Source organism: Phyllostomus hastatus, unplaced genomic scaffold (assembly GCF_019186645.2).
Source record: "Phyllostomus hastatus isolate PE091 unplaced genomic scaffold, TTU_PhHast_1.1 phas_scaffold_585, whole genome shotgun sequence".
Classification (NCBI taxonomy): Eukaryota; Metazoa; Chordata; class Mammalia; order Chiroptera; family Phyllostomidae; genus Phyllostomus; species Phyllostomus hastatus.
The window spans coordinates 8,083,833-8,225,364 of NW_025334037.1; the positions used below are offsets into that span (position 1 = coordinate 8,083,833).

Sequence of the window (141,532 nt, forward strand, 5' to 3'; positions counted from 1 at the left end):
AGCCGAGCTCCAGGCACGACACCACGGTCAAATATCAGCAGATGGATCCCTGGGCATCTGTCTGTCCTCCCTCCTCACTGGTCTTCATCACCCTGGCTCAACCCCCCAAAAGCCAGGGAGACCCCCAGGCCGGTCTGTGGGTGTCAGGGCTGCAGATAGAAAGGACGCAGCAAATCCATGGGCAAGAGAGATTACTAGGCAGGATATGGAGTCAGTGCTTTCTCACCGAGGGCCCTGCCCGCCCCTGGCTGTCCCTGCCGCACACCCGGCAGTGCTGGCTGCGGGCCTGAGAGTCTTCCCCCACACAGTGCTGTCAGGGAGGGGAGGGAGACGCATCTCAGGGGTGCACCTTGTGTAAATTTAGATCAGAGACTTATGAGCCATGATAGCTGGTCAGCCCTTGGAGAGGGAGCCCAACCCTTTATCCAACAGATGGAGAAACTGAGGCCCAGAGAGGTGACATTCCTGCCCAAGGTGACCCAGTCAGTGGGCAGTGGAGCAAAGGTTGGAGTCCCAGTCTGGGTCCTCAGACTTCTCATCTTCCTGTCTGTCTCCCATTGAGATCTCTGTGCGCCCCAAACAACATGGCCCTTAAATCTCTGTTGTACAATCACGGTGCTTTCAGAAGCAGCATCTAGGAGCCTGACCCCCTGGGTTAGAATATGGGGTCTGACGCTAGCTGTGGCCTCATAGATGTGTTTCCTAATGTCTCTGCTTCTGTTTCTCATCTACATGATGGGTGATACTAGCACTTAATTCCTAAGTTGTTATAAAGTGTGAATGAGTTAATACAGTCTTTAGAAACAGTGCCTGGCGCAGCACACCTTCTGTTAGCTACTGCCGGTCATTGCCCGTTCTTGGCCTGGTGGCAGCCTCCTTTGCAAACCCCTGAGTCTCACTGTGCAGCTGACACCTCCCCTTAGCTCCCCGTCTGTAGTCATGTTAGTCTGCAGTTGGGGGGTGGGTTATCGTGAGGAGACTGGCTTCAAGATCTCCCTCCATCTGGGAGTCTCTTTCATGGGTGGTGAGGCAGCCAACCTGATGGCTGGTTCTGTGGATGAAAGCCCCAGGAGATGGGGATGATAAGTGGCTGCCTGCCTGACACCACTCATGGACCAGCTAGGACTTCTGTGGCCCTGTGCACAGGTGCACCCTGGGCAGATGGAGGACCTGGGCCACCACTCCCCCCGCCCAATGTTGGCTCGGTACCAGGTGGGGTTGGTTTGAAGCTGTGCTCTGCCTTGAGGGGACAAGACAGGGAAAGAGGCAAGGAGAAACCTCAGGTGCCTAGAGCTGGAACAAGGCTCCATCTTGAGCTCTGTGACCCTCTGAGGGTTCTCTCTGCCCTGTTCCTCTTCGACCAACCAGCAGCCAAAGGGCTGAGTCCTCAGACGCCCAGCATGGGGTCCAACAAACCCAACATCCCCACCTGATACTCGACCCTCCCCAAACCCTGGCTGTGGGTGGGCCCGAGGCTCTCGGCAGATGGCACTTGGGGCCACCCAAGAGCCAACCAGCACTCCCAGAGAGAGAAGTCAAGGTGGAAGGCACAGAGGGTGGCAGGGAGGGCCACAGACACACGGCGGGTATCATTTTACGTGTCTGAACGCTGTCTGATAAACCACCATCCTCTTCAGCATCTCCTGTGGCTGCCAGGAAAAAGAAAAATTCCATGCTGGATGTTACCAACCAGTCTTGCCTGCCCCCTGGTGCCAGGCCCTGGGCCTGCCAGCCTGGGGCTGCCCTACCAGCATCCCTCCCAGACGGACACAGCCTGGTTTCTGTTTCGGCCCGCATGACCTCCCCAGACACGGCAGCCTCCAGTTTCTAGGCAAGCACACCCCTCCTCTCGTCATTAGCCAGAGAATGTGACACAGATGCCCCAGCAGACCGTCACAGGAGCATGAACTTGGCTCTTTGCGGAGCTGACAAGACAGCTGAGGCTCTATATAAGTATCTGAGCTGCGCAGCACTGACATTTGGATAGGGTTTCCTTGAAAGGAGAATTAGAATTCTGGCGTGACTCTCCCTGCCAAGGGTGGGAGGCCAGTCGGCGTCTGGGGCCCCTGGAGCAGGGTGCGCACGAGTACCGGCTCACTCAGCTGCAGGTGACTGAGGGTGGGCAGACCTCCCCTCTGCCCAGGACCACACGTCACACTCTCAGTCCCAGCGGGGAGTGAGACATGAAATGGAGAAAGGCGGTGGATCGGCTTTGACTGGTTCCCCATCTGAGGGTGGTCCGTGCCACGCCCTGCCATGGGGGGCCTTGGGGGCAGAGGCCCGAGCAAGTGGAATCACTCTAAGTTTCGGCAGGATGACAACACAGGTGAGGGCTCGGGCTTTGGAGTCTGAGTGACTCTAGAGTGAGTAGAAAGTCCTGGCTTTGCCTTGGGCCCTCGACGTACCCTCCCGAGCTTCGGGTTCCTCAAGTGTGATCCTCAAGGGATCACAGCAGGTGCCACCTACTGGATTGCTGTGGGGTTAAATGAGTCCCGGCAGAGCCTGACACAGGTCGGCTCATGATAAGTCTGTTTGGGCAAGTGACGAACAGGAATGGCCATGTGGATTTGTTCATCTCGTGGCCAATGAGAAGGTGAGGAGATGGCACCCGGTGTGAGTTTGTGTCCTTCCTCACTCTCCCTCCGGCAGAACCGGGGGGAGACAGCCCCGGTCTGCTCCTCTGGAGACGCCCTGGAGGGGACCTGAGTGGCTTACCAGCACCTCGGATTTCACGGCTGGCCTGTAGATGAAGTTGGGCTCCTGGTGGACCATGACGGGCTTGGAGATGGTGGACACGCCAGGGCCTCGTGGAGGCTGTGGGCTTGGGCAAAATGTCTACAGGGGTTCGTTTAAGAGAGACACCCATGTGAAGTCATGGCAGGGGGCCCAGACGCACCGTGGCACTCTGACACACGTGCTAAGTCACACCATGCCCATGCGGAGCCAGCCTGGCCCATTCACCCTGCCAGAGGTCCCAGGGGTATGATCTTCAGCAGAGGGATGAGAAATCCACTGGCCACAGCATGCTCTGAAGTCAAAGAAATTACGCGGCTATAAAGAATCAATCAGGACTTGAGCCTGATTATGGGGTTACCAGCAGCCACTGTCACTCAGAGGATAGACTTTCAAGGCTTTCTCTCAGTGGCCTTGGATGCCGTTCAGCTCCTCTCTCCCTAAGGGTCCTCTGGTCTGGCTACGGTTCCAGTCCCCAGACTCACAGGAAGCATCTGGTGTTCCTGGTGGGTGGGCACAGAGTCTGGAGGGTGGGGGTGGGGACCAGTAAGGGAGGCATCCAGGAGAGCTGATGCACCGTCTGCTTTGCTCTAACCCGCTTGATCATCTTGGGCAAGATAAATCAAACTGGGTCACAACCCTGCCCCGGACCCTTGATGGGTCCCCACTGACTACTGAGCTCCTTGACTTGAAGCCAAGGTCCTTCATGAGCTTCTCTGTCTCTGTTCACACTCATCCCTTACTCCTTCCTACCGTCCTCACAGCGCCTAACTTTAGCCTTCAAAATGCCCCGAATTCTTGCCTCAAGGCTTTCACACATGTTCTTTCTTCCTGCTTTACCTGCCTGGGTGTTAGCTTAGGTACCACTGCCTTCAGGAAGCTTTCCTTTAGCTTTTCCTCTCCGCCCCCACCACTCACTGCAGCGCTTGTGTCCCACCCGTCCCCCTCTGGCAGTGTGGTGGTTCTCTGCTTGTCTGTCTTCCCACCAGACTGCCTCGGGCAGGGAAGCTAAGCATCACATCTGGCATATAGTAGTTGCTCACTAAACATGTTGCATAACTAAATGGGTGACGATAATATGGCAGGCACACAGGACAGCGCCTGGGGTAGATACGGCCCTGAAAACCTTCCCTTGGGAGATGCCAATGAGGCAGGTGCACAAACTGACACAGGTGTTTTTTCCCAGCACCTGAGACCTGCTGGTGGCTGGGTTGGCAGTGCAGATGTGTGCTCAGTACTGATGACAACTCATCTGGAGCCTGGAGGGAGGAGGCTGGGCAGGGCTAACTAACAAAATAGCAGCCCCTGGCCCTTGGGTCAGGAACAACCCTGGCTTAGATGTTGCTTATGGTGCTTATGGCCCAGTTTTTCAGAGGCAACTTGTGTTGGGGAGCTTTCAGCCTTCGGGAACTAATAGTGGGAACTTCATGGCTCCTGGGTCATTCTGAGAAAGCTGGATCCTGTTTTGAATCTTGACCCTGACTCAAAAGTTGGCAGAGTTTACCTCCAGTCTCAGTTGGCAGCTCCACACAGATTTCTTTGTGTCCTGATTTGTTGCTGATCTCAGTGCTGATCACTGAGCACTTACTGTGAGCCTGCCACACTCCTAAGTACTAATTTAGAATAAGCACATGTGTTACCTCATTTGATCCTCATAACAGGTGGGTGCCACAGGCATCCCTATTTCATGAATGAGGATACCCAGGCTCAGACTGATGCAGTAACACATGTTCAACATCACCCAGTCTATGGCCAAGCCATGATTCAAGCCCAGGCACTTCTTCTTTGACATCTTCATGTTCCCTGTCCCTGCAATGCCCTTCCTCCCATCCTCCACGTATGGCCGCCCCTCAGGGCTCAGCTCTGAAAGCCTGTTACTCTACAGAGGTGCCTGCAACCTCCCATTAGAATGAGTCTCTCCCACAATGACACCTGACCTGTGCTGACTTTATAGCTGAATCCTGCCTGGTCAGCTGCTCATCCTTCAGGTGGCAAAGTCCCAGAGAGCACAGGTGGGCCAGCCTCCCCAGTGTCCTTTTCAGGACACTTTCACACAGAGAAGCACAAGGCAGGGGCTCAATCAGTGAATCCTGAATCAAATTCCTGAGGCAAAGCTGCCGTCCATCTCAGTGGGGACCACTCACAATGAGGATGTGGCCCTCTGGGCCGGGCTAATTCAGCCCCTGCAAACCTGGTCCTGGCCAAGCTCTGGGGAATTCATCCCCAGAACAGTTAGACTCTGTCTGTCAGAGCTGTAGGGCTTGGCCCTCCCCAGAGGTTCAGAGGGAGTCCCCCTGAGAGTCCCCCTGAGCGTCCCCTGCAGAGAGCTGCAGCCCTGTCTGCATCTGGCACTTTCCCACTCCCACCCTCCTTCCCCCATGCTCTCCTGAATGCTCTGAGATGCTCCTCCTGCTCTCCGTGCAGGGACTCAGATCCAGGCAGGGAAGGTTCAGGAAAGCCACCGACCAGGTAGTGCTGCCTACCTGCCTCCCCCTGCACCCGCGCCCCGCCCCCCTCCCGCCACCGCTGACTTAGCCTGGCCCCACAGCTGCTGGAGCAGAGGAATAGTCTGTTTTTCCTTCCCTGGGGTCAAAGCTCCAGGTCTTCCTTAACGATGACCTCTTCCAATATAGTCTTTGGATTATGAACAATGAATAAGAAATAGGTCTTTTTTGAGAAAGATCACTGTTCAGCTTCCTGACATCCAAGCAAAAGCTCCCTAGTCTTTTCAGAGCAAATTTGGAGATTTCCAGGAATTCTCCATCTTCCTCTTTTCTGTAGCTGGAAGACGGCCAGGCACTTCTGGGTATTATACTTCAAGCCAACATAGTTGGCCGGCTCCGTAGAAAACGGCGCTGCAAAGTCCTCCCACTGCCCCGGATGGTGAGGTTACTGCGTTTACACAGCTCCCCATTGCTCCCCTGCACTTGCTGCTTCCCTGTTAAACTGGGGATTCATTTCCCACACTCAAGGCGTTCTAGGCCAATATCATATCAAGAAATGAGTAGCTGTGACATAGAGGTCTGGCTGTTCAACACAACCTTCCGAGTCCTACATTGAACATTGTCAGCCCATACTAGCCAAGAGGAAGGGAGGGCAGTGAACCTCGTGCTCATCCCAGCGCCACAGGTGATTCACCACACAACGCAACACTTCAAAGTCAGCAGAAACCACAAACATGCGGGATGTCCACCACATGCAGGTTGGGGGACTCATTCCTGGAAAGTGGGGTGAGTGATGTTTCCCCTGTCTCCACTCACAGGAGCAGAGGAGGCCACGGGAAACAGCAGCCCTGCCCACTCACTCTTCCTGCTCCCCCACGTAGCATGCAGAACAGGGGCAGTACCTTTGGGGTGGCTGGGAAGCTCCGTTCAGGGACAGGGGAACTGGCGGGCTTCCCGCTGTGGTTCTTGGCCTCCCAGTCCTCTGTAGGACTGCCTACATCCCCAGCGCGGAAGACGTGGTTGCCCAGTGCTTCTTCCAGTGCAGAGGGCAGGGGGCGGGTGGGAGTGAGGTCTTGGGTGGGAATAGATGGTGGGGGAGGGATGGGAATGGGGGGTGGGGTGTGTTGCACCCAAGGTGAGGATGAGGCACTCGCATGGCCTGACGACTGGAGGATAGGGGGTGCGGGGACCTTGGATGGTGGGTTGGAGGGTGGAGGGTGGGGCATCACCGGCAAGGCAGAGGGGATCTTGGGGGGATAGTAGAACATGTCCAAAGGGATGTCATCCAGGTCAGTGGTGTGGAGGTGCAGCCCGCCTGCGAAGCGTCTCAAGGGTGGGGCCAGGGGAGACATAGAAGATGGGGTAGGTGGGAGCCCCGTGGTCATCTGGGGGGTTGCAAAGGAGTTCTGTAACCATCTGGCTAGTGCTCCACTTCCCAGTACACTGAGTGTAAGGCTCTTCTGATCTGTTTCTCTTACTGATGGAGACCTATCACCCTCACACCAGAGCCATGGGGTGTCACTTCTCTGCCACAAGAGCTCATACCAGGCAGCTGGCAGGGAACGCCCAAATGCAAGCAAGTCCCAAGTTATGCCACAAGTAGGTGATAAGTAAGGTGACCATACAATTTACCATCTAAACTGGAACACACTTGACAGTGAACATGGCACTCTCAGTAATCATGCCCTAACTGGGACCATCTCGGATAAGTTGGGATTTAGTGGTCATTGTGGAGATAAGCCCAGAAAAACAGATACGTTCCCCTTCCTCAAGAGAGGAAGGGAAGTGAGCTGGTAGGGGTGGCCCTGGACAGTGGCCATCCTGCTCCTCGCTGTCCCCAGGGTGGGTCATTCTGAAGACAGCGGTGGGGGTGGGGGGCTATGTATAGAAAGAAGGGCTCTGTTACCTCTGAAATCTCATTCTCAGCAGAGGAAATCTGCTCAAGGCGCGTCTGACAGAGCCTTTCCACCCAATACTGAATCTTTTCCGATTCCTCAAGGTCTTCCCGCTCTGTCTCGGATACCTGGGACCCAAGGCCACCACAAAAAGGGGAGGAGAAAGGGCACACTCAAGTCACACGTGGGCAGCACACTCGAACCAGTAGCACGAATGCATTTCTTAACCACTCCCCCCTGCCACCAGCGTACTGTTGGGAGTGTCAGCTGTCTAGAAAAAGACCCAGGCTTGTTTCTCTTGGGCCCAGAGGTGGGGGAACAGGGTGGGGGGAGAGTGCTGAGGTGTTGAGTCCACTAAAGCCACTTGTAGGCAAAACGAGAGAAGGAGGTCACGCATTGCATGGGATTAGCTGGCCTCCAGGATCCCCACAAACCCTGAGGCTCTTATGATTCCCCAAGAACAGTCCTTCTGTGGGCTCCTAGCACATTCAAAGGATTTATACTTTCTGCCCCTCCCCCACTTCCAGGCTGCCTTGTCCTCAGAAGTACAAGTTCAATTTTTAAATTTTGTAGCTAATTTGTTCCTAATGCCAGATCTAATGCACTTCACATTTTCCAGGACTTCTCTGTTTTTGTAATGTAATCAGTTTAGCAATCTGATTCATGGGAGCCTTAAAGAAAAGCAGAACCAATAATCTCTCGAACAGCTAGGGAGTGAAGGTCACCTGACTCACCTATGAAACAGGAATCCCTCACTCGGGAAGACTGCTTTCGGCTTGTCTTGAAGGGAGCAGCCTTAGCCGCATTCCCAGGTTGAAGAGGCCTAGCCCCCCCACACACCCTGTGCTGATGGGATGAGCCTCAGGCTGCTAGCCTGGGACACCAGGCCTGTGAGACGGAGTTAGCCTCAGACCTTGACTCTCAGAGCCAAGGCACTTTGGGGAAACCCGGTCTTGAACTTATAACCTGGGTAGGGGGCCCAGCTGATTCAGATCTAATGACAGGTGGGCAGCCCGGTCTTGGACTCATACTCTGGTACAGTGGGGGTGGAGGGCACAATGCAAACCTCTGGCCCAGTGTGTGGAGGCCTAACCTAAATCCTGCAGTCTGTGCAGGGAGGTTAGCCTCAGACTCACACCTGAGCAAGGAGGCCAGACTCAATCCCAAACATATACTTAAATCGTAAGCTAGTCTTGGATGACCTCGGGTGCAGGGGGGTAAATGATCTCACTCTCCAGACTAAAGGGTGGGTGGGGGGACAGGCTCATGCCACCTTTGGACTCCATTGGGGGAGGACAACTCTGGCCAGTTCCCTGGGAGCACGATGGGGAACAGCTGCACCGCGCCGCAGGGGTGCTCACCGGGCCCGTGAGCAGGACACGTACCTCCTGGGCCAGCCGGTTGATCTTCAGCTGCTTTTCCTTTTCCAGCATTTCCTCTTTCTCTTTGTAAAGCTTTTGCTCAAACTCCAGTTCCTTCTTATTCTTTCTCAACTCCTGCAGGCTCTCGTCATACTTGGCTTTTTTATCCTTTCCTTTCTGAGCAGATGTGGCATTTTTTACACGACAAGGGTTACAAGGCAGTGTTGACACTGGCACAGCACCACAAACAGGGCATTCAGTCTCCAGACAACACCAGGCAACTGCCCCACGGCCAGCCCCTCCCCCAGCTCTGCCCCTGGGCATCGGACCTGAGGATCTGGACAAGCAAGCCGCTGTTACCCATGGTAGAGTAGGAGACACATTCCCTTTGCCAGCCAGAAGAATGGGCTTACTAGTTCACTAACTAGCTGTGTGACCTTGGCTAAGTGTCTTAACATCTCTGGGCCTGATTCCCCTCATCTCCAAAATGGAAGAAATACCTGCCCCATAAGCTTGACATCCAGAGCCAATGAAATAACATCTATAAAAGAGCTTTACAAACATTACAGCACTATAGAAATAGAAGGTATTGTATTTATTTCCTGGTATCTGGGCACACGCTTTCTCCATTATTCGGAGAGAACATTTTCTCATGTTCAGATACCACACATGCCTCCTGGGAGATTTTACAGAAAATCAGGGAGAGCTGGTAGGCCTCGCTTGTAGAGAGATCCTCTGTCCTGAGCTACAGGAGGCAGGAGCCAGTCTTGACCTGGGAGCCCAGAGCCAAGTGTATCGGATTTTCCCCTGATGCTTAAGTTCCAGATCATTTCATCCTGTCAAGTCTACCATTCTCTCTGAACCGGGCCCCTGAAATGAGGATGAGTCAGAAACTACAGGCTTGGGGGTTGGGGTGGGGACAGAGAATGGCCTGCTTGCTTCTCACTGGCTGTCAGGGTTAAAGAGGACTTGGGGAGGGAGGTGCAGGGCAAAAGGACTTATTTTTCTTGTTGGAATTGGACCCATAAAACCTGCTTTCCTGGCTGCTTCTCCTGAGTGGCAGAGAAGCCAAAGAGTAAGGAAGGAAGAGAACTAACATTTCTGGACTGCCTAGGTGTCGAGGAAATGACAGTATCACACACATAGGCATTACCCTACTCTTCTGATGGAGGAGATGAGGCTCAGAGAGCGGAAGTCTCTGTCCAGCATCAAACATCTAGTAAGTGGTGGTGCCAGGATTTGAACCTGAGTCTTCCAGGTCCCACGAATTTTCTACTGCATCCAGATGAGCTGGGGGCCACGGGAGCATGGCAGGAGGGAGTGTCAGCTCCACCACACACAGCAAGGAGGACAGAGCTAGCACTCGGGAGAGGGGACTGCAGAGAGAGTCGGTAATCTGGGGACTGCCTGCCGGAAGGAGAAACCCACCTGTGAGCTCTCCCACCCCCAGCGAGTCATCTGGGGGCCTGCTCTCAGAATCCCTGAGTCATCCCAGCATTAAAGGCCAGAAATGAAGAACTGAGTTTACCAGCAATGGACACATTTGTCCACAGCTGGAAGGACTTAGTGTGTCGTCATAGACCTATGTTTGAGTCATCCTGCTTCCTTGAGAGTGTAATGTGCTTTGGAAATGACCCCACCCCACACTGTCTGAGGGATGGGGCCCACCCCCAGAGCAGTCTAAGAGTCACTTGAGAAAATGGTTCTCTTTGCTTCAGAGTCCTGCTTGGTTCCTCATCTACCCTGTTGTCTAGACTCTTGGCTCAGTTGATTGATGAATCCCTCTATCATGTAATAGATTCAGGCAGCAATTCCCCAAGAGGAGCCAGAAACATTCTGCGTGATGGCAGCTTGCTGGAATAAGGGGATAGCTCCCCACAGGAACCACTGGGATGGGAATGGCCATTCTGTTGTTAAAAGACCCACCAGCACTCAGATTTTAGAGCCAGGGCTCTGGGGTGGGGCAGGCACATGTGACAGTTTCTGTCCCATCTCCTAGAAGCATGAGCTTCTGGTGCAGAAGAGCAAGTAGCCCCATAGCACTGTGCACCGATCCCCCCACAGTCCACTGCATAAGGGTACTTAGTTGCGTGTGAATCTGCCTCCCTGCCGACGGCGGGCTCCTGCAAGTAAATAGGGCTGGTCTGTGTGTTCACTCATGCGGCCCCGTGGACAGGGTTACTACTCAGGACCATAAATCCTCAGGTCCTGGCACAGACTTCGTGGGCCCACAGGACTGGGGTCTTTGAGCCCCAGGGGGATTCCTGCCAGGGTAGGAATTGAAGACATTGAGTCTTTAGTGTTTCAAATAAGGGGAATTTTCTTCACTGATGGTCATAGCCACAGACAGCCGCTTGTATCACCTGGGCACTGGGTGTCCCAGCTCCTGCTGTACACAGTGTCTCTTGTGGTTCCAGAGAAAATGAGGATGGATTTTCAGAGCCAGCTTGAGGAACATGATTCTGTTGTCCTTTTAGCTGTCAGTTAAATTCATGGCAAACGTTCCTTTCACTCTGGACTACAAGGAGAAGCTGATGGGGTGGGTATGTGCTTGCTGCTACCTAGAAGCAATGTCTCTTCCTTTTAGAAATGAAATGAAAACTGAAATACCAGCTATTACTGGGATGACTGAACTAACGAACAGGGGGAGCCAGGGCTCCTTCTTTACCACCAGCACGTTTCAAGCAACATGATCTCTGACAGGAAGTGCGTGCGTTGGAGGACACACACACACCTCTTTTACCTTTGTCCACTAATCAGTGTCTGGGAAGGAGTTAATCTATCCACCTCCTTTAGTAGTTTTTCAGGTAAAATCCTGCCTGTGTGTGTGTAGTTATATTCTGGTTGAGACAGTGCATAGAGAAGAATTCGAAGTCTAACCCAATGAGGCATCCTGAGTGGGAGTCAGCCTGTGGAGTGAAAGGGACAGTTTCAGGAGAGCAGGTCCTGTCTGAGACCCCGGTGGTTTGGAAAGGAATCCCTGAGGGGCTCTGCCCTTGCCGACTCAGCGTCATGCAAATCACAACGTGCACTCCTGGGTGAAGAGACCTTCTCCTCCGTCAAGAATAACAGTGCTGTCTGTTACCTGCATAGTCCTGTGTTAGAGGAGGGGCAGATGCTTCCAGCACAGCAGAGATTCCCATTGCACAGCCAGGGAGAGGTTACTTATCAGCAAGGTCGCTCTGCTGCCAGGGCCCTGGCTTCTGGAGGCCAGACATCCCGCCAGACAGGGCCGGCTGAGTGATAACGCCTAAATTGGTTCACCCAGATTTATGCCGATGCCTGATTTCCAAATACCAAGTCATCTCGAATGTGCAGTCTATCGGTATTAACAACAGTATTTTCATAATCAAATGACAAAGTGATTTAGAAAGAAAAAGGATGAGAAAGATTTATGGGGTCTGGAGATACAGTAATAAGATCTAGAGAGGAAAAACCCAAGGCCCCAGAGACCGGAAAATTGCATTATGCTGGGCACACGCAGAGATGTTTCTAGGGAGGGTGTGATTGGTGTGGCTCTTCGTCTCAACCCGAGGCAGCCAGCGGTGTCTGGCACAGCCGGTCTCATAATCCACATTGGGAACACCCAATGCAATATTTCTCTCTGTCTGACCTCAGCTTCTGGTCTTGGCCCCTGGTTCTACTTGACGGAGAAATAAGGAGCGGCTTCTTGCCCTGCCCCTGCCCCTATGCCCCGTACCCACTGGGGCTGGCGCTGACCCGGGCAGTGCCTGATGGTGCTGGGGCAGCTTTCACCCTGTGAATGCTCCCCCCACCCCCGACGATGCCTCTGTGACAGCGCCCTGCTGTTAGATGTCAGCCTGGCACAGAGGCGCAGACACGATTACCCCTCAAGTGAACAGGCCGAGTCACACTGCAGAGAGTTGACAGGAAAAGAAACAATGTGTGCAGAAGGCCAAAACCCACAGCAAACTCAGCAGCACATGGCACGGCACCCCGCCCTGTCCTACCTTGCGGATGGTTGGGAATTTGCCATCATAGCGATAAAACCACCCAAAGGCTGCAACAACACAGAGAGCAGACCCGTGAGATGCAGTCCACTTGGCCTGCGTGTCCAGGCCCAGAGCTGGGCTCTCAAGGAACGCATAGCTTTGTGAGACGGAGCGCAGTGCAGCGGCGGGTCCAACAGCAAAACCGCATCCTCTGCCTGACCCTGCACTTACCTGGCCTCGCCTGGGCTGTAAAGCAGGCCCAAGACCACCTGAAAAAGGCCCTGATTGCCAGGCCCTGGACCCCTGTCAACTGCCTCTGGCCTTAGAAGTCAGTGCCAGGAAAACCAAAGAGAAAGCCCCTTGTGGGAGGATGAGCTTTTGCAAATCATAGCCACGGCCTGCAGAGCACAAAGCCCCATTGAAAGAGAACGAGCCTTTTCCCAGCCGATATCTGGTCCCTCCAACCAAGAAAAGGCTCAAAACAAAAGGGAGCCTGGGTCTCTGCCTAGAACTGCTGTCAGACAGAACAAAACCGTCTTGTCTCACAGTCCAGGCCATATCCTCCACTCTCAATGTGGGAAGAGAAAGCAGTGACTGGGGTCAGCTCTGGGGAGGACGGCTCGGGCAGCAGCGGGCAGGAGACGGGCCTCCAGAAAAGCAGATCCCCAACCAGGCCAGACCACCAGGACACCAGCACCCCCGGCCTCCCTCAGGCCACAGCATGACAGGGCAATATCTCGAACCCGAAGCTCCCTAGTCCGGTGGTGACGGCTTAAATTTTTAACTACCCACTCTTGACCAGCCTGGGTTCTAGAACAGAATCTTGAAAGCCCCTTGCTGGACCAAACACTATCCCCTAGTTCCTGGATCTTGAAGAGATCTTGGGGAGTCCTGGGGAGAGGCCAGAGAAAGAACTTGGCCTTGGGCAGTACTTAAATATTTCAGCCAGCAGTTCAGTTGTACCGAGGTCTGCCAGCTGACACTTCAGCCTGGCCGCGAGTCCTGTTCTCAAGGTTTTGTGTGCAGTGCTTGGACCAAGCCAGGGTTGGTCACAAACTCCAGTGGTTCCCACCATGGGCTGGTCCCCAGAGCTGGGTGTCTGCAAAGCTGGCAGGGGGAGGTGGGCAGGGCAAGCAGAGCAGCAAGGCCAGGAAGCAAAGCGGGGGCCGCAAACCTGCTCTCCCTGCTTCTCCGTGCCTCCATCCAGGTCATCAGCAGGCTCAAGCTTGGGCTTCACTCCCTGATCATCTACCCGGGAAAACAGGAGGAAGCTAGTGAACCAAGAGGGATTCAGGAGACCCAGAGACCAGAGGTGCTTCCCAGGAGCCTGGGGACCTGGAACCAGTGTCCTCTGTGGGAGTTGTGATGTCAGGGGTGGGAACAAGGCTCAGGAGCCCAGTGCAAAGCTTTCTTGCTCTGGGATGGTGCATGCTGTGCTTCCAACTTTGGCAGCTTTGGTTTCTCTGTCTGTAAGATGGGCTAACGACAGGGGCCACTGATCTGACAGCAGAGCGGGAAGAATTTTGTGGGGCGTTCGGCTGACGCTTGAGAGATGGGGCACAGAGGCGGAGAATATCTGCGTGTCATGCGTGTTCAGCATAAGCCTTGGTGCCAGGGCTTACAGTGGGAGAACACGTCCTCCTGGCTTCTCTCACCTGTGGAGCTGTGTGGGTGGACGGGGGGTCCTGCGGGGGTGAGGAGATGCCAAAGCGTAAAGGGGCCCATGTGGCCAGGAAGACCTGCCTTTTGACGTAATGTGGAGAACAGCAAACCGTCTGTTCCCATGGTTTCCAGCCTGGACTCCGGCCTCTCTGGGCTGGGAAGGTAGTGTGTAGGTCTGCTGTGAGCTGTTTGCTCATGTTTCAAAGTTTTAGTTAGAAGACCTGGCCCAGTAACCTGTGAAAAGGCTAACATGAAGAGCCTTTGCTTTTGGTTTGATTTATGGTCACCCAACAGCAGAACACTGATGCTTTCTTGAGAATAAGGAGGACTACCTCATCAGACAGTGGGGGCACAGATGGTGACTACTTCACCGTGTGGTAGGGAAAGAACCTCAGCTTCCACACCATGCGGTCTGTGGGGTGTGGGGACTAATTGGTGCGGTGCTTAATGGCTAGAGGAGACTAGAAATCTCTTGTGTAAACTTCTTCCTCTCTCCAGGCTTTTTCTAGCTCTGAAATCCTTAATAAAAATCCCCCCCTCCTTGGTTTTGCTAAGGAACTTTCTCTGCGGACCTCTGTGACAATGTGTCCTGGACTTGAGGGCCTGGCCCAATGTCGGGGTTCTTCTACTGGCTCGGCTGTGGGTCAGCAGGCTGAGCCCCTAGGACAGGTCGCAGTGAGGGGAACAGTCTGTCCCACTCACATCATTATGATGAGTGGCTTCATCTTCCGGGCAAGAGATGCTCCACTCTCTTTACTACCTGTTCAAAAACGCAGGGTCCACCCCTCATCAGGCACAGCCACCTGAGTCGGGCACAACCTGTTGGCTAACTGGGCCCCCGAGTTGAGGGGTGGTCCGGGGGGATCACAGCCTGGTCCTGGGGGCCGACACGGCTGAGACCACGCTGGCCTCCCAGGAATGCGGAGAAGGCAGGACCTGAGCTGGCTCCAAGGCCTTCCTGCAGGTCCCGACTCATCTCCAAACGAGAATTAAACTGCAGGAGCACGTGGAGGCGGGTGGAGGCAGCTGCTGCCCCGGCTCAGGCCGGCAGGCTCTGCTCACCAGTCTCATGCCCCGCAGCGTTCCTCTAGAAAACACATATGTCTTGAACAAAGGGGAAGTTCTCACTCCTTTGATTCAGGATGCTTGATTTGGTTTAAAAGCACTAAATAAATAGCTAGCTAGAGAAAGGGTTTTTATTTTCCATAGTTCCTGAGAGGGTGTGTTTGCTCCGAAGCCAAGACCAGTTTCGAGTAAGGTACTAAATTGACTAGGGTTACTTTCATGAGAAGCAATTAAAATCGATCTCTCTCCTTCTGAGGCTCCTATTTCACACATTAAGAGCAAATTAACGCCCTGCCTAAAACACAGATTATTCACCGGGAATTCAGCTCTGGCCACATCCTTGATGAATAGCGAGTGTCAGAGGGAAGGCTGATGAGAGCCTGCTTTGTCCTCGGGAGAGGACAGTGTCACAGTGAGGTGACACTGTGCCCTGCCACCAGGAAGGCATGGGAGCTGTTTGCCGTGCACCAGGGAGGGGTGCAGGGGACCATCCACGTGCTCTGGACACCTTCACCGACCCAAGCTGATGTCCCTCTAGGGCGTGGCCATGGTTCAAAGTTGGAGCCAGAGCTGTCCAAGCCCCATTGCAAGATCCTAAGTGGCTGCCGAAATAGGGGGAGAGCAGAAATGAGGAACATTGGTTCTTGGGTGCAGATTCACCCCTCATCTGCCCAGGTTTGCAGGTCAGCTGAGCACAGTCAGCTGGAGTAGAACCTGTCCTCTGTCAAGGATGATCTAAGTAGCTACAAAGAGTAAAGGCCCAAACAGGCATCCAGGACTTGTGATTGCCACGGCCCCCAAGTAGCCTTGCTCCTGGCTCCCCACTATGAGCCTACTTAAGAAACACCAAGAGTGAGCCCCCCACCGTTTTGCCCTGGTGCTGTGAGCTGCCCCCTTGAAGAGGTATCCTGGGAGTTGGGGCTGAGAGCAGGTGGAAAGGAGAGCAGTTGTTGAGGCCTGGACCGAGCCTGGAGCTGAGAACGTAGTACAGATGAAGAAAGGAGATAAGGGCAGAGGAGCTGAGGTCACAGGATGGCCGTAGTTTGGTGCCCGGGAGTCCAGATTCCATCTCTGGAGGGCACAGACCTCGCAGGGTCCACACACAGGGACACAGGTGGTAGGGGCACTTCAGGTAAGCTCCTCCCACAGTTGCCCATCAACCTTGGACACGCCCCCAAGAGTCTTCTCTCATGTGAGCCCCTTGCCCTAGTTCCTGTTGCTGTTTCACCCCAGCCCCAATTCAGAAGCAGGCAGGAAGAAGATATGGCACCCAACAAACTAAAAAATACCATAGCAGTTCACTTCTGCCATAGCTCTCCAATCCCTCTTCAGTAGCTCAAGGGTGTGGAGAGGGTCCGCCCACCCGTGTCTGTGTTGCGAGGGACAGCCTGGCAGCAGGCCTCCAGGACAAGGAGGGCAGATAGATCCCACCCACCCCAACGCCCCGGCAGACAGCCCTGGCACAGGGCTGCCCCTCTGTGAAGGAAATGCAGTCCAGAGAGCCATGGGCTGTTCACTGGGGAAATGGTGGTGAGTAAAGGGAGACCAGCCTCTCTGTCTGGACCCCCGATCCCCTTGGCCCCAGAAAGAAGCCCTCTGCCCACCAGCACATGATACGTACACTTTGGCTTGCGAAGGGACACGGGGCGCACCTCGGTGGTGAGGGTCTTAGGCGAGAGTAGCTGTTCCTTCGAGCCCCAGTCCTCTTCCCACTGCTTCTGAAACTTCTCTTCCTCCTCCATGATCCTGAAATAAGACCCCACACTCGTGACTGGAGGCAGACCCTTCACGGGCCCAACTTCTGCTGATAGGCCCTCCCCAGCCAGCCTGGGGAGAGGCCACATGGTTCGAGCTGTGGGGAAGCCAATAGAGTCCTTGGCACTTGAACCCTAAATTGAGTGTAGTTATGTAAGACTATGTTTTGGTTACTCTACCAGGATGGGCTTTACTAGGACTACGGAATGGCTACAACTAGAGGAGGATCCACCAGGGCACAAGTGGGCCAGGAAGACGGGCGTGAAGGCCGCCTCTGGCTGTCTACACTCCCGAGAGCATGTCCGTGTCCACACACGGACGCGCGGGGCTGAGGCACTCACTGTTCCATCTCCTTCCGGTATCTCTCATTTTCCTCTGCGGCCTTCTGGGCGATTTCCTTTTTCCTTCTGAAACACAAAGCAGATTGGCATGCTGGAGTCTGTGCAAGAGAAGTTAACTCTTCCTTGTAGCTAACTCCTGATTTGGGAAAAGTTTTGAGTATTCTTTCAGGCTCCCTCCCAAGGATGCCTGGACCACTGTGGATGCTGAGAAAGCAGATCCCACAACACCAGGGTCCTGTGCTCTTGTGGGGTTTGGTTTGGCACCACTAAGCAGAGATTCTGTGCTGCCAGAGAGGACGGGCAGGCCCTTGTGGGCCACACTGGAGGCACCCACCGCCAAGCACTTACAGTGAGTGATGACAGGCAGGGCCTGGCCTGAGGGAGGTCCTCCTGGAAGAGGGCCCCAGGCCCCAGGGGCAAAGCTGGGGCCACCACCCAAGGTGAGGGCTGTGGGCAGAGGTACCAGCAGGGGGGGTTCTCAGGCTAATTCTGAGATGGGAAAAGCCTGTCTACTTTCCTTTTCCAAATTCTTATGGGGCTCCTAGAATATACCTGGATTTAGATTTTGATGATAGTTTTTGATTTATGAATTGCTCACCCCATTAATTCTCTCAATCCAGTATCTCAACCACCCGACGTGGGGGCAGAGGGCTTATAACCATCGATGGGGCAGCCAGACTACCTGGTGTGAATGCCAGCTTGGCCACGTGTGACTTTGCCCACAAGTGACTTACCCTCTTTGGGTCTCAGTCTCCCCATCTGTGAAATGGGTTAATACCATCTATCTCACAGGGCTATTGTGAGAATGAGTGTAAGTAAAATACACAAGGCCATAACACAATGCCAGCCACATGGTTGGTACTCAACAGATGTTAGCTACTGCTAGTAGTAACCCCATTTACATGCATATTCCTGGGTCTTGGAAATCGGGGGCTCTCTTGGCAACGAGGGAGGAGCCCTGTGGTCTGAAGGTCAAGGGTGCCTATGCTGACCACCACTGGACCCATGTGGTCCGAGGACAGTCCTCAGGGAGTGACGATCAGGTCGGCTCAGGATGCAATGAGCAGGAAGTAAGGTGGGTGGGGTTGTACAGTGGGTGGTCTGGGAGGGTGGGACAGAGGCACCCTAACTGGCCACACTCACTGCCTCTCCATCTCCTGCTGCTCCTGGAGGATCTTGTTGGACTCCATTGCCAGCCGCTTCTGCATGAGAAGCTCCTGCCTCTGCAGCTCGCGCTGCCTCACCTCTTCCAGCCGCTCCCGCTCTGTCATGAACAGCTCCCGGCCCTCATGGGGAGAAAAGAGACGCCTTGTTCAGCCCCCTGGGGAACCTGGGCTTCCACCGCCACTGCCTCGGAGGCCAAAATGAGGGTTTTTTTCTCATCACGTGACCCCAGTGTGAGGCACTGTGGTTCCTGCTGTGTCTGACTCAAACATCCCCTGGCTGGGCAGAAATCCTCTTGCTCTGTTTTGTCAGAGCTTCCCTGAAGGAGAACCCCTTGGCTCTTCTCAGGAGTGTGTGGCAGAGATCAGGGATCTGAGTGGCTGGGCCTGGAGGTCAGGGGCCATGGAGGTCAGGGGCCATGGAGCCCCCAGAAGCTCATTCTGGACTTACAGCTCCAGCTACGATGGACATGGTCAGGCTGCGGCTACTCTTCAGCACGTTCACAGCCTGTGGGGACAGGTGGACAGTCAGCTGAGGCCTGACAGATCAGAGAAACCGAGGCTTCTAGAGAGCACAGAGGATGTCAGCCACCGTGGCAGGGGGAGGGGGTCAGAGGGGGAGGGCAGAGGTGATAACGCCAGCAGGTGAACATCCCACCCCTCACCTCCTTGTGGTCCAGGTTGGAGAAGTCGATGCCGTTGACTTCGACGATCTGGTCCCCTGTCTGGAGGAGAAATGGAGAGGGATCAGCGTGTTTGCACTATCTGTACTCTGACTTATGTGCAGGAAAGGTTCCCCCTGGGGGACAAGGGCAGACGTTGGGCCTTAGGTGGCCACACCTCAGCTCTCCCGGATGAGCAGCTAGAAAGCTCCAAGGGGTCTCCCAGGGCCCCTACCTCATATCTCTTTCGTCAGCTGCCAAATATGATATCACCAGAGGTTTATTCTTTGGCTGAATTTATGACATTTGCTTTAAAAACTCAGTATGTAGACACAGGAGCCTTTGGGCTTCTCACATAGCTGAGGCTGTGTTGAGTCATAGTAACAATTGGCAGCTAACATTCACCGATCTCTTACTCTATGCCCCTTCTAAGCATGTGTATTAATTCATTTAATCCATACGATGTCTCTAGAAGGAAGGCTATTTCCCCATTTTATAGGAGAGAAATCTGATGCACAAGAAGAGGAAGTCATTTGTCCAAAGTAGAGGTCAAAAGTTCCTGCTCTGGCATCAGATCACCCAGGTTTGAATCCCGGCCCTACCATTCTAGGCACATGATCTTGGGAAAAAATCATATACTTTCTCTGGGGCTCAGTTTCCTCATCTGTAAAATGGATAATACATGAGGCTAATGATAATACCTAATTCTCAGAGTTCTCACACATTGTAAAGGGCTTAGAACAACATCTGATCCAATGAGCACTCAGTGAGTGCCACCTGTTTGATTACTATTACTGCACCCCACGTGCAGGACCAAAGGCTCTCAGAGCTGGAGAAGGCTGGAGAAAGAGTCAAATGCCAACCCCTGTGACACTTTCCCTGCAGGGGTGGGTAGGAAGCATCAGCCAGTGATTGTGGAAAGAGGGCTACGTGGGAAGACGTTGCCGTGGGAAGACACGTGCCTCTGTCACCGTGTGATCACAGTCTGACTCTGGCCAGGGCCACTCACCTCCAGCCCCACCTCGGCAGACAGGGAGCCAGGCTTCACGTTGCTGACAAAGATGCCGGGTTTCTGGATGGGGCCGCTGGAAATGCTGCAGAAGTGATGGGAAACACAGGTGAGCCTCTGCCTTCAGTGCTTGCTCATCCACAGTGTCCGGCCCCCTCGGCCTGTGCGTCCAATGCTCCAGCCCCGCAGGACACAGGCCACCCACGAGCTCACCCACGAGGGCAGCAGCCACAGAAAACTACTTGTAATCCCCCACCCTGCCCAGCCCCTCGCACGGAATATCATGTATGCTGTTTCTTTTTCTGGCACTTTCCTATTCATTCCTTAAGACTCAAGTGCTGTCTTCTCTGCAAGGTTTTAAACTGAACACTTATTCTTCCCTAAGATGAAATAGTCGCTCCCTTCTCAGTGCTCCTAAAATACCTACAGTGAGGGTGGCATCTGTCCTGTTGTTCTGCCCTCCCAGATCTGTGGCAGGAGTCACTAACTGATCAGTGCTCTCTGTGTAAGCCAAGAGGCAGTCTTAGAGTTCTTTGCAAAACAGCACTCCAGGCAGCCACTGCTAATCGATTCAAGAGAGCGCACAGTTGGAAACTTATCTGCCACCCTGACGCAGAACTCAGCTCCATTAGCATCGTTGTCACTCTATATTGTAACCATTGATGTGGCTGGCTTCAATATTAGGCTGTAATCTCTTAGAAAGGAGGGACTTCTTTATGACTTATACTTGGCAGAAAAGTATTGAGTAAATGTGAATGAGTGGAAACAATAAGAATAACTCAAAAAAGAATAGCTGGTATTTACTGACTGGGTATTTGCCAGGCACTAAGCTTGGTACTTTACTTCTGTCTTCTTACTCCTCCTCACAAGGTGGACTTTATTATTCCCAATTTATTGAGGGAGAAACTGAGGCTCAGAGTGGTTAGATAACTAGTCCAAGGTTCCCGAGCTCACAAGGGACAGAACAGGGACTGACCCCTCGATCTGTGACTATAGCATCTGCATACTTAACAAGACTACATCTGCCACCTATGCCTGCTTGCAGGAAACCCACAAGATAGTAAGTGACAAGGGAACAGTGACAGAGATGACCAGCAGGACAGGCTCCATTTACTGTGACTCAAGGACCCACCAAAGGCACATGGCTCTTCCTGGGGCCTCAGTTTTTTCATCTGTAAAATGGGCCTGTTAGAGCTGTCCCTGTGGCCCTACAGGGCTGTTGTGAAACTCAAAGGGGAGACCAGGCACCAAGGAGTGTCATTATTCATGGAGAAAAGTTCCCTCAGAAGCAGCAGTGAGGAGGGGGAGAGGCGTCGGGGCCCTACTGGGGTCTGCTGGCTATGAGGGAGCCCCAGGGCCTGCTGGCCACCCACCTGCAGCCAAGGCCCCGGGAGCCCACCAGGCTGATGAAGACCTTCTTCTCCTTCTTTTCCCGACTCCCTGGAGAGCCCAGGATGCCCCGCCCGCCCTGGAGGAAGGACAGAATAAGGGTCACTAGGTGTCACATGTGTGCGAGTGGCTACTTGCGCTCATAAGCACTGCCGACCCCACGGGGGCCTGATGGTTATTCTGTCCCTGGTGGGGGTGGGGGTGTCTGTACCTGCTGGGCTGGATGGAGGCCCATCACCCACAGGGGCTTTCCAGGTGCCCTGGGGCCGTGTGAGCCCCTCCTTGAAGACCACTCACTCGGACCCCATCACGGGGGGTTCTGGCCCCTACCTCAGATTCCGACACAAACTGATCCACATACTGCCACTTGAGGGGCTCGTCCGGGGAGCTGGTGGGAAGGGAAAAGAGAAGGGGGTCATTAGAGAGAGATGCTTGAAGAACCAGGCCCCAAGTCCAGATCTGTGCCCTCTGGAGTCCCCAGCCGCCGCTGGCCCAGGGGCAGTGCTGGCCTGTGGGAAGCCAGGCCCCAGGGCTGATCCCCGGACCCTGAGCCCACAGGGAGGGCCCTGCTCACCTCTTCACAGGGATCAAGCCGATGTCTGTGGGAGAGAGGATGGGGGTTAGGACGGCTCCTCTGCCCTCCCCTCCTCCCCCAGGAGCTGACTCCCTGCTGCCGACCCTCCCCAGCCCACTGTCAGCACCACCCGCCCCTGCCCTCTGGCCTCACTCACGTCTCACTTTGATGGACACAGTCTTCTTGGTGCGGATGAGGTTGATGACCTCCTCGTGGGTACACGAGGAGATGGAGTACCCGTTGATCCGGACGATCTCGTCCCCTACCTGGGCCACAGACAGAGGGAATGAGCACCAGGCTGAGGGGCTGAGGGGCGTCAGGTGGCTGGGCAGGCTCTCTGCCAGACGCCCCGGGCCTGCTCTCCAGGAAGGGGGACCATGGCCCTATCTCTCCCCTCAAAGAAACCTTGATATGTACCCTAGTGCCTTGTCACAACCTCAACAGCCAGAGGGCTCCCAGGACAGTGGCACTTCCAAGTGGTCTTGTGCAGCCCCATTTTACAGATGGGGAGACCAAGATGGTGGGGCAGGGGCACAGAGAGGGGGTGGCAGAGCTGGGAGGGGAACTGAGGACTATATCCTCACTCTGGTGTCCCTTTGACCCTCTCGGAGCACCAACAGGTTCCAGAACCCATGCAGAGGGCAACCTTTCACCCAGAGTCCAGCAGCTCATCCCTGGCCTTTGTCCCACCCCACCCCACCCCACCCCACCCCAAGGAGCAGGCTTCCCTGCAACAACATGACAGAGTCAGGGTGGGAACGTCCATGACTCCTCACCCAAGCTCACATCATTGACACACACACGATCTCTTTTTTTTCACTCAGTGGAAACTTGATGGACATTATAACCTGCCACAGCCCTGACCTCTGAATTCCCTTTCTGGGCGTGAGCAAAGAACACTAAATGAACATGAGGCCTTGGCATCAGATGTCCCAGGTTCAAACCCCTGCTCTTATTCTTACTAGCTGTGTGACCTTGGGCAAGTCTGTTGAACTTTCTGAACCTCAGTTTTCCCCATCTCTAAAATGGGGAGGTGCTGTGGTTGCCGTGAAAATTGAGTGTGTACACGTAAGGACAGCCACTTCCTGGAGCCCCACAAGTAATAAGTGAGCAGTTGTTATCATTATTATTAGTTCAACCTGAGCTCAGATCCCCCTTCTCAGGACTGAGCCTGCATTAGATGGCGAGAGATGGGGGGCCAGCTCGGGATACAGCTCCACAGTGAGACTGCCCCGCACTGGACACTGCCTTGGGCTCTTCTGAGTACCTTGGCCTTGGGGATCTGGCCTGAAGCTCCTCACTTAATAACTGCAGGGCTGGAAGGAACCTCAGACGTCCATTGAAACTGAGGCCCAAGGAAGTGATGATGATCTGTTACAGCCAGTAGCTGTAAGACAGACTGGACCCTGGATGCCTTTCTCCAGCCTGAGGCCAGTGCAGGCCAGCTGGGGACTTAGCTCACACCACATGCGCTGCCCCTTTGGACACTTGCTGGTACATGTTGGGGGTGCAGCTTGACTTTGTGCGGGGCCGAGGGGGCCAGGTGGGCGGACAGCCTGTGAGGGCCCACCACTCCTCCTTCTACAGACCTCCTCCGAGTCACCTTCTCACTGCTGCCACCAGAACACTCCCCTTCCACACCTGGACACAGACCCTAAACTCCTCAGGGGCCTGACCTGACAGGAGTGACAAGGGGCTCCAAAAGGTGCCACAAAGAGGGGCTCACTGAAGAACTCTCCAGTTTCTGCATCCACCTCCCATAAGGACAGCAGCCACGGGCTCCTCGCACCCGCTTTCTACAACTCTGCATCTCTGTTCACCCGATGGGGAAACTAGGCTCAGATAGGTGGAGTCACTTGCTTGAGGTTACCCAGCCAGTCAACGGTGTTGCTGGGAGTTGAAGGCAGGTTTCTCGACAGACAAGTGTTGTGTCTTGGGTGCTCGGGAGCGGGAGCGGAAAAGAAGGGCGCCTGGCCAAGCCCGGCTGCAGCTCCCCATGTCCTGCAGTCGCTGGGTCCTTCCCGCCTGCCAGAGCCCTCAAGTCCCACAGGAAAGGCAGGGATTACTCGCCCATTTTACAGCCGGACAACCCAGGCGGGCAGAATCACTCTCACTCCCTAGACCTGACTGTGCAGCGAGTTGTGCCACACAGACCGCCCAGGGCAGGGCAGAGGACATCAGTTCAGACAGGAAACAGTTGAAAAAAAAATCTAAAATCTCTCCAGTAGGGGGCTGAGAGCGGAGAGATGGGGTTGAGGCTGGGTCCTGTCGGTAGGCTCAAACCCCCAGCCCGAGAGGCCCAGAGCAGCAGGGCCTTCGGTCCAGCCAGGCTGTGCCCGAACGCGCCCCTCCCTTGCCTTCCAGAATCTTCCTCCAGCCGCACTCAGGCGTGAGACGTCCCCGGAAACATGAACCCAGACGGGTCAATGGGTGCAGGAGTTATTTGCCCCCAGCTCCTCCGGGCGAAGTTCCCTGTGTTGTTGCTGAAGAGAACCTGCTGGGGACCCCAGTCAGAATGGTTCCCACACAGCCCCGTGCTCGGGTTGCTGGATCGGCTTTCCTCTCCCCCTTGTTCCCGCGTGGAGCCCTGCAAAGGGCCCTTTGTGCCAGGGCCACAGTGAAATGACGATCTGAGGGGCAGTGGCACAAAGGAGAGATGAGCCCGTCCGCCCAAGCAAGGGCCGATAATTCATAACCCGAGAAACCGGCGGGAAGATAAAAGTCCGTTTCATTAGAATGCCCCCATCACGGAGGCACCGTTGAGAAACCCTTGTCCTAGAAGGAGAGCTCACCCCGGAAAACAGGGCCTCCACTGACGCCAGGAGAGGAGCTCATTATGTCTTTCTCCCCGGCTGCATTTCTGGGCTGGAAAATGTACCGCGCTGGAGAGGAATAATGAAGCGGCTGAAATTTCAGCCGCCCCGGCGAGCCGTGAGACAGGGATTTAGAACAAAGCGATGTCTGTCAGCTCCTGGCCTCCACCTCCCACTCCACGGTGTCTTGTACCTTTTGCCTTCGGGCCCCTGAAGCCCCCACTTGGCAGCCCAGATTGAGATGTCGATAGCGAACATGCTGGAAGCTCTGAGAGGGGGCGGGAGGGCCTCTTTTATCTGGACATAGGAAAACACAGCTCTGGGCTCTGGCAGCAGGGAGACCTGGAGGTCTGCCCGCCTCTGCTCAGGCACTGAGGTGTGGGGACCCCAGGGGAGGGGCATCTGGGGTGCTGAAGAGAGGTCCCTGGGCTTGGCAGTCAAGAGACCTGGGTTCAAATCCTGGCTCTGCCACTTGCTGGCTGTGACTGTGGTCAAGACTCTGAGCCTCTGTAAACTGGGGATGTCACAGCCAGGGAATAGAACGAGGACTGGTGGTGAGTGAGCACATTACCCCGCACATTCTAGGTGTTTGTTCAAGCTGCCTCTCCACTCACCTCACAAACACAGAGCACTTATGTCCCAGGCCCTGTTATGAATATTTTGTAATACGAATTCATTTATTCCTCATAACAACATGCTGAGGCAGATGGTATCATCGCACCCCCACTTTACAGATGAGGAAACTGAGGCACGAGGTGAAATGTTTTCCCCGAAGTCACACAGCCAATGAAGAGCAAAGCCGGGACAGTCTGGATGCTATACCGGGATTTCCTTTCACCTTCCAGGACAAGGCTACCTGTCCAAAGCTTCAGCTGTCGGGACATAGCCAGGAAGGAGGGGAGGTGGGAGCCACGTTCCCAACCTGACTCAAGAAAAGGGGCAATCGCCGGCAGCCTGGTTTCTATGGGCCTGAGGAAAACCTAGCAGGATGCGTCAGCCTCTCCCCCTCCCAAAGTCTCAAAGGTGAGGTGACCACTCACAGCCCAGTGAGTGAGGGAGGGGGAGGCGGGAAACCCGAGGAGTCCGCTCGCTCACCTGGAGCCCCACGCTGTCTGCCTGACCGCCTTTGATGAGGTGGGAGATGAAGAGCCCGCAGCCGAACTCGAGGCCGCCACGCACGCTGAGGCCGAGGCCTTCGGGGTTCGTGCGGTCCAGACGCACCTCCTTCAGCTTCCTGCCGTAGGAGAAGTCCGAGATGGCCCGGCTCCGGCCTGACCGCCCACACTGCCCATCCACTCGCGAGCGACCCTGTCCAGCCCAGGGTGACCTCTCCCACCCCCACTTCCAGCCTGGTGGCTCCCTCCGCACCTGGAGCGCCGGGGCGTCAGCTGGTCGTACTCCACCTGGTGCTTCAGTGGGATCAGAGGTCGGATGGCGTCAAACAGTGGCAGGCGGCTGGGCTCATTGATGACCAGCTTCAGGTCTCCCACGAGCACAGCCACGTCCATGGTCCTGCAGAGACATGGGGACACCTGGAGCCTCACCCATGACCATGAGCTCTGAGACCCAAGGATTCCCAGAGAAAGCAGTGCTGGGCTGGGTCCCCCACCCACTGGGCCCAGGCCTTGGACCTGAGGAGCACTCTCCCGAAAGTCCCAGAGCCCCGAGCTCCAGGCCAGGAGTCTCAGAGGAGCTTTGTTCTCTCATGTGAGTAGCACGAAGAAACTGGCGAGGTAGGGATTATTGACCCATTTTGCCAATGAAACTGAATCAGGATTCAAACTTGACTCTGCCTGGTCTGAAGCCTGGGATTTTCCCAGACAGGAAACCTCGTGTGAGACGGGGGTGACCCCTGTCATCCCCGTTCTGCCACCTCTGACCTGCAGCTAAACTCTGTAAATTCTGCATTCTCCCACACGCCTCCCACACGCCTCCTCCTCCTACTGTCCAGGCCCCTGGTGTCTCCGGCCTGCATCTGCCCAGCGGCCTGCCAACTTATACACTCTCATCTAATCCTTTCCAAGTGCCAGTTACTTCTCTTCTCAAAACCTTCTGTGGTTCCCCACTGCTCAGAGGTCACGATCCATCCTCCTGGCAGGCTCGGAGCCTCCATGACCTGTCTCCATGGACCTGCTCCGGCTCGTGGCTGTCTGTGGTCGTTGGGAGCCCCAAGTTCTACTCCCCCAGATTTCTGGTCGCTTCCAGTCGCACCTGAGTTTTCACGCCTTCAGCTCATGCCTGCTAATGTTGACCCTTCCTCCCGGACTGTCCTTCCCTGATGCCGCCACCTGTCACATCCTTCTTACCCTTCAAACCCTAGCTCATGCCCTTTTGGTCCTTTCTCCCATGGTTAGAAATGAAAACTCCTTTCTTCACATCCCTTTACGTATATCTAGAGGCTATTTTACTGTAACTTATATTAGAGTTTTTGTGCTTGCAGTGTCTGTCTGTCTCCCTTTCCTAGGCCACGAGTTAGTTGCGGAAAGAAAGTAGATCTTGTTCGTCACCAGAGTCTGTGCAGAGCTCAGTGAGTGGCAGGAGCTCACAAATGTGTGCTAGACGAATCAGAACGCAGGGGGGTGATGAGAGACACCCGATGCTGGCTCTGGGGCCAGCGGCCCTTCCTGTCCTACCCAGCAATCACGCTCTGTTAAGAGCCTCTCTGACTACTTGACTGCCTCCCCCAGCAGATCGAGAGCAACCTGAGGGCAGCAGCCAGTCGGTCATGCTCACAGGTGTGCCCAGCCCCTAGCACAGAGGCATGTGCAGAGCGTGTAAGTATTTGCTGAGACAAATGAATGGCGTGCCTGTTTGGTTCCCAGGAGCCTGCGTGTCTGCCCCGCCACCCAAGCTCTGCAGGATGGGAGGGGAAGTCCTCCTGTCTCAGGACAACCGGTCCCAGGGCTGCGTGCAGACAGAGGGACCCGGGCGGTCCACAGCGGTAGACTCAGCGCACTTACTGGTGGTACATCCGCAGCACATCGTAGAGATAGTCCTTCTCTGCGTCATTTTCTATCAGAAAATCCACCTGGAAAACCCAAGAGCAGAATTACAGCTCCAGGCCCAGCACCCCCATAATACATAGCAGGGCGGGGGAGGAGACCCCTGCTGGGGCCCTCCTCGGTGTCTCCTCTGGGCTGGGCTGTGTGGACAGGAAGAAAGCCACAGGTTGGGCTGGGCCTCTGCCACCAACACATCACACCCATGAAGACCACCCATGCAGGGCCACAGGGCACCTGCGCACGTCCCGATGTGGCGGGCTGAGCCTCTCCCAGGGGGGTACCCACGCGTACACACACATATGACAGAGATGCACCCCATGATAGCAGTGCTGCCGCTCAGTGCCCAGGGGTCAGCAACAGTGTCAGCCCCTGGTCTTACCTGATGGTGGCTGTAGTGCTGGATAACGGCTTTCAGGAAGGATTTGGGCCACTCGCTCAGGTAGCACATCCCACCCGCCGGAAGCGCCCTGCCGCCAAGTTCTTCTGTGTCACCAGTGCCAGGGGCAACTCCACCCTGTCCCTTCCTGGCCTAAGCTTGGTTAGCCCCGACTCCTGGCCACTCCTTCCCCTCTCCAGGTCCCTGAATGTGCCCCCACCCCCTGCAGGGGAAGAGTCAGGTTACATTATTTCATCTTTGCTGACGTCAATGGCTGGGACTCCAAGGTCAGGGTCAGGAGCTGTTTCATTAGCACCTCAGTCCCAGGGGAGCTGGTAGACCAGGAGCCTCGGATTCCACTCCCTGAGACAGTTCGGTGCAACTCTATGCACTAGATCCTTGGGCTCCTCTTCAGCCCCAGGCTGAGTGAGAGGGCAAGGTCAGAGACCTGAGGGATCACCGGGTTCTCCCCTCCTGCAGCCTCCAAGCCCAATCTCATGGCCCAGTGCCTCAGCTCCCCAGGAGAGAAGCTACTGCTGGAAGCTGGAAGCACCTGCCAGACTGGTCCTCAGAGAAGGGCCAGAGCAGCTCTGCTTCTTTCTATGGGCATCTCAGGGGTTCTGGGGTAGTCTGTCTCTCCCAACATACTAGTCCCAACCCTGGGGGTTTCTGGCCCGAGCAGGGGGTACAGAATGCAGATTTCTGGTCTCTGGCAGTACCTCCTTCCCTCTGAAGTGAGGTGAGCATTTCAGTGAAGGCGAGAATGACCTGGGAGGCTTGCCCTCCACTGTGTCACAGCTGGGCTACAGCTGCTACTGAAGTTCACCCCACCTGCTCAACAAGAACATCCATGCTTTCACCTATTTCACTGCCCGCCTCCTCCAGGCCAGGCGCTCCCGGTCAGCTGGAAGATGGGAACGGAAGCATCCCCATCTGCTCAGGTGGGTGGTACCAAGTCTCAGGGCAGTAGCCCAGGCTCTTGCACGCACCACATCAGTGGGCACCTCCCGAGGACACAGCCTGGGCTCTCTCTCCTGCTCTGCCTGGCCCTGCACAAGAGGGGCGGGAGACCCCGTGAGACATGCCTGGGCTGCCACCTTCCGCTGTGGTGGATGAGTCTGAGCAGAGAAAAATTCTGAACTCCCCTGGGGTCAGGGGCCAGAATTATCTTTATAAATCACATCATATCACTTGCTTGTTTAATAGTTTCCCATTGTGTTTAAAATCCAAATCTGAAATCTTTACCTGGATCTTTACAGAGCCCAACTTCACCTCCTGCCATCCCTCCTGACGACAAGGGCCTCTGATCAGTGCCTGCTACAGGCCATACTTGCTCCAGCCTCAGGCCTTGGCACATGCGGTTCCCTCTGCCTGGATTGCTTCCCCTCTACCTGCACAGCTGGCCTCCTTCCCAGGAAGCTCTTCCAGCTCGCCTACCCACCCAGAATCCATGCCAGCCCCCAGAGATGTTCCAATTCCTTCATTACAGCAGTCACAGTTTATAATTCAAGGCTTGCTCCTTCTGTGAATTGGTTTATTTCCTTCAACAGGCAGAAAACCCCATGAGGGCAAGGATGAGGTCCATCTGTTGTAAATGCCTTGTGCCTAACACATGGCAAAGGGTCCACAAATCAATACAGAAGAGGTTTGTCCATCCTCCTGCTCCTGGGGGAATGGGAGGAAGGGAAGCATGGGAACAGAAGGAGAAGGGACATCATGTTTGCAGCGTCCCCCATGGGATGGCACCAGGAGCTTTCCTTGGCCTGCTTCCACTTGCTCATCTCATAACCTGTACGAGGCCGATATCCTCACATCATTTTGCAGATGAGGAAACTGAAGATCAGAGAGGTCAAACCAACTCACTGAAGCTCCCCCCCCCCAGTGAATGAGATAGAGCTAAGGTTTGAACCTTGGGCTCTGTGGTTCCACTGTTCCTGATGTAGCACTTCCCGTTGTAGAAAAGCTCCTTTGGCCCTCTTTAGGCCAAAATTTCAAGCCCTTTGCTCTCAAGAGGTTCTTCCTTATCTCAAACCCCCATCTCTTTCCTCTGCCCTGGCAAGAAAACCCTTTTGGCTTGGTTCATAATGAGAGGGAAACCTCTGAAAGACTGAACCATGGATGCTCTGCTCTCCAAAGGAGAGCATCGAAATCCCATCTGCTCTGGCTGCAGTGAGGACACTCTGACCAAAGTGGGGGACCAAACTCCCGCTGTGGGGGCGCATGAGGAAAAGGATAGGAGAGAGAATTCTGTTGGCTGAGGCCTTCCGATGGATGCTCTCTCCCGCCCCTCCTTGCAGAAATGCCTCCCGCTGTCCTCGGTAGGCAGCGCTTGTGCACTGGGTGGAAAGTGGGAGCAGGGAACAAAAGCAATTTCCAATGTTACAGTCTATGATTCTGTGTTCCTGCCTTCCCAGCCAAGCACAGATCACCTGGTCTTTGTGGAAAAGAGACTGTTCCTGGGGGTCCTGGGGTCCCGGTTCTGCAGGCAGCCCTCTAGCGCTGACCACTGCATCCAGAGCACCCTCTCCTCCCCACAAAATCACATCCTACCAGTCTCCCGAGGCAGCTGCCAAGTTCAGCTCTTTAGTCTGACGTCCCCTCACTCTCACCAGTCAGGTCACTCAAATCCTGGTCTTGAGCTTTGCCCTCACCTGCTTCTCCAGGGTCATCTCTACCTTTCCCAAGTGGGACTCAGGCTTTGGTGGAACAGACCCTCCTCCCAGCACACTGGAACCTTCTCGTCCTGACTCAGAATGCTCCATGTACCTCAATAATTTCACCGTGTCCATTCAGGAAGTCATCTATATATCACAACAGCTGGGAAAACATATCTGGTTTGTGCGGGATGCTCTTTAAATACAAATCTAAGTGACAAATCAAAATGGAGGTTCTGTCGCTTCCCCTCTGGACAGTCTCTGCTTTGTTTTCAGACCACCCGGGAAACCACACGCTCACACCTCAGACAGCTGAGCGAGACAGACCTATCTCCGGAGGCCTGACCACAATGCAAGTCTCACTTTTAAAATAAGTTTTAAAACCTTGTATGGTACCACCCCCCCACCTCTTGGAGTCTCAGTTCTAGCAAAGTCGCCAGGAGGATCCCCCCCCTCCCCCCGGCAGCAGTCCCTCCATTGGCTTCAGAGTGCCTGCTCTGGGACGCTTTGTGGCTTCTCCCCATACCTTGAGCTCAGGTACAGGTAAAACCCCAAGCTAAGGGCTGTGCACACAGGCACACAGCACTCAGTGGTGTCTGCCGAGTGACAAATGAACTCCAGCTGCTCTAGTCTGGAGCCTCCCTTCCAACGCCCCCGGCCAGTCCTGGGAGACCCGCCGCCCCCCATCGCTCCTCAGCACACACCTGCCACAGCCTCCTGGATCTTCCTCCTCTTAGCTGAGTTTCAGCTCTTCACGAAAGAGTAAGTCCCAGACTCCCACAAGAGGGACTGTCCTCCCTCCTCCCCTGTGAATGCTGACTTCATGTAAGGTGAGTGCAAGCCCCAGAGTCTCTCCTGGTCTTGTGCAGCCTGGATCCTGCTCACCAGGCTTCCAGCCTGAGTCTGTGCTTGACCAGCTCCCTCACTCGGGACAGATTCTATTTACCGACTGCCCGCCGCTTCTGAGGAAGTTCACGGGTATTGTCTTTGACCCACCAACAACCCTCCGAGGTGACTGAACAATATCACCCCCATTTCACAGACGAGAAAATAGAGGCTCAGGGAAGTGTCAGAGCTCAGACTTCACCCTATGCCCACTGGCTCCAAAACCTCTGCACTTTTTCAAAACACCACATGCTATTCACTTACCAGATAGACATTTGTCTAACACACACTGGGCACCTATGTGTAAGACACCCTGTCTTCTCTCTCCAACCAGGTTTAGGAAGCCTTTCCTTTTCTCAGATTCCCTCTCAATGACAGGCACAGAAATCCTGAAGAAGTCCACCATCTACAAGTTACTGTTGAGGGGGTCTCTTTATCGCATCAGTCCCCCCATCCCCACTGACCTTGTGTCTGACCTTTTGTCTGGTCCCCTCCAACTAACAAGAGCATTCTCTGGCTGATGCTCTACTGATTCTGTGCTATAGGTCTTTATGGCAGGGAGAAGGGGGGGATTGGGCCCCTTGTCTGGGGCACGAGAGGCAAATTCTGGGTTTGACCTTGGTCCTCAGCAGCCTCACCTCCCAGCATTCCTCTGTATGGTCTGGCCCTTCAGGACAGCCACACGGGGGAAGCATACACCCTTTAGCTCATGCAAATTCAAGTCTACGTGTGCACCCAGCCAAACAGGGAGAAAGAGAGCAAGAACAAATTAAATAATGCATATTGTTCCACTTGACCTTGGGCCGTGGTGGGGATTAGGTGAGTGAATGCAGGTAAGGTACTTAGGACAGTGCTCAGGGCTCCTAAATGTGTGCTGAATCTCCAGACCCACTCTCCAGCCTTCGCCACCCTGCTCTGCGTCCCAGGAAGCTTTGCCCGAGCTCCCTGCCCTTGGCTTCCCGCTGCATTCGGCAGTGGGTGGTGACGCAGTGAGGAGAAAGGGAATGGCTTCTGATTCTGGGCTGCCACCATGCTGGATCCCCTTAAGGCAGGTTCCCCCGACCTGAGGCTGCAGGTCCTGTCTGGGCCACGGCTGTCCCCCATGCTGGGGACCCTCCCTGCCCTCGCCTTCGGGAGCCCCTGGCTTCTGGCTGCTGCTCCTCCCAGGCTCTGTTAACAAGCCTTGTTGGTTCACATGTTCCTGCCCTTCCCTCTGTGTAGTCCCTTCGTAAAACTTGCTTCAGTTTCCTGTTTGGGTGAGCCAGCCACTTCCGCCTGACCCTGGCTGGTCTGTCTGAAACATTAGCTGTTATTGATTGTAGTCCAGCAGCCCTGACCTCTCTGTGACCTCTTCCTCCACCTTTAAGACTCCTTAGCTCAAACATCAGCTCTCCTTGATCAAGCCTTTCCTCAGGCTCCGCCACAAAGCCTGTCCTTGTCATTCCGTGCACACAGGATGGCACTTTGTTCCCAGCTCTGACCCAGGACCCACCGAGCTGTTTTGTACTTTCTCCCTTACCCGCCCGGCTTCCTACGAAAGTCTGTGTGGCTGGGCACAGGCCTGGGGAGGGGGGAGGGGAAGTGGGGCCAACAAGCTCCTCCCCCCCTTCCCCATCCGGGTCTGCATCTGTGAAATGGGGATAAAAGTATCTATTTCATAGGAGTAATAATTTTTAAATTATTCATGAGTTCTTAGTTGTAAATGTTTAGAACAGTGCCTGACAAATAGTAAGTTCTAAGTATTTGTTAAATAAAACTAAGGAAGAATAAACGATACGAATTCGATATTCCCAGCCGCTGGCAGAGTGGCCCTCTCTAAATGCTGGTGGGATGAGTGGGTCCAGGCACATTTCCCCCAGGCCTTCCCGGCTTGCATCCCGGATGGTACTGGGTTTACTTCTCTCTTCTTTTATTATCCTTCATCTTTTCAAAACACTTGGTTTTTTTGCCAACTAGTTGGTAGGCTCTGACCCAGCACTTGGCACAGCTGACCACGCTCCCTGTTCCTGGTTCTCCTGTCTTAATTGCTGTTTCTTCTCCTCTAAAGGTTGGGGGGTCCCGAGCTCTGTCCTAGGTCTTCTCTGCATCTGTACTGTCTCCCTAAGGCAGGGGTGTCAAACTCATTTTAATTGGGGGCCACATCAGCCTCACCATTGCCTTCAAAGGGCCGACTGTAATTTCAACTCCTTCACAGTTAAGGAGTGGCTGCATTGATACAGTCCTAAAATTATTTTGGCCCTTTGGAGGACAACTGCCAGGCTGATGAAAATGGCCCCCGGTGAAAATGAGTTTGACAACTTGATTCTTCTCCCGAAATGCAGACTCACCCTTGATGCCTCTCTCTCCACACCCACAGCCAACCCCTCCGTAAAGCCCATCAGGTGTCCTGGGTCTGACCACTCCCCTCCCTAGTCCAAACCCCTGCCTCTGGCCTGGGCTACTTACTGTAGGAGCCTCCTGACCGGATTCCCCTCTTGGCCCTCCCATTCTGCTCTCTATCAGCAGTCAGAGCAATTCCTTTCAAGTGTAAGTCAGGCATGTCACTCCCCTGCTGGCACCTCAACACACTTAAAAAAAATCCCAAAGTCTTGGCCATGGCCTACCTCACCACCCCTCTGCTCCATCTCCCACCAGTCTCTGAATTTCTGTCAAAATTCCTCTCAGAAACACCATGGTACCTGTCTTTCCAAGAGAAGACAAGCACCTGTTGCCTCAGGGCCTTTGCACTTGCTGTTCCCTTTCCTAAAATGCTCTTCCACATATATCCCCAAGGCTCTTTCTCTTACTTCTTCCAGGCCTCTGCTTAAATATCACCTCTTCAGCGAGGTCTTCCTCACTACCCTATAGAGAGAGTACCACGTCATCACTCTCTATCCCCTCACCCCAGCTTATATTTTTCATAGCACCCATCACTATTTGGCATCACACCATACTTTCGTTGGTTTCCTGGTTAAGTGTCTGTCTTCCCTACTAGAGTGTGCTCTGTAGGAGGGCACCAACTTTGTTTTGTTACTCAGTGATTAAACTGCTGTCTGGCTATGTTACGAGCCCAGGCAATATGCATCGCATGCACAAATGCACGAATGAGTAGGAAATCCCTGGAAGGCAGGGGCTCTTTCTGACCTTTTTATGTATCCCACCCCACCTCCTGATGCTTGGCCTGGGGCAGAGTACACTACCGATACCCACGGGCAGTAAATTCTTTTTGAGCAAATGAGTAACCAAGTTCCTGTGCCGTGCAGGTGAGTGAGCAGAGCGGCAGTCTTCTCTTCGGAAGCTTGTTCTCCGGGGGCAAAGCCTTAGTCTTTTCTGCCCTTCTGCCTGGCCCAAGGCTGTGACCAGGAAGGCCACCTACTTAAGTGCTGCTGGTGGCCTCGGGAACCTGCATAAGCCCAGAGGAGCAGACTCCTGTTGCTCTGAAGCCATCGGTGGGGACAGTGTGGCTGTTTACCAAACGGTTACTATGTGCCCAGAGCAGCCAGTGTTTCGGTTCCCAGTGCACATGTCCTGTCCTTTCAGGTGAGCATGGGGACCCTCACCTCACAACTGAGGAAACAAACGGACACGTGGAGCGAGTGTGTGGTTCAAGGTCTCTCTGGCAGTGCGTTGCCAGGGCTGAGATTTGACCCTAGTTCTGCGTTCCCCCAGATGCTAGCCAACAGCAGAGGACATCTGCTGAGGACTTGCTAAGTGCCAGGTTCGATCTATGCTCCCATCCAGCCCACGCAGTAACTTTACTAGGTGAATATTATTGTTATATCCTCATTTAGAAACCGAAGCACAGAGAGGTTAATAGTTGGCTCGAGGAAACACAGCACTTTCCATGACAACATACCACCTTTGATGCCCTATGGATTTAGATCACACATCATTCATCCCCAAAGGGTCCATTTGCAGTGAAACGCCAAGGAGGGGACATGCAGAAAGCAATCAACAGCTAGTAGCAGATTTCACCCGCTGAGTCTGTGTGCCCCCACGTTATCCTCGGCTGCTGCCTCCTTTCTCTCCAGCTCCTAGACGATCTCCAGCCCGGGAGGGGAAGGCTGCCGCCACCTCCCAAGCTGCAGAGCACAAAGTCCAGCCCAGGCCTTGCCCAGTATGGCGCCCGCCCCGCCTGCACACACAGGGGCATTAATAGGTAATGACTTGTGAGGAGGAAGAGCAGGGCAGTGGAAACACAGAGGCCTGAGGCCCTTTGGAGCCTGCGGGGCCGGATGAAGAGGAACAGGGGCTGACTTAGGGGCTGAGGCAGACACGGCGGGGCCTCCAGAAGCAATTCTCTCAAAGGAGGCAAAGACTCTACCCTACCTTGGGGGAAGGCAAAAGAGGACCCCACCTTGCTTTCCGCCCAGGGGCAGGAAAGTGAAATTCAAGCCCGAGCCTTGGGGTGGGGGACGGGAGGTTGTGCTCCTTCCGAGTGAGTTGTCTGAAATCTACACTCACCAAATGTCTCGGTTGCTGAAGTTTCTCCTCTCACATCCCTTCGCAAGAGGGTAGGCCGGTGAACACTGCTTCACACCCCCTTAGCTATTCGCCCGCCCCCAGCTATCTCCCACCCGTGGGTGCACAACCCTCATTTTCAGGAGACTTCTGCCGGTATGAGCGGCCCCCTCTGTGCCCCAGGCAAACCTTGATTACAACACTCAGCAGCCAGCGGTGGGTAGTTACTAGTGTAGGGTCCGCCTCCCCCTGAACTCGACTAACAGTTTGAGGGCAGAGACTGGGTCTGGCACAGAATAGATACTCAGAACATGTTTACTCAATGAACGATTGACCCCAGCTCCTGGCCCTTTGCCCTTGCGGCCCCTTCCCTGGGCTCCTTGAGGCCTCCCTCCTGGGCCTCTCTGTGGGGAGAGAGCTCTGCCCTGCTCAGGCTTGGGAAAGGGGTTGCTTGGTTTAAAGATACTGCCCCTGTGGGCTCTGGGAGGGCTACAGGGCCCACGGTTGCCAGGCCCTCACTTGCCAGGGCCTGTGGGTAGCTCCAGGCACCCTTGGCTTCACCCATGGGCTCTGAGGCATCCTAAGGCCTGGTGGGGAGGTCCCCTGGGTCTCCTGAACGGTCCTCTCCGGTCTCAGGGCCTCAGTGGCTCTTGCACGGCTCTCAACACTGTTCTGGAAATTCCCTGGGTGAGATCCAGCAGCTTTTAGCGATCGCCTGGGTTCCCGACCACCAATGAGGCCCCTCAGTGGGACCCACCAGGGGAGACGTGGCTCAGCCAAAAGGGTCTGCTGAGTCTCTGGACCTCCTCCCTTCTTCCTACTGTCCACCCGCCTCACCCCCCCTCCCGACCCCGGCCAGCACCAGTTCCTCAACCGCTTCCCTTCTCTTCTTGGGAACCTAGGAAATGCCCTTAAGCCGGGAAGGGAGGGGGGACTCCCTGAAGTGTTTTGAGGTCAAAAGACAGAGACATGCAGGTTCCCCCACCTCTCAGACTCTGCCCAAACCCCCGCCACCTGCTCCAGGTGAGCCAGGGCCACTAGGAGGAGCTGGGGGATCTGCCCACAATGGGCCATCTCAGAGAAGTGTCCCGCTCAGGCCAAGGCTGAAAGAAATTCCAACTCGGAGGAAGTCCCAGCCCCTGGGGGGCAGGAGGAGAAAGGCTACCTTCAGATCATTTTAGTAGTTACTACAGCTGGAGTCACAGTGCACCTTTCTCATTTTACTGGGGATTCCTACCGGCAATCAAATAACCACAGGGGTCCCAGCCTTCCCAGAGCCCTCAGGTCCCACTGGGAAAGGGATCCCCAAGCAGCTCTGACCTTGTGCCGAAATTCTCGGGCTACCTTCCGGTCCATGGCTGGGCCAGATCGCGATCGCGCCGCGTGGCCACACTACTCGCTTCTTTGGGTGCCTGGCTTCGGGCTACCTCGGCCGGCTGGGCGGCGAGCGGTGGAGGCGGGGCCTGGCCGGGAGGAGGCGGGGAGGGGGCAGGGCCGCGGGGTGGGCCTTGGGGAGGCCCCAGGCACTAGTCCTGAGTTTACTCGCTTCTCACTGATGCGCCCTGGAGCTAAGGGCTTGCAGTGTGTGTTTGTGGTGGTGAAGATGGGTGGCTGGTGCTAATCCAGTCCTCTCGGGCTGATCCTCAAACACACGCGGGTGAAGGAGAGGATCTCTGGAGGCTGCGGAAGTGGTTTGGGACATCTCTTTTTGTGGGGCCCAGACTGCAGAGGTCCTGAGACTCACACATAGGTGGGTAGGGGTGGGGGTAATCTAGTCTGTGTTCTCTGGATGCACAAATACAGGCCCATTTGCCCTCATGAGGCAGTCTGTCACTCCTTGCCACACTCAGCTTGCATTCTGTAATGGCTTCCTTAACGGGCTTTTCCCACTAGGAAGAAATCTTCGATCTGTGAATTCCTGGGAGCTGAGTATTACTGTGGCCCACAGAGGCCAGAATGGGTGGGTGGGAGTACCCCTCCTCAACCACCTTCCCCTCCCACCTCCCCTAGCCCACTCCCTCCAAACACACCTACACACACACTCACAGTCCCTGAAGCATGGAAGAGCCTAGCAATGACGGCTGGACTTACAGCTGACCTCCACCCAGGCCAGAGACTCTGTCTGGTGCACGTGATTCAATTCAACCAAAGTTTGCACAACTCCAGGTCTAGTGCTGGGTGCAAAGACAGTGATGAACCAAGGCTGGTGAGGACTGAGAGGAAGGAGGCAGCCAGGAAAGGGGTAATAAAACAGGTGTGAGGGGACCTCACAGGGGACCTTGAAATATGGCGCTTGTGTCTGGACTCAGCGGAGGGTGGGAGCCTGACCTGTGTGCACCACGCTGGGGGAAAGGAGCACGAGGTGGGCAGCAGCCCCCACCAGTGAACCACTCACAACTGTAGCATCGGGGACACCTAAAGTTTCCCTCCTTTACATTACCACCCAGTAGCGGACATTTTGCCATCAGATTTTTTATTTGGGTTACAGTATTGCCTAGTTTAAGATGTGAATCTCTCTTGGAGAAGAATCTTAAAATATTATCCATGATCTCACCTTAGTATAAACTCGTTACCTCAGAGATAAAAGGGAAAGAACTGTGGGACCTTCAAAGGTCCAGGAAAGACACACAAAATATATTTCTCTCCAATTTACTTTGCAGATTCTGTACGTGCCATTGCTATGTCACATAGCCATATTTAGAGTCCAGGCAGAGTGGCAAATGCCCTTACAGGAGGGAATGCTGTCCACCGGTATAGCACCCCAATGCTTCTTCGACTGCCTCCCCGAGGTGCTCCTTCTTAAAATGCTACCCTCTTCGTTTTGAAGATAGCTCCAAGTCCTGGTTCTTTTCTACCATGAACATTTTTTCCAAGCTTCCTCTTAGACAACCCTGCCCTTGCCTGTTCCATAACCAGGCTCCATCCTTGGCTCTCTTCTCTTTGCCTTCCCATCTATGCCCATGGCTCCAACCCCCTCTCTGGGGACAGCTGTGTGCTTCGCTCACCACCCCATCCCCAGAGCAGTGTGTGGCAAGGAATGGATGCTCAACAACGTAGTTGAGTGGATGAATGAAGAATGAATGAATGAACACATCCCTAATCTATACCCCTGTTCACGGGTCTACTGGGACCAACATCATCATCATCATCATCATCATTTCTGAGGCCTGGCATCTAGCTGGAGTCCCAACACTTTGTTGGACACGTGAATGACACACAGGTTCCCAAGGCTCTCAGGCCCACGTATCCGTTTTCAATTTCCTCCTGGACAGGGAGGGTGACTTGTCCACAAAATTAAAGTTAAAGTTTTGGGATTTTTTTTTTTGGTGGGAATCAAAGTCTGGCCTTGATGGGAGCAATAGTATGGGAGTGTGGGGCACATCTGTCACTAAATCAACATTTCCTGAGCTGCTAAAACTGGGGGTAGAGTGGGGATTTGGGTACTCAGGAGGCTGCAGTGGAGCCAGTGGGAGCACAGACTAGGACCACAGTCCTGAGCCTTGGTTCTGCTACTGACCACTGACCACTGAGAGGCATGTACCATGACCTGTGTGAATCCTGATCCCAGGATCTCTGAGGAGTAAGGGATGTTGGAGACTGCACAGGCTGCCTTCTTGCTCCAGGGGTAGACTTAGGGCTGAGCCATCCGAATTTGGCCTCTCCTAGGGAGGGGCAGCCAGTATTGGAAGGGCGAAGCCTGGACCTTTGTCAGGAGCCTAAATTATGGTAATAAGCTGGGCAGTCCTGTCACTCTAGCTTGGGGAGGAGCCAGGCGCCTGGGAGGAGGGGCCAAGGGAACGCTTGGGCAAAGAGAACAAGACCCACAACGGCCACCACGTAGTAGATGTGTGACCCAGCCAACGCCGGAGAGGTGGAGAGGCGCTTGGGACCCCGAGCCTGTGCTCAGACTTCCCAGTCCGCGTGCGCCCCTATGTGGGCCCCGGCCCGGCGCGTCCCCGCGCCCGCGCTCTGCCTGCTCCTCACTTGCGTCCGGCTGTCCTTCAGTGAACCAGCAGGGGAGTCCCTACCGGTGCAGGCTCCAGGTGAGAGGGATGCGGACTAAGGGGGCCTGGGCTGGGGGCGCGGGTAGGGGAAAGGCCCTAGGAAGGATAGAGAGAGGGAAGGAAAAGAAGCGGTTTAAAGCAGGGCAGGGGCACAGCCAGGGGGAGGGGCGCAAGAGAGGGGGCGCAGAAGGAAAACAAGGCCAGCCCCCGCCAGGAGAGTGAGACCCAAGCTGGGCAGGGTGGGGAACTACAGAGAACTGGCGCAGAGAGTGGGAGGAAAGAGGGAGATCATTACTGAAGAGTTGCCAGGGAAGGGGAGAAGAGATTTGAAAAGGTACCAGGGTAGATGTGGGAAAGGTCTTCTAGCAGGTGGGGAACAGGTGATGGGAGGCCCCCAAATGAGAGACATAGCTTGAGTGAGGAGGAATCCCCTGTTTTCAGCCGTGGCTCCCACGCCCCCCAGCAATGCAGAGCCGGAGCCTGCTCTAGCCCAGGATCCCGGGTGAGTAGGGGTGAGCTTGTGGCCGCCCCACCCACTGTTCCCATTCTCATTCCTGGTGTGGGTGACCCCAGCAGTTAGCATGGAGGCGGGGGCATGGGTTTGGGATGGGTGGGGTGGCATGGCCCGTTCTTATCCACTTTCTCACGTCAGTCTTGTTTCTCCCCTGGCCACAGCCATCAGGAGGGGACCCTTGCCACAGGGGACGTGACAACACTGATGGGAGGCCAGGTAAGGGGAGGCCTGGAGAAGGGGGGCTTTGCCAGGCAGGGGCTCATTTCCCACAGGGTCTGAGGCTGGTAGGATGTTCCTAGGTTTTAGGAAGGCTGGCTCTGCAATTATTCAGAAGGGCACAAACAAGGTTTCTGGTGGTATGTGTCTGAAGTAGGTAAATTCATGAGTCACTTCTATGCCTACTCTCCTAATCTCTTAGGGCCCTGTCACAGGCTCAGTTGTCTGTCTATCATCTGTTTTTTAATGGGGGAAAGCACCAAGGTGCTATCAGGATACAGGTGGGCTCTCCCCTCGGGTGGTGAAAAGCGGGAAGGTGAGGGGTTAGGATAGTCGAGTTCTTTTTTTCCTGCATGGCCTGTGAAGTCCCAAAAGCCTTTCAGGGGCCCCAGCAGCATTGCTGGGACACTCCATACCCCAAGGCATGTCCCAGCAATGCTGCCCTGAGAGTGGGGAAAGACTGGGTCACCTGGTGAGTTTGCACAGAAGGGTTGGTTGAGAAGCAGAGCCCTGAGCTACCCACCTCCGAGTCTGGACCACTCCCTGCAGCCAGCCCTCCAGGGATCCTCCGAGCTTTTGGGAAAGGTAGTGGTTTGTTTTCTCCCTTTGCCAAACCTCTTCGGGCTCTGGGTCAGGGGACTCAAGTTCTCTTTCTAATCCTGGCCTGCACTTGTCTCCTTCTTACAACCACAGACAGGTTACAAGTCCAGCCCACCCACAGCCAGGTCCCCCAAGCACCTTGAGCCTCATCTCACGTACCTTAGGGATCAGGTCTGGGCAGCTCCTTGTGCCAGCAGATTGGGAGCGTCATTTATAATAGGAAACAATGTGTCTCAAATTCCTGCCCTTTGGAAGTACACATGAAGATCCCGAGGTAGAAGGGGGCATGCTTATTCTCCAAAGCGTGGATTATCTGGGTTTTTATTTCTTGTTTGCACACTTTTCCAGATCCCAACTTTTCCAGAATCATGGTCAGGCATAGTTTGAGTTGAAAGACAATGTCTTTATTCATTTATAGCTGGGGAAGTCAAGGTAGGTGGGTGACTTGCCGGGGCCCCAGAGAGCAGGTGGAGCTGGGTCTCCTGGTGCGCTGGCCTGCTCGCTGGCACCATGAACACCCACAGGGCCCCAGGAGTCCCTGTGTTTCAGGGAGGGAAATGCTCCTTCCCCAAGTCCCTCCGCCCCTGGTGCGCTTCCTTCCTTGCTGGTTTCCGAGGTAGGCCTCCTCCTTTCCCTTGGGAAGCCTTTGGACGAGGCAACTGCAGAAGGATTCTCACATTACTTCTTAGAGCAAATAAGGGAATAGAACGGCCCTCTTTAAAGCAATGTCAGTGGGCATTGGGGGAATGAGGCCATCAGCTAGAAAGTGAACCTGAGGATCCTTCCGGGGGCTTCTGCCTGGAATGCCCTCATTTGTAACAGAGGGGGTGTCCTAGGCCCACACCCGACCACACTTCATTTCAATGCTGCCTCATACCTATAGCACTCAGCCATTCTCAAAGAACTGACGGTGTTGACCAGGGGTCCACGCACTGGGGTGGGGAGAAAATATGTTATTGCTTATAGGAAGCTCTGTCTGACTGAAATGTAGCATCCCCTTCAATTATTACGTAGGCTACAAACCACAAGGGTGTCAGCAGTGTCTGCGACTATCACCAAAATCACAGATGTACCCTGTCCCCCGACCATTGTGGACCACCCCAGATCTCACGCTCACTGCTTCCAAATTCTGGCAGTGAAAGCACCTGCCGCTCGGTCTGGTTGTTTCACGTGCTAGTAAAAAAGTGCAGATATTACTAAGTCACACGTTTCTATAAAATGCTTTCACAACTACATTGTAATATATTTGATTTCCTTTATAATCGTATGTTTTATTTTATGCATTTAGAAATGTTATTCTGAGAAGGGGCCCACAGGCTTCATTAGGTTGTTAAAGGTGTTTGTGAAAATGGCATAAAAATGATTAAAAACTCCTGATCTATACTGAAGATGAATCACTGGGACAGGATTTGAGTTTTTCCTCCAGAAAATGGCCTTGACTCTGCATCACAGGCTGTTTCAGCCTCGTAACACCAGTCTCAGAGGCCACATCGGAGGTGGAGGCTAGGAGTGGAGAGACACGAAGACCAAGTTTAATGAAGCTGTTCGAGGCTTAGGGGACCTTGGTGTTGACTGTTCTCCCTGGCTGTTCTCTCCTGTTTCCCGTGGTCTCCAAGGCCCTGTGAGATTGATCATGACCAGGATGGGCAGACTGATTTCTGGGCCTTGTCCTGCCTGGGTTTGTGGGATAAGGAGAGCTGGGGAGGACCCAGGAACCAGGGAGGAAGTGCAAGAAGATCGTTGAAACCTGGTCAAGGAGGGACCGGTGACTTCCAGGGGTCAGCAGGACAGGGAAGAGGGAGGGGATGCATGCCTGGAGATGAGAGGGGAGACTTGGCTTGCCAAGGAAGGGCAATGAGCAGGGGTTGGGCTCAGGGACCAAGAGTTCTAAATACTTTCTATGTGCCTAGTCCTTTGCTGGAGGCTGGGGACTCAGCCCCAGGTGCTGACGGTGAGGGAGGAAGACAGGGGAGATGAATACCTGCAACGTAGTTTGGGAGCCCTGTGAGCAAGAGTGTGAGCTCTCTGAGGGCCGGGAATCTGTTCTGCTCACTGCACCTGGTATGTAGTTCTGGAAGTTGTACAGACGAGGGGGCTGAGACTCTGAGAGTGGAGGAGCCTGCTGTGTGCAAGGTCCCAGGCCCAGGTGACCTTAGACACCTCAGACTGAAGTTTCGAGAGGTCAGATGTCCAAGTCAGCTAGCTACGTGGTGACTGAAGATACAGAGTGTTCGGGACAGCCCTAATTTCAGATGGTTATGTCTTGAGAGACCGAGTGTTGGGATTTCTGCTCTGGAAAATAGCGTTTCTTTTTTTTTTTTTAAAGATTTTATCTATTTATTTTTAGAGAGGGAAGGGAGGGAGAAAGAGAGAGAGAGAGAGAGAAACATCAATGTGCGGTTGCTGGGGGCCATGGCCTGCAACCCAGGCATGTGCCCTGACTGGGAATTGAACCTGGGATGCTTTGGTTTGCAGCCTACACTCAATCCACTGAGCTATGCCAGCCAGGGCGAAAATAGCGTTTCTTAGCTACACTTTGCCTGTGTCCTTGTCAGATTTGTGGTATCAGGGAGAGTCCCGCCTTGGAGCTGAGTTCTGAGGCTGGCGGGTGATGATCAGTGAGAAGATCCCAAAAGGAAAGTTGTGGGGAGGGATGGGGTGAGATGTTCTTCCGTCCTGGGGTGAGGGGCTGCCTCTGTTTCTTTGCTCTGCCTCATGTGGTTTCGGGGGGGGGGCATGTTTGTTCTCAAGACAAGGGGGTGTTGTGTTGGGCTGTGGAGACACAGAAGTTAACTAGGGAGGGGAGAAAGGGAAGGAGGCTGGGGGAGATGAGAACACGGAGGGTGGGGGTGTGTTCAGGCCACTGAGATCCCACTTTTGAGAGTAAAAAATAAAAGGCCTTTTCTCTCTGGCTTGTGGCAGGCCTGAAAATCCTCCCCTCCTCTTAGAGGTGGGCCTGGGGAGGTGGGGCAAGGTGGGGCACCAAAGTGTGGGGGTCTCTCCCCCTCCAGATGAGGGACAGGAAGGGCTGTGACCTTCAGGAAGGCGGCCCCAGTTGCATTCTCTTCCATGTTTAAAAGGAGGCTGAAGCCCTGGACTCCGTGGCCATGTCTTCCTGGGAAAGGCGGCTCCATCGGGCCAAATGTGCACCGTCATGTAAGTGGTCCCCTCCCCGAGGTCCCCTGGTGGTGTGTGGGAGGGCCCTGGCTGGCAGAGAGGCCTGTGAAGGTGGGACGGGGCTCCCTCGGGGGCTCCCTCGGGGCCTCCTGTGACCTCTTTTGCCTGCATGGGGTTTCTCTCCGCCTCGTCTGGCCCCAGCCTCCAACTGTCCTCTGTGTTCTCCTTCCTGGCCAAGGAGAGCTTCCTCTCCACGTTCTGTTTGTATTTATAACCGTGGCCTTGTGGCTTTCCATTCTCACATGATGTGATTCCAGTGAGTTTGTGCTCCCTTGTTCAGTCACTGCTTCCTCCTGCACTGTTTCTGTGGCCCCTTTCTGAGCTCCATGGCATTGCCCTCCTTCCCATTCTGTGTGCCTTCTTCCCTCACCTGTCTTTTGTCTGTGGCCTCAACTGTCCTGTGTCCATGGCCCCTCCTCTTACATCACAGCTCCTTTCCTCACTGCACTCTGCTCTGCTTTATCTTCTCTCCTCTTCGGCCTTTCTCTCCACTGCATTCCAAATGTGAGGCCTCTGCCCTGCCCCTGGTTTATTCTGTGGCCTCTGTGCTGTACTTGAAGATCTCGGGGCACTGTCCCTACTCACCCCGTGTGCCCCACAGTCTCACTTCTGCCTGCCTTGCCCAGTGGGCAGGACTTTTAGCTGTGGGAGTTGAAGACCCAGGTGGAGCTGGCCTGAGGGCCACGTGGCGCACAGTGAAGGCAGTGACCCCGATTCCACCTGCCTGCCAGTGAGGGGCTGGGCAGCAGTCTGACGCACCCTGCTTGTGTCCCCATTATGACCAGCTGCCGAGGAGTGTTAGGGCTGCCTGGGATGGGCATCTGAGTACCACATAGCCCTGGGAGGGCTGGGGCCAGGTGTCCTGGCACGAGGGGGTAGCCGCATCCCTGAGTGTGCCAATCTCGGCTCGACGGGGAGGTGCCTCCTGTGTCTCCCTTGCAGACTTGTTCTCCTGCTTCAATGGGGGCGAGTGCGTGCACCCAGCCTTCTGTGACTGCAGACGCTTCAACGCCACCGGGCCGCGCTGCCAGATGGGTGGGTGTGGGCTCCATCCCACCCTGGGAGGGGCCATGGGTACAGGGGATGTCTGGGGTCCTGGACTGGGGGTTGGGGGTCAGCCTAACAGGGCTGGAACCCACCAGCCTTTGGCTTGGTGCCTGCTCACTGCAGCTACACAGAGAGGTTCTCTCTTCCTGGCTCAGTGTATAACGCTGGCCCTGAGAGGGACAGCATCTGCCGGGCGTGGGGCCAGCACCATGTGGAGACATTCGATGGCCTCTACTACTACCTGCCTGGGAAGGGCAGCTACACGCTGGTGGGGCGCCACGAACCCGAGGGACAGACCTTCTCGGTCCAGGTGAGGCTGCCCTTACCCTGCCTGTCCAGGAAGGGTCCCCTCGGCCCTGGAGGCCAGTGCCCCTTCTGTCCCAGGACCAGACCTGCCAAAAGGCTGCCCTGACTGCTGTGCCCTGGATGGGCTGGGCACCTGGGCCAATCATGCCCACTCTGCCTCGGGGCATCATGCACCAGAGTTTTCGTGACTGTCATTTCACGGTGGATGTGTCAGTCACTTAGACTGATGGGGTGCCGCTCATTCGTGGTTAGGAAATGACCTTAGTGAGTCACGATCAGCATAGAAAAAGAGAACAGGAAATGTAAGAATGCATTATACATCAATGGGATAAATATTATTTTGCAGAACTTTCATTTTATTTTTATATATGTATATATTTTTATTTCCTACTATGGATCAGGGTCAAAAGTGCTTGAAAAATATTTGCTTATTTAGACTGTGGCATGGCTTTCACAGGTTTCACTTTTAGTGAAGTGGCTCCGTCTGTTTAACCACATGTAACATCAGCTAGCGGAGGGTTTGGGAAGAGTTTCCGTTCTTGCAAGAGAAACATGTTCAGACTTTTCTCTAAACTCGGGGAGTCCTGGTGCACCCCAAGCCCCAGCCGTCAGTTCCTTGGGCCTTGGAGGTGTGAGCAGGGAGCAGGGAGCGGGGCGGTGTGTCTGCGGCAGGTGCTGCAGGAGTGGCCTGCGTGCCCATGTGTGCAGGGCAGGACTACACTGTGCTCGCCAGGGTCGTGGTGGAAGTGTGTGTTTGTAGTGTGTGCATGGAGAGTACCCCATGAGTACAGACATGAAGTGTGTGTGTATGTGCACGTTCTGTCTGCATGTGAAATTGTGTGAATGTTTAACCTTGGCTTTCAACCTGATGGGGTAACCTGGGATGGATAAACAAAGAACCCAGAAGCAAGGATATAGCACAATAGAGTGCTGGAGTCCTGGAGTTTGAGCCAGCAGACATGGGTTAGCATCCTGGCTGTGTGGGGGACCTCTGTCACTTTACCTCTCTGAGCACCAGTTGTGTCCTCTCGGAAATTCAGATAATTCTAACTCTGACCTCCCTGTGATGTTGTGAGGACTGGGAGAGGTCGCAGAGGAAGGGTGCCTGGTGTGCAGTGGGCAGGCCATCAGCAGGTAGCAGAAGCTCAACAGGGAGCCATCAGGCCCAGAACCGAAGTTCTAGCCAGAACCCTAAACTTCAGTCTCTGAACCCCAATCAGGTGCACAATGACCCGCAGTGTGGCTCCTCCCCCTACACCTGCTCCAGGTCGGTCAGCCTCTTCTTTGCGGGTGAGCAGGAGCTCCGCCTGGCCAAGGAGGTCACCCACGGAGGAGTCAGGTAACTACCATACCGCTCCTATCCCACAGCAGTCCTGGTGGGGAAAGGATTAGCACGTGCCATTTTCAGGCTTAAAGGAAATTGCTTTCTGGGCGCAAGCACCAGAATTTCCGCTATTAGAGCAGGAACATGCTGGCAGGCCAGCTGGGTGTCTCACCAGCTGGGTTTGCAGAAAGCTTGTTTAATTTTTTTTCATAACTTGAAGAAAATCTGCCCGAATGGGAATACACAGTTCAAGCATCCTCAGAACAGAGACTGAGCACACTTTCACCCTTTTCTGATGACATGGGGTCACTCCGAGTCATTTTTCTGGGCCATCAGGGACCACACAAGGAATGAGGACCCTTTGTTCCCATACTAGCTGGAGTGTGGTTCTTTTGGAACCCTTCGTCACTGTCCTGTCTTCCCTTGCTGTCTGCTGTCACTCTGTTGCTTCCTACAGTGACTCTTCTCCCCTTCCTCATTCCGGCTTCAGGTCTGAGGACTGGGCGACCAGGGTTCCTGGGGCTGAGTGTAGAATGAAGGGCCCAAGGGCGTCTCCTGAGAATGAAGGATTGGGTTATGGGTCTTTTAGTACCAGTTTGGGTTGCTTAGACACGCCTTCTGTTTTCCTTTCCTGGTTTCCAGGTGGATTGAAAGTTGCCAAATCCCAGCTTGGCTAGGAGACCCTATACCAGTAAAACTGGGAAAAGTGGTCCCTGTGTCTTTTCTTTCACTCCCACTTTTCCTTCTCTCTCAGCTTCACCCCACCACCACCCCTCTCTCAGTCCCCACCAAAAAAATAAACAAAGCAGCTGTCTGATGGCCCTGGCTGTGTATCTCAGTTGGTTAGAGCATCGTCCTAACATGCCAAGGTCGTGGGTTTGATCTCTGATTAGGGTACATACAAGAATCAACCAATGAGTGCATAAGTAAGTGGAAAAACAAATCTTTTTCTCTCTCTCTAAAATCAATAAAAAATTAAAAAGTAGCTGTCTGCTTATACCATCTCTCCTGTCTAGGAGAAAGGAGCTAGTAAATTCAGCTGCTCTAAGATTTATCCCTGCTAAGGAAATAGCAGTTTTAAAAAGCAATTTTAAAACCCTGGAGACAAAAGAATCCCCCTGTAATGGTGGACTTCCAGGCACCTGAGAAGTTAGGGAGGCAAAGAGGGGCTTCAAAGCCCACAGTACCAGTGTCCCCGTGGGTGAAGCAGGTGCGGTGCGCGTGATGGGCCCTGCAGGCAGTGAGGGTAGGTACCTGGGGAAGGGACTGGGCAGTGTGGATTCCCTGAAGCTCTGGGCTGTGCCTTGCAGGGTGCAGCTGCCGCATGTGGCAGGGAGCGTGCATCTGCAGCGGCTGGCTGGCTATGTCCTTGTGCGTCATCAGTCCGCCTTCACGCTGGCCTGGGATGGTGCCTCCGCTGTCTACATCAAGATGAGCCCAGAGTTCCTGGGCTGGACCCATGGGCTGTGTGGGAACAACAACGCCGACCCCCAGGACGACCTGGTGACCAGCTATGGTGAGGTTCAGAGTGGGCAGCCTCTGATGGATGGAGGAGAACAAGTCAGCCAAGGAGGGGTGGGAGGGCCTTAGGGAAGAGGACTAGGTCATGATATGAGAGACCAGTGAAAGGCCAGGGAGCCCTTCCTACCAAATGTGTAGCCTCAGACATGTACATGACCACTTGATCTCAGTTTCCTTATCTGTAAAACAGTCATAATGACAATTCCTACTAGGGTTGTGTGAAGATCTATTGGGCACTTTGCTGAGTGGGAATGACCCTGCAGGGAGTGTGTGTGTGTGTGTGTGTGTGTGTGTGCATGGGAGGGAGGAGGCAGGGGGCCAGAGAGCCAGGGAGGGAAGGGGCCAACTGGAGCAGTGGACCCCTACGGAGCAGTGGTAAGAATGAAAATGAAGGGTGCAGGGCCAAACCATGGCAACTGTGGCCCGAAGAGGGGAAGTGACGCCCTTGAGCACCCACAGCATCGAACATCATCTCACATAGTCTATGAGACAATCTCATGGGGGGATTATCTGCCCTATTTCATGTATGGGGAAGCTGAGGTTCCTTGTCTAGGCTTGCACAGTATTCTTTCTCCATTGCATGGTGATGCCTCCGCGGAGTTTGGAGCAGAAGGACCCACTAGAGGCTCTTGAGCATTCTTGACTATTATCACCAAACAGCTTTCTCAGGAGAGTGGCTCTGTTGGGAGATGAAGACTGGGATGGGAGCTCAGGAGGCTGGATTCTTCAACTCCTCACCTACCTCTCCGCATCTCTTCTGCTGCACCTTCCTTGTCTCAGAGCCCTCTGTGCCTCCTGCCCTACCCCACCCGTGGTCATGCTGTTCTCCCTGCAGGGAAGCTGACGGACGATGTGGCTGAGTTTGTGCACAGCTGGCAGGAGTGGGCCCCCAACCAGCCTCCAGGGCCCACAACCTCCTCCATGCCTCGGCCACCATGCCTGCAGCAGAGCCTGGGAGCCATGCAGGTTGGCACCCTGGGCACATCCCCCACTCTTGCTCCTTACCTCCTACCCTAGTGCCTGTCTTAAGTTGGTTTCCATCTACGGCTTGAAAAGTCACTGGATGCAAATGCTCAGAGTTGCTGGTGCCCTTGGGCCCTTCCCTCTCCCCCCTCACCCTCCTCTTCCCTTCCTTTCGGCCCACTTTGGGGTTCCATGGGGAGCTTGTACAGTCAGAGGGCTGGGGGTGGCCCTGCTGGCCCCCAGCTCCAGCTCTTGGTCCTTGCCCCAGAGTGTGTATGACCGGTGTGAGGCGCTGCTGAGGCCCCCCTTTGATGCCTGTCACGCCTTCGTCAGCCCTCTGCCCTTCGCGGCCAGCTGTACAAGCGATCTCTGCCAGTGAGTGGGGAGCCAGGACTGGGGGGTGGTTTGGAGGTGGGGAGATCCCTCCCAGGGTTGGATGGGGCTCAGTCCGAGGGCCGGTAGGCCTGGTAATACCAGGCCCTGACAGATATACTTCCCACACTTCTGAAGTTCTTATCTGCGTGGATGGGACAGAGCTTCTCCATTCAGGGAGGCTTAGAAATAAGGTCTGACCCCTCTCAGTGTCCTGCCTCCAGTCTAGGGTTCTGTACACCTAGATGCCCTCCCTGTCCCCCTTTCCCAGCTGTGTGTGGGGAATAGGGGTGCCTGGAGCCCTGGCAGTGTCTATAGAATGTTGAAGGGCTGGTGGCAGGTTGGGCTTCGCTCCAGTGTTATCCTCGGTTTTCCTGCACAGATCAGTGGGTGACGAAGCCACCTGGTGCCGGGCACTGGCGGAGTACGCCCGGGCGTGTGCTCAGGCGGGGCGCCCCCTGCAGGGCTGGAGGACCCAGCTCCGGCAATGCAGTAGGTGCAGCCTGATTGCGGGCAGGGGCGGTTCAGACAAGCTCTGTGCTAGGGCTGTGGGTGGCATTCTCAGGCTTCCCCTCAACATCCCGCTCAAAGCCACAGTGGTCAGAGCTTTAAGCCCGGAGGTCCCCTTCTCATGTGACAGATGGGAAACTGAGGCTCAGAGCAGGATGGAGTGGTTGAGGGCCACAGAGTGAGAGGAGGGAGGTTCTCCCCAATTTCCTGGTCACCCAGTGCTCCCATAGGGACTAAGGGATCTGGAAGATCAAAGCCCTCCCGCGCCCCGCCCCAGGGCCTGGGGTAGAGCTGGCTGTAAGGAAGTGACAGATGACACGGCTCCCTTCCTCCCGAGCTGTGCACTGTAAGGAGAAGGCCTTTATCTACAACGAGTGCATTGCCTGCTGCCCCGCCTCCTGCCAGCCCCGGGCAGCCTGCGTGGACAGCGAGATCGCCTGTGTGGATGGCTGCTACTGCCCCGATGGTATGCTGGGGGTGGAATGGGCCCTGGCCTGGCCTGGCACGGAGGAACATGAAGCAGGGGTTCAGAGGATGTCTGCTCGCAGAGTGAAGGAAGGAAGGAGCAAACACTAATAAGTGAATGAATGAGTGAATGAATGAATGGCTTAGGGGTGGTGAGGGCAGAACTGCGGCTCTTGAGAGGTTCATCAGGGTGTTTCATTTCACTGGGTCTGAGTTTTTTAAGGCATGTAGATGAGAACAACTCATTCATTCATTCATTCATTCATGTATTCATTTATCACACATGCATTAGTTTCCACATTCATCCACACACTGTTTTTCACAGCGTATAACTTTGCAGCACACCTTTAGTGTACAGGTCACTCAGCCAGGCAGGGGGTTGGGATAAAATATATAAAGACACGTCACTGACTTTAGGGATCAGAATCTGGTGGCAGTGATAAGACACTTACCCATGTGACTCCACTCGAAGGCACATGTGGTGAGGACCAGCTCAGGGTTTCACACAAGAAGAGATACAGGAATTCAGTGGTGGGAGAGATGGTCAGGGAAGGCTTCCTGGAGGAGGTGGTGCCTATGCTGGTTCTAGATACAGTGATAGGCTTTGAAGAGGTAGAGGAGAAGCTAGTCTGTATCCAGGTTGTTTGGGGTGGGTGGTCTCTGAGCAAAGTTCTGGAGGTGGGATTATTTGCTCAGAGGGTATTCAGATCTGGCCTGAGCCAAGGATTTACACAGGAGAGAGTTTGAAAGTGAGCTCAGTAGTGCAAGATCTTAGATGTGAGAGTCTTTATCACAGGCCCTGGGGAGCCATGAGAGGTGTGTGAACAGGAACAGAGGTGAGTTAAGTGGGCCTTTGCTGTCACCCTAGGGTTGATCTTCGAGGATGGGGGCTGTGTGGCACCAGCTGACTGTCCCTGTGAGTTCCACGGGACCCTGTACCCAACTGGCTCTGTGGTGAAAGAAGACTGCAGTGCCTGGTCCGTGTCCTCTGCAGGGGGTGGGAGGAGGTGGAAGATTCCAGGGCTTTCCATCAGGGCCGCCCGTCTGGGGCCTGAGAGCCCTGATGACTCGGGAGCGCTATCTCGGCATCTCCGAGTCACAGATGTCATTGGATCTAACCTGTGGGCACAGTCTCCACCTCCCATTTTAGAGATGGGAAGACTGAGGGCTGGGGGCAGGACGTTCGTGGGCCCTGCCCCCTCCAGCATCTCTTCCAGGCCTGGGTAGGTGAACCTCTGCCTCTTTGGTCTCTGTTTCAGCACATGCACCGAGGGCAAGTGGGTGTGCAGCACATCTGTGTGCCCAGGTACACCTGACCCCCACCTTGGACTCTACCCTCTTCCTCTGGTCTCACAGCTCCTTGGGCAGGAAAACTCCGGGAGTCAGGCCTGCTGTTGGGCTAGGGTGGGGGTGCGCGGGGGGACTCCCTCCTCGTTCTTGGCCCAACCACCCTGCCTTTGTTTCTCCAGAGCTGCTTTGCCTGACTGAGCGATGGCTCCGTCCCCTCGGGGACTATTTTCCATGGGGTTCTGTATATCCAAGGACCTTCCTGAGCTTGAGGGCCTTGGGCCAAAATTGGTCTCTAGCCCTGGTCACCTGCCAGGGAGCTGTCCAGAGCAGGGCTGCGTCTCCCCAGTGACCAGGGCTCCCAAAGGGCAGGCCGGGGCTCCAGACACTGCCCTGATTCCTAAGACAGGTGCCTCCTCCTCCTGCTCCCATGGGTCAGCCACCTCTCTCTGCCCCTCAGCCGAGTGTTCAGTGACTGGCGACATCCACTTCACCACCTTCGACGGCCGCCGGTACACGTTCCCTGCCACATGCCAATACATCCTGGCCAAGAGCCGCTCCTCGGGCACCTTCACAGTGACGTTGCAGAACGCCCCGTGTGGCCTGGTAAGGGCTGGGGGCCCCGGGCAAAGTCCAGCCAGCCACCTCTGCCCCCTGCCCCCTCCCCTCTAGAAAGGCTGGAGGACCTAGGGCAGGGCCCCAGGTCTTTCCACAGCCCATTTTACCTTCTCTCTGTTGAGAGCCACAGGGCAGGAGACGGGGTTCTGGCTGTAGGGCATCAAGAGCCACTTCCCCTCCATGGGCCTCGGTGTTTAAAGAGAAAACCTCTCATATGGCTCTAATTCAACTTAATCTTCTCTGCTTCCTTGGATTGTATCTTCAACATCTGTGTATTCATTCATTTATTCATGCATACATGCACGCATGAATCCAGCAACTACTAAACATCTACTTGTGCCGGAAGCTGGGTTAGTTCTTGGAGACTAGGATGCATGAAGCCTGGCTCTGCCCTCCTGGGCCTCACACTTTGGTGGGTGAGGCCGACAAGTGACCCCATAACCACTCTGTCATAGGAGCTGTGACAAGGTAGAAAGTACAGGATAGATCTCCATGGAGAAACATTCTCGTTGCCATTGTACCCGGGCATCAGGAGGGGGTAGATCAAGATAGGCTTCCTGGAGGAGGTGACCCCTGAGCTGTGTCAGCTCTGTGTGGGCTGGCCACCGCCTATCTCTTGAACCTTATCTTAAAACATTTTGCCCAGTGGGCTGTACCCACCGGTCTTCTTTTATGTCCTTGAATGCATTAAATGTCTTCCATGTCAGGGACCTTTGTTCAGGACGTCTCCCTGCTCCCCTCCTCCCTTTGCCCAACTAGCTTATGCATTCTTCAGACCTCAGCTCAAATGTCAATCCCCCCACCCTGCACCTCAATTTTCGGATCTGCAAAGTGGGGTTGTTAGTACTTACTGAATAGGATCATTATGAAGATTAAATGAATAAATGTACACAAAAAGATTGGAATAGCTCCTGAACATTGAAACTCTATATTAAAGTTAGCTGTTACATATTATTATAAGTTGTAGTTTTATTAAAAGTTTTATTATTGTTATGATTACTTTTACATTATTGTTATCATTTCCTAGGATGGCCTTGCCTACCTCTGCAGATTAAGCCAATCCTTTCGCTACGTGCTTTCCTAGCACCTGCACGTGTTTGCAGCCCTGGTCACAATAGTAATTCACTAAGCAACTTTGTAATTCCTAATTAATGTCTATGTGCCACACGAATATACGCTCTCCATGAGGGCAGGGACTGCATCTACCATGTTCCTCTCTGTATGACTGTGTGGAAGCACTAATGTGACTACCCTTTTTAGAAGTGGGAACCTGAGGCCCAGAGAATATTAACTCATTTCCTGCCTGCCTGTGGGTGGAGCCTGAGACTTTGCCACGTGTGCACATGGAAAGAGCCCTACAAACAACCACACGGGACGAAACTGAAGTCCTGGCTTGCAGTTGAGTGGGAAGGCCACTGTTCCTGAGGCTGGACTTTGGGCCACGCAGGGTGCATGCACCTCTGCTCTGTGTCACAGGCAGCCCGAGTGTTGACTGTCATACTTATTTGCATTATCTTAGCTCTGCCACCAGTCTCCAGCCTGAGCCTCTGCCTTCCCATTCCCCAGATGAAGGTGTTTGGTTGGAGGACCCATGATGATGTCCTTCCAGGCACATCACCGTGAGGAGCTGGCCTCTGGCCCCCGTCTGCTCCTGGAGGGCTCTGTTGGGGCCAGCAAGACAGATCGACTAACTCTGCCCTTTGGCCTTCCTCTTTTTCCAGAACCAGGATGGGGTCTGTGTCCAGTCCGTGTCAGTGATCCTGCACCAGGACCCCCGGAAGCAGGTGACCTTGACCCAAGCTGGGGACATCCTCCTGTTTGACCAGTACAAGGTCACCCCACCCTACACGGATGGTACGGCTTTGGTGGACGAGTGCTAGCTGAGAGCTGGCTGTGCAGGCTTCTCCCAGGCCCCCCTGGCCAAAGGCACTGCCCAGTATTAGAATTTGAGCTCTTGCCTTCCCATTTTGAGCAAGAGCTCAAATTCTACTACTGGGTGCACCAGGCCAGGGGGGCACCTTGGTCCCAGGAACGTGGACTCTGGACTGGCAAAATGACCTTTGTCCCCACCCCAACATGACAGGCTTCACAGCAGTATGACAGCTTCTCCTAACATTAGGATATGAGAGGAGCTATTCATCATCCCTACTCAGACTATTTATTTATTAATTACTTATTATCCTGTCCCATTCCACAGGGAATTTGTGGTAGCTCATAGGAAGCACATCAAACAAAAATGACAAAACTATTAAGAAATAGCTCAGGCTGGTGTAGCTCAGTAGATTGAGCAAAGGCCTGTGAACCAAAGGATCGCCAGTTCAATTCCCAGTCAGGGCACGTGCCTGGGTTGCAGGCCAGGTCTCCAGTGAAGGGAGTGCAAGAGGCAACCACACATTGATGTTTCTCTCCCTCTCTTTCTCCTTCCCTGCCCCTCTCTCTAAAAATAAATAAACAAAATCTTTTTTAAAAAGAAAAGAAATAAAATACCACCAGAGAAAATTCAAAAGAAAAAGAAAGAGTAGGGGCTCAAGATTGAGAAGAGTGGGGACCAAAGGCAGGTAAAGAGGCTGAAGTACAAGCCACAAAAGGTATAAAAAATTCACTACAATTGCATCTAAAATTCTAAAGTGCTGCAGTTGGATCTAGACTCATATTGTGAGTTCCCTAGTGGCCACGGTGAAAAGAACAGGCAGTTGCGGGATTCTGCTTTGCTAGAGAAGGAAGCGTACCTGTTACTTAGGGAGGCAGAGCTTCAACAGGCACTTGAAGCTAAAAGACATCCCTCAGCTGGGGCTGCCGTAGCAGGTTAACCCTGGGCCCTGACTTCAGCGTTGAACAGGATTTACTGAAGTCTCCCCAAAGCGGCCCCTGGGCAGAGCTTCACTGTGGGTGAAGACGGGGCTGGTATGGGGACCAGGGGAAGCCACGCAGGTGGTGGCGGTGGGTGGGGCACATACTGGCTGAGTTCCCCATTTGTGCCCCCTCCTGGTTCTTTCTGTGTACAGACGCCTTTGAGATCCGGAGGCTGTCCTCCACGTTCCTGCGGGTGAGGACCAACGTGGGCGTGCAGGTGCTCTATGACCGTGAGGGCCTGCGGCTCTACCTGCAGGTGGACCAGCGATGGGTGGAGGACACGGTGGGCCTCTGTGGCACCTTCAACGGCAACACGCAGGACGACTTTTTGTACGCACCCCTGCCCTGGGACAGGAAGGAGGGGGGAAGGGGGCCCCTCGGGGTCGAGTGTCCTTGTCTTCCAAACTCCCATGGCCTCTCATTGTGCCTGACGAAGGATCATTTATTTCTCTCCGTTTAAATTTAAGTATGTTTCTTCATGGCAGTGGTTCAGTCTTCCCTGTGCAGAAGACTCCCCTGCAGGGCTTGCTAAAATGCTGATCCCGCTCCTTTCTGGGTCCCGCTCCTTAAGAATCTGCTTCAGGTTGAGGCCCAAGAATCTCATTTTTAACAAGCACCCCTGTGATTCTAGTATATGAGGCCTATGGACCATACTTTGAGGAATACTGTTTTATAGGGAAGTCTTGCAGTTAGTAGACCTGACGTGGGGTTCGAGTTGGCTGGTGGTGGTTTGCTTTAATCGGCTGTGAACGCCTTTAGGTGAGCGTAAGCCCCCAGCAAGCCAATGATGCCAAAACTCCTGCTTCCTGCCCCACCAGGCCAGCGTAACCCTTTAACTTTCCTGCCTGGAGCTTGAGGGGTGTGCCCTGTGAATCCTGCAACACTCGGGGGGTGGGGTCCTTCCCGTGGACGGACTGAGGCTTACGAGAAAGACCCTGGGGCATGGACACAGTTAGGAAGTTCGGAGGGGACAGAAGTCAGGGCTTCCAAAAACAAGAACAAAAGGTTCGGTCTTGAAGGCTGAGTGAGGTTCTGGCCAGTCTTTCACGTTACACACGTTAGGCAGTGGAGAAGGAAACATGAGAGTCTTTCTTGAGCCAGAAGTAATAACTCAGATTTGCTTGGAAAACCCAGTGCAAGAAAACAGCTGAAAACTTTTCAAAGTACGTACACTTAAAAATGTGGCATTCCTCTTTGTCTTGCCCGGTGGGGCTGATGTCAGGGCGGGTGTCCAGAATGCGGGGGCAGACCTTGGTTTGCTGCGTGGGCTGCTTGCCACCCTCCTGAACCTCAACTCCGGTGGGAATACTGCTCTGTGAAGGCCGAGTACAGTCCCTGCCTCAGCCGGAATGTGGGCGAAGCCTGCCCCCTCTGGACGGCGAGAGCTCTCTGCATTCTCCTGTCCACACCCAGTTTGCTGACTCCCGGAGACTGGCGATGCTTGGAAAACATACTTTCCCCCTTCCTCTCTTTATTGCCCCTCGTGTGACTCTCCCCCACCCAGAGAGAAAGGGAGGGCAAAGGAGTTTTCAGGAACTGCCCATGGGGAAGAGGTCTTCACCCAGTGAAGTTTGGGTCATAGTCTTCCTGTTTCTCTCTCTCTGGCATGAGGAGCCGAGTGCAGGTGGGGGTGTGTGGCCCCAAGCCCATTCTGAGTCCCCTGGGAACCTGTTAAATGTGATACATGTGTGCATGCATACACAGCCATAATTGTCATTGCACAGAACCCGTTGGCTGCTTGCATGTCTGGCACGTAGCTGTGCTCTGTGTGTGCATGTGTGTTTAAAGTGTGTGCAAGTGGTATACATGAGCCTGTGGTGTTCAGTTTGGGTGGGTATATTTGTGCCTTTGAGTATGCCCCTGAGTGTGTGCTCATGCTTGGTGTGTGTGTGTGTACATGATCAGATGGGTGCTTACCTGAGCATACGCTGGATGTCCACATGTACAAGCGTGTGAGTGTGGCTATGTCACGGCTGCAGGTCCCCCGTGGGTGTGCCTGAGAGCACGCCACAACTCTTTGGCAATTCTTGGAAAACACTGTCCGCCTGCTCCCCGCTGCTCCCCGGCTCCCCACTGGACCCCTGTGATGTGCACCTGCAAGCCGGTGAGGTGGGGGAGGGTGGGGAGGGAGCGGGGTGGGCGGGACTGGTTTGAGAACGGGGAGGTAGGAACTCTGGGCACGAGGATGCTGGTCACACCGAGTGCTGGAAACCGGGGTTCCCTTCTGCTGAGGGTGTGGCAGACAGGAAACCTCACGTTCTACCACTGTCAGGTACACACACACACTTGTACTGGGTCCCCAATCTCAGGGCAGAAGCCTGAGTCCTCACAGCGGCCCCACCCAGCCCTGCAGCCTCTGCCCATCCCCCTTATATCTCACCTGCCTTCCCCGCCCCCCCCCCACTCCCACCCACCCTCCACTCTGCTCCAGCCCCACTGGCTTCCCTGCTCTTCTCCCCACTCCACCAGCCACCAGCGCTGCTCTCCTCTCCGGGCCTTTGCCCTTGCTGTTCCCTCCACCTGGGGTGCTCGTCCCTCGGGGAACACATTTCTCTCCTCTGTCAAGTTTTTGCTCAGACACCATGTCCCCACCGAGGCCCTCCTGACCACCTGATTTAAAACCACAGCTGCGCCTCCTGCCCCACCTTGCAGCCTCTGTCCTCCTTCCTGGCTTTCTGTCTCTTTAGTGTCTTCTTCACCTTCTGCTTTCCCACATAAATTGTCTGGTGATGGTCTTCTCCGACCAGAACGTGCACTCCACAGGGGCAGAGATTTTGTCTGTTTTGTTCACTCCTCTGTTTCCTCGCATACGGATTCGTGCCTGGTGGAATGTATTGTATGAGCACGTGTGCTTTACACACACACTCCTCTACAGATATTTACACCGTGCACACAGCCAACCACATATTCGCACCCAAACTCACAGAACCATGTGCACACACTCCCAGTCACGTATGCACACGGGTGCATGCACGCACACCCAGTCCCCAGAGCTGTGGGGAGGGATGGAGGGGCTGGGCCTAGGGCACCAGGCAAACCAGGTCGCTGGCCCCTCGCCCCTGTGCTTCCCATCTCCAGCCTCCTACGCGGTGCAGGCCTGCAGCGTGCTCACGGAGGAGCTATTCGCCCCCTGCTCCCTGTACCTGAGCCCCGTGCCCTACTTTGAGCAGTGCCGTCGGGATGCTTGCCGCTGTGGGCAGCCCTGCCTGTGCGCCACGCTGGCCCACTACGCCCACCTGTGCCGGCGCCACGGGCTCCCCATCGACTTCCGAGCCCACCTGCCAGCATGTGGTGAGTGCTCCACCCTTGTGCACCCATGTGAGGGGGGCTGGAGGAACCTGAGCTCCAGACTGAGTGCCCACCTGTCCCCCAAACTCTCCACTGGGATGTCCCACAGTCTTCTCCAGCCTCAGAGTCCCATCTCCCAAATGGCTTCTCCTGTGTGCTCCATCTCTGCCAAGGGCCCCCACCCCCTCGGTCACCCAGCCTGACGCCTGGGACATGTGACACATGACTCCTGTCCTGCCCTCACCTCCTGCCTATCTCCAAGTCCTCTTGGTCCTGTCAACCCCAAATTCACCCGCCTCTCACCACCCACTGCCACCACTGTGGTCAGAGCTAGGTGAGCCTTCTCAGGACCACTGTCTCCATGGCCCTTGGGTACATGGGTGGCTCAATGGGTGTGAGCTGGCCCCTACCCACCCACTGCACCCCCACCCTGGCCTCATGCGTCCCCATGTCTGAGTTGTCTCTGTGCCCTCGGTCCCAGCACAGGGCCCCACTCTCAGTAAGCTTTAGGAAGAGGTTTGTTGAGTTAATGAAAAAGTAATGGTACTAGGAGTCAGGAAGCCTGAGTTCTATCCTAGCCCTGTAGGAAATTGCTGTGTGTCTTTGGCAAGGTCCCGCCCCTCTCTGAGCCAAAGTTTCCCCAGAGGTAATTGGATAGGTTCAGTGGTTCTTAGCACTGAAGACTCACCATGGGAACTTTTTTAAAATGCACGTGTTTGGGCTGCACTCAGTATCAATGAAAACAATGGTATCTGCCAGAGGGGGCTGGGCCCCTGCATTCGAAAAAACTCCCCAGGTGGCTTTGAGGTGCAGCCTCAAAGTGAGCCTGACAGTCTCAGGGGGTCTGCCTGCTCCGACAGGATGTGGAAGACACGAGTCAGTGGGAGATGCGGTGGCCAGATAAAAAGAGCCCCGTCTGGACAAAGGGCATTCTTGGACCAGAGGCTGCTGTAGGAGGCATGTCTGGTCTTCACCGCCCAAGTGTGTTACAAGGTGGAAATGAGAGGGCCAGTGTGTGTATGTTTACGTGCCTGTGCACGTGTGCGTGTGTGTGTGTGTGTGTGTGATGGGGTGGGTATATGGCTGTGAGAGGGCAGTGATTTCCACCCTCCCCCAGTCCCATTACCTAAGAGGAATGCCGTGCGAAGGAAAAGCAGCACCCCCAGCAGGCTCCAGGCTGAACCTGGAGGTGGGGCCCAGCCCTGCCGATCTGCCTGTCTGACATGGGGGGAGGCAGTGAGGTTCTGGAGTCACACTGGGTCTATGTCCCAGCTCTGGCCTTGACCTGCGGTGTGACATTGGGTGTATGTCTAATCTTCTCTGGTTCTCAGTTCCTCGTCAGGTTGCTGAGCCCACCCTACACAGTTGTGGGGACGAGGGAGACAACGCATGGTTCCATTTTCTCCTACAGCACTGTCCTGCGAGGCCACCAAGGAGTACAGCGCCTGTGTGGCCCCGTGTGGACAGACCTGCCAGGACCTAGCCGGCCCCGAGGACTGTGGTGGCAACCTCAGCAAGGACGAGTGTGTGGAGGGCTGCGCCTGTCCACCACACACCTATCTGGACACCCAGGTTGACCTCTGTGTCCCCAGGTGAGTAGACCGGCTTGGCCTCTGGCAGCCAGCGAGGAGGCCCGGGGTCTCCATGGCATCTGAGACTGGGAAGCCTGACTGGGCCTCTCCTGTCCCTGCTTCATCTGACAGCCACAGGGCAGACCCTGGGGCATAAGGTGGGCGGGTGGGGACTCTTTCACCTGGACCCCCCTCCAGGCCTCTCTCCTTGGCTCGGGCTCTCAGGCCACTCCGGCCCGGCTTCACCACGAGGCAGAGCAATCCGCAGAGCCTAGAGGGTCTCTGCCCCGCCTCCCCTCTCTTTCCACCAATATTTCTTGATTGCCTCGTGTGTTCCAGACATTTCTGGGCCCCGGGAATTCGGCAGCGAACAAAACAGGGGGCTGTCCCCGTGGAGCTCGCATTCTGGGTGGTGAGGCAGATGACAGACACGTGAACAGACATGTCATGGGCCCGGTGGTAGTAAGAGCTGGGAAGCCAAACAAAGCAGAGCGAGACTAGGCATCCTCGGGTGGGGAGCGGTCACTGTATGTCACCCAAAGCGAGCATGGAAGGAGGGCCTTTCTGATGAGGTGACGTTTGAGCAGAGACCTGAGGGAAGTGAGGGAAGAGTGCTCCGAACAGAGGAGAGAGGAGAGAGGGGACAGCCCTGAGGCTGGCTGTGGCCATGGTCGCAGTGTGGAGGGAAGGCAGGGTGGGAGGTGGCAACATCCCGGGTCCGATGCCAGGGCTGGTGGGCAAGGCCCTTGATGGTCTCCAGACCTGTTTCATCTGTAAAATTGTATCACATTCGACTGAGTGATGGGGGCTGGAGAGAGAGACTTTCCTGGGGGTGTATCAGCATCACTCAGAGGCCTTCTGAAGCTACAGATTCCTCCCTGGAGATGCAGATGGGCGCCCTTGCCTCCACCCATTGATGTTGAGATTTGCCAACAAGGGGAGCCTCTGCAGGTTATATGGCAGAGGTGGGGTTTGCTGGAGAAGGTGGTTGGGAAGCCCCACCTTTGGGGTTGGATGAACTCAGACTTCCCTTCTAGCCCCCAACTGCTCTGCTCCAAGGCCTGCCCTTGGCCATAGCCCACAGGTGCTGTGGGAGATGTGTGAGGAGGAGGCAGTCTTTGACCTCAGATGACCCACAAAGAGGGACTGAAAGACAGCATAGGGGTCCCTGCCTTACAGGACCCCCGCGAGGAGCAGATGACATGACGTGTCTGGAGGGTCTGGCCTGGTGCTCAAATGTGTAACAACCCGCACGGCACAGGCGCTGAGCGGTCAGGGCAGATGCTGAGTGGGCCTGACCAATGCGGGGCGCAGGCCCTGTCCTCGGCACAGCGTGGGCTCAGGAAGCGTGACCTTGTTTCTACACCCAAGTGGGACTGGCTGCGGGAGTGCGCGGAGACCAGCGAGGCTGATCGTGTCCAAGCTCAGTGGACAGCCCTCGAATCTGGGACCCAGCCCTGACCTCTGTCACCAGTGCCAGGCTGGCTTCTTCACTCCCAGAGACCTGTCACATGTTACAGTCGATGTTGCTACTTCTCTTCGCGTCCTTATGCCGCTGGCTGGCTGAGGAGTGGGTGCCTGTCCTTGGCTGTCTCTGCCTCAGCCCCTGAGCCGGCTCACTTGTCTCTATTTCTGGGTTTCCTAGGAACCAGTGTTCCTGCCACTTCCAAGGAGTGGACTATCCGCCCGGAGACAGCGACATTCCTTCTCTGGGCCACTGGTGAGCTCCCTAGGGGGCCCTGTTGCTGTCCTCTCTTTCAACGGGAATTGCTTACTGAAGAAAGTGCATCTGAGCAGAACTTTCCATGAAGAGACACCCACCCTGCACCGGGAGCCAGGGACAGGGAATGGGGGTGCCCATCTGAGCTCTGCAGACCTGCACACAGTGACATGGGGTCTCTGGGTCCTGTAGTGACTGGGGGTGCCGTTTCTGGGCTCTGCAGTGACTGGATCAGTTGACCCCAGTGCCTCTCTGTCTCTCTGCAGCCACTGCAAAGAGGGAGTCATGAGCTGTGACAGCAGAGCCCCAGGTAAGGGTGCCTAGAGGGAAGCACCTCTTCCGGCTCTGTCCGTGGTGGTGGGGCTATGAAGAGGGGAGTCAGGACAGACAGGGATGGGGAGAGGCCACCCCTGATCTTGCCCTACACTGAGCCTTCTCTCCAGAAAGACTCCAGCTTGGGGGGTGGCGTCCAGAAATCCTGTCCCAGCCTCAGCCCCACCCTACTGGCTGTCCTTCCTGCTTCGCTGGGAGATGCTGAGGCTCTGTCTCTCTCAGGGCAGCCAGCAGGGTGACTGGACAGTCCCTTGGCCTCCCCTGGCTCTGGATTTCCTCTGTCTGAGCCATCACATGTCTACTGAGGTCGACTCTCCGCCCCATCGAGTGCCTGACGTGGGGGTCCCAGAGATGGGGAGGGTAGCCTGGGCCTTTGACATGTCCCCAGACAATGAGATGGGGGTGAGGGGGCACCGTGGTGGGCCAGCCTGAGGGGCTAGGAGGTGGGAGAACAGAAGGCTGGAGTCCTCAGGGAGGGCCTCTTGGGGAAGAGGAGGCCACTCAGGATGGAGATCAGCACAGAGGGCATCAGGGAATAATCACATATCAAGTGGCAAAGAGCAGAGCTGTTGAGGTCGGGCTGCCCTGGGTTCAAATCCTGCCCAGCACTCACTAGCTGTGTAGTCCTGCACAGCTCACTTCACCTCCCTGAGCCTTTGTTAGCTGTTTTGTACGTAACCCAGGTCCCTATGTTCTCCCCACGTTTCATGCACATCCCTGGAAGCGTTTTCCTTTTGTAGCTTCTGGCTTTGGATTTCTGCTTCTCTGGGACTTTCACTTTACCTCCTGCGGCTATTCCTTTCTCTCCGCTCCACCCCAGGCTGGGCATGACACTCAGCTCCTTTTACTGATTTCCCTAAAGAAGGTCATTTTCACAGGTAAGAGTGCACTCGGCCAGCTTGACTGAGGCTCAGGGAGAGTAGGTTTGTGTCACAAAAATGTGGGTCATGAAAAACTGACCTCCTGTTTTAGAAGTCCTCTGGCCGCCCTGCCACACTGCATGGCCACCCAAGCTTCAGCTCCCCTCCTCGCCCTCTGGAGCACTTCCTCTCACTTTGATCGTGCCTTTTGCTGGCAGAAATGGCTTCTCTCCATTGTATGGGAAAACGGGGAATAAGAACGCCTCCCAGGGTCGTTGCAGGGTTAAGTGAGAAAATGCACGGGAAGCACCCAGAACGGTAGCTGGTGGGGAGGATGTGTTCAGTGACTGGTCCCGGTGGCTGTGGCGGCTGCCCTGTGGTGCGACACCCCGCACCACCCCCCCTCCCTGTGATGTGCTCCTGGGAACCCGAGGAAGGCCTCAGGAGCAAACCAGGGCATACAAAACCATCAGAGCCCCACCTACCCCTGCATCTCCCAGATGCCGGGCCTCCTGGTCTCCCTGGCCAACGCTGCCGCCCAGAAGCCCACCACAGGCCCAGGTGTTCTAAGCATCCTGCTGTGTCCAAGCTCTTTCCAGACCCCAGCCTCTCCTCTTTCAGCTGCCGCCTGCCCTGCAGGCCAGGTCTTTGTGAACTGCAGTGACCTGCACACCGACCCCGAGCTGAGCAGAGAGAGGACGTGCGAGCAGCAGCTGCTGAACCTGAGCGTGCCGGCCCGTGGCCCCTGCCTCTCGGGCTGCGCCTGTCCCCAAGGGTGTGTATCTGTGTTGCCACGGTTTCCCACTCCGGGACCATGAGATGGAATAAGATCAGGAAAACCTCACACGGCCTTGCAGGCAGACACCAGCCCAGGGCTGGCCGTTCTCCCTGGCAGAACGGCCAGGGAGGAGGCCGGGAGAGAGCAGGAGTGTGGGGAGCCACCCTGAAGTGAATGCTACCCATCCCTGCTTATCACCAACGTGCGACTTTGGATAAGGGAGCGGCCTGGCCTCTCTGAGGCTGTTCTTCATCTGTAAAGTGGGAATCACAGTAATACCTAGCACCTCGACAGGTTGTGAGGGTTAAATGAGACGCCGAAGTTGGAGCACAGAGCCGGGTGTGCGGCAGTGGTCTCAAGGCCGTGAGAGAGGAAACCCTTGTTTCAGCTCTCAGCCTCCCTCCCTGTGAAGGTCTGGCCGGAGCCCTCAGGTGACAGGCTGGTGCCCTTACAATCCTCAAAAAAAAGAGGCCTGCCTGGTGTCCCTCCCGGTGCCATTAAAGCTGTGAGATCCACATGTGCCGTGTTGCGTGGGTGGCCTTGTGGGTGCTCTGTGCACTGAGCTGGCTGCAGGTACCCCGGGCCCAGCTCTGCCAGTTCTCATGCCTGATGCTGGTCTTGCTTCAGGTCTGGGCTGAGAAGACAGTTGGGTGTCTCATCTCATGGCCTGGCATTGCAGGGCTGTGTCCTTCAGCCTGTGCAGAGACCAGTGGTCAGCTGCAAGTCCTGGGCCAGGCCTGGCAGCGGAGGGAAGTGAGGGGGTGAGGGGATTGGGCTCCTAGGGTGGGAGATGGAAGAGTTAGTCAGTTGGAGCCTTGTTAATATTATTACCCAATTCGATCTCATAGTATCTCTGGAAGAAAGGAGGGGAGGATCATTATTCCCATTTTGCAGATGAAGAAACTGAGGCCAGGGGCAGGATGGAGGGAAATGAGCCACGGCTCAAACCCAGCTCTGCTGACTCCAAACCCTGCCCATTGACGAGAGAGCGCTGACTCTGGGAGGCCCAAGGCCTGGTCCCCTACACAGAGGTCATATGTGGGCTGTGAGCCTGCCCCGCCCAGGCAGGGTGTCCACAAATGGCTCCAGGGGATCTCAACAACCTGCACAGCACCCTGGGCCCAGCCACCGGAGGAGCTTGTGCAGAGTGTCTGTTGCTGCCTCATGTGTCACTGTCCCGATGTGCGCAAGCCTGCCTCTGGGGCTGAGGACAGGGAGAGCCAGGGCCTCTGGGGTCAGGAGCTGAGGGTCCTTCACTGCCAAGCTCGGTAACAAAGCCACAGAGGCAAAGAGGACCCAGGAGAGGTGTGCTGGAAAGGCAGAGTCTGCCAGTGACCCACTGTGTGAGCTCTCTGAGCAGGTTCTCGTCTGTCAGATGAGGGCCGAGGGCTGGCTCCCCCAGGGGACTGGGGATGGAGGATTCAGTGGGATGCGCCCACGCCACAAAGGTGCTCTCTTGAGCTGTGTGCACTCCTTACGTGTCAACGTGCGCACAAGTCTCTCCCCGAGACTTGGCATTTCTAACAAGCTCCCAGGAGGGGCTGGTGCTGCTGGCCAGGACTGCAGTGTGAGTAGCCAGGCTCTAAAGCATGGTCTGATGTTAGGGGTTGCTTTCACCTGGCTGGCCTGAGAAGCCAGAGCCAGGTCCCCTCCTCAATCCCTAGGCTCCGAAGAGGAGGATAGAATGTGAACATTTCTCATGGTCTGGGTGGCCTTTGACAAGTTCCGTGGCCACTCAGCCATCAGTTTTCTTGTCTGGGAGGCCCTTACAAGCCAAGACTGGCTGTTGGTGGACCCATGTGAGCAGGGCAGGAACCCAGGTCACCCTCGCCTCCTCCAGGCTGTCCACAGCTCAGCCCAGGTCCTGGCGCTGTGTCAAGAACATCCACGATCCGGAAGGTCAATGTTTGTCACTAGCTACCTGACATCACTTGATTTTTCTGAGCCTGGGTTTGCTCCTCTGTGAATTGAGGGGAGTAATAGCCACTGTGCAGGGTTCTTGGGAGATTTCAATGGGACAGTGGCTGCAGGGAGCCTGCACTGCACAGTAGTGCTGCATGAAGACCCGCTCCCCTCCCCCTTTCCATGTTCAGCCCCCATCACCTCTGCAGTGTTTGCCCAGTGGCTCATGTGCTGTGTCAAGTGTCCTGAGAGGACCTTACACACATTCTGCAGGAGTTTGTCAAAGGGAAATTAGTACGATCCCAACTTGTGAAGGAAGAGCATGCAGTTCCTAGCATCAGGGAGTGTCCTCCTGGGAGCTGGGGTGAGGTTCCCAATGACGCCCAAGTACCATCCCAACAACCCCTGTTGGGACCCTCTGGGCCCCCTGGACCCCATGCCTCTCTCCAAAGTGTTTCTAAGAATCTCTGCATGCTGTGTGCTGCCACAAAGGACCCTGGGCCACGGCAAGGGCCCTGGGGCCACTAGGCAATCTAGCACAATGGTTACATGCACAGACTCGAGTCAGCTTGAATCCTGATGTGACCACTTTCTGGGGGAGTTCGTTAACCCCTGAACCTCAGTTTCCCCATTTGTGTAGTGGGACAGAGTAAGAACTGCGTGTGAGCAGACAGAGTCGTCTTCTCTCACGTGGGTCCCATGCATTTGCAAATGTCCCCTGAGTGGGGCTTGGAACAGGAGGGCCCTTTAACAGTTAAGGAAAGGGTGCTCCACAGATTGAGGGCACCTTGAGAACAGAGGCCAAAGCTCCGAGTCTTTGTACACTCCTCTCTGTGGTGAGCGCAGAGCAGGTGCTCAGGGATGCAGGTAGGTCTGCAGAGATCAGGGAGGGAGCAATGGATGGTGGGTGGCAGGAAAGGCCTCTAAGGAAGCTTCGAGAGCCCGCGCCTGGGGCTGAAGGTGGAAGGCAATGAGTCAGCCCACTGCGGCGTCTGACACAATCATGGGGAAAGGAGGGGCAAGAAAACAACATCACTGTGTGTCTACCAGGTGCTAGGCAGTGTGCCCTGGTCTATAAGTTTTCATAATGACCTTGAGAGGGAGGTGTCATTATTTCCATTTTCCACATAAAAACATAGAGGCTTAGAAAGGTTAAGTGGATTAAGCAAATGATTTCCACCCCTTGCTTCCTTCCACAATGGCAATGAGATGTTGGCGATGGAGCGAATCAAGTGTGAATCCCCAGGGGCAAAGAGAACAGCAGTGGGGTGACCGCGGCTCAAGATGGGTCAATAGTTTTTTGAAGAAGGAACGAGGGTGGATGTGTAGAAGCTGACCTTGCAGAGCAGAGGCTGACAGCAGAAGCTGGCGCACCGGCAAGAACAACCTACATCGTGTTGACAGCTATAGGAAGAGGAGGCTCCAGGAGTCTCAGAAGGTGGGGTGGTCGGGGGAGAGAGAGGCGGATGAATGGCAGGTGTTTGTAAAGAACAGTTAAACCACTGGCCACCCCCCGCCCACCCTCTGGGGCCCTGGCACTGCCTAGCGCTGTCCAGCAAGAGAAAGGTGGTAAGAGTTTCTAGAGAAGCCAAATCAGAGGTTTGACCGTGAGGGGGACCAGGAGGGACGAGAGGCAGAATGAAAACTGGGAGATTAAGCAAAAGCCTGCTGGAACCCCAGCCCTTGGCCCCAGGTTGGAGCCATCAAAGCTTTTGCCCTCCAGGTGAGAGAGGAAAGAGAATTCTTCCCTTGCTAATCAGCCGGCGGAGAGGGAAACACACCAAACAGCAAAGAACTAAAGAAACTGACATTTGGGGGGTTCCCCAAGAAAATGGTGGGTCCCCCCTCAAAATGAAGCTTCCAGTCAACTTTTGGTGCCTCAGTGTGGTTTCTTTGTTAATTTTTAAAAAGTGAGGCATAATTTATATGCAATAAATCTCACAGATTCGAAGTACGTATACAGTTTGCTAAGCTTTGACAAATTTACACCCTCTTGTAACCCACAGACCTCTTAAAATACAGAACACAATTCCCACGTGCGCCGTGTCTTTCCCAGGTGGTTTCCCCACCCCCTCCGCCTGTCCATTCTGTCTGCATAGGTGGGCTCCGTCTGTCTCATGGCCACGGACTCGTACAGTGTGATCCCTGCCTCCCTTTCCTTAGTGTGTGTCTTTGAGGTCCATCCACACTGTTGCATTTTCCAGTAGCTTGTTTCTTTTTATTGCTCAGCAGTGCTCCATTGCATAAATACACAGTAATGTATTTATTCTCTCAAATGGTGATAGCTTTCTGGGTTGTTTCCAGTTCGGGGCTGTTTGAAAAAGGCTGCTGTGTCTTTCTCTTGGATGAGCACAGTCAGCATGGAATTGGGCCCGAGGGTAGATTTATATTTAACTGTCCAAGAAACGGCCAGAGTATTTTCCAAAGCATTTGTACAATTTTGCACTCTCACTGCATGAGCGTGCTGGCTGCAGCACACTCTCACCAACATTTGTTGTTATCAGTCTTTTTCATTTTTTTAATTTTAGTGAGAACATAAGCATAGCTCACTATGCTTTTAATTTCTATTTCCCTAATGGCTAATGATGAGTACATTTTCACATGCTTTTTGTGTATCTTCCTTTGTGAAGTGTCCATTCAAATCTTTCGTCCATTTTTCAGTTGGTCGATTTTTAAAATTGAGTTGTAGAAATTCTTTATATATTCTGCATGCAAGCCCTTTGTCCAATATATGCATGGCAAATATTTTCTTCCAGTCTATGGTTCACCTGTTTATTTATTTAATGTGTTTTAATATATCTAAAGACTTCTGATGAGCAGAAGTTTTAAATTTGATGATGCCTAATTTGTCATTTCTTTCTGTATAACAAGTGCTGTCTGTGTCTTAAGAAATCATTGCCAACTCCAAGTTCGCCAAGACAATCCCCTGTGTTTCCCTTGAGGAGTTTCACAATTTTAGCTTCTACATTTGGGTCTATCAACTATCTAAAATTATTATGTTTTGTATATGTTGTAAAATGGAGTCATTTTATTTTATTTTTCTCTGATGGATATGTAGTTCTAGTCTCATGTAAAAAAAAAGACTCTTCTCCCTGTTGCATTGCTTTGGCACCTTGGTGAAAAATCAGTCGCCTGTATTAGTGTGGGCCTGTCTGTTTGTTTGTATTAACATGGGCCTGTCTATTTGGGACTCTCGATTTGGCTTCATTGGCTGTGCTTCTAACTTTAGGCCAATATCACACTGCCTTGATTTCTGAAGCTTTATAGTAACACTTGAAATCACAACGTGATAGCACTCCAACTTTGTTGTTTTTCAAAGTTTTTTGGCACTTCTGGGTCTTCGTGTTTTCATGTAAATTTAGGATGAGCTCGTTAATTCCTACGAAAAGGCTTCTGGGGTTTTGATTGGGATTGTGTCAAATCTATAGATCAACTGGGGAGAACGGCCATCTTCACACTTGTGAGTCTTCTGATACACAAATATGGTATCATTGATTGATTTACAGGGTATTCTTTAATTTCTCTCAGTATGTTTCAATTTTCACATAAAGGTTTTTTGCACATTTGTTACTGAATTTATTCATAAGCATTTGATGTTTTCATTGTCCATTGCACCTCAGTTGTCAAATTTATTGGCTTAACATTGTATAATATTGCCTTGTTTCCCTCTTACTGTCTACAGCATACACAGTGCTGTCTCCTCTTTGTTTCTGATATTGGTGTTTGAATCTTTTATTTATTTATTTAAAACTTTTTTAAAGATTTTATTTATTTATTTTTAGAGAGGGGAAGGTAGAGAGAAAGAGAGAGAGAAACATCAATGTGTGGTTGCCTCTCACGTGACCCCCACTGGGGACGTGGCCTGCAACCCAGGCATGTGCCCCGACTGGAAATCGAACCTGTGATGCTTTGGTTCACAGCCCGAGCTCAATCCACTGAGCTACGCCAGCCAGGGCTCTTTTATTTATTTGTTATCTATTCTCTGGTTTGTGAATTTTATTGATTTTGTCAAAGAACCAACTTCTGGTTTTACTGATTTTCTGTTTTCTATTTTACTTATTTCTTCTCTTCTCTTTATTATTTCCTTCTTGCTACTTACTTTAAATTTAATTTGGACTTATTTTCTAGTTTAGATATTTTGTTGCATTTCTTTCTTATTTTCTAATAAAAGCATTTAAAGCTAAAAATTTCCCTGTAAGCACTGCTTTAGCTGCACTCTACAGATTTTGATACAATGTGTTTTTTTTTTATTTTGGTTGTAATATTTTCTAATTTCCTCTTAATTTCTTGTTTGACCCATGGGTTATTTAGAAATGTTACTAAGTTTTAGAATATTTGGAGGCTTCCTTATACCTCTTTGTTCCTGGTTTCTAATTTAATTTCACTGTGGTCAGAGAATATACTTTGTATGATTTCAAGTCTTTGAAATTTATTGTTTTTTATAGTAAAGAATATTGTCATCTTGGTGAACCTCCCATGTATGCTTGAAAATAATGTGCATTCTGCTATTATCAGGTAGAGTTCTTTAATCTTCGATTAGGTTGAGAGAATTGTTAGAGCTATTCCAATCTTTTATATCTTTCATGATCTTTTTTGCCTGTCTGTTCTATCATCAATACAGTGGAGTGTTGACATCTCCAACTATAATTGTGGATTCATCTCTTTCTCCTGTTAATTCTGTGAGTTTTTGCTTCTGGGTTTGGTAGCTTTGTTTTGTTAGTTTTTTTGTTTTTGAGACTTTGTTACTTAGTGCATACCCATTTAGGAATTATATGTTCTCTTGATAAATTGATTCTTTTATTATCATGAAATATCCCCCTTTATTGCTATTAATACTACTTTTCTTGAAGTCTACTTTGTCTGATGTTAATATAGTCACTCCATCTTTTTAAGACTGGTGTTTGCATGGTTATTTCCTCCACCATTTTACTTTCATCTTCTTTGTGCCTTTATATTTCAATTGTGTCTTTTGTAAACAGAATATAGTTGGGTTTTACTTTTTTAGCTGATGTTACAGTTTCTCCCTTTTTATTGGAGGGTTTATGCATTTGCATTCAAAGTAATTTGATTAGATTCAATATTACCATCTTGTTATTATTTGTTCTATTGTTCTTTGTTTTTCTACTTTTCTGGCTCCTTTTAGGTGACTTCCTAGTGTTCTATTTCATCTCGTTTATTAATTTTAAGCTACATATCTTGGTATTTTTGCAGTTTTTCTAGAGATTATATGTATCTTCCATTTATCAGTTTACCACGAATTAATACTTTACCAGTCTTTGTAGAATACTCACAGCAATGTACTTTCATTTACTTCCTCCTTGTTCTTATTTCTGTCATACACTTTTCTTGTACATATGTTATAAACATATATACAGTTCACTGACACAAATCTTACTCTCATTGCTGTTCTCTCTTAAAGAAATTAAGAAATAATTTTTTATATTTACTAACATATTGTCCATTTTTTTTAACTTTGTTCCTTCCCATGGAGGTACTCCATCTTCCTGAAAAACTCCACTTAACATTTCTTTCAGTGCAGGTCTACTGGGTGCCCCATAAGCGATGTGGGTAGGACGGTCAATACTGTGTCCATGGTCAGTTTACTAGTACACGGCTAGGTGACTCGGGGGCTCCTGGCATCTGGCCTGGCTGGGGGATGTGGCTTCCTGATGAATGGCAGAGACTTCCAAGCTGGACCAAGTCCATGTCTGGTTTTTCCAGTTACCAGGGCACCTCTGAACCTCAATGGATAGGATGGTAGTGGGTAAACGGTCTCTTCTAGGGCAAACGCTGAGAAACACCCCAGGGTGTCCAGGTGGTGGCAAGGTCCTCCACACATGGCAGAAATGGGACGGGTGCTCTCCTGACCACCGCTCGCTTTGTCCCCGCAGCCTACTCAGACACGGGGATGCATGTTTCCTGCCAGAGGAGTGCCCGTGCACTTGGAAGGGGAAGGAGTATTTCCCTGGGGACCAGGTCACGTCTCCCTGCCATACCTGGTAAGTGAGGGCTCACTCGGGCTCTCGCTTTTACTGGGGATGGTGAGGGGAGGTGGATATAGGATGCAGGGTCCTGAGCACAGTTGAGCATGCCCCTTTACCCATGTTCATATCCATGTTGCATGTTTGCATGTGCTGTGTAGAGGCTTACCTACATACAAGTGTAAGCCTAGAATGAATTTTGGGGGTGTGTTTTTTATGAGTACCTACATGAACATGATTTGTTCGGACATGTATGTACATGAATGTGTGCATGCACATGTGTGACCATGATGATGTGTTTTCATATTTATATAAGTGTGTAGGTGTGGGCAGACATCCCAAGTGCACAGGCACATGTGTGAATGTATATGTGTGTGCATATTTGAGTGGGTAGACATTCATGAACCTGAATATGTTAGTGAATATATACGATTACGAATTTGTGTATGTGTATGGTTGTGTTTGTATATATATTTGTGAGCATATGCACCCATTTAGTATGTGGGGACATGTATATGCAAAGTGTGTGAATGTATGTGTGCACTGGGTATACAAATTTGTATTTACATGTGCACAAACACACATGTGTAAGTGCGCACTTGTGTTTTCCCATGAATATTTACATGCCTATATATGAAAGTGAGTATATATGTAAATATATTTTCATACAAAATGTACATTAATAATGAAAGCATACATGTGTGAGAATGTGTGCACTTGGATTGGATTCTGTGGAAACAGACAGGGGGACCGGTTGCTGGGCCAAGCAGTTGGGAGTAGGAAGTGGGTAGAGACTCAATCTCCTGAACAACCCCAGGCCTCCACTGCTGCTGGACCTAACTCACATGAACTCACCTTCTGAAAGCTTGGCTCCTAGAGATGTCTATGGAGATTTTTTTTTAAGCAACTTATTTTTCTAATCTCCACCGGTCCTCTGCTCTGGAAGAGCCAAGAGTCTCCTGAGCTTTGTGAATCATTTAAATGATGGAAATTATGCCAGTGACCCTTCCAAAGGCCTTACAACTATCCCAACAATCAGTGAGGCCTCGCCACCGGGCTGGGGAGCTCCTACTGTGGACACCTGCCAGATATCCTCAGAGGCTCCTGGCACAGAAGGCATCTCTGAAGGGCACATGGAGCCTCCCCCGTGTCCTCACACCCCTGCAGGGGGCCAGCCTGGCTTTCCAGGGCTCAGAGTCCCAGTGCTCCTCCGGCCTTCAGTGTGTTGGCAGGATGGAGGCAGCCCTGCCACCGCCCCAGGGGTCCAGGGGACATCTCAGGGGCCCCCAAGCCCTGGCTCCTGCAATTCTCTGTCAATGACCAAACCGCATCAGCTAGAACAGTGGGCTAAGACAGGGAGGCGAAGGAGACAGGACCGGGATGCCCCAGCTCATTGTGATGGAGCCTCCCACTCAGTGGGACCCATACCTGTCCTGGTCCCACATCACATTCCAGTGACCATCCCAGTGACCATCCAAAGGGGTCTGGCTGGGAACAAGATGCTGTGTGATGTAGCTTTAGGTCAGGCTGGGTGTATTGGCTCCAGGTCTTATGTTTCAGAGACGAGTGTGTTTTCTACAAGCTCTTCCCCGTCACTCAGCTATCCTGAACTCTATGTCTCTTGTAGGCCGAGGAAAGTCTCCTAGAGTCAGGGTTCCTCTCACCTTAATAAGTGTGCACACACGTGAGTGTGTACATGCTGTGTGCCCCAACGGCTGTGTCTCCTACATAAAGTAGGGATCCACAACCCGCACCCTCCAGGCATCTGTTGGAGGTTGATGATGTTTGTTGACCTCTTCCCCCCAACACCCGCCCAAGGGCCCAAGTGGGAGCTCAGTGGTTGGTCTCCATCAGGGATATTCCGAGTAGGGATGGTCCGAGTGCTTGTGTTTCAGCCTGTGCCGGCAAGGCTCGTTCCAGTGCACTCTCCACCCCTGCGCTGCCACTTGCACGGCCTACAGTGACCGGCACTACCGTACATTTGATGGGCTCCCGTTTGACTTCGTGGGCACCTGCAAAGTTCACCTGGTCAAGGTGAGCTCCCAGATGCATGTGCCCAACTGGTTCTCTGGGGACCCAGATCAGCTGAGGCTGTGGACCTCTCAGGGCATGGTGATGCTCTGGGCTTCAGTCTGACGCTGACTGGGTGGGCAGGGGATCTAAGCCTGAGATGTGGCTGTCTGGAGGTGGGAAGAAATGCCGAGGAGCAAACTAGAGTCTGGACAGAGCTCATCAGTGATAAATGCGCCACTGCCTGTCCACTTACCATTATACCCTCATCCCATAGGGTCCCTATATTTTTCTGTCTGTAATAAGAGCTAATGATTTTTGAGCTTTTATTATATGCATGGCCATCTACTGAGCAATTTTTTGTGGATTACTTTACTTAATTCTCACGGCAACCTGACACGGTAGAGTTACTGACCCCATGTTATAAATGTAGCAACTTGGGCATAGGGAAGTTTGGTATCTTGCCCAAGGTCACACAGTGAGGCAGTGACAGAGCTAAGTCAGGCTGGAACCCAGAAATCTGACTGGAGAGTGGGTGTGCTTAAGGAGTCATGTGTTAAAGCCCTCACCTCACCCGGAAGGAAGGGGGTGGTGATGGGAGTGGGCACAGTAGAAACAGAGTCCCCTTCAGGAGGAGAAAATGTGCCAACAGAGTAGGTGGGAGAGTGCCAGAGACACACCAGGGGACCTTGGTTTTGCTGAGGGCCTGTCTATCTCATTATACAATAGTAAATAATAATAATAATAATAATAATAATAATTAATAATGACAAAGCTTTTGTGGAATGAGTTCTATCTATGGTGCAAACACTGTACTGGGGTCTTTCACGTAGTTGCAGTAACTCCACAGACCTCATTTTATTTTATTTTTTTTCAATTTCAAAGCTAATGTGTGCTCTTCACTAACATTTAAAACAATGCAATAGCACATATTAAAGACAAATATTCCTCTTTACATCTCTCGTGTTCTCATTCCCTGTTGCTATCAGTCAGGTGTGACTCCTGCAAGACTATCTTCCATGAGACACTCACACAATCTTACACACACACTTCGTTTAGTCTAAGTGGATAGGTTTCTACAATTCGCTTTTTCCCACTTAACAGTACACCTTGAACATTATCTCATACAACCAGTACACATCTCCTTTTTTCTTCTTTTTTGTTGAATTCTTCAGAAAAGATGTGCTCTAGTTTGTTTTATTATTCCCCCATTGATGTATATGTAGGTTGTTGCCAATATTTAAATGCTCAGTGAATACTTTTGTGAACATATCTCTAGACTTCTGAAAGTGGAAATGGCTATAAAAAGTTATATATATGTAAAATGTTGTTTAATGCCTATAAATTAAACTCCAGAAAGACTTACACTACCTTATCACTGTATGTAAGATAGTGCCCCTTCCCTCACACCACAGTTCATTCATTCACTCATTCACTCATTCATTCGTTCATCAGATACCTTTGGAGAGTCAGTACATGCCAGACACTGCACTAGGTGCCCCCAGAGGACACTGAGCCCCAGAGAACTGAAGGAGGGTGCCCAAAGTCGCACAGCTGATAAGAATTAGAGGCGGACTGAAAACCCCTCCAGAGTCCGTGTCCCCTTACCTCTGTACCTCTCAGCAGGACCTCTTCCTCCCAGACATCACTGAACTAACACATTCTCTCCTCAGAGCACATCCGATTTCAGCTTCTCTGTGATTGTGGAAAATGTAAACTGCTACAGCTCTGGCATCATCTGCAGGAAACTTATTTCCATCAACGTTGGGGACTCACTCATCATCTTTGATGATGACTCAGGAAACCCCGTAAGGTCCGGGGCAGGTGGAGGTTGTGTGGACAGTGTGCGGGTTAACGGGAGCTGGGGGGCGGAAGAGGGCAAAGGACTGGTTTCTTTATCACGGCCGTGTCTCTGGGAGCCACTGAGTCAGCAGCCTGGAATGAATTCCTTGGCCAGGGTCAGGAACATAGAGGTCAATGTCAGGGCGTGAGGGAGGCATGGGAGTTGGTGAGGTGCTGGGGCTGGGCTGTGACTTGTAGTCAGGCCCAGCCATCCCAGGTGTGGGGGGACACTTTGGCCTCAGGAATGGCCATCTCTGTCCCACTAGAGTCCTGAGAGTGTCCTGGACGCGAAGCAGGAGGTCCACACCTGGCGAGCAGGGTTTTTCACACTGGTGCACTTCCCTCGAGAGCACATCACCCTCCTGTGGGACCAGAGGACCACAGTGCACATCCAGGCTGGGCCTCAGTGGCAGGTAGTCACGGAAGTAGTGACCCTCAAGGGGCCCTCTGCTCCTGCCTAGGGCTGAGCCAAGACACTGGGTGTCCTTGGGTGACCTGTACCCTCATGGGGGAGCCTGTCCTACCCTCCCCACCCCTTCTCCTCTGACCTTCCTCCTATTCCTCTTCATACTGTGACCCCAGTAGTTGCTCCTGGGTTCATGACAGACTCCTGGCCTCATGGTGACCCCTCTGCCCATAGTTTACCCCTGGTGAGCCTTCAATGGACATGGTGTCCTCTCTCCTTTCAGGGCCAGCTGGCGGGACTCTGTGGAAACTTTGACTTAAAAACCGTCAATGAGATGAGGACCCCAGAGAACTTAGAGTTAACTAACCCGCAGGAATTTGGCAGCAGCTGGGCTGCAGTTGAGGTAAAACCTCCTCCCGTTGGCTGACTCCCTCACCCAGATGGGCCCAGGCCAGCATGGGCCAAATGCAGCCCAGGTTGGGGAAAAGGGCCATTGGTATGAGGCTGCTTCTGCTTCCCTCAGCCTCTGAGCTGCATCCACAGCCCCAGCCTATCCCACGGCCCAAGGACACACACCACCCCATCTCAAAAATCAGTGTGCACAGCTGCCCTAGACCAGGCTCCAGGGGGGAGGGTGGGGCTGGGAAGGAGACAAAATCTCTGTCCTAGCAGAGAGGGCCACCCAGCAGGAAGGTGAAGCTTGTTGAAACGTGACCATCTTAACCACCTCTGTGCCCCCATTGCCTGGCACTAGGTCTGGCACAGAGGAGAAGCCAAGAGACACCCATGTGGGTTGAGGCAATCAGAGAAGGCTTCCTGAAGGAGGTGGGACTAGTGTGGCACTTAAAGAGTAGGCCATATTTGAAAGGATGAAGGTATCAGAGGGATGACCTCTGAAAGGGGAACAATATTAGCAGAGGCAGAAATGAGGGGCGTGTTCCACAGGTTTGGGAAATGTCTGACTGAGGCTGCCACACTGCGAACAATGAACCTGGGTTCTTGTCATGGGTCATCCAGTGACTTGTTGGATGACCTTGATTAAGCCCCATCTTCGCTAGTCCTCTGTGAAGGGGCTATGCCAGGAGAGGTGTGATGAATAGATTTCACCTTGTGTGACAACTCAGATCAGTCAGAAGAGGCTGTTGGAGATGCTGTGTTGAGAAATACCTAAGACTTGTGTTAAGTTCAGCTGGAAGAAAAACTGTGATTGATTAGTTATGTCTGCCATGGTATAGCAATGGAGAGTGGTAATATAAGGGTTACATGTTTGCTTTTCCTGGACTGAGTAATCAAAGGTCCTTAATTCTCTGCTGGGCAGCAGTCACAGATGAGCCTAGGCAGACTGGGGTCAGGAGAGCTGTTTGTTTATCATGGCCTACAACTCAGTGGAACCCTAAGGTGGGACAAGCCCGTTCTCACAGCCTCAGAAAGGTGTGCTCTGCCCCATCCTCATTTTGAAGATGCTGAGTGGGTGACTAATTTTTATTGCTCCCCTCCTTTTACCAACCCCCATTGCTATTTCTCCCTTGCTAATCTCCTTGGGCATTCCCTGAGGGGCTGTAATGAAAATGTAGGCCTGAAGGAGGAGGTTCAGCAGACGTTAGGAAATGATATTAATTACTTATAGCTGTGTAGCAGCACTACCACAGACTTAACAGCACTCAACCATCCACATGTATGATCTGTTTCTTTGGGTCAGAAGACAGGACATGGCTTGACTCAGTCCTCTGCCTGGGGCACCACAGGCTGCAGTGCAGCTGTCATCCAGCTGGGCTTTCGCTGGGCGGGGTTGCCTGGGAAGGATCTGCTTCCCCACCCACTCACGTGGTTGTTGACCACGTGTAGTTCCTTACAACCATAGAACTGAAAGCTTTCATGTTTTTGCTGGTTGTTGTCCATCAATGACCCTCAGGTCCTAGAGACCACCCACCCTTTCTGCTACGTGGGGTTCCCCACATGGCTCCCTGCTTCTGCACAGCCAGCAAAGGAGAGATTCCAGCAAGACGGGCTTGACACAGGCTGCAACATAGTCATGCAGCCACCTACACAGAACCACGCCCACCTATCACCTTTGCCGTCTTCTGTTGGTTTAAAGCAAGTTCTAGGTCCTTCCTGCACTGCAGGGGGAGGGGACTACACAGGGTGTGAGGACAAGGAGGTAAGGACCAAGGGGCCACTCTAAGGGTCTGTCCACCACATCAGGCAACAGGCACTGGGAGACAAGGAGGTCAACGGCCCTGCCTTTGCCCCTCAGTGTCCAGACACCCTTGATCCCCGGGACACATGTGTCCTGAATCCTCTCCGAGAACCGTTTGCCAAGAAGGAGTGCAGCATCCTGCTCAGTGAGGTGTTTGAGACCTGCCACCCTGTGGTGAGTGGACCTCAGCCTCGGCCACTCTTGAGCGCCCCCTCCTCCTCGGGATCCCTTCTGCTCTCAGCCCCCACCCGCCATCATGCCTCGGGAGAGACACCGCAGGTCTAGAGGGGAGACCCATTTCTACCATTTAGTCCGTCCTGTTTCCCCAGACAACCCAGGACAGACAGCCAGACAAACAGAGCTTCTGTGCCCTTTCACGCTTATCTCAATCTGGTTCTCCCTCCCAGTCAGGAAGTTCTGAACAGCGATCCCAAACCCCTCCTGCTGGGGCGTAGGCAGCTGCCTGCGGTGGAGGCAGAGGAGAGCTGGTGCTCAGTCTGCACTGCACTCGCCAGGGCCTCGGAGGCAGCTGTCACCCTGGCCTCCACTGTCTCTGGCCCTGGCTGGCAGTTCACACCCTGTGTCTGTTCCTCAGCCACACCTCCAGCCACCCCCCTGCCCCCGGACCCAATAGCTTAGACCCCGGCCCTGCATGGGCAGCTTGCTCCATCCTGTGGTCCCTGCGTGTTTCTGCTGCTCCCTGAGGCTGATGGGCAGCAACCAGGATGCTTCAGGGCAGGCATTCAGGAGCTGACCCCTGACCTCTGACTTCTGATCTCTAGGTGGATGTCACTTGGTTTTACTCAAACTGCCTGACAGACACGTGTGGGTGCAGCCGGGGCGGTGACTGTGAGTGCTTCTGTGCCAGTGTGTCCGCCTACGCCCACCAGTGCTGCCAGCACGGGGTGGCCATCGACTGGCGAACCCCACGTCTCTGCCGTGAGTGTCCGATCACCCGAGGGGGAGGGTGGGTCTACCTGTGGGCAGGCCTGTGGGCGCCATCACTCTGGCTAGCATTTACTGAGTATTTATCATGTGCCAGGCACCAACTGCTTTGTGTGTATCATTCATTGATTTCTTCACCAACCACCCTGTGAGGCAGGACTGTTTATTCCCACTTTAGAGTTAAAGAAACAGGTTCAAGAGAGACTAAGTAAGATGTTCAAGGTTGCACAGGTTAGTGGTGGAACGTGGCTGCAAACCTGTGCTCTTAACCACTTTGCTGGAAGAGTCAGGAGCCCTGGATTCCGGACCAGGGCTGCCATTCGTGAGCTGTGCGACCTCTCTGGGGCTCAATTTTCTCATCTAAAAAGAAGAACAGGCTTGTCCCACCAGGTTGATTGTGAGGACCAAAGGGGACAGTGAATGTAAAAGCCCTTTGTCAGCTGAGACGCGCTGTCAGAGGCAGCCCAAGATATCAGTACATTTAGGGCAAAAGTGGTCCGAGAATGGTTTTGGTTGCACACTTGTATCATGTAAAAATATTCTGAGTACATATACATGTGCATACACAGATACATGTGCACAGGTATGTGGTTAGTGTGAATGTGTATCACCAAATAGACACAAAAGTACTGTATTTTGCTGTGTATAATGTGCACCCATGTTTTTGGCCCAGACTTTCAGGAAAAACATCTTTTGATTTCTTAATCCAATTATTTATTTATTTTTACCTAGATACTTGTTTTTTTTTGTATTATAAAGGAACTTTAGCATTTATTTTTTAACATATAGCATTTATTTTTGAACATATTGTAAGAAATTTTATGTAACAAGTAATTACAAAACACAAGAACAGATATACGGCATTTCAGGTACTACCATGTATAAGATACATCCTTATTTTTCCCTCAAAAATTTGGGCAAAAAGTGTGAATTGTACATGGTAAAATATGGTAAATATTTGAATGATGAAACAAAACATATAGAAATTTAAATTACTAATTGAGTATTTATTATTTCCTTCTGACCACCAGTAACCTTCCTGGTGCGAGCACACCTCACTTTGGGGTGCTGTGGCCCCGAGGCCAGGCACTCTGTATTTAGACCCAGGCCCACAGGGTAGGGTGGCCCGAGGCATGACACTTACTCTCTGAGTTGTAACCAAGGGGTAGGAGAGCTGCACCCACCTTGCAGGGCACCGTGAGATTTCCGTGAGTTAACAACACATGTACATGTCCTGCACGGTACTCTCCGCTGTCGCTGTCCTTTTTCACAATGACATGCCGCTGGCATGTCCTGAGCCCTGGGGGCTCCTGGCAGGACGACCTCTGGGGAAGGGGGAGCTGAACCTGCCTTTGGCTTCCTTTTTCTCTGTTTTCCCAAGAGCCTTCCACCACAGGTGCCCTGGATCCCCATGCGGTCTCTTCTCCCTCTATTTCTTCGGTAAAAATCCTTCAGGAAGAAGGGAGCACACATTTAGTGAGGACCTACTGTGCGCCTGGCCCTGTGCCTTATGTGCATTAACTGATTACTATTCAGGTCCTGGGCTAGGGTGAGGTGGGTGAGCCCCACTGGGCCACAACGTAAATCCCATGTCAAGACAATACAGTTTAAAAATCAACAATAATGCAAAAAATAACTTTGATGAACAATATATCAACATTTTAAGTAATGATGGGATTAATATTACTGATTTTTCCTTTTATCTTGAGCTCCAGTATGACCTGGCAAGGCGCTGTCCCTCACCCATCTTTATTTAAAAATTTTGGTATTCTTTTCATCATGGATATTTTGCATTAATTTTAAAACTTAAAAGATGTTGATGGAAATATTATATATCTTGACTACTGAGGTTTTCGATGCTTCCCTAAATTTTGCGTTGAGCACTTGCCTTACAGGGACAAGTCCGTGGGGCAGATACTCACGGTGGTCCCATCTCATAGAGGAGGGCACCGAATTACAGGGAGGCTGAGTAACTTGTCCCAGAATGCACAGCTGATGAGCGAGGGAGTAGGCGTTAACGCAGGTCTGACTTTAGAGAGCTGGCTCTTGACGGCTCTTCCGGGCTGGCTGCCATTACGCCGGCACACACTTGAAACCAGAGGCTGGGAGATCCTCTAACTCAGTTTCCTGAGTCTGAAGGTGAGGAGAAGCAGGTACTTTGCGCATAGCAACACGGCAGGTCAGCCTTCTGACCCCTAGCATTCTTTTCAGAGAGCAATGCCAAATGCAAAGTAGTGTTGATTGGGGTTTGGGGTGTGGGGTGGAGTAGGTGGTTATCTTTAGACCATATCTATGAATGGAGAAGCCCCTCATCAACCTTGATCCCAGGTGTACCCAATTGGCTCCTCATAGCCTTGCTCCTGCATTTAGGTGACATCTTCAAAGTCCCTAGCTTACCCCAAAGAGCTGAGGACTCTGTTGGCTGAGGAGTCTGGGAAAGGCTGTGTTGCTAGGCTGGACCACTAGAGGGTGCACTGAACACATGCCTGGAGGAGCTTTTGAGAGCCAGATGGAAACGGCACCCTAGGACTTCTAGGCCTCTTGTCCCTTCCTACCCAAGGCTTTGGAAGACCCACTTTTATCTTGCACCTGCATTCTTCTGGGGCCTTCTGCAACATTTCTGATTGGAACTCCCACCCCTTGATTCTAATCTTGCCCTTTGGGATCACATAAAACAGACCCTTCTGCCCAACATTCATTCATTCATTCATTCATTCATTCAATGCTGAGTGCCTACTCTAGGCCAGGCTTTGAGCTTTGTGCTGGGGACACAGAGAGGAGCCGATGTGTTTCCTGTACCTCAGGACATCTGAATCTAATGCCCATGCCTGAATCAAGAGGTGGGGAGTAAGCAGGGGTTGGGGCAGGTTTGGCCCTTGGGGAAGGAGGAAGAGCTGGGATGCTAGGGGCTTGGGCTCTGCCCACCTGTTCCAGCTTCTAAAGAAGCCTCTATTCTCATCCTTTCAGCCTACGACTGTGACTTCTTCAACAAAGGTAAGCCCGTCCTCCCCAAGTGGAGCCAGGGGCACTGCCCGCCTAGTCCTGATGCCACAGCAGCATCAGCTGCCCTGAGGCCCTGCTGGCCCTGGAAGAGCTGTGACATGGGGCAGGGAGGGCCCTGTCATACAGAGAGAGCGCTGACAGTGCACGGCCCAGGGAAGCCCCAGAACTCTGTCCCCAGCAGCTTACCTGGAGCCCAGGCTGGGGCAGCCTCACTAGGAAGCAAAACCCCCATTTGCACCAGTGGGCTTTCCCACGACCTTCATGATCCAGCTCATCAGACCCACAGGACATCATCTTGGGGTTCCTGAAGTTCTGAGTTGGCAGTGGCCAATGCCAACTGCTCTTCCTGAGGATGGCCTGGCTCAGCCCATCAGATTCATCATCAGAGTTAGACAAGGTCTCAGGGTACCTGGATATGCTTCCAGTTTTGAGTTGACTAAGGTGAAAACACAGGCCATGAGTAAAGACCCAGGGAGGTTAAGCCAGCATTAGAGACAATTAGTCAATTTAATCCCTGGGGTCAGGCGGGCAGTGTGGGGAGGCCTGCCTGGCTGCCAGGTGCAGGCCCATATGGGTATAGGCTCAAGGCTTCGTCCTCTTGTGCAGTTACCTGCCTGATCAGATTTTAGTCTGAGAAATACACCCTGGAAAGAGTATAGCAGGTGAAGTGATAGGGGACCGATTAGAGACAAAGGCACCAACCAGGGTCTGAGTGATGAGGGCTGGCCCAGGTATGGTGTGATTCACAGGGGCTGCAGTCCCACCTAAAAGTTAGCCCCCGCGTGTTCCTGATGGCCCAAACCCTCTGACCCCTAAAGGAATAGATCTGTAACGGGAGAACTGTGGTCCCAGGGGCAGGCAGTGTCTGTCTGACACCAGGCAAGACATTTCAGCAGGACAGCTGTGAGCGGCGTTTTCTCCCTTCTGTGGCATTTTGGGTGGCAGTAACTGGCAAAGGACAAGCTGTTTCTAGCATCCTCTACCTACTCAGCCTCCCACCCACCCATCCATTCCTTGCTCTGCACTTCTCCCCACATTTTCTCTGGTCCAGGGCCTTGCCGGGTGCCGGGGCATTAATGGTCAGTGACAGTTGTCATGGTGGTCCCCCGGAGCTGGCCTGCCCCGGCTCCCCAGAGCCAGTTGTGTGTTCCGAACTCTGCATTCAGTTGGTAGTTTGCCCCTGGTGGGAGTATTTACATGTCAGAAATCAACAAACACTACAAAATGGGGTTTTGTTAGTTTCGTTTTAGGGGCCGATTATTAAATATTTACCAGCACAGCGCTGCCTCTCCCGTCTAGTAGAAGAGACCCACTGGGACCCCCGATGGAAATCCCTCCTAAGAGCTGTGATCAGCGCGTGCCGTGCTCCCAGGGCTGGGGGAACGCAGTGAGGGAGAGGGTGCAGGGCGTGCTTCACCAAGGAGGTGACATTTGAGCTGTGCCCGAGATCAAGTAGGCGTTTGCCAGGCACGGAATGGGAGAACTACCCCGGGGCGGGGGCAGCATGGTGCAGACTTGAGGCAGGACACGGCACAGCTCTTTCAGGGAAAACCAGAGGAGTTTAGTGTGGCAGGGGCAAAAGGGGTGGGAGGCGAGGCGTGGGCAGGGGTTGGGACATGGAGGGCCCCCGAATCCAAGCCAGACTCTTGGGTTCTACTTTGAGGGCAGTGGCGAGCTATACCCACATAGGCTAGGAAGGTGACTTGGGGGCTTTGGGGAGGAGGCACTGGATGTGGGGAGGCAGGGGGTCAGTTACAAAGTGATGTAATTGTCCAGCCTGTCCTGACAACGGCAGGAACCCAAGAGACAGAAGGGATGCAGGCTTGGAATAAGGAAACACTAATGTTGGGCCCAAGCTTTCCGGGCCATCACCCCTCAGGCCTTGGGTGGGCAGAGCAAGTCTGATGCCTCCTTGCCGTGGCAACCCTAAATAGAGCAGTGGCTGACAGTGTAGAGTCCCAGGCAGTGGGACGAGCCCATGGACTTTTGGGGGATCCAGATGACCCCCTAGATGACCTCGTTCCCAGGCTTCCTGTGAAATGATTCTGGTGCTATGCAGAGGGTCAGTCCCCATCAAGGCCTGACCGCCTGGGGTTCCTGTCCCACCTTCTCATGAAAATCAAGGTCCCTAGGGCTTGGGGTGAAGGAAGTAAGCAAGAACACCTGTCTGGCACCCTCCCTCAGCCCCACCTCCGGCAGTGGTGGGCAGGTAAGGATGGGAGGTGGGCAAAGGCCCAAGGGGTCAGGCCTTATGACTGGCTCTTTCTCTCCAGCACTAGGTAAGGGCCCCTACCAGCTGGCCAGCCAGGTGGCCGGTGGTGCCCTTGTGGCCGCGAAGGCGGCAGGGGGTGCCATAGCCCTGGTGAGTGCAGAGGACATGGCACCAGGGGACGCTGTGAACTTCCTGCTGACGGCTGCACTGTACAAGGCCAAGGCCCACGGTGAGGCCCACCTCGGGGGGAGGCAGAGTTGCCAGAGGAGGGGGCTGCTGAAGGAATGTGCCGCTCCAGTGGGTGCCCCTTTCCCAGTTGAGACAGGATTCGATGTCAGTCTCTCAGCTTCTTTGAAGAGACACCTCCTGTCTTCTTCCCGAAAAAGCCAGGGAGGCCACGGTGCAGACGCGCCTTCGCACCTGGCTCACACAGCCCCTGCGCTCCAGAACACCGGGGTGGCAGCGGCTGCTCCTTCCGCCTCTCGTCACACCCACTCCTTGCTCTCCCTTCTCCTCTTCCTTCTCCTCTTCTTCCTTCTCTGCCCCCACCCCCCAGTCTTTAAGACTGGGCAGATTTTAAACATCAAGGGAAGCTGGCTGATGTCCTGACTCGAGCAGGGCCTCCTCCTCCTCCTGTGAATGGAGGAGCGGGGTCTCGATGTGCTCAGGTCACGGTCCTGAGGTCCAGGCGGGCGTGTCACACAGACTGGAGCCTGCCTGGGACCACCACAGCCTCCCAGGGCCCTGACCACCAGCAGCCTCGGAGGGCTTAGCTTCAGTGGGCGTTGTCCTCGCCTCAGAATGCCGCTGTGCTGGAGTGGTGCCCGCCTGGACCCTGCCTGAGGGGCATGACCTCGGGTGGTGCCTGTGCTGGGCCCCCAGCTGGCCGAGGCCTCCGTTCACCGGTTCCAGGAAGTCCTCTCCTCTGTGGGCCTCGTGTCCCAGGGCGTGGTCACTGTGACCAGGGTTTCTCCCTTCAAATCCTGCTGGCCCCATCCAGTCAGTATCTTTATGATCACAAGGAGGGCCCACGCAGCCCGCATCCACTGGAACCTCAAACCTAGATACTTCTCAGAGTGGTCACCCCAATCTGAGAACTCGGGATCTGCCATTTATCTAGTTTCAAGGATCTGCGCCCCCCTTCCTTCCTCCTCCCTCCCCGTCCTCTCTTCTCTCCGTGCCTCCCTCCCTTTCACCAAGCCCTAATCCCATACCAGGCACGGAGCTGCGCACTGGCGAATCAGGGAGATGAGCAGCGCCAGCCCCGCCCCCCAGAAGGCCACAGCCCCACCAGGGAGACAGAGGCAGTCGGAGTGCAGTGTGGAGTGCAGTGTCCGTGGGACTGCCCCAGAGAAGCCCCCGGGGCTCGGCCTCTGGGCGTCAGCAGAGCTTCTCAGCATGAGTGATGTTCCCCTGCAGGGAGGGAAGGGGTCGGGAGGCTCAGGAGGTGGATCCTTATGCTGAGTGCAGTGGGGAGCCATGAGGGGATTTAAGTGGGGGAGGGGCCCTCCAGCTCCTGCCCAGCTCCAGGCACAGCCGGAGTCCCCAGCTATGGGTGTGTTCAGGACGGTGTGACCTGGGCATACAGGAGGAGGTGCCAGGAGGGACTGCATCACTGCACCAGGAGACGTGGGAATGAGGGGCCAGGCACTGAGCCGCAGGAGGGCCAGAAGTACCCCACCGTCCCCCAGAAGGACACTTCTGCGCCAGACATTGCTGGTCCCCAGATCGGTGTGGTCCTGTCTCTAAAAGGGCGTTTCACAGCCTTTCAGGCTGTCATTGGTGGGGATTTTCTGTTTTCCATTCAATTTTTAGTCCAGTAAGTGAGGTCTAGTTCAGAGGAAGTGTTGATTTTCCAGTGGTTTTATGGGCATTTTAGGCAGAACCCCAGAGCAGCGTGACCTTGGAGAACATCACTGCGGACAGGAACTCCAGGGTCCAGCCCCCACCGCAGTCGGGTCTGAATTTCATGGGTGGCTGGGGGCAGGGTGAAGCCCCAGTGAGGACCCAGGCTCCCCCACCCCACTCCATCCTGTGCTCCTTCCCTCCTGCACTGTTTCCAACGTACTGGACAGGAAAAGAGCAAGTGACTTATAGGTGAAATCTGGGGTGGCTACATGAAGGAGGTATCCCTTGCAGTGGGCCTTGAAGAATGGAAAAGACTGTGATGGGAAAAAATGGAGAGGAGAGAATGTCCTGGGTAGGAAGCTGGAATAGTCACTCAGGGTGTGCCCCACTCTCTAGAAATGGGCCCTTGCTGACGTGGGAGAAAGGGCAGGGGAAACAGGCTTGGGGCTCTGGGCGAGAGCCTTCCCCTCTCTGGGACATTGTTTTCCTACCTGAGGGCTGGATCCAGGGTCCCCTAGTTCCACTAACTCTCCCGCTCTGGGAACCCGGCAGGTCACCAAGCCCCAGCTTGTCCAGTACAACCCATAAAACGTAACTCCTCCGGGGTGTCCGTCTCTGCCTGTCCTGTCCATGGCTCTGTCCTGGGCATCTAGAGTTGCACCCGGCACAGGGAGGGTCCTCAAAACTGTGCGTGGAAGGAAGGGAGGGTCAGTCACCTCCTGCGGTTTGGCAGGAGTTGGTGGTAGCTTCTCTTAACTCTCTGCCTTCCCTGGGGGAGAGGAGGTGGGCACAGGGGGCAGCCAGCAGGCAGAAGGGTGTGGGCTGGGGGGGGCAGGTGTGGAGGAACAGGCCCCCTCTCTGCGCTGACCTTGCCCATGTGGCTCTTTGCAGACCCGGATGTGGTTTCCCTGGAGGCAGCGGACAGACCCAACTTCTTCCTCCGAGTCACAGCCAATCGGTCTCTGGAACTGGCCAAGTGGCAGAGCAGCGATGCCTTCCACCACCATGCCTCCTTCTCGCTGCACCAGGGGACGTGGCGGGCAGGCCTGGTGGCCCTAGAGTCCCTGGCAGAACCTGGGTCCTTTCTTTTTGTGTCAGGCCCCACGCTGGCCCTGCGGCCCTACGAACACACAGAGGTGTTCCGCCAGGGCACACTCTTCCGCCTTCTGGGTAGGTGTCAACCCTGCCCTCACCCTCGTCCCCTCAGCCCCTCAGCCCCTCACTCAACTGCCCCTCCTGCCCTCTCCCCACTCTCCTTCAGCCCAGTTGTCCCCAAGGACCGAATCCTCACTCCCCTGGCACAGGGAGGCCCCATGGGAGCCACCCCTGAGATGGGAGGTGCCCGGGCCTCCACGTTGGTGGCCTGGGCAGCTGTGGACACTATGGCTGGGGCCCCGCCAGCTTCCTGGGTCTTGCCTACTCCCACAGTCTAAAATTAGAGCGGCCCTTGTGGAAACGAGGGGAGAAGTGATCACGGCCCTGCTTGCGCAGCCCTCTGACTCAGGTTTCTTGCTGATGGGGACACATGCCTGCCCCGTGAGCCAGCAGCCTCTCCCTGCCCCCCTTGGACGCCCGGGACCCTGGGCAGTGATGGGACAGCACCATGTCCTTTCAGCCAGGACTGGAAAGGCTCCCACCGCTTTGCCACCCCCCCTCCATGTGTGTCTGCCCCAAAACCATGCACTCTCTGCCCAGACCCTGGAGGCCGAGATCGTCATTTCTCCACCACCCCAGGCCAGTCTCTCTGTCCACACGTGCACCTGTCCGTTCAGGCCTGTGAAGGCACCTCGTGCTGTGTGAACGGATCCACGCAGGTGTCCGTGTGTCTCCCGCCAGGTTCCCCACTTGCACCCCCACCCCACCCACCCCCCACACACGCACACGTCAGGCCTGGGCTGGTGCATCCCTCCACTCCACAGTCACCCACCCAGCCTGCCAGGAACCCCACCTAGGACAGACTCCTCACCGGCAACGATGGCAGCACTGTGTCCCTTTCTGCATGACACCGAGGCAGAATGGAATGAGCCCAGGCTTTGAAGCCAGACAGCCTTGGGTTCGAATCCTGACCTCAGTCCTTGGCACTTGGAAGAGAGCCCTGATCTCCCTGCCTGTTTCTTCCCCTGAGCAGGGGGTGGGGGGATTTGCCCCAGGAGGCTGTTGTGAGATGATCGATAGTATCTCGTGAGCTCCACTCTGGGCCTGGCTCATAGTTAAGTTCTCAGCTCTGGTTCCAAGGCTCTTGGAAAAGCAGGTTTCTTCACAGTCAGCACGTCAGGAAGGGGCTGCCAGGGTGGGGCTGCCCCTCCCGCCTGCTTTGGAGCTGAGATCCGTCAATGGGGCCAAGGAGGTCTGGGGTCTTGTCTGCCTTGAAGCCCCCCACAGGCTACACACTCTTTCCCTGGGGATGCCTCCTTCGTGAAGGCAACGGCCACAGGGCCTTTTACGAGGAGCTCCCCCCTGGGAGAGTTTAATTCTCCCAGCCTCTGCGGTGCCTCAGTTTTTCCTCTACAAAATGGGAATGATAACTCTTATAAGAGTATTGTGAAGATTAATAAGCACACACCTGTGAACTATTGAATGTGCTCAGACCAACTCCACCCTCCAGGTCCTAAATGTCGCTACTTCCAGGAGGCCCTGGGGCGGGGTGCGGGGAACAGCGGGTGGGTCTTGTAGAGAACAGCTCTCTCCCCTGACCACGGGGGTGGGGTGCGGTGGTGGGGGGCAGCAAATGCCCCGTAAGACCTTGGGCTGAGAGGGGAGGGGATTTCCCCAACACCTCCCCCACCCTTCAAGGGAACGCTTCTTGCCTCCATGGAGGTCAGCAGGGGCCCGGTCAGAGGCAGAGCAAGGAGGAGAGGATTGCGTCCTGGGGTACAGGGCAAGCCTGATCACCGAGGTCGCAGAGGGGTAGGGTGACAAATAACCTTGTGGAGGAATCTGGGGTGGCAGCCTCCTCCTGGGCCACCCCTCAAAGCCCAGCTCCAATGCTGGCTCCCTAACACCCGCATCCGCAGCCCCCACACCAAGTTCCCTGAGCCCCATCCCAAGGATCCCCCAGGCACTGACTCAACCCCAACTCTCAGGGATACATTGTGCCCTGAGGCTGGCTTTTACTGTGTTTGTCTCACTTTTCCTACACGAGTCCATTTGTCTCTTCCACGGGACAGGGCTGGCATGGGCTGAGTTGAATTACCGTTGATGCTCAGTCTCGGGACCCTGGGGCTGTTGCCTTTCCAGATGCCAAGCCACTGGGGGCTGCCTACCCCGTCTGCGAGTGGCGCTACGATGCCTGTGCCAGCCCCTGCTTCCAAACCTGCCGGGACCCCCAGGCAGCCAGCTGCCAGGATGTGCCCAGGTGAGGTAGCATGGCATCCAGGTGTGTGTATTAGTGTGATTGAGCATACATGTGTGGGAGTGGGCTTGTATGTCACCTGTGGGCAGAGACGGGAGCATACAGTGAGGTGTGTGTGGACTCATATATGCATGTATTGTGTGCTGTATATATGAGGGTGCATACGAGGGTGGATGCACCTCAGATGGGTGTATGTGAACATCTGTTTATGCACAATGTGCATATAGCTGAGCCCTGTGTGTGTGTGCGTACAGGTGTGCCTCGCCTTGTACTGATGTGTGCATGTACATGTATATGAGCTGCATGTGTTTGGACATTGGTGCGGCTGTGTGCACAAGTGTGTATACACTGATATTTGTAGTGGTCTGTGTGGATGTGTACATACGTCTGTGTGAGCATTTTTGAGTTCTGCAGGCATGGAAGGGGTGTGCAAGTGTGTGCCTAAAGAGAAACACATGTGAGCACGTGTGTTTCCACCTCAGTCTGAGGGCAGGAGTGTGCAGCATGCATACTTGAGTATGTGTGCTCCTGTGTGATATGTGTGACAGTGTGTGGAGGTTCACGGGAGTGTGCACATGATAAGAACATACTCACATCATAAGAAAGGATGAGACCTGTGCTCAGTCCAAGTGAGAAGCGCTGACCCTCCCCGAATTCCAGACGACTGACCCGCCCCCTGCTCTGCCCTCAGGGTTGAAGGCTGTGTGCCTGCGTGCCCCACCCCCAAGGTCCTGGATGAAGTCACACAGAGATGCGTCTACTTGGAGGACTGTGAGTGGCCTGCATTTCTCTTCCCTCCCTCAGATTTGCTGTGAGTCCCCAGGGTCTCGTGGACCCGTCACGCCCAGAACTCCCAGGTCCCTCGGTAAGCAGGGCCAGCACAGGGCATCCGGAAGGAGGACACTGTCCAGCAGGCTGAGACCTCATCCAGTCCTTTCTCCGATTTTGCAGAGAGAGAGAATGAGGCCCAGAGCAAGGAAGGGACTGGTATGGAGTCACAGGGCAGAGTCCAGACCACCACCGACTTCTCTGAGTCAGTGCGCATGGCGCAGCCTGGGGCTTGGCCAGGCAGCCGACCAGCCATGGGGGAGCTGTCTTTCCCCCTCACCTGGGGTGCCCGTCTGCAGCCTCAGATCACAGCCTTGCACCATGGTGACCCCTGGGGCAGCAGTTACCCCCTCACCTGAGCCTCTTCTCTCATCTGCTGCCCAGGTGTGGAGCCCATGGTTTCAGTTCCCACCGAGGCCCTTGGCAATGAGACCCTGCCTCCCAGTCAAGAACTGCCCACTGCCAGTGACCAGGAGCTACAGTTTCCACAGGACACTCCCAGGGCCCCCTCCCTCAGGCCAGCAGTCACCCCAGCTGCCCCACTCGCCTCAGCCCTGAACCCACCCATGGCAGCCACTGAGGGGCCGACGCTGCCTCCAGCCCCCACCCAGGAGCCGCTGAGGGTCACTGCCTCTAACCTCCCTGCCCTCTCCACGGAGGCCCCGGCCAGCAAGGGAGAGACCGCCAGCCTCCTGACCACCCCTCAGGTCCCAGAGTCCCCGCCCCTCCCCCTGTCACGGCAGATGTCCACCGCTGGCATGGGGTCAGGTGCCATGGAGACGACCAGGGTAACCATGACCTTTGCAGGGAGCCCCAACATTACAGTCTCCTCCCAGTCACTCCCTGCACCCCGCTTCCCACTCATGACCAAAGCGGTGACAGCCCCAGGCCCCGGCTCCTTGCCCGCTAAGACGACACCCCCACAGGCCTGGCCGAGCCTGGACCTGCCTGCAGGCACCTCCTCCAGGCCTGTGGCTGCCCCTACGGACACCTCTGGGCGCCCCACTTCCTCAGAGTCCCACAGGGCTTTGCTGACACCTGCAATAACGAAGATCACGAACAGGACAGGGACCCCTTTGCCCGTGCAGGCCCAGAGCATTTCCAGTCCCAGCAGCCCCCCAGCCAAGGCTAGAACGGCAGCGGAACAGGTTCCCGTCAGCCCCGTGGCCACCAAGGGAGTGGAGATGGGGCCGTCCACGGAGCAGGTCCGGCCTGGGCAAGGCCTGCCCACTGGCCTGCCGCCAGCCCCACTTCCCAGCCCACTCCCCACGGCCCCACCTCACCCCACCGGGCACACACCCACAGCCATCAGGCCTCCAGCCCCACCCCCAGGGACTCTGGCTGCCACTGGCCTGTCCACAGTGGTTCATGGGCTGGGGGCCACACCCTTTGTGTCTCTGGAGTCAACCCAGCCACCCCAGCTCCTCTCTGGCCTACCCCCTGACACCAGCCTGCCCCTGGCCAAGGCGGGTACATCTGCCCCAGTGGCCACTCCTGGTCCCAAGGGCACTATCACCACCCCTCCACTGCAGCAACAGGCCACATCTCTTGCCAAGGCCACCACTCTATCCACTCGGACACTCAGCCCTGCCCTGCCTCTCACCCCAGCCGTTGTGGCCCAGGTGCGCCCACCCAGTCACATGGTCCCTCAGATGACAGGCACAGTGCCGGGCCCGCCCCTGGGAGCCACACTGCCACCCTCAGCGGCTGTGGCTGTGGCTGAGACGGTGGCCTCCACAGTACCTGTCACCCCACAGAAGAGCACCGCGGAGAAGATGGCCGTCCTGTCCAAGCAAGTGTCCCTGCCCACCCTGCCACATGGCTCTGCCCAGGAGGGGCCCACAGAGCTCACATCGGCTGTGGTCCACACTCTCGCTGCCTTGGTGACTGAGGCCCAGGGCCCCTGGGCCGCCACAGTGCCACTGGGGCCCACGGCCCAGCCCCTGAGCCCTGTCTCAGCCAGGACCGCCTCCCGAGAGAGCTCGCTGGTCTTGCTCCCTCAGCCGGCTGAAGCCCACGGGACCTCAGCAGGACCTCGGCCGCCAGCAGAGCCGGTGGGAGAGGCCACCACCCAGCAGTCCGGGCGCTCGGCCGCAGTCCAGAGCATCTCAGCGGGCTTGGCCGAGGCCTTGGCTACTACCCCTGAGGCCAATGTCTCCGCCCTGTGTGTTGTGAGTGGCTTGTCAGGACTCTGGCCGCCTGTATATGGACCCTCCACGCCTGCCCTCCTTCTGTGCCACTGGGCTCGGGTACCGCCACGCTCTCGCATTCCTGGGCTACGGGCAAGTCCTGTCGCAGCTTCTTAACCAGCTGCCAGGCCATGAGATGGGATTCGGCCACGGTCTTCACCCCTGCCTCAAGCCCCTGGAGCCTGATAACATAATAGGCTCACACTGTGCCCCATTGGGGGGCCAGGGGCTAGTTGGGTGGCTTGGTGGGATGCCCAGAGTGTGACAACGTGGGTGTGTCCATGTCATGTTTGTGTCTGGGCACCTGCATGGGACTGGGTGCGCACGTCTGTGTCCCTGTGTGTGAGACTGTGAGCGCTCAGATAGCTCTGTGTGTGTGTGTGTGTGTGTGTGTGTGTGTGTGTGTGAGAGAGAGAGAGAGAGAGAGATTCATGACCCTCAGGTTCCGTGGGTGGAGAAGGAGCGCGTCATTCCCCAGTGCTTTAACCTCAGGCTCTCCTCCCACCAGAACCTGCACCTGGAAGGGCTCCGTGCCCTCGGGCTTGGGGTGGGGGCGAGTGGCTCTGGCTTCTTGGATGGGCACTCATGCACTCACACTGTGCCTCTGCCCTGTGCCCCAGCCAATCGTGGAGGAGGAGGAGTGCGTCCGTCACATCTGCCTGGAGGGCCAGCTGATCCGAGTGAACCAGTCCCAACACTGTCCCCAGGACGTCGCGCCGCTTCGCTGTGGGGTCCTGGGCCTGGCTGTGAGAGTGGGCGGGGACCGCTGCTGCCCCTTCTGGGAATGTGCCTGTGAGTCCTGAGCCCCACTGGGGTCTCCCGTGTCCTCCTCGCGCTGTGTCCTCCTGCACCCCTGCTCCAGCGTGACCTCTGCCCCTGACCTGGGTGCACCCTGGCCTCAGGGTAATCCCGGCCTGAATGTGACCTCCTGTGGGACCGCTTGTCTCAGTGTGACCCTTGGCCTGGCAGATTTCCTATCCTTGCCACCTCTGATCTCTGTGTGATGCTTGCTCTGTGTGGACCCCCCGCCCCAGGCCTCCAGGGTCTCTGAATCACCCAGGAGAAGGCTCAGGCACCTGATCCGTGTTCCTCAGGAGCACGGTTCCTTCACCATGAAGGCATCTGTTTATTCTTCTTGTTCGTGCCCTCCCCCAGGCCGATGCTCAATTTTCCCTGATCTGAGCTTTGTAACCTTTGATGGGAGCCACGCAGCCCTGTTCAAGGAGGCCATCTATGTCCTCAGCCAGAGCCCAGATGAAATGGTCACAGTCCACGTCCTTGACTGCAAAAGCGCCAACCTGGTGACTGTCCCCGGCTTCACTTTCTGCCAGCCCTTGGGGATCTGACTGGGTCTGGAGGGGAGATGGAGCAGTGAGTTGGGTTTTGAGTGATGTCGGAGGTGCAGATAGACTCAGAAGCTCCATCTGTCTCCCTAAATGGGCTCACGGGGAAAGAGTCAGTGGAGTTTGCCACCTGCTGGCCTCTCCTGGGGCCTGCGCCATCCCCAGCTGCTCCTAGCGTCAGTGTGGGCTGGCGCTGAGGTGCGGAGGAGCTGGGATGCCATTCCCAACATCTGGCCTGGTCAAGGGTGACCGTTACAGGAATCACCTACCAGGATGCCCGCATGAGCCCATGGGATGAGGCAGGGTTTTTTGTCTGTGGTGGAGCCTGCATGAGGTCGGGTGGAGCCAAAAATGTCCCATGGGATTCTGCACCGTTGCACAGCACCCATGGGTGCCCCTGGCATGTTGTTGGGAAGGGGTGTCAGGGATGGGGGCAGGAAAACTGTGATCATACTCGCTCACCAGGGTGCGGAGGCAGGACTGGGCTCCAGGTTGACGAGGCTGGGCTCTCTCTGCAGGGGCACCTGAACTGGCCCCCGTTTTGTCTGGTGATGCTGAATGTGACTCACCTGACCCACCAGGTCATCATCGATCGCTTCAGCCGGAAGGTGAGTGCATCGAGGTGCTGGTGCTCCAGGCAGGCAGCAGTCAGTGGGGGGCAGTGCGGCGGGGGGAAGGGGCTAGAAGCTTATTCGTGAGTGGGGACTGGGTGGGGAAGGACCTCTTAAAAAATATAATGCAAAATTAGATGTATTTGAAGTGATTTTAATTAGAATACTTGTGTCCACCCTACTTTCAAGGAAGGAAGTGTGTCAGGGGGAATACAGTGATGGAGAGGAAGTAAGAATGCCAAGAGACTATGGCCTTAAATAATTAGGGTTAAAATATCTGACTTGTTCACTTTTGTTCTGAGGGATTCTGTCTTAGTGGTCAGTGCAGAGATGGGGAGACCCCCCAAGAAGGAGTGCCCAGCCCGGAGGCTGGGGATTCAGGGAAGATCCCTCAGAAGCAATGGTCCGAGCAGAGTGAGGAAAGAACAGGATGATCGGAAGGGCCCAGAACCCGTGTTAGTGAGGGCAGGGAGATGCAGCCCGCCTCTGGGTGTGGCATCTCCTGTGTCATTGCTCTGTGCTCATCGAAAGGCTTTCAGAGCCTTCCATGCCACCTTGGACTGGGTCTTGGCTGCCTGTGCCCGAGACAGAGCCTGCCACACAGCAGGTGCTTAAGAACTGTTTGTGGGATGAATGGATGGATGACTGGACGGACGGACGAGCTGTGCTCACTTTGCATACCACCCATCCCCCAAGGTGACTGTGGACTCGCAGCTCGTGTGGCCCCCCGTGAGCAGGTATGGGTTCAGAATTGAGGACACGGGCCACATGTATGTGATCCGGACACCGTCACACATCCTGATCCAGTGGCTCCACAGCTCAGGACTCATGATCCTGGAGGCCAGCAAAGCCAGCGAGACTCAGGGCCGTGGCCTGTGTGGTGAGATGGGACCCAGCCGGGGGGGTGGTGGGGGACACAGGTTCCCCTGTACCAGGGAAAGCTGGGACAGAGTGCCAGGCCACAGGGGGCGGGGGGCAGTGGGGCTGTCAGGGCTGAGAGACCTAATGTCTTGTGTTCTGGGGCTGAAGCTGCCGGCAGGGAGACGGTGCAGGGCTCTGGCTTCGGCCAGTTGTCACTTCAGCCGGGATTGTCTGTCAGCTTCCGATAGCTTCCTAATACCAGATAATCCTTCTCGTCTGCATGTGCCTGAGCACTTCACAAAGCACTTCCACACTCTGACCTCACTTATTCCAGGTCACCCACATAATAACTCTGAGAGGTGGTCGTTGAACTAGAAAAGAAAGGGGGCTCAGAGAGGTTAAGTGGCATGCTAAAGGTCACACAGCAGAGCTGCCACGACACATTAGAAGTAGTGCTCTTCAGCAAGAGCATGACTGCCCTAAGGGGCTGGATGTACTTTGATAAGCAGACGGTGGACAGGAGGAATCCAAGTGTGGACTGCTGCTCCCCGTAGGGGCAGAAGGGCATGGGCCTCTACAGGGTACTCTGTGACAGGCTGCGGTGATTATGACAGTAGGTGACATGGGCATACTTTACACATACACATACACATACTTGCATGGTTTCCATCCATAAATCTGCACCTATGTTGTTCATTCACACTCACATCCCTGTATTCAAAATGCCCTCTGCCCTTGAATATAAGCAGACACATAAGTCTGCTTCATGCGTATTCTTTCATTTGTACAATGTGTAGTTACCAGGTATCCATCACTGGGGTCAGACCAGGAGGCAAAAAAGAGAAAATCCCTGTTTGATGAAGCTTCTGTTTTTACGTCCACAAGCGTCTCTCCTTGCACACACACCGTCGCCACCAGCACCACCATCCTGTTCTCACCACTTTCTCCCTCTGCTCTTCACACCTGGCAGAGAGTGCTGTGGTCAGCCCTGACCTGCAGGCCAACTCCCCCCTGGGGTCTGTTTGTGACACCCTTTGGTGACTCAATGCCAAGACCAAAAATGGGATCCCTGGGACCATTGGTAAAATTGTTTTAAATCATGTTTTATATTCACAACACTGGTAGCAGGAGGGGTCAGAGCAGAAGTCAGCTAGTTGTCCAGACTACCGCTTGGTACCCTGGGCCCTCTGCTAGGCAATGTGGGGGATGCCGGGAGAGCGAGAATCTGAAGGAAAATGAGTCTTTATACTCAGAGAACGAGACCAAAGCCTGCTATGCAGAATTGGGAAGGTCACGGGCAGTGCCTCCAAGGGCGCCTTGAAGGAAGGACTTCTGAGAAAGTGTTTCAGGAAGAGGGAGCAACCTAAGCAAAGTCAAGGGCAGGGAAGCACATGCCTGGCACCTAGAGTGTGAGAGATGAAGTTGGAAGTTCACGTTGTGCCAGCAGCTACCAGATAAACTTCAGCCTGCCCCCAGCTCAGGGTCTTAATGCCACAGAAGTTTATTTCTTGCACATATAAACTACCAAGTGGAGATTCCTTCCATCTTGTGGCTTTGCATTTTAACACAAGCTTCCAGCTCCACTGAAGGGAGTTGGAAAGAGCTGGGAAATGCTTCTGGACCAGGTCTGGACCTGGTGCCCAGCCCCTTTACTCATGTTCCATTGGCTGGGACTCAGTCACATGGTCTCAACCAACTGCAAGGAAGCCTGGGAAAAATAGGTTAGTGGATTGCCCAGGAAGAAGAGGAAACGAGTGTGATAATTAGTTAGCAATCTCTAAAGCAGATTTTTTTAGAAAATTTTAATTTCCATATAATGTCCAACTTTAAAGTTACCAAATAGCATGAGGAACTTCCATGTACTATTTACCCACATTTACCAAGTGTTCACATTTTGCCTCACTTGCTTCTCTCTCTCTCTCTATAAAGGTATAGATATATACTATATATGTGTCTATATGTCCATATCTATGTACTTTTCTATGCATATACAATTTATATATGTGTGATTTTTCTCTGAACCATTTGAAAGTATTTTTGTATCCCTAAATACTTAGTTATGTATTTAGAACAAAAACATTTTCTTGCACAGCAGGTTTCTTAGCTTCTCTGTACTTCCTTTTCCTCATCTATAAAATGAGATAATACTAATACCGACCTCAAAGAATTCTTTTGAGGAATATGCAGAGTGACAGCTGGGGGCCTGGGGGTGGTGGCAATTATTATGGCTATTGGATAATTCTGCCCCCTTCAGGTATCTGTGATGGGGACCCAGCCAATGACCTCACCCTGGAGGATGGCTCTGTGGTGGGTGAGGACGAGGACCCTGCTCCCTTTCTGGACAGCTGGCAGGTGCCCAGTTCCCTGACCTCAGTAGGCCAGACCCGCTTCCGGTCAGACAGCTGCGCCACGGCCGACTGCTCCCCCTGCATCCGCATGCTGTCCAACGGCACCTTCAGCGCCTGCCACACCTTTGTATGTGCCGACTGGGTTCAGCGCGGGGCAAGGGGCTCTTGGCTGGGATGGCAGGATCTACCTGTAGAGGGGCCAATGCCGGGGCGGGGAGGTGCAGATTTGGGTGACTTCCCCAGAGGTGTTGAGTTTGGGGCTAGCTGGGAGCCTGCAGAGGTTCATGGTTGCCCCTGGGCAGGGCTGTGGAGTGCGGGGCCTGGGGTGCGGGGAGTCCGGGGAGGCAGCCTGCCTGATGCACGTGCCCAGGTCTCCCCAGAGTCGTTCTGCGAGCTGTGGATCCGGGACACCAAGTACGTGCAGCAGCCCTGTGTGGCCCTGACGGTGTACGTGGCCATGTGCCACAAGTTCCACGTGTGCATCGAGTGGCGGCGCTCTGACTACTGCCGTGAGTTGGTGGGCAAGATGGGGGTCTCCTCTGTTGCCTGTTTGTTGCCACAGTCAGAGTGGGAAAGGGCTTACAGTCCCGAGTCCAAGTCTAGACTTTCCCGATTTAATTATTCACTCATTCAAATACATTAATTAACAATTTCATACATACTTGAAAAATAAGCCAAAAAATATTTTAATAAACTAACAAATTTATTTTTATTACAGTTTATATTAGTAAGTCAGGTAACTCTAATGTATTCACTCATTATTTAATGTCTCTGAGTCTGTCATGTGTCAAACGGGGACAGCAGTAACAGCCCCCTCTGCTATGTTCAGAGTGCGCCCCACACGCTCATCATGTGGTTGTGGTCCAGCATCTGCTGGTTCCTCTCTCCTTGCTGTCGATCGTCCTCCACTCCTTTCAGTCTCTCTCCTCCTTCCTTAAAGATAGCGGGGAGGCCCACCTTGTCCCGCCCCCACTAGCCCTGCCTCAGGGGGGCAGGCAGGGGTGGACTGGCCTGAGGTGGTTTGAACACACCCAGAAAGGCTGCTCACAGGAGGACCACACCTCTAACATGACGGATAAAAGATGAAAAGACAATGCCATCTAGAGTGGCATTTCTCAAACTGTGGATCTCACCGCAGTGGTTACGAAATCAGCTTTGGGCATCAGCACCAGCATTTGAAAAATGCAATAGAAGAGAAAATACTAGAGGGTACTACACCTGAACAATTACGTGTTATTTCAAGAAAGACGTTCTTCGTTTCAATATGTCAATGGTTTTCAATTCCGGCTACCCTTTGCAATCAATCACCCAGCGAACTTCAAAAGCAGGGATGCTTGGGGGCCACAGTCAGAGACCCTGATTCTGTTGGTCTGGGGCGGGCCCAGTGAGGGCGTCCAGAAGCTCCCAGGGGATTCTGTCTGTCAGGACTGAGGACCACTGTTCTCCATGCACACGTGTATTGGACCACGATGGGAAACCTAGTTTTTATAGTCAGGAAAGCTTGGAAACTCTGATCTAGAACAAGGGTTGGCAAATATTTCCTGTGAAGAGTCAGATAAATATCTGAGGCCTTTTGGGGCTGCATGGCCTCCATCACAGCCACCCACTCTGCCCCTGCAGTAGTATGCTAGCAGCCAGACTCAATAGATAAATGAAAGGATGTGGCTGTGTTTCAATACAACTTCATTTGCTGATCCTGATCTACAGGAAAGCAGCAACGAAACCCTTTGCACTGTCTGCTGAGTCACAGCTGGTGCCCCAAGGCCCCTCCTCACCCTGCCCTCTGCCTGTTGTGCCCCTGCAGCCTTCCTGTGCTCCAGCGACTCCACCTACCAGGCCTGTGTGTTGGCCTGTGAGCCTCCCGAGTCCTGCCAGGACGGGCTGCTGGGCCCACTGGACCCGGAGCAGTGCCAGGTGCTGGGCGAGGGCTGTGTCTGCTCTGAGGGCACCATCTTGCACCGCCGCCACACGGCGCTCTGCATCCCTGAGGAGAAGTGTGGTAGGTTCCTCCCCTCCCGGGGTGGGACCCTCCAAAGATGGCTTCACCCTAGGGCCCCCTTCACCCTCCTGCTGCCCGCAGCTGAGACCCATCTGTATCCCTCCAGGCCTGCTTTGGAGTGGTCATTGTCCCAGGGAGGGTCGGACCTGGAACAGTTTGGGTGTCCCCACCCTCCTGAGCCTTCTGTACCCCCATGTCCCCCACTGCAGCCTGCACGGACAGCACAGGGGTGCCTCGGGCCCTGGGGGAGTTCTGGAACAGCTCCCTCAGCGGATGCTGCCAGCACCATTGCCAAGCACAGGACACCATTGTCCCCGTGGACCTAGACTGCCCAGGCCCCCCCCGCCCTGAGAGCTGTCCCCGCTTTGGGGAGGTGGTCCTGCTGGTACCCACCGAGGACCCCTGCTGCCTGGGGGCTGTTTGTGGTGAGTCCCACCACTCCCTTCCCTCAGCCTTAACTGTAAGACAGTTAAAAGGCTCTGCTCTGACCTTGATGGGTAGGACAAGGCCTGGGAACATGAAAGGGTCTTGTGTGGGGGGTGTGTTGAGGGGAGTGAAGAATGCTTCGTGGGGGACAGGGCCATGCCTTAGGGTGGGCAAGGCTTAAAGGCCTGGGCTCTGGAGCCAGGCAGCCTGGTGGGCTCTTCCTGCACCACCTTGCAGCCTCGTGATGCTGGCAGATCATTTAACATCCTCCATGCTTTAGTGGATTCTTCTCTAACCCGAGGCTGACCGTAGACCCACCTTCTGGGTTGCTGCTCGAAGCTCACACTGATCCACAGCAGCAGCTTGCATGTGGCCCACTGCATTGAGTGTTAACTCTGACTGTTCTTGTGTCCAAGTCCTAGACCCTCTGGGTGACCCTCAGAGGCTCCTTCTAGGAACATGACTACTGGGGGCTGGGAGGTGTAATGGGTACCAGGTGTCTAGGGCTGCGTAGTGCTGGAGGGTGGAGGAAGCCTGGCCTCCTGGTGACAGGCCCCGTGTTCCCCGGCCAGTGTGTAACCAGACTCTGTGCGAGGGCCTTGCCCCCACCTGCCGCCCAGGCCACGGACTCATCACCCACTTCCAGGAGGACTCCTGCTGCCCCAGCTACAGCTGTGGTGAGAGACCCCAGGGCAGGCAGCATGGGATTCCGGCCACCTGGGGGCAGCGGGGGCCCCACAGCTGGGGTAGGGGAGCACGGACAGTTCGGGGGACTGGGTTCTCACCAGAGACTAGGGCAGAGCCAGGGCGGGGATCCCATCGTGACCAGGCAGGGTCTGCCCCTGGCACCTCAATTCTGTCCTTCCCCCAGAGTGCGACCCAGACCAGTGTGAGCCCCAGGTGATCCCCAGCTGCCGCCCGGACCAGATCCTGATCGCCGGCCGCCTGGGGGAGACATGCTGCACTTCCTACTTCTGCGGTAGGTGGACGAGGCATCAGACGGCAGCGTGCATGCCCAGCTGTAGCCAGTCCTTCTTCACCCGGCTTCCCTGGGCGGCTGGGGGGACAGGGTGGGGGTGGTTGGTGGGGTGGGCACAGGGAGATGGGTGAGATCGCTGTCCAGAGAAAAGCGTAGGGGGATGAGGAAACGGATCCCCGCCTCACCCCATGGGTGGCCGAGCACGAGGTGCACACAAGGGAGAACTTCCAAATTCCGACTCCGGGACCGCTCACACGGGCCCACGGAACCCTGCTGTGACAGTCTGCCCCTGGCACACACCCGGGTTTCCGACATGTCCCCACCCAGCAGCCCGCGTTCCCTGCCAATGCCCCTCCCCCGGGGGGGCCGCCTGTGACAGCAGAGGCCCCTCTCCCCTCTCAGGCTGCGACGACTGTCCAGACCCGATCCCCGAGTGTCAGGAGGGGGAGGCGCTCACCGTGGACAGGAACACCACGGAGCTCTGCTGCCCCCTGTACCAGTGCGGTGAGTCCCAGCTGCACAGGGGCCGCGGCCGGGAGGGGCTCCTGGGACCTTCCGGTGCCACCAGGTCCCTCACCAAGTCCCCACCCCAGGACTGCTGGTGTTACTACCTTGTCCCAGCCTTCACTAGACTTTCATTACAAAAGCACTGTCCGGTGCCTTGTACAAAGTGCGAAATCCAAGTAAATATGAGGCAGTGAAAATACTACCTTCCTACCTCCTAGGTATCCTTCATGTATGTGTGGCTCACCAAAACGAGCTCTCCTGCACATACTCTTTTTAACCAGCTATGAAAATGTGTCCTTTACTTTTCCATGTTAATAAAATTTTTAAGTTATATCATACCCAGTCCACAATCCTCCTGGCTTGTCCCACCCAAGACCCATCCTAGGACCACACATTAATATTATGTCTCTCTAATGTCTTTTCATCCAGCACAGGCCCCTTTTCCTGTGAGACACTAACTTGTAGAGCCTGGGCTGTGGTCCTGCAGAAAACCCCGCCTTCTGGGTTTACCCATTTGTTTCCTCTTAGAACTGTTTCCCTCGCTCCTCTATCCTGTGCACTTCCTGCGAGCGGAAAGTTAGAATGAAGACTTGGTGGAGTCCATTAAAGTACTTTTTTACCTGGGCTGCACCCGAGCTTCATAGCATATCCCGGCAGGAGACGCATGCTGTGTGGCCGAGCGGCTAGGGCTGATGTTAACCTCGGCCGGGCATCAGGGCGACGACCGTCACGTTCCTCCGCCTGACCTTGACATTCTTCCTCTTCCAACCAGAAAGGAACCCATTGCTCTGACACTGTACCCATGCTGCCCTTCTCCCCCTCCACTTCATAACTTTTTGAAACACCAGTTGATAATCCTTACCTGTGCCAATAATTTTTAAATAAATCAAGGAAGTCTTACAGTCTTTCCCTTTCAGCGTTGACCCTTGCACCTCCCCTCCCCATGAAAAAGTTGTGCCTAGACATATGTCTCTCAGCACATGAGAACGGCTGAGGAATCCTAGGCTAAGAGACACCTGCCTGGGGAACAGGAGGAAGGGGGGCCTGAGCCCTAGACTGAAGCAGGGAGGCCTGGGTGGGCTACAGGGGGGTGATTCCCACAGGTGGACAGGGAAACTCTCCCACAGAGGGACAGGTTCCTGGTCACTGGCTCCCCTCTGATTGCTGCTCTCAGGGTGACACTCTCAGGGGGAAGCTTGGTTGCGTGACATTGAGGTTCCGCCATTGCCATGTTGCTAATGCCCCCGGGAGCAAAAGTAGGGCCTCCTGAGATGGATCCATGGGGAAACCCGGGGTCCCAGATGTCCTCCAGAAATCCAGCCTGGGAGAGTGCCTGAGGACATTGGGGCACCTAAGGAGAAGCTGGGAGGTACCTGCCCCTTAGCCAAAGGTGCATTTCTGAGGATTCGTGCCCTGAGTTGCCTGCGGCTGACGCATCCCTTGCTTCCCCTCCACACAGTGTGTGAGCACTTCCGCTGCCCCCACGTGCAGTGTGGCATGGGCACGGCCCTCGTGGAGGTGTGGAGCCCAGACCGCTGCTGCCCCTACAAGTCCTGCGGTAAGTCCCTGGAGGGGGAGGCCCCTCCCCAAAGGCCCAAAGATGGAGCTCCAGGTCCCGGGGGTGGGGGGGTGTGAGGGTGAGGGAGGAACGGGCCCACCACTGTCTATCAACTCGCTCAGATTCTGTCTCTCCAGAGTCACCAGAGAGAAGCCTCCGAAATCTCCCTCCTCCCACTTTGCATCTGCTCTCTGAGTGCAGAGCTTTCCTGCATCTTTTCTCCCCAGGATGAAACAAGGAAAAGAGCAAGTTCCTTGTTTCAGAAAGGTTTTTTTTTCCCCCATTTAAAAAGTCTTTATTGCGACTCTCTGACAGTAAACATAATTTTGTTAAAATTCACCTTTGGGGAAGCAGGCGGGAGTATCAGTGACTAATAAGGAGCACCAGGGAGCTGTATATGAAAATGCTGTTTTTAAAAAGAGTTGAGAAACTCTGGCTTGCACCTGGATATTTTGCTTGTCTGTTCCCGAGCCCAGATGTGAACTTCATGAGGACAGGGGTTTTAGTCGGTGTTAGTCATTGCTTTGTTCCCAGAGCACAGAGAAAAGCTCGGCATACAGTCTGCACTTAGAACCATTTGCTGCGTGAGCGAGTTTCCCTGAGGCGTGTTTCACAGCCACGCTGCCCTGGAGCGCCCCACGCTGAACCTAGGGCCCTGGCTCCCTGAGGCTCGCTACTGATGCCTCGGCAGTCAGCTCCCTCCCCTCCCAGCTCAGCACTGGACCTGCTAGTGGGTGGAGGCTCGGAGTAGTCAGGCTGAGCTTGCTGGAACATAGATTTGGGGCACGCAGATGGTCAGAAGTGTCACCATTGCCATATTTGTTTCTGGTGCAGCCCACATCTGCTTTAGAATGGGCTCTGGGGAGAGGAGAAGCCAGATGACTAAAGGGCACCTGTGATTGGTCCATTCCTTCTCCCTCCACACCTGTTGTGGACTCCACGTTAGGACCCATTACTGACTGTCCCACCTGCCCAGCCAGGGGAGTGTAGCCCCTGTGGGGGGTGCAAGCAGGCTGGAAGAGGGGGTGCACTGCAGGGAAGGGCCTGGAGGCTCAGGGGGACTTCCACCTGGATATCTCCGGTGAGGTGGGTCCTGGCCCCTCCTGTTTTTCAGAGTGTGACTGCGACACAATCCCGATGCCCCGGTGCCACCTGGTATGGAGACCCTGCCTCTCCTCATTCTCCTTGGTCTGCCTCCCTCTCCTTCCCTCTGCGTCCGTCCCTTCCTGTGTGGGCCCTGGTTCTTCAGTCCAGTGCGAGGAGCCTCGGACTGCAAGTCAGCCTTCTTGTCCCAAGCTCTGCTCTCTGGGCACAGTGCCCTTCTTTGTCAAGTGAGGGAGACTGTGCTTCAGAGCCGTGGTGAGGACTCATTATGACGATGATGACAGTGGGAGTGGGGGAGATGGTGAAGAAGAAGATGATGATGATGATGATACTTATGACAGTAGCTTATGTTATTGAGAGTTCATGGTATGCCAGGAACTCTCCTAGGGCTTTTATGTATATCATCCCATTGGTTCTCACGACAACCCAGTGATTCTCTGATTAACTCGGTTATACAAAGAGGAAACCAAGGTTAAGACCGTGTAGCTAGTACATCCCAGTGCCAGGACTGGTCCGGGGAAATCCGACTCAGAGGCCATGCCGATGACCGCCGTGCTGCCCAGGCCTGAGGGCAGTGAAAATACTTTGAGAAATGTGAAGTTATGTTTAAAGTTATGTTTTTACATAATTTTCTGGGTTATATGTGCCCCCCTAGGCCCCAGCAGGCACCTCCTCTCATTTCGTCTCCTGTCCCATCCTCCCCTCCCTTCATCTGCGAGGGAGAAGGGAAGTATTTGAGCCAAACCAGATTTTGGGCCGGCAGCCATGCATGGGGCCCTCAGTGATGGGCCAGTGGGCGCTCAGAACGAGAGCCCCAGGCCCCAGGAGAGGACGCTGGGGAGTGCTCCTCGGCGGGGAAGCTCAGAAGTCACATGGGGCATTTCTCCCTCTGTGGGAGGGTGACGGAGCTCACAGGGTGCCGAGGGTCCTCAGGAGCGCCGGTCTTTCTCACCCGCTGTGAGGAGAGAGGGAGGGGCCTAGTGGCAGACTGCTCCTGAGGGTGGGCGGGGCCTCCCCACACAGGGGTGCTGACCACCTCTGCCCCACCCAGTGGGAGAAGTCCCAGCTGGACGAGGAGTTCATGCACAGCGAGGAGAACGTGTGTGGCTGTGCCAAGTACGAATGTGGTGAGTGGGGAGGTAGAGCCAGAGTGAGTCGAGCCAGGGAGGGTGAGCCGAGGGCGGGGACGGGGGCGGGGGCTGGGCTCTCTGTGACTGTGGCCACACTGCACACCCACCCAGTGAAGGCCGCTGTGTGTCTGAGCCGAGAGCTGGGGGTGATGCAACCGGGCCAGACGGTGGTGGAGCTCTCGGCAGATGGCGTGTGCCACACCTCCCGCTGTACTGAAGTGCTGGACCTTCTCACCGGCTTCTACCAGATCAACACCACCTCCGTGCTGTGCGATGTCCACTGCGAGGCGGTACGGGGCAGCACGGGATGGGGGCGGGGTCAGGAGGGCTGGCCTGGCAGAGCCTAGGTGCTCCAGGAGCCAGAGGTCCCTTCCATCTGGCCCCACACTCTCTAGACAAGTCTAGAGAGCAAGCATCAGGGGGCCATCTGAGACCTCCAGGGAAAGTGCCAGAATGGGGCTGGGCTGGGCCAGGCCAGGAGGGGAACAGCGGGAGTGGAGGCCTGGCAAGGGTGGGGCTTTGCACAGGGACACAGTTACAAGCCCCTTTTATGGCTGGCACGTTCCCCACCTTCTTTGGTTTCTGTGTTTGCGTTGCTACCATTTATTGAACACTTCTACGTGCCCAATACCTTGGGCAGTGACTGGCTTCTCATAAGGGCTAAAAAAATATTAATTGAATAACAGGAGTTAGAATTGCTCCCATTTTTCAGATGAGAAAACTGAGGTTTAGAGAGGTCTAGTCCTTTGTCAAAAGTCCCACAGGAACTGGGGCACACATTGAGGTCTCTCCAGAACCAAAACTGGACCCTGTAATTACCAGCAATGTTGTGTCCGAAAGGGGTGGGAGAACTCTTTGTCCACGGGGGCTGGGCCTGGGGACTGCAGCAGAGGAGTCTTAGGGTAGACACAGGGATGACCTTCCTGCCTGAAATAGAAGGGCCCTGGAGTCCCCTTCCTGAGCATCCACAGAGCACCCTGCTCTGGGCTCAGAGACAAGCAGACAGTGGGAGAGGCAGGGGTGGAGGCGGGCAGGTGCCGAGGCCCATCCCGTCCCTCACTGTCCTGCAGAACCAGGAGTATGAGCACCCGCGGGACCTGGCAGCCTGCTGCGGCTCCTGCAGGAACGTGTCCTGCCTCTTCACTTTCCCCAATGGCACCACCTCCCTGTTCTTGGTATGCAGCCCCTTAAATGCCCACCTGGGACCAGAACCCAGGGCTGGGGACAGGCAGAGTCCTGGGCAGCGCTGGCTTTGGGGCTGAGTCTGTCTTTGGAGCTATGCCCTATCGGTTCGCCCAGGCCACCCGCCTGGCCACCAGCCCCCATCGCCCGCCTCTGTGCCCTGCAGCCCGGGGCGTCCTGGATCGCAGAGTGTGCCCGCCACCACTGCAGCAGCACTCCCCTGGGCGCCGTGCTGGTCCGCTCACCCATCAGCTGCCCTCCGCTCAATGAGACTGAGTGTGCCAAGGTCAGTGCCAGCCTCCTCCCACAGCAGCACGGCCTGTGGGGCGAGGAGAGGCCCCCCGCGCAGGAGCGAGGCAGGAGGGGTTCCCGGAGCCTGTGCCTGCCCCACCACCCCAAGTCCCCATCTCTGAACATTTTTGCTTTGGCCACGTCACACCCCACCTCCTCACACATCACAGGGCCACACACAGACACACGCAAACACACACTGTTACTGACACACCAACACAGGCCAACGGCTGCTCACACACACCACAGTACACCAGTGCACACACTGTACATCATCACAGGCCAAAGCACTTTTGCACTAGTGTGGACAGCTGTCACTGTGGGAACACCTCAAGGACAAGGATTTCCTGGAGGATTGGGACTATTTTTAAATTACTAATTCTCCTGAGTTGAATATTGGACACAAAGATTTCTGATCTTAGCTAAGAAAACAAATATACACATGCAATCATGTTCTCATACAGAAACACGTGTGATATCACACATGTACATGCATGTATGTGCTCACAGAGTCACACACAGAGACCCACGCTCACACACATACTTATTTACAAAGAACTGTCACATCTGTTGTTTTGTCCATTTCACGAGAGGAGGAGGGCTCTGAGGGAGAGCTGCCCCCACTGTAGAAACTGGAAGACAACACCCAGAAGAAAGGGGCCATTCATCCAGGGCTGAGACAGAGCCCAGGCCGCTCACCCCAGTGGGTCGAACCCTGCACCCCTCCCTCCCTGACATGGGGAGCTGCCACTGGAAAGCTGGGGGTCCGGCACCATCTTAACCCAGGTTCCAGCCTCACTGGGGGCCACGGGCAGTGTCTCAACCAGTCAGCTTATACCAGAGCTCTCCCATGGCTAGCTCAGAGACCCTTCTTCCTCTGGCCAATGCCTGATGGCCAGCAGGGCCTGGAGGTCCTGCTTGGGGCATCATGGGAGGAAAGGAGTCAAGTTGCTTGGACTCTTTGCCTCTTGCTGGGATTGTGGCTCCTGGCTTGGACGGGCTCTCCCACCCACCTCCTCTTCTCTTCCTCCAGGTTGGGGGCTCAGTGGTTCCTTCCTTGGAGGGATGCTGCAGGACATGTGAGTGAGCACGGTGCAGGCCCAGGGGGTGGGGCCCTGGCGGGGGAAAGGGCGTCATGTTGGGGCTCAGAGGGCCAGGCTCCTGGCCTGGCCCCTCTGGTGGTGGCTTTCAGGGGTGAGTAGGATAATCCTCCCACCACTAGGCTCAGGCACTGACACAGAGAGGCAGGCCATGCCCATACTCCTATCCCAACCCAAGGCCTCTGCTTCTTGTTGGAGACAGGGGACACTGGGATATTGGGTCCAGGAGGCCAGTCGCTCACCAGCTGCTCTGCCTCCTGCTGCCCCCGCCAAGAACCCCAGCTCAGAGGCTTCGACCCCATGGGAATTCTCCCTGTGGCCAGGAGCCCTATCTGGGAGGGGACTCCTGAGTGGGACTCAGGCTCACAGATTCCCTGATGAGTCTGAGTGAAAGGTCTGTGCATCCATCCTCACACCCAGCCACTGGGACCTGCAGCCCCCAGCCACATGTGCATACAGCCCCGTCAGCCTTGGTGCCTTTGCCCACATGCCTCCCCTCCCCCTAGGGCCCCAGACCCTCCCTTGGATTTGGACCTTTTTATGCTCACCTCACATACCCCGAGGAAGTTGGGCTCAGTGCCTCAACAACTCATGTTCCCTGAATGTCCCCTGTGCTCCCGTGTGACCTGCGACCCATGTCCCTCTCCCCAGGTTCCCCGGGGACCCTGTTTCCCGTGGTCCCCGTTAGCCCTGCCTCTCCTCCACGGGTTAGTGTCCACTGCCACCCAGGTACTCCTCTTGGAAGCCCATGGAACTGGAAGCAGGCAGCCACATTGCTATTTCCAACAACGTCCCTTCTGCTATGTGACACCCCTGCTCCCTGCCTCTGGCAAAGGCCTTTCGGCCAACAGTGCATGCTGGGTAGTAAGCTGTGTCCCTTGGCCTTGCATGGGAATGCTTCAGCACTGCCCACTCACCTGGCACCCACCAATGCCAAAGCTGCTACTGCTTTGCTCCCGCTGGTCACTCAGCCAGTCTTGGTCCAGGACCCAGAGGACCACGGCCAGGACAACACTCAGTTCTCCTGCCTCTTGAGAGCAGAGAGGGATGACAAGGTCAGCTTAGCTCTGACCAGAAGTGCTCCAGCCGGCATGGTGGGAAACCTGCTGTGGTGAAGCCCAGAGGCCAGAAGAAAGGAGTCCCCCACTTCCGGCAGGCACCCTGGGGTCACAGAGCGAGTCCAGGCCCTGTTCTTGGCACTGGAGACACAGCACAGCAAGGCCCCATGGAGCTGACACTTTGGTGGGGGAGACGAGACAGTAAAATATAGTATAGAACAGAGTGGATGCGTCTGGCTTTACGGAGACTGAAGCTTTTGCAATTTGGAGGGCCTCATTCTGAAAAAGAACACAAACATACAAATCCATATTTGGAGATGTGAAAGTGAATATTTATGTAGAATGAGGACAGAACTCACAACAAATTGTGAAAAGGGCCGTGCAAAAGAAGGCTGTAGCAGAGTGTCCCACCTGCGGCCTGCGGGCCACACGTGGTTCAGGCCGTCTGTGAATGTGGCCCAACACAACGTTGTAAATTTACTGAAAACACTGTGAGATTTTTTTTGTGATTATGTGTCACAATGCATTTAATGTGTGGCCCAAGACAACTCTTCTTCCAGTGTGGCCCGGAGAGGCCAAAAGGCTGGACACCCCTGCACAAAGCTTACACTTCAACAGCATGATGAGAAGTGTGTCTCTGACTGGACAGTGACAGTGTTTTGGGTAGAAATTGGCCAAAGAGGGGTCAGGGAGGGAGGTCTGGGTGGAAGGAGAGGAGCTGCCATTTCAAGAAGGGGTTCAGGATAGGTCTTGGCAAGGAGATGTTTGAGCAGGCGAGGGCCTGGATGAGCCGTGCAATTACTGTCTGTGTGAGGCAGGGTCCGTTGCCTGTGGAAGGCGTGGCCCATTGTCTGTGGGAGGCGTGGTCTGCTGTCTGTGGGAGGTGTGGTTCAAGCAGAGGAAACTACACACGGAGGGAACAATTCCCATCCCTGTAATGGCTGTGTGAGGTGGGTGACCACCTGGCCCTGTTTGATAGATATGGAAACCAAGCGACCCTACTGTGTGCAACCTTGCTGCTAGGGACTGGGGCTCCCACCCATTCAGGGAACTGTGGAATCTTAAGGCCAGAAGCCCTTTCGAGTAGAAAAGCTGAAACTTAGACAGGGCGGAGCTCACCAACAGTATCTTCGAGACAGGTTTTGGGACTGGGCTGGGGAGGCAGCCTGCCCGTCCCCAGATCCTTCTCTCCCCTAGCCGAGAGCTCCACAAGCCACCCCAGGCATCTTCCTCTGTCTCCCCTGCCACCACCTCCTTCCAGGGCACTGAGTTGAAAGCTTCCCCCCTGATGGGGAGGGTCTCTTCTGCATGAGCACTAACGCTGGTAAAGGGACCTTCCAGCATGACACTAACTGCACCCTGCCAGTCCATCCTGCTGCCCCTGGGAGCACATCTCAGCCACGGCCGCCTCACCCACCCTGCCCCCCTAGGTAAAGAGGACGGGCGCTCCTGCAAGAAAGTGACCATCCGCATGACCATCCGCAAGAATGAATGCAGGAGCAACACCCCTGTGCGTGGCACCTGCAAGACGGTGGAGGGCAGCCAAAGATGGGATGGAGGGGTCTTTGTGGGGGGGGGGGGTGGCGGTGAGGGCCACACAGCCCACCTCATGGGCCCGCTCACACCCAGGTGAACCTGGTGTCCTGTGATGGGAGGTGCCCGTCCGCCAGCATCTACAACTACAACATCAACGCCTATGCCCGCTTCTGCAAGTGCTGCCGAGAGGTGAGCCTGCAGCGACGTTCCGTGCAGCTCTTCTGTGCCACCAACGCCACCTGGGTGCCCTACACGGTGCAGGAGCCCACCGAATGCGCCTGCCAGTGGTCCTGAGGCCTGGGGGCTAAGGCAGAGGCTGGCTGGGCCACCTCTGCCATCCCGCTTTCTGCTTCCAGCTGACCTGTGTGTGGTGGGCGGGGGGGCACTTCAGGTGTGGAGAGCTGGCTTGTGCTGAGCGTGGAATGACCTACAGAGGCACAGAGAGTGACCAGGACAGGCCACACCCACCCATCCTGGCTCCCTCTCCTGCTGCCCTCCCTCCACATGTGGGAAAGTGCCACAGCTGAGGGCTTGGGGAACTCAACTCTGTCCGTGGCTCGGGGTCTGGAGTGGGCCCTAGAACTGGGGCAGCAGCCCCTGCACATCTGTGACTCTGGCTGCAGTGCGCTTGACAGAGAGAGTGAGGGCTCTCCTGAGTAGCCGGGACCAGAGCTGGACCCAAGACCAAGTGAGGGTCAGGAGGTGGGGGCCCGTTCTCTTTCTTGGCCATGGAGAACCACAGACACAGTTACAGGAAGGGGACCTCTATCACAACACACGGGCCTGCATATAGCCACCCAACTGGAATTCCAAAAAACAAAACGGGCAGGTTCCTGGGTACAGTCTCACCAGCATCTGTGGGGTCAGCCCCAGAGACTGAGGAGTGGCCTCGGTGACATTCAAGTCCCCTGAGCCCCAAGAGGGATGCCCTGGTATTCTGTTATTGACATTGTGATGCGGGAAAGATTTAGAAGAGCATGTCCATGACTGCTCCATAATCACGCCCCACCCCCATCCACCAAAGCTGGCTTTCCTAGCTGGTGGGCTGGCCCTCATGGGGTGGTGATGGGAGGGAATGACTTCCTCAGCGGGGATCCAGCACAACTCTCAGTGTTGGTGGACAGCCCACCCCTCCAAGGGCTTTAGGTGGTGAATGGGTACCTTCAGCCTGCAAGGGCAGCTCCTGGCTTTGCAGTGGCTGTTTGTCCAAGAACATATCAAAGTTGGCACCTGGAAGGGCTTCATTGTGGGTTTTGTGGTTCCGTCAATTCTCCGCTCACTGCTTCCTGGGACTGTTTAGCAGGAGAGCATCTGTCAGTGGAAAAGGCAGGCCCTATGTGTGTGCAGTCTGAGTCTCTGAGCGTCTGCCAGAACTTTGTCTCCGAACCGGAGTGTCTCACCTAAAATCAGGGTCAGGGCCCCCCTCCACATCCTCCTCTGCAGCGACCTCCCTGCACCCCCAAACACACACCACCATGCCACTCTGTGCTGCGGGATCCAAACAGCAGAATGCATAGGCCCCAGCACCGTCCTATATATCTGGGTACATGTGGCTGCCCTATGCCCCTAGGGCCGGGGTTAGGGTTCTGTGCCAGGACAGTCGCCCACTGTCCCTGTAGCCTCTTTGTTCCTACACCTGTATTCTGTTTATATATCCAATAAACCATGGGAAGACATCGGGACTCTGAGCATCTCTGAGGGTGTCAGGCTCACTTTGAATCTGAAGGAATTTCAGCTGTGAAGATAATACCCTGTTATATGGCCCTGGAGGTCACCCCAAATTTCTCCCCACCCATGCCCAGCACCGTGTTCCACATAGGACAGGCCCTCAGTGGGCGTCTGCTGGGTGGAATTGAACTGATAAAAGACTGGCTCCTAGGGGATGGGGCGGGGAGAAGGAAGAGGTCATTGGGAACTGGGGAGGTGGCACCCAGGTGAGGGGTCTGAGGAATGGCCCCAGTTCTGGGGGCCCAGGGACAGATGTTTCCCACACTGGATGTGAATGGGGCAGGCCCTGAGGGTTGGCCTCTCAGGGTTTCTGCATGTACTTCCCCATTGTTCTCTCACAGAGCTCAGTATGTTTTTGCAACCACTGTTGCCTGTGCTAGGGTTAGGGAGAATCCAGGGATGGGGTTCTCTGTGGCCTTTCAACTTAGGGAACTTTAGCACATCGAAGGGGCAAGTGGAGAATGCTTTGCTGGTTGTCCCATGTGGGGAGGTGTTGGAGAGGGGAGGTCTGAGGAAGCACCTGCCAATAAAAGGGGACACCTTAGGGTCTGAATTAGTGCTTAGGGTGCAAGAGCTTCACCCGGACTGGAGGGATGGAGCATCCCCTTGGGAGCTAAAACTTGGAAGTTCTGGTTGTTATTTCATAAGTGTCTCTGCTCACGGTGCATCTGTCTGCTAATATGTGCTCTGAGATTTTTCCTAATGAAAAGAGAGTTGTGCAGCCTCTTACAAAACACACTTCTAACTAAGCAATAGATCAAACAAGAAATCAGAGTGGAAACTAGGCAATATTTCGATCTGTGTGATTGTGAAATTACGACACATTCAAGTTGTGAGACGCAGCTAAAGCAGTACTTAGAGGCACAGCTAGAGCCTTAAATGCATACATCATGCTTCCTGATTTCCCATCATTGTGGCCAAAGATGGGGTGGAACAGGGCTTCCATGCTTCTGCATCACATGATGGTCAAAGGCTCGTAATTAGGCATTTTCTCAGCACAACTTGAGCATCTAGGTCACATATCAATGGCTTTCAGATGCAGTTTCAAACCCTCAACTCAGCAGAACTTGACTTCAAACATACCTTTAAATAGAACAGATTGTACAGTACTGATTCGATTATATAGCAAGATGTTTAGATTAGGACATAAGGTGGTTTCTCCAGTCATTGCTGGAATGCCCATGTTCCTAGCTATTCCCCACTCACCTCCCCACCACTCCCATCTGCTTACATCCAGGGACAAGCAGGCAGGGCTGCTTCTAGTCAGCCGTTGTGTAAACAGGCAGACGGCATCAGGTAAAGCCAGCCCTGGCCCGAACATCTTTCTGCAGCCTCAGTTTGGAAGGGTGGCCTCGGGCATTCAGACGCCTGTTCTTCACATCCTATCTGTTGCCAGTGACCCAGCTTTGATGGCTTGGCCCGCCTTGGCTCCAGTTGGCACCAGCATCTAGGCCACCTGCTCCACCCCCACCCTGTAGTTACAGGTGGCCCTAGCTTTGGTGGTCACACCCCCTCGGAGGAATCGTGGAATTGCAGTGATCCTGGATTTTCATCTCCCTCCTCATCTTCACTCCAACCCAGGCACCTCCTCCTGCCTGCTCCTCCTGGAAGCCAGCCTCCCCACCCCAGCCTTTTGGCCCAAACTCCTAGTCCTGCTCCTCCATCTGCCTCCTGGGAAACCAATTCTTTTAGGCTAAGACACTTTAGTAAAAGATTAACAATCAAACCACCAATAGCACGATACCTTGCTCCACACTGTGGGGAGGACATGAGAGGGTAAGGATTTTAAATCCTAATCAGTGGTGCCCAATTGCCCTCAAAAAGCTAGAACTAGTAATGTTGATATGAGTTCTCATTGATACAATTCAGAGATGTCGATTTATATTAAAGGCACATACACCCTTTGACTAAGCCATCCTTTTTCTAGGCAGATGGAGTAGGCCACACCGGGGCCCACCAAACATGTCCACTGGCTGGTGCCAGGAGCCTCTGAATATGTGCCCTTACACAGTTACAGGGACTTCGTGGATGTGAATAAGTTAAGGCTCCTGGATTATGCAGGAGAGTCCGGTGTAATCACAAGTGTCCTTACAAGAGAGAGGCAGGAGGATCAGAGTCAGAGACAGGTGATGTGACAACAGGAGCTGAGGCTGGAGTGACACTTTGAAGATGAGGGAAAGGGCCACCGGCCAGGAATGTGGACAGCATCTGGAATCCGGAAAAGGCAAGAAAATAGATTCTCCCCTGGACTCTCTAGAAGGGACACCTTGATTTTAACCCAATGAAACTGATGTAGACTTTTGACCTCTGGAACTGTAAAAGAATACATTTGTGTTGTTATAAGGCATAAGTTAGCGGTAATTTGTTACAGCAGCAATAGGAAACTAACACAGCATCTAAAGAAATAATTCATACATGTGCCAGCCAGGAGGCTTATTGCAGCTTGGTCTTAAGTTTTAAAAAAAATGATAATAACTAAATGCCTAAAAAGAGAGAGTGATTAAATAACCTGGTATATCCAGCCATACCATAAAGTATTATATAGCCCTTTTGTATATGGATGCAATGGGCTCTCCAGGATAGGTTGAATGAAGAAAGGAAATTGTGGGTCAGTTCCCACAGAATGACCCACCTCTGCACATACACACACACTCACCTGTATGTCTCTTCCCCTTGAAGGGTTTTCAGGGCTGAGGAAGACCCCAATGGGCTGCTGGGGCCAGCTGGTTCAATGGTAGTGCTGGTCCTGGAACAGCCTCTTTGGTTCTGAGGGTCCCAAGGCTGTCATTGTAGACAGGGGCACCTATCGCATCTCCCCCAACACCCCTGTATCCTCCCCACTCTCTGTGCATGACTTAAAACCCCAGAGGTCACACACACCAGACAGGTAAGAAACGGAAGCACACTGTGGGAAGATGAAGAGGATAAAGGGGCTAAATATACAGTGACAGGAGACTAGACTTCAGGTGGTGAGCACACAATGTAATGCACAAGTGATGTATTACAGAATTGTACACTTGAAACTTATATAATGTTGTTAACCAATGTCACCCCAATAAATTTAATTTTTTTTTAAAAAGGAAGAAACAGAAGCCCAGGACCCAGCCACTCAGAGAGCTGGTATCAAGCTGGGCGGCTGCCCAGCTTGCAGCCCCTTGTGACGTATTTGCAAACACGAGGGGTTTTGAGCCCCAGAACCATCCCATTTTCCTTGCTTCAGGCTCAAGTTCCAGCCCCAATTTTCTGGGTTTAATCCTCTTCCTGTGGAAATCAATAAGGACATTGTGATGGAATGATTCACGTTCAAGGTCAGGCCACAGCAAATTGGAGGCGACATGCTGATTTTACTGCCCTCACTGAGCTGGGAGCCAATCCCGCTCACAGACCCCGTAACCCTTTCCTTGCCAGTCCGGTCAGTTGTGTCAGCGCCCACTTCAGCCTCCTCCTCAGGGTCCGGGTCCCCATGGCCTGTTCACCCATGTGTGGCCCTACCTTTCACATGTCCCCACAGAGTCCCACACACTTACCTTGGTGGTTTGGGGAAGGGAGATGGCAACCAAAGACGGAATCAAACAGGAGCAACTTCAAACTGAAGGTCAAACACTATGTGTGTAAGTTCACTGGCCATATCCTGCCCCAGAAAATCTCTCTCCCAGAAGCAGGAAGTTCTCCTCTTCCAACCCTCTTTTCAGAGTTCCAGACCCTCTCCTTCCTGTGTTCCTGGGTCGTCCCATTTAGGGAGATGGAAGAAAAAAGGTGACAGAATTCCTCTTCTTTTTCTTTTTTAATGTACAGCAAGTCAGACCTTTCCTGTGGTTCAAATACAAAAGTTTATTTCGAAGGAAGGGAAGGGGAGGGGAGGGGGGAGGGGAGGGGGGTTGGGAGAGGGGAGGGGAGGGGAGAGGAGAGGAGGGGAGGGGAGGGGGAGGGGAGGGGAACAGGTGTTCCAGAGTAGCTGAGACATTGCAAGCAAAACAATTCAGAGACCCTGGCTCTTCTGTCCTGAGTCTACCATCATCCGCAAGAACCTTCCAAAAGTGCTGTGCTAATCAGCATCAAGCCAGCCTGGGAACAGTGCAGGGAACATACTATGGAGGTTTGGGGGTGTGTGACTGAAAGAGGCTTGCTTTCTTCCACTCAAATCCCACTGGCCAGAACTCGGGGATTTAGCCACACCTAACTGCAAGGAAGGCTGGGAAATGTAGTCCAGCTGTGTGCCCAGGTAGAAGAGATGGCTCAAGTGCACAGTGTCTTTAGTGAGGAAGTAGAGATAGTGCAGACAGCTCTGAGGAGGTTAGCTGAGAAGGAGAGAAGAAAAGTAAGGCATGAGATCAAGAAAGGGTTTACTTGTTTGCTGGTTTGAAGAAGGCAGTGACTTGACCATGTCTGGAAGGAGCCAGTGGAGAAAGAAGACAGGTTTTACTGGGAGAGAGATCAAGGGTCTCAGAAGGCCTGGGATGAGGAGGGACAGTGATGGATAAAGGCACTTCTGGCAGGGCAGTCCTTGCCATAGGTCTTTAGTCATCTCTATGTCCCCAATGTCTGACACAGGGCACTGAAAAATGAGTCAGAGCATGCCTTTAAACATGAAAGTGAGAAGCCCGGGCAGCAAGAAGTTAAAGGGCCTAGGGTTGGACCGCACCAGGGAGCCAGGTGCCCGCCCCCCACATACTGTGGCGGTGCCAGTTAATCCCCTGCAGCAGGCAGGAGGCCTGCACAGCTGTCTCTTCCACCCAGCCCGCTGCCCAGAGGTCCTGGCAGCCCAGGGAGTTGGGGGTGGGGTGGATAAGGTGGATAACAGGGCAGGTAGCTGGTTCAACCCCTGCACCCTCGGGAGAGTGAGCCATTCTCTAGGTTTTCCACTCAGCTCCCACTTGCCATGAAGACCCACCTCCCTGTGGGCCAGTGCCCTAGCCAGCTGAACCCAAAAGCCATCCTTGCTCCTCCTACACAGCGTCAATTCCTGCTTCTGCACCTTTGCCTGAGGCCTTTGCCCTACCTGGAATGTCCTCTTCCTCCATCTTCCTAGGTAGTTCCTGCCTAACCTCCACTCCAGCCTTGAGATCCACCTCACTGCAAAACCCAAGCCCACAGGGTTGTTCTCTTTGGTCTCTAGGCCACGACACCTCTAGGTTCTATTTGTCTGGCGCATCACTTGTGTCTCTGCTCTGCTCAGAGCCAGGGGATGTAGGCCTGGCTCCTGCATTCATTCATTCTTCACCCACATTCTGTTCTCAACAGATGAGGACCCTGAGGCCCAGAGAGGTTAAGCGACTGCACAGCTGGAGAGTGGAGTCAGGACTTGAGCCCATGCTCATTCGACTCCAGAGTCCACACTCACACTTTCCTCTTCAACCAGGACAGAGTATGAAGAGGACTGGTGGGGGCCCAGTAGCTCATTCTCCAGGGCCCTTCCTCCAGGAAGCTGGGGCAGGGGGATTGAAAAGAGGGTTCTAGTCCCTCTTCAGCCAATTACCAGGTAGAGGATGTTGGCAAATCTCAAGCTTCAGTCCTTTGTTGTGAGGAGGAGTGACAGGTTCTATATCCCAGGGTTGGCATACGGGTCAAGTGAGATCATAGATGGCAACAGACTGGACAACTGCAGAGGCCGTGACCATGTGTGAGGCTGCCCAGCTGAGCCAGGAGATCCCAGCCCAGCTGTGCCCAGGGCAGGAGAAAAGCAGGAGCAAAGAGCCCGACTGGCCCCAGCCCAGCCTTCATCCAGGAGCTCTGGGGCTCACTGCTAAGCCTTTGCCTCTCCTGTGCCCCCCTGCCAACTGTGTATTCTGCTCTGTTCTACCCGAACTAAGGAACGGGAGAAGGAGCAGGATGCAGCGAAGAAGCCTGGATTTCAGGGTCAGGCTCTGTCTCTGAACAGCTGTATGATTTGGCCTCTCCAAATTTCACTTTTCTCATCACTAAAATGGGAATGAGGATCTGGCAAAGTGATGGTGAGAATGTTTATAGGTGAAGCACCTGATCTATGGCAGGCCTCTAATGAATGGAGCTATTGGTATCACTCTGGACAGGACCTTAAAGATCATCTTCTTTGAACTCCACACTTTCAGGAGCAGGAAACTGATCCTAGAGAGACAGTGACTCACTCAAGGTCTCAACTGCAAAATGAGCAACGGTGAAGGTAGCACCAGACTCTAAATCCAGTTTTCCTTTCATTGCTTCCTCCAAGGAGTTTTCCCTGAGTTTCAACCCAGGCTGGGCCTCCCTGATCTGACCTCACAGCCTCCAGTGCCTGAATTACCAGTGGGGCCTTCCAAGCCCCCTGCCTCCTTCTAAAACAGGAAGCTCACCAGATAGGACCCAAGCCCCTTGTTCCTGCCTTAGTTTCCCCAACAGTAACAATCTCGAGGCTGGGTTCTCTACAAGGTGTTTGGACTCCTCTGGGGACATGTCTGGGACTTAGCTGGGCTGGGTGACATTAGCTCTGAAATTGGAGGGGAGAAAGAAGTAAGAGAGGGAAGGGTTAAAGGCTCGGCAGCTGGGGAGGGCAGACTGCAGACGGCCCAGCCCAGTACTGGGAGGCCTGGGCCATTCCATTCCTTTGCAGATCAGTTACACCCAGCTGTCTCCCTCCCCACCTCAGTGCCCCTCGGATTAGGCGGGAAAGGATCCCCGGCCTGCAGCCTGCACACGGCCCATGGGGAGCAGCGCCTGCAGCCTACGCCTCCACGACAGCTGCTGAGTGTCAGGCAAGAACATAGATCAGCAGGATCCTGGCAGAGGTGCCCCCAGCCCAGGCCCTGCCCCCAACATGTGCAGGAGGGCCCCCTGAGGAGAAAGGGGGTCTGTAAGGGATTTGGGAGGTACAGGGAAGGGACTGCTCCCAAAAATATCTCTTTGCCCATATGTCACTATGCTTCAAATTCCACCATTAGACATCTTAAAAACTTTGGATCCTCCAAAGACACCAGGTAAAATGACACTCCATGGCGTAGCTGGCATTCTTATGCACTGCTGGATAGGAATGTCTTGGTAAAATTCATGAACATTTTCTTTTTTTCTTTTTTTAAAGATCCTGAATAGCTTCAGCAATCTTTTTTAAAATAATGTTTTATTTATTTGTTTTTAGAGAGAGGGGAAGGGAGAGAGAAAGAGAGGGAGAGAAACATCAATATGCAAGAGACACATTGACCAGGGACCTGGCCCAAAACCCAGGCATGTGCCCTGACCCAGAATTGAACTGGTGACCCTTTGGTTCCCAGGCCCACACTCAATCCACTGAGCCACACCAGCCAGGGCTGAATATTTTCTTTTACAAAGTATATATGAAGTCCCTCAAAAATGCCTATTCACTTGTCCAATAGTTTCACTGAGACTTTAACTCAAAGAAGACCTTAACATAAATAGTTTATAATATGGAGAAAAAGTGCTGTGGGCTACAGTTTTATGAAAAAATAAAAAGCTCATGTCATGAATATTCTTAAAATATTCAAAAAGCCACATGAAATACACAGGAAAATTCTAAACTAGCAAATATCTGTACCTACAATGAAAAGCATGGTACATTTCCATCAATAGGCCTGATGTAAGAAATCTCTGGAAGCTATACAGCAAATGGGAAGGAGCATAGTGTACAGGTTGGGCAGACTGCCTGGGTTCCAATCCTGGCTGCTTCAGTCACTAATGCTGTGACCTTGGTAACTTACTGAACGTCTCTGAACTTCAGTTTCCTCGTCTGTAAAACTGGAATAATAGTTACAGTAGCTGTGAGAATTATGTGAAGATTCAAGGAGATCGTGTGTGGGAAATATCCCTGTGATCACACCAGCAAAAGAACCAGCATCACCCAGTGAGTGAATGGTTATGGTATGTCTCCCCAGCCAACCACTTACAGAGCTGCCGATGAACCCCACACAGCACCATTTCTGATCAATCTAGACTTTATTGTAAATATTATTAGTCAATTAAAACTCACTAGCTTTTTGAAAATGATAGACAAACCCAAAATGGTGTCTGAGTTGAAATGGCAGTGGAAATTTCCCTCAATGAAATACTACTGGTTTAAGAAACAGGAAGGACGTGAATAGTATTTTAACTAACATTCCCAGGATGACTCAGGAAGATCTTTACGTATCCAGAAAATAGGAGAATTATATGTAAAAGCACAATCAGAAAACAAGAAGCAGTTTTTAGAAACTGAAAACATACTGACCTCACAACAGAGCACCCTGCAACTGAAGACCTAGCCTACAACTAGAAACTAGAAAGTCAGAAAGAATACATGAAATATGTGTGTTTAGACATTGGACAACAGGGTGCAGGGCTGGGATGCTCAAGAGAAAGGAAACAAATGAAATGAGTCTTACTAGAAAAATGCAATTTTCTGTCTGGAAGCATTTTCTGGAGCAGGGCACAGGAAGAAGCCCCAGCAGAGCACAGTGGGCTCACTGGGTTGAAGAGACAGAGATCAAGTTCAGGCAGTCTGACACAACTGGGTTTGTGTGGCAGAGTACCGGAGTAGAGGGAGCTGCATATGGAAAGAGCTCCAGAAATCTGCATAGATTAAATCTGTTGCTGATTACTGAGGAACACACGAGTAGGGTAGAAATTCATAAGGCTGAGCACAGAGCTGTTGGTCATTGTAAACTAAGCAATTCTTGGAGCTTACATGGGACTGAGGGACACTCAAATTCTTACCAGCCAGAGAGGAGAGACATCACTGAATATCCAAGGCACTTAGCTGACCCTCTAGAGGGGGTCACATCTTAGAAATAGGACTAAAGTAGACCTAGAGTAAATTTTACCCTAAACTTGCCCTGATTAAGCTTTGAAATAAGCCTCAAATTGACCATGGTGATACACAAGTAACCTAATTATAAAATAAAACAATGTATAGCCCTGGCCGGCATAGCTCAGTGGATTGAGTGCGGGCTGCGAACCGAAGTGTAGCAGGTTCGATTCTCAGTCAGGGCACATGCCTGGGTTGCAGGCCATGGCCCCCAGCAACAGCACATTGATGTTTCTCTCTCTCTCTCTTTCTCCCTCCCTTCTCTCTCTGAAAATAAATAAATAAAATCTTTAAAAAATGTATAAATATTTTTAGAAGAAAAAAATCCACTTGACACCATAATAATAATGTCCAAATTTCAATAAAAAATGACTAGACATGCAAAGTCACTGAAAAATGTGATTCATAACAAGGGAAAAAACTCAGTCAATAGAAAAAGACATAGAGCTTACAAAGATGGTGATATTAGCAGACAAGAACTTTAAAATAACTATTACAAATATGCTCAAGAATATAGAGGAAAAATACAAATGTAATGAAGAAAGAAATGGGAAGTATAAAGAAAAGAAAACACAATAGCCAAGATTCAGAAACATTCCAAGTGTCCATCAGTAGATGAGTAGACAAAACAACTATGGGATATTTACACAATGGAATACTACTTGGCCATAAAAAAGAAAAAAGTTTTACCTTTCATGACAGCATGGATGGACCTGGAGAACATTGTGCTAAGTGAAATAAGCCAGTCAGAGAAAGACAAACACCATATGATTTCACTCATGTTGGAATCTGATGAACAAACTGAACTAAGAGACTCATAGATGGAGAGCAGGTTGACAGACATGGGGTGGGGGGTTAGGGTGTGGAGGGATGGAGCAAAAAGGACAAAGGACTCATGGACATGGACAATGGTGTGGTGATTGCAGGGATGAGGGAGTAAAAGGGAGATAAATGGTAATGGAAAAAGTACAATAAAAAAGAAGAAAAGAAAATGGAACTTCTAGAGATGAAAACACAAATCTTAAATAAAAGTGGGATTAACAACAGATTAAAGACTTTAGAAGAAAAGATCAGTGAATTTGAAGACATGAGAGAAACAATCTGAAATGAATTTCAGAGTGGAAAAAAAGTGCTGAAAAAAAGTGAATAGAGCCTCAGTAGCCTGTAAAATAATATAAAGCGATCTCAAATCCATGTAATTTAAGGACCAGAAGGAGAGAAGGGAAGGAAAAAATTATCTTAAAAAATGAGTTAAAAATAATAATAGTGGCTGAATCCAGAATATATAGAGAACTCCCACGATTTGATAACAAAGAAACAACACAATTTTTAAAAGGGCAAAGGACTTGAACAGACATTTCTCCAAAGAAGATGTACAATGGCAATAAGCACAAGAAAAGCTGCTCAAATTGACCGAATTGACATGTAAAGGGAACTCCACTCACCAATGGAAGAATACTCATTTTTTTCAAGTGCATGAAAATCTTTCACCAAGAGAGAACATATTCTGGGCCATTAAACAGCCCTCATAAAATTTAAAAAATTGAAACTATATCAAATATGTTCTCTTACTAAACAGAATTTAACTAGAAATTAATATAAAAAATGTCTTGGAAATCCACAAATTTTGTAATTTAAACGTGTTTTTATAAATAACCCATAGGTCAAAAAGGAAGTTGTATGAGAAATTAGAAAACATTTTTGAATTGAATAAAAATGAAAATATGACATATTAAAATGAGTGGGATGTAGCCAAAATACTGTGCAGATGGATATTTGTAGCATTAAATGACTGTTTAAAAAGAAGGTAAGCTATAAATCAATTTTATGTCTTCAGCCTAAAAAATAAACAGAAAAAAAGAGTAATTAAATACAAAGCAAGTAGAAGGAGGGAAATAAGAAAGATAAGAAGAGAAATCAATGGAATTAAAAGGGAAAAAGTTATAGAGAAAAATCAATGAATCCAAAGGTGGTTCTTGACATGATCAATAAAATTGATAAACTTCTAGCCAGTCAGACTAAGAAAAAAGAGAGATGATACAAATTATCAATATCAGGAATAAATGAAGAGACATTACTACAGATCTTACAAGCACTAAAGCAAAATAAGATATTGTGAAAACATAATGACAATAAATTTAATAACTTAAAGTGGAAAAATTTCTTGAAAATGCAAACTACCAAATGTAACTCAAGAAGAATTAGATAATCTGAACAATGTATCTATTAAAGAAATTTAATTAGTTATTTTAAAACTATCCAAGGAAGAATACACCAGGACCAGATATCTTCACTGACAAATTCTACCAAATATTATGGAAGAAATAATACCAATTATTTGCAAAGTCTTCTAGACAGTTAAAGAGGAGGAAATACTTCCCAAATCATTTTATGTGGCCAGCATTATGTGACCTCACAGTGAAACCAGAAATAGACATTATGAAAATAACAAACTACAGACCAATATCCCTTATGAATATAGATATAAAAATCCTTAAGAAAATATTAGAAAATCAAAATCCAGCAATATAGAGAAAGAAGAGTATATCATGACACATACCTGGGCTTATCCCAGGTATGTAAGTTTAGTTTCATTGATTTAAAATCAATGGAACAGAGAAAGTCACTGTTGACAGGGGAATAAGGAAAAAACATAATATCTCAATAAATGCAGAAAAATCATCAGACGAAAGTCAACATTCATTCATGATAAACACTGTCAGCAAACTGAGAATAGAAGGGAAGGTCCTCAATCTGGGAATAAATACATGGCAATAATTCTAAAAGTCTTACTAGTTAATGATGAAAGACTAAATTCTTTCCTCCTAAATTTGAAAGCAAAGGTTAAGATATCTACCTGTTCTCATTATGTCTATTCAATGTTGTACCAGAAGTTCTCCCCATTGAAATAAGGCAAGAAGAAGAAGAAAAGGTATACGTAGGTTGGAGAGGAGAAAGTAAAATTGCCTCTGTTTGCAGATGACATAATTATCTCTGTGGGAAATCCCAAAGAATCAACAAAGAATTGATGGAACTACTAATGAGTGAGTTTAGCAAGGCTGTAGATACAAGGTCAATATATCACCAACAAAGAATTTGAAATTACAATTTAAAATAAGTTACAGTGTCAGCTAGGGCTATAATAACAAAAATATAGTAAGCCAAGGAGCTTCAATAACAGAAATGTATTTTCTCATAGTTCTAGAGGTAGGAAAATCCCAGACCAAGGTGCAGAATGATTTGATTCTTACTTCTCCTGTGTTGTCACTAATTTACTGTCATGAGCACCCAGTGGAGGTCGATGCAGAAAAGCTGCAAGTTAGTATGAATGATCCTTTTGCTTGCAGCAATTCGTTTTAAAGTTTTACCTCGTGAAATAAGTCAGATAGAGAAGGACAGCACCGTATCACAAGTTTGTATACACAGAGAACAGGCTGGTGGTTTCCAGGGGTGCGGGTGGGAGAACTGGGTGAAGGGGGTCCACAGGTACAAACTGTCAGTTATAAGATAGACAAGTCATGGCGATGTAATGTACAGCGTGGGGGCTAGGGTTAGTTACACTGCGCTGCATATTTGAAAGTGGTTAAGAGTGTAGATCTTAAAAGTTCTCATCACAAGAAGAATTTATAGCTGTGTGGTGAAGGATGTTAACTAGACTTATTGTGGTGATTGTTTCACAATATGTAAAAACACTGAGTCATGTTGTACACCTGAAACTAGTATAATGTGTCAATTATACCTCAATTAAAGAGAATAAATTATTTGATGTGCCAAATTTAAAAAAATTATCTCTATTCTTTCTGCCTCTTTCTATGGCATCTAGATCTCTTCTCACATTCTGCCATAGGTAAGCAAATGCTCACGTGTCTCTGCTTGGATGGCCTGGTCTTTCCTCAGAGTTCAGACTGTGTGGTTACCATGCAACCTCCACCTCTAGTGCATTATTAGTTATCTACTGCTACATAACAAATTACCCCTCAGACACAGCAGCTTAAAGCAATACATAATTGTTATCTCACAGTTTCCATGCCTCAGGAATATGGGAAGGGCTCAGTGGGGTGGTTCTCACTCAGGGTTTCTTATGAGGTTGCAGTCAAGCAGTCAGCCAGCCAATAGACATCTCAAGACTTGAACGGGGCTGAAGACTCTTTTCAAAGACCATGCTTATGGCTGTCAGCAGAACCTAGATCATTGCTGGTGGATGGTCAGCCACTTTGGTTCCTTGCTAGATGAGCCTTTCCATAGGGCTGCTCACAGCATGACAGCTAGCTTCCTCCAAAGAAAGTGATGGCTGATGGAGAGAGAGACAGAGAGAGGAAGGAAGGGAGGAAGGAAGGAAGGAAGGAAGGAAGGAAGGAAGGAAGGGAGGGAGGGAGGGAGGGAGGGAAGGAAGAAGAAGAAGAAGAAGTGGAGGAAGGGGGAGGAGGAGGAGAAGGAGGAGGAGGAGATACTTATGTAACCTAATCTTGAAAGTAATTTCATATCACCACTTCTGCTATATTCTACATCTGAGACTGACCCTGGTATAATATGGGGAGGGAGGAATTACACACGAGTGTACGTACCAGGAAGCAGGGATCACTGGGGGCCATTGTAGAAGCTGATTACAGGATGGCTTTAAGAAATGTTATGACTTTGCAGTTTATACAGTTTTTTCTTTTTGTTAGTGTGGGAACAATGAACAAGCTCTGCCAGCTTTCTACAGCCTAGGCATAAGCAGAGGTCTTGAGTTTACTTATATTTAAGATGAAATCTCATGCTTTTAATCTCTTTGTCTTACTGTACTTTATAGGGTGGGGCAAAAGTAGATTTACAGTTGAGAGTATGTGGAACACAGACTTCATCCTTGTATTAATATTGATATTTATATTATTTTTCACATGAACAACTGTAAATCTACTTTTGTCCTACCTTGTATTTTGAAAGAATTCCTGGCACTATTTTTCAGTTCACTGATTCTGTCTTCAATTATTCCCTCCCCAAGCAGATTTTTATTTCCAAGAAATCATGAGAGTTTTTTTAAATCTATGTTACTGTATTATGTAGAATTATTTGTGCATGCTCTTGAAACAAATACCCCAAATCACAATGACTTATCACAATAAAGGTTTCATCTCTCATTTGTCTCACAGTCTGAGCAGTCTGTTGCTCTCCTCAGAGTGTCTCCTCCAAGTGGTGAAGCAAAGGTCCCAGCTCCTTACAGCTTATGATGCCAGCAGCTCCATGCCTGGCTGCCAGGTCACTACTATGACAGGGGAAGAGAAAGCATAAAGAACCACACATACGGTTTTTCACGGCCAGCCCTACAAGTGGTGCATATTACTTCTGCCAACTTCCCAGTGATGGGGAACCTGGTTCCATGGCCCCGATCTAACTGCAGAAGGGCTGGAGATGCAGTTTTCTGGTGAGCCCCCTGAGGGGCTTGGTGAGCATGTACTGCTCAGTCTCTATTATGTGTTATTCTGTGCATGTGACAGCCTCTCACATTTCTCTGAATATAGTCATTAGAATCGCACGTCCTTTTTTATTGCCACCATGGATGATGTTATTTTGCAGGGGCTCCCTGTAATTGTTCAGTTTAATGACTCTATTTCAAGCTGTTGTATCAGTCCAATCTAGTGTTTTACATCTTCCAGAAAAGTCTTAGGACTTACAGGTGATTGCTATCCCTCTTTCTGGCTGTCTAGGGCTACTGTGGTTTGGTTCTTAGTTTTCACATTTCTTCTCTTATCACAATAATATTTTGGCAATGAGATGAACAAGAGGTAGCAACTTTTATATGGTCGCTCCATAACTGCAGGTGTTTGAGGTGCTCCGGGAACTTGTCATGGTGCCTCCCTGCACTGAGCTCAAAGATTCCCTCAATCGTGGCAGATCATGATAGATATTAGATATTGGTTTAGATATCAATTTTCTTCCTTAAACTTCAGCTCAGCTCTCTAGCTCAGTGGTCACAAAATACAGACTAAGGAATGTGAACAATAAAGCTTTACCAGGGTGTTCACAGAGCTTAGTTTGAGCTTGGTATTTAGAAAAGAACTCCTCTGTTTGTCTTGGAGTAGAGAGGAAGCTAGGGGCAAGATAGGGCCAGGTAAGGCCTGACTAGAGATCCTTGCCCAATAGAGATTAGTTTAACCAAACTAATGAAAGCATATCTCTTAGCATTTGAATACAAAACAGAGAAGAATCTGTTAGTTTGATGGTAGGAGAAGAAAGTGGAAGAAAAAAAAGTCTGGTATGCAGTAGAGGCCATAGGAGGCGGTGCCATGGGGCAGCAGACCATGAGTGAGTGGGACCATGAGTCAGCAGAAGCCAAGAGTTGCCAGGCATGCTAGCAAGCAGAGGGTAGGAATAATTGACATATGACAAAAGACACAGAGATATCTATATGTGGTAGTGGTTGGCATGGAAGAAGCAACAAATCTGTGGTGCTGAAGAAGAGGTTACTAGAGAGTGAATATTTTAGGCTTTGAGGACTAACAGGCAATATGAAAGCGATTACATGGGTACTTATATAACGACTAAAATGTACCCATTTAATAATGGAAAAGCCTTCTTTGCTTGTGGGCTACAAATAAACAGTGGTTAGCTAGGTTTGGCTCATGAGTTATGACTTGGTAACTATCATCATGGGTCCATGGGTGGGCATGTAACCCAAAGTTGCCCAATTAGACTCAAGAGAAAAACTTAATTCCATGGTTGGGGAGAGATTACTTTCCTCTTTACCATTAAACTGAATAAAGGGGTGGGGATCCCCTTCTTCTGGCAGCTACCTTGTAATGAGGAGGCAACCATCTTACAACATGGAGTAAGGCAGACCTAAGAAACAGAAAGAACCGGAATCCTCAATGACATGGCTGAGCTGCCTGATCAACGGGTCCTGAGGCCTACTTTATCTCTGAACTTTTTGTAAAGTGAGCTAATAAATGCTCTTACTGTTTGATTCAGTCTGAGCTGGGTTTTCTGTTATGTGTTGCCAAACCCATCCTGCACCCATATAATCACACTTCCATTAGTAAATGAATCTCTACTTCATGAAAAAGAAATGGACTCACATAGGCAAGAGCCTAATAAGAATGGGCTCCTTGCTTTTTAGACTTAGCCACTTATCCTCCTCTCATTCTCCAATGATCTTACAAACTGGTCCTTGACCTTGGCTCTGACGCTCTCCTCATCTCCAATCTGTGGGTCCCAGATCTGTTGAGACAACCTTGGTCCCCATTGACTATGAATGCAACTTCAGCCCCTAACTTATGCCTATTATAGGTCCCCACACTAGACAGACCCATAAGTGAGAGCCTCACGGCCTGGTTGTCATCCTGGCCCTGTGTGGTCATGCTCCTCTCTCTAGGCCTCTACATACAATAACTGGGCTGGACTATATGTCTCATGGTTTCTCCTAGCTCTGACATTCCATGATTCCTGAACTCTGAGATACATCAAATTCTACCCAAGAGATGTCTGTTGTCTCCCTTTTTCTTGGAAATTCTAGTGGCCACTTCCTTCTCCAACCCCTTTCTATAAGCTACATCAACTCCCCCCGCCCCTCATTCTGAGCCTTGCTCCAATTTCCAAGCTTTCTCCAGCCTCAGCTAGGTTGAAAATCAAGGAAAAGAGAAGGCAAAATTTTTAGTCCTGCTTTGGGAAGGGGTGTAAAGACGGGGTCAGTGGGAGAGAGAAAAGAAGTGGAGGCTTTTGAAATGAAAGCCGGGCCAAGCTCATCAGAGATTAATGTAGGAAAAGCCCAGCTTGTCTGATAGGGTCCAGATGGTGGGCAGACTTGCAGAGGCTGCTGACAGATTCTGATGGTCCACAGCCTGCCTCCCACTTCTCATCCTCTTCTTGGAGAAAAGTATGTAGGCCCTCGTCCTCTTCGGAAGTCTGGGATTGCCCCAGGACTATTCCCAGACAAGGTGGGGTGCTCTGGCTCCTTAGTAGCCACCTAGTCAATGCCTGTATACGTGGGTGTGCACTTTCCCACAGACACACTCACACAGAGAAAGAGGAAGAGAGCAGACATTTGACCCGGGCTCTCTTTCTTCCATGGGAAGCCTGGCCCGGAGGAGAAAGGCCCCAAAGCATACCCCAATCTTGTTCACTAGCTGGAAGTCGGTAGAAAGAGTGTTGTGACCACCATCACAACTTCAAACCCTCCCTCAACTACCCACATACTCAGTCATGGCCCTGTCTTTTCCTTCTCTTTCTAGCCAAGCTCCTGCAGAAGGTGATCTCCATTTGCTACCCTCTGCTTCCTCACTCCTCAACTCCTTGTCATGGAAACCATCCTGTTCCCATCACTTTGTTGCTAAATTTAATGGACACATCTCAGTCCTTAACTGTCTGCGCCTCCCAGCCTTATAAAACATATTGGTAGCTCCCTCCTTCTCAAGCCTCTCTCTCTCTTTCCTTCCTTGAACATTGCACTTTCCTGTCTCCACCGGCGGCTCCTCTTCTGCCTCCTTCACTGGCTTTTCTTTTGTTGCCTTTCCATTGCCTTTCTTTCCTTAAAGGTAGGAGCTCCTCTCTGCACTGTCTTCAGTTTTCTTCTCTCAGTGCACTCTCCCTGACATGTCTTCTCTTCCAAAGTCTTTACACACCAGCTCTAGGCTGTTCCAAAGCAACACCATCAGCTTCAGTCTCTCACGGAGCCCCTGATTTATCCACCCATCTGCCTCTTTAACAATCCCTTCTGGGCACCCAAACTCAACACAGCTCAGACCACAGCCCTTGTCTTTCCCCAACTTCTCCTCTGGGGTTTCCCAACTCAGGGTACCATCATCCATGCAGTTGCCAGAGTCAGAAACCTAAGACTCATCACACCCCCATATCCTCTCAGCACACGGGACCTATTGAGTCTACCTCCTAAATATCACCAGGACTCTGCTCCTTTCCATCTTCAGTGACTGTAGGCCTCTATACCTCTTTCTCTCTCTCCTGAAAAATTGAAAGCAGCTCCCATCTGATTAATCCACTTCCATCCTTGTCTTTTCCAATTCACTTTTTAAGAATATCACCTGGTCATCATTCCATTCTTATCCTATTCTCTGCCTCCCCAACCCCCACTCATGGGATGCAGCCAACACTGCTTACCTTGGCATTCAAGGCCCTTCATATTTGACCCTAGTCTTCTGTTATGATTGATGTTCTACCTTTCCTTTATGTTGCCTCTTATGTGACGCCCATGCACCCCACAATCCAGCCACAAAGATGCACTGCCCCCTCTATTTCTTTCCTCACACTGTGTGAAATTGCCTTCTAGCTTCTCATCTGGGAAGCCTAGATGCCACCTCCTCCAGGAAGTCTTTTCTTATTTCCCCAAGAAAAATTACTCTTTTCTGGGCTCTCATGGCACCTTTCACATGCCCCTAATGTGCAATTCACATTGTGAATACCCCTGAAATTCACAGTCAACATGCCCCCAATGTGAATTCACATTGGCTTTCACTTCACCCCTTATATTTCTGCTTCCTTGACTAAATGGTCAGCTCCTTGAGGACGGAAATAGAGTCTGAGTCATCTTCAAATAGCCATTCCTTAGCCCAGGGCATAATGAGTGATCAAAATATTTGATGTTTGACTAAATAATTCTAAATCAAGTGCTATGTCTGCCTTCTTCAAAGCAAGCCAACATTAGATTTCTCTGCATTGACTCTAGGATACTGGGGACCAGTCTGGCTGCTCCCAGATGGAGCATACAGCAGAGCAATTATTTCCAAACTGGGTGTTTCCATAGGTATAAGCAATGCTATGGTGAATATCTTTGTGCATAAAGCTATTTCTGCATCCTGGATTCTTTCCTTGGGACAAATAAGAAAGGAGAGCAATCAGACTGCCTGGCTCTTATCTGGGAAAAGATAGGCTCCTTTCAGCTCCTCTGGGAACCTACCCTTCAACTTACCATAAACCAGGCCTTATTGGTGTCACATCTCATTAATAAGTTATGGAATATGAGCACCGAAGAGACTTGGGGACAGGATGGAATGGTTCTACTCCACCATGGGTGAGAATCTAAGGCTCAGAGAAGGGAGCAGCTCATCTGAGATTGCCCAAGTATATAAACAGCCTAAGAACCAAGGTTTCCTGATTGCCACATATTGCTCTTATTTCTGCACCCCATGCCTACTTTGCAGTTAAAAAGCTCCCCAGCAGGGAGGATAGAGATGGTCTCAGGAAAGAACAGAGGCTCTGGGTAAAGCAGAGCCTTGAGGCTAGGAAGCAAGGACTCCTGCTAGGAGGCAGACCTTCAGAACTTTTTCCATTCCCCTGTCCTACAAGGATGTTAGCTGAGGGGTTTCCCCATGGACATGAATCAAGAGCAGGGCACAGCGGGGAATTAAGGCACTTAAAGTATGTAGTGGTATCACCCTGTTCTCCTTATCATATTCTTAAGATAATAGATCATAATAACAACTACCATCATAATAAACATTTAATTGTCTAAGCTTCTCAAGTACCATGTGGCAATGGTATTCTTATCAATGGAAGCAGGTTATACCAATTTGTTCAAAGTCATACAACAAAGACTAAAATGTAGATATGTCACATTTCAAAGCCTATAGAAGTAACTCCAAAGACAGACATGTCCCAACTTCTGGCCAGTCTCAGGCCAGGTCTCTGCTGATCCACTCTAGCAGGCACTCCTACAGATGCTTGGAGAGTTCTAAGAGTTAAACTCTCACAAGGAGTTGTTGTGAAGGATAAAGCAGATACACATGAACACACACACACATGTGGACACCTGATTTATGACAAAGATTCCACGGCAGTGCAATGGGGAAATGATTATATTTTCTATAAATGGTGCTAGGCCAATAGAACATTGACCCCCGCCTCATATCATACACAGAAGTGAATTCCATTTGGATTACAAATCTAAATGTGAAAGGTAAAACACAAATGCTTTTAGAGTAAAATATAAAACATTTTTGTGACTTTGGAATGGGTGAAAGTTTCTTAAACAGAGCCTAAAAAGCAGAAAACAAAAAGGGAATTTAAAAAAGGAAATTAGACCATATTAAGATGAAGAATGTCCGTTCATCAAAAGGTGAGAGTGAAAAATCAAAACATCAAAAGAATGAGAAGTCCCATACTGGGAGAAAATATGCACATAAGACATATTTAATTTTTAAAAAACTGCCTTCAAAATAAACAAAGAACTCTCAAAACTCAACAATAAGCCCTGATCAGTGTGACTCGGTTGGGCATTTTCCCATGGAGCAAAAGGCTGCTAGTTCCATTCCGGGTCAGGGCACATGCCAGGGTTGCAGGTTAGGTCCCCCATTGGGGTACATTCAAGAGGCAACTGATTGATGATTCTCTCTTACATACATATTTCTCTCCCTTTCCTTTTCCCTCTTTTCTCTTCTCTCTAAAAATAAATAAATAAAATCATTTGAAAAACTCAACACCTCTGGCTGGTGTGGCTCAGTGGATTAAGTGCCAGCCTGCGAACCAAGGGGTTGCTGGTTTGATTCCTGGTCAGGGCACATGCGTGGGTTGCAGGCTAGGTCCCAAGTAGGGGGTGCTTGAGAGGCAACCACACACTGATGTTTCTCTCCCTCTCTTTCTCCCTTCCCCTCTCTCTAAAAATAAATAAAATCTTTAAAAAATAACTCAACAATAATAAAACAAACAATTCAATTTAAAAATGGGCAAAGGATCTGAATAGACACCCCACCAATGAAAATAAACAGATGGCAAATAAGCATGTGAAAAGATGCTTAACATCATATGCCATTAAGGAATTGCAAGTGAAACAATGACATACCACTGCACACCTATTAGAATGCCCCAAATACAAAACACTGACAACATCAAATGCTGGCAAGAATGGGGAGCAACAGGGATTCCCATTCATTGCTGGTAAGAGTGGAAAATGGTACAGCCACTTTGGTAGACAGTTTGGCAGTTTCTTACAAAACTAAACACATCATCACCATACAATCCAGCAAATGCACTTCTTGGTATTCAGCAAATGAGTTGAAATTTTATGTCCAAACTGAAAAACTGTACATGAATATTTTAGCAGCTCTATTCATTTGCCAAAACTTGGAAGTAACCAAGATGTCCACCAGTAGGTGAATAGATAAATAACTGTGGTATATCCAGAAAATGGAATATTATTCAGTGCTAAAAAGAAATGAGCTATCCAAGCCAAGAAAAGACATGGAGGAAACTTAAATGCATATTACTAAGTAAAGAAGCCAATCTGAAAAGGCCATAGACTGTATGACATCTGGAAAGATAAGAACTATGGAGACAAAAGTACGGTGGTAAGGGTTATGGAGAAGGGAGGAATGAATAGACAGAGCACAGAGGAATTTTAGGGCAGTGAAACTATCCTGTATGAAACCGTAATGATGGATACATGCCATTATACATTTGTCCAAACCCACAGAATGTACAACACTATGAGTGAACACTAATATAAACTATGGAACTTGGATGATAATGATGTTTCAATGTAGATTCATCAACTGTGACAAATGTACCACTTTGGTTCAGGATGCTAACTGTGGGGAGGCTGTGAATGTGTAGGGATGGGGTGTATAGGAACTCTCTGTACTTTCCATTCAATTCTGGTGTGAACATAAAACTTTTCTAAAAAAAACAGGTTTTTTAAAAAGGGCAACGCAAGCATGGGAGATAGTATTGCAATGCACATGTCCAACAAAGCACTCATATCTGAAGCAATAAGAGGGAGGGGAAGGCAATGCAATAAAATCGAGCTCAAAAGACTTGAACAAGTACTTGTCAAAAAAAATAATATCCAAATGGCCAATAAATATATGATACGGTGCTCAACTTCACTAGTCACCAGGAGAATGCAAATAAGCCCACCATAATGCCACATGTCTACCATTGCATGGCTAAAATGAAAAAGACAGAAATACCAAGATTCGGTACAGATGTGGAAACCAGGACTCTGTGAACTGTTAATGGAATATAAATTAGTGGAACCACTTTGGAAAATAGACTTTCACTATGTCTCAAAGATAAACATATACATACCCTAAGACCCATCAATCCCACTCCTCAGTATATCTCTGACAGACATGCTTATATATATGTTCACCCAAAGAGACAGCAGAATGGTCATAACATATAAAAATTGCAACTACCAAAGTGTCCACCAGCAGTAGAACAGATAAATAAGTTGTGAGATAGGCACGTAATGAAATAAAACAATAAGAATAAACAAACTACAGCTACATACAGTTCAATGAAAGAAGTCAGAAATAAAAGTACACTGTCTGGTACAATTTAGATCAAGTTCAAAGCTAGACAAAACTCTTGGTGGTGACAGAACATCCGGGTTGTGGTGGTGATCCCATGAATCTATGTATGTGACAAAACGTCATAGAACTCTACACCCACAAAAGGTGCATGCAAGAACTGGTGAAAGCTGTGTAAGATCTGCAGCTAAGTTACTGTTATTGTACTGCCGTTAATTTCCTGGTTTTGATCATGTTCTATGGTAACCAGTGTCCCCAGGGGAAGCTGGGCAAAGGGTAAGCAGGAATTCTCTGCAGTATTTTTGCAACTTCTTAGGAGTCTAAAATTATTTAAAAATAAAAAGTTTTAATAGAGCAGATGAAATGTATCTATGGTACTAGAAGTGAGGGTAGTAATTAGCGTTGGGAGAGTCGGATGTCACTGGGTGGGGACACTGGGGGGCTTGGGTGCTGTCATGATCTGGCTCTCTATTTGGGGGCTAACTACACAGGTGTGTTCACTTCATAAAACTTCATCTACCTGTAAACTTATGTGCATTTTTTCTCTATGTATATTAAACTTTGATGGAAAGTTTTAAAAGAAAAGGCAATGATATGCTCATAGGAACTTGGCCCAGCGTCCAGCACATTGGAAGGCCCGGGAAGAGCAGTTTGCTATGTCCATGGCTGTCTGCTCCCTTGCTCTCCTGTCCGGTTCTCTCTTGCATTGTCCCTGCCACCCAGGTAAGCACATTTCATAAAGCAGATGCCTTAGCCCATAGGACTACGGGGCAGGAGTTCCACACAGGCATTTGAGGATTAACAAGGCCACCTGGCAGAAAAAAAATGGAACCATGCGTGAAGTTTAATGTGCCCCCTACCAACACTGAACACAATAAAAAGGAAATATTGTAATTACTGGCACATAACTTTACTCATAGCCAATAATGTATTGGTTTATTGGTCAAAGCAAAAATACTCTTCATTGAAAAAAACCCTGAAAATTTTAAATAGTCCTTGACAATATAACAATCAAGAACTATGCTACTGCAGTGAAGAACTGCGTACAAATTACAAAGGGTATGCTCTGACTTTGCAACACCTGAGCGTGAGACGGTCCAGTTAGTTGAGCCTTTCTGATAAGCCACACTACCCTCACAAAGGTACTGTCTCCAACAGTTCCTTAAAGGGCCCTGAATTACTTTTAATTTGGAGAAACAACATTTTGTCCAAGTTCAAGGTGATAGGAATTGTTCAAACTGTGGCATATGCTACTGAAAAGCAGGCAGTCATGTTGTAATATTTCATAGTAACCATCCCAGCAAACTGCCTTCATTTTTTGCCAGTTTGGCATTTAATGATTTTACATAAAGCAGCATTGATAATGCTTCTAAAGGGTCACTTGAGAACTGCTTTTACAGTGGTGTGTCTGCTACACTGAATGTTTCACTCATTTTTAATTTGGGGGTATAAGCCATACAAACAAAGCCAGTGGCTGTATTTCATCTCTGAAGTCTTGGGTTTCAGTAGACAGTGTATCAACTACAGAATGAAAAATGGTAAATTATAATCTTTTCCCCTAAAGAATCTGCAGATCAGAGAACCATCATGTGCTCTGGAGCAAATGACACAAAAATGTTTTAACTATTATCATTTCAACCAAGAAACTTTTACAGTATGGGAACTCTGATTTAAAACAGTTGGTTTACCCTACTTTGAAAGAACATAAGCACCCCTATGTTCATTGCAGTGCTATTTACAGCCACCAAGATACGGAAGCAGCCTAAGTGCCCACCAGTAGATGAGTGGATAAAACAACTATTTACACAATGGACATTGATATAATGGAATACTACTTGGCCATATAAAAGAAGAAAATTTTACTCCTTGTGACAGCATGGATGGACCTGGAGAACATTATGCTAAGTGAAATAAGCCAGTCAGAGAAAGACAAATACCATAAGATTTCACTTATATGTGGAATCTAGCCAACAATCTGAACTAACAAGAAAAATAGAGTCAGACCCACAGAGAGAGAGCAGACTGATGGGGCAGGGCAGTTAGGGGGCAGAAGGATCAAGAAAAAAGGAAAAAGGACTCACGGACATGGACAACAGTATGGTGATTGCGGGGGAGGTGGGGGAAGAGGGTTGAAGGGGATTAAATGGTAATGGAACAATGATAAAAAATAAATCAATAAAACTGTTGGTTTAGCAGAGCCTTTAGGACAATGCCCCCCAGCCACTGTATACTTTAATAACTGTATTACAATTTATGCATTACAATTCAGACATGCAAGAAAATATGCTTTTTTGTTCTCTAGATAATTTTTATCTTGTTTTAAAGCCTAAACAAAATGAAGGTGGAAGAAACATATACTCCTCTAGTTAAAATAGCCTCTGAGTAAAGCCACTCTACAGTAGTTACTCCATCCTTCAAGGTGCTCTCTGCTCACCCCTTCCTCTCTGCTCCCTAAGGGCTGCAGGAGCACCAGCAGGGAGAGGGCCCCCTGGTCTGAGCCACGTGGCTTCTGCTCATCTAGGGGAAAGGGGAGCTCAACCCACCTTGTCTCTGGACATGAATGAGACTCCATGCTCCCTGCTCTGTGGCTGTGGAATCTCTGGCTGGGCAGCTCGAAGCCTGTGTGGGCAGCACAATCACTGTGGCAGTTGCTTTCTAAGAGATGACCCCCTTGCCCTCCTATTGGGCTCTTGCCCCAGCTGCTGACACTCTGAGACTCAGCTACATCGCCCACCTGAACCCCCAGTTTGGGGCTGCCTGCCCACAGCCTCTTGTTATGGGAGTCCTTGTATTTCCATGCAATGCTGGGGCAGGTCCCTGCACCTCCACACCATGGCCAACTTTGGGCAGGCCTACTGATTCTCAGTTCTCAGCCACCTTCTGTTTGTCATAGTCATGGAGATGTTTCTGGATCTCTTCTATAGCATACTAAGACTACTTCAGGCTACCAGTTGACAGGTCTTGCAGCAAGAGGGTGGGGCTGGGAGAAAATGCAACATAGCATAAATGCTTGTACCATTTTCCCAACCCTGTTGGGGAACTGCGTTTCTATTGGGGTATCTACTGTCTTCCCTCCCCCACCCTCCAATCCCTGAGCTAAGGCAGCAGCAGCACAGTGATCTTATTTCATCCCTTCCTAGCAACTGAAGAGCTCTCTTTCCCCTTCCTGTCTGGCAGGGCTTCTCTCACATCACCTCCTTCTCGTTTGCCACCCCACCCCACGGTCAGAAGGGTGATGGTACAAAGGCTGTAGGGCACAAACCCAAACCACTTAGAATAGAAAATACATCAGGAGATATTAAAATATATATATAACCCCTGACATATGATTCTGACAAAGATTTCTATGTGCTTTCAGCTTACAAGGAGCCAAGTCTCAAGGGGCCAGCAACTACTCACAGGACAGTTTATCTGGGCCGATATTCAGCCAAACTTCCAGATTCTTCTGGCAGTTTAAGAGCAGGTAGTGACCAGGTTACATAGGGCTTCCCAATATACTGGCAGATATATGTATATTATTTTTGCATGTGAAAATTATCCAGGCACCATACAGCCCCATCCTAAAATTCTAGGATAATAAATGCAAGTGAAACATCCTTGAACAAGATACAACCTGAATTTCAAAGCTGAATTTGAGCAACATAGTAATTTCTTTTACCTTTCCTTTAACCCACTGATGTTTTTCTTTTTACCAGCACAATATATTTTGCTTTTGCAACTGCTTAACCAATTAATGACTAAGAGGATAGTTATTAAGTGTTATTGGGTAACTGGCTGAAAATTGTGTTAATGGGAGATGCGCTTTAATAGGCCTCCACACTCACTGCTCTCTGTTGTCATAAGTGTCATACATCATGATGCTGTAGCCATGTGTTTGAATCCGGATCCTTTATCATATATTTGAATCTCATTAAGTATACTTGTTTTCTTTGCTAGTGTGTTTATGCTCGTTTTAAAATGTTTTAGCCTATTATTTAATAGGACAAGGAATACTCTTGCTACCTCTGACTCATATGGTGTCTCAGAGCCACTGGTGTAAAAGCAACACTCTTATGCTGCTTCCTCCCCTTGCCTCTGGCTCACACCTGAAGCCTCTGCCTGTCCCTCATGAGGGACAGCCAGGCAGGATCAGACACTGAGGTTGTGCTCACCCAAGAAGATAAAAACTGCATCTGTAAGATCGCTGACCATCACTCATTGGCTCATCTTGGACGAATCCTTAGCCACTAGAGCAGAAGGCCGGGCTTTCTTGTTCTGCAAGTTCCCTGTCCTCTAAACACACGATAGCAATAGCTAACGCTTGTTGAAAACTCATTATGTACTAAATACGTGACATTAATAATCTCATTTAATTCTCATAATACCTTTGAGGTATGTACTACTCACATCTCTATTTTATAGCGGAGGAAAGTAAGGCTCACGGAAGTTAAGTAGTCATTGGAAATCACACAGAAAGCAAACAATGTGTACCCATCTAACTCTAGGACTCTTAGCTATTAAAATTGGGCATACAAAAGTTAAATAGCTTGTCCATAGTTATAAAGCTAATAAAAGGCTGGGGTGGGATGAAAATCCAGATCTCATTCAAATACAAACTTTTGTTCTTCACCCTATAGGACAGAGAAGATGCAAGAAGCATAAGATAGGCCCATGAGAGCAGCATGAATTCAGATGGCGACAGCAGGAATTAGCCTTTAAATGGAAATTGCATGGAAGGTGAGTGAGAGCCAACCAAACAGATTTGTTTCAGCTGACTGGCATGTGGGATTTACCAACCAGAGAACACGATTGTTGGAGAACCTATGGTGGACTTGACCAATGAGAGCTGCATATTGTAAGGTTGTGGGCAGGTGGGGAGGGGAACTGGCCAATCAGAAACTGAAAAAAAGGTATTAGTCAGTGAAACTGACCAATCATGGTGTCCCAGAGAGGTCTACACGTCTGAGTTGGAACTAGCTCCTTGGAGAGGTAATCTGACTTCCTAATGGTGAAAGGCCACTCTGGGCTCTGACTGGCGCCAGGGTTCCAGGAAACAGGTCTGAGGCTGTTCCCGCGCCAGTAGTCACTGCCAACGCGCCTTTGCTCATAGATTAGCCATGAGGTCAACATTTTCAGTGACTCACCTCGTGAAAATGAGATCACAGTGTCAGGACTTACTGTTTCTCAGTAAGCATTTAAATTGATTTTTCCAGATGGATAAATCCCCCTTTGTTTTTATATAGAAGCTTAAGATGTATCTGGATATCAGCTCTGAAGATGTTAACCAGGTAAAAGAGCCCCCCACCCCACGCATGCAGAATTCAGACACTGTGACTGATGAAACTGGCATCAAAACTGTGGCAGAGAGTCACTGCATGAGACAGCCCCACTAGTGACAGCTTGGGGAAGCCAGCACCAAGGGCTGAGGTACATCCCTAACGAGAGACAGGGACAGCCCCATCCAGAAACTCCCCCACAGAGTGATGACCACACCCATTGCCACAAATGTCAAGAGATCCCACGGCTCTGCCCACTCCTGTAAACCACGTGTCACCTTCCTTTAGGTCAGAAACTTCAGAACCTCCAGGAATTTTAGATGAGAATCTCCAGGTGAGGAAAGGAGGTCCTGGCTTCTGCATCCCTGGGAGTTTTGCTTTTTGTCCTACTCTGCCCTCAGAAGTTCCCTCCCACATGCCCATCACGCTGCTCCCCGATCACACAGTCTTCCAGGTGCCTGCACACCATCTTGGTTTGGGTCACTCTGAAAGCAGAGCCTGAGGCAAGGATTCGATGGAAGTGGTCTACTCAGAAAGTGACCCAGAGAAGCGTGGAGTTGGAAGAGTGAATCAGGGAAACAGGAAAGGCAAGATGGCTTTCCATAAGGCGTGTTGCCTTGAGGTTGTGTCTGCAAGCATATGGGGACCAATTCTGCTGGAACCTCTGAGGAGTGTACAGAGAGCCCCCCAGAAGTATCCATGTGACAGGTGATAGCTGGAATCTCTCCTCCTTCTCGCTCCCTTGCTGACTGAAAATTGTTCCTGGTACAGTTACTCCCTTGTGCTTCTGGGAAGCATTTGCTGACGGTGAGCTCCTGTGGTGTGGGAGAAACCCCCAATCAGAATTTGGAAAGACTCTGGTTCCAGCTTACAGCAGGACACTGAGAAGGCGTCTGAGGCAGTGTAGAACTGTCCACCATGACTGTAGCTGAGATTATAGGTGGGCCCGGGGCATATGGTGCAGACACTGCAGGCTACACACACTGACTGCAACCTTCCTGAACGACTTATGAAGGCCGATAGAGAGCAACAGGGAAATAAACATACAAGGAGAAAGAAATGTGAACAAGTTTACCTCGCCCAAACTGAAGTATGTAGTATTCCACACTTTTATCCAGAAGGCTTTGGAGAAAAAGGTATTGACTTCTAAATCATACAAATGTGAGTTCAAATCCTGGCTCTGCCATACAGAAAGTTAGTAACCTTAGGCACACTACCTGAGTGCTCCAAGTCTGTCTCCTCAAGTGTATAATAGGGATAAAAATATTTACCTTATAAAAAAGTTGTACGCTGCCCTGGCTGGTGTTGCTCAGTTGG

The 141,532-nt window shown here is 52.4% G+C and overlaps 2 protein-coding genes across 2 annotated transcripts in view; one reads left to right on the plus strand and one right to left on the minus strand.

The window, feature by feature from the left end:
• USH1C (USH1 protein network component harmonin) overlaps positions 1-37,618 on the minus strand; it is a 46,515-nt gene extending 8,897 nt beyond the window's left edge. Inside the window, 20 exon segments of the mRNA XM_045825760.1 lie at positions 1,599-1,649; positions 2,716-2,835; positions 6,080-6,562; positions 7,084-7,200; positions 8,458-8,610; positions 12,405-12,454; positions 16,735-16,859; positions 17,210-17,275; positions 18,353-18,495; positions 18,824-18,880; positions 19,038-19,097; positions 20,044-20,128; positions 21,417-21,511; positions 21,763-21,820; positions 22,007-22,031; positions 22,164-22,272; positions 25,915-26,053; positions 26,188-26,331; positions 27,780-27,847; positions 37,497-37,618. Of these exon segments, the coding sequence (XP_045681716.1) occupies positions 1,599-1,649; positions 2,716-2,835; positions 6,080-6,562; positions 7,084-7,200; positions 8,458-8,610; positions 12,405-12,454; positions 16,735-16,859; positions 17,210-17,275; positions 18,353-18,495; positions 18,824-18,880; positions 19,038-19,097; positions 20,044-20,128; positions 21,417-21,511; positions 21,763-21,820; positions 22,007-22,031; positions 22,164-22,272; positions 25,915-26,053; positions 26,188-26,331; positions 27,780-27,847; positions 37,497-37,532 (2,184 nt within the window). The 5' untranslated portion in view covers positions 37,533-37,618.
• A 2,489-nt stretch (positions 37,619-40,107) lies between these two features.
• Positions 40,108-111,545, plus strand: OTOG (otogelin). The gene is made up of 56 exons (XM_045825506.1): positions 40,108-40,219; positions 40,622-40,682; positions 40,856-40,910; positions 44,591-44,666; positions 45,630-45,722; positions 45,890-46,044; positions 47,261-47,379; positions 48,675-48,880; positions 49,721-49,851; positions 50,117-50,223; positions 50,603-50,712; positions 51,068-51,196; positions 52,064-52,172; positions 52,455-52,501; positions 52,943-53,088; positions 54,822-54,954; positions 56,106-56,283; positions 57,933-58,057; positions 59,032-59,244; positions 60,653-60,833; positions 62,458-62,532; positions 62,799-62,842; positions 64,347-64,500; positions 72,297-72,404; positions 74,282-74,420; positions 76,070-76,204; positions 76,505-76,651; positions 76,928-77,047; positions 78,899-79,015; positions 79,624-79,780; positions 82,754-82,780; positions 85,063-85,230; positions 87,741-88,019; positions 90,087-90,204; positions 90,893-90,972; positions 91,414-93,200; positions 93,839-94,010; positions 94,374-94,519; positions 95,080-95,169; positions 95,869-96,052; positions 98,288-98,508; positions 98,752-98,890; positions 100,186-100,380; positions 100,590-100,805; positions 101,379-101,483; positions 101,678-101,785; positions 102,188-102,289; positions 103,752-103,850; positions 104,965-105,005; positions 106,006-106,081; positions 106,196-106,374; positions 107,155-107,259; positions 107,433-107,552; positions 108,591-108,636; positions 111,146-111,225; positions 111,345-111,545. The coding sequence occupies exons 1-56, from the start codon at positions 40,108-40,110 to the stop codon at positions 111,543-111,545; spliced, it is 8,766 nt and encodes a 2,921-aa protein (XP_045681462.1).
• The last annotated feature ends 29,987 nt before the right edge of the window (positions 111,546-141,532 follow it).

What these genes read in the sequence shown, in the direction of transcription:
- OTOG (XM_045825506.1), top strand. Translation starts at nt 40,108, where the DNA reads ATGTGGGCCCCGGCCCGGCGCGTCCCCGCGCCCGCGCTCTGCCTGCTC. An exon ending in AGCCCACCTGCCAGCATGTG is followed by an intron (nt 59,245 to 60,652) that starts GTGAGTGCTCCA and finishes TTTCTCCTACAG; the next exon opens with CACTGTCCTGCGAGGCCACC. An exon ending in CTGTGACTTCTTCAACAAAG is followed by an intron (nt 82,781 to 85,062) that starts GTAAGCCCGTCC and finishes CTTTCTCTCCAG; the next exon opens with CACTAGGTAAGGGCCCCTAC.